The sequence below is a fragment of the Homo sapiens genome, chromosome 14 (assembly GCF_000001405.40).
Source record: "Homo sapiens chromosome 14, GRCh38.p14 Primary Assembly".
Classification (NCBI taxonomy): Eukaryota; Metazoa; Chordata; class Mammalia; order Primates; family Hominidae; genus Homo; species Homo sapiens.
Window position 1 is genome coordinate 56578189 of NC_000014.9, and position 144179 is coordinate 56722367.

General features: G+C 40.3%; 1 protein-coding gene and 2 pseudogenes across 12 annotated transcripts, besides 5 other annotated features; 1 reads left to right on the forward strand and 2 right to left on the reverse strand.

The window, feature by feature from the left end:
- The first annotated feature begins 1336 nt into the window (after positions 1 to 1336).
- TMEM260 (transmembrane protein 260) lies at positions 1337 to 84977 on the forward strand. 12 transcript variants are annotated; one of them, XR_007064017.1, is made up of 17 exons: positions 1610 to 1886; positions 6813 to 6844; positions 7573 to 7724; positions 25627 to 25804; positions 27382 to 27495; positions 30918 to 31097; positions 34057 to 34097; positions 37756 to 37839; positions 38995 to 39109; positions 40406 to 40575; positions 43343 to 43514; positions 47194 to 47342; positions 54807 to 54983; positions 56711 to 56764; positions 58320 to 58410; positions 82351 to 82441; positions 84202 to 84977. XR_007064017.1 is itself a non-coding variant. In XM_047431494.1 (16 exons), exons 4-16 carry the CDS (start codon positions 25751 to 25753, stop codon positions 69307 to 69309), a joined length of 1656 nt encoding a protein of 551 aa, XP_047287450.1. In that variant the 5' UTR covers positions 1337 to 1411; positions 6813 to 6844; positions 7573 to 7724; positions 25627 to 25750; the 3' UTR covers positions 69310 to 71327. The 12 variants fall into 12 exon arrangements, 9 of the variants coding, with proteins under 9 accessions (XP_047287450.1, XP_011535153.1, NP_060269.3 ...); XM_047431494.1 differs by lacking the exons at positions 1610 to 1886; positions 82351 to 82441; positions 84202 to 84977 and adding exons at positions 1337 to 1411; positions 69055 to 71327; XR_007064018.1 differs by lacking the exons at positions 82351 to 82441; positions 84202 to 84977 and adding an exon at positions 56934 to 57088.
- Positions 1678 to 1897: a silencer, noted in NCBI's record as "silent region_5790". NCBI's record gives its function as "represses an Ori minimal core promoter by ATAC-STARR-seq in GM12878 lymphoblastoid cells {active_cell/tissue: GM12878}" and the evidence as "EXISTENCE:reporter gene assay evidence [ECO:0000049][PMID:35858748]".
- Positions 70196 to 70873: an enhancer, noted in NCBI's record as "NANOG hESC enhancer chr14:57115102-57115779 (GRCh37/hg19 assembly coordinates)". NCBI's record gives its function as "activates a minimal SCP1, AML or CMV promoter by ChIP-STARR-seq in naive H9 embryonic stem cells {active_cell/tissue: H9 hESC(naive)}" and the evidence as "EXISTENCE:reporter gene assay evidence [ECO:0000049][PMID:30033119]".
- Positions 87726 to 88925: an enhancer, noted in NCBI's record as "MED14-independent group 3 enhancer chr14:57132632-57133831 (GRCh37/hg19 assembly coordinates)". NCBI's record gives its function as "activates an origin of replication core promoter dependent on BRD2, BRD4, P300/CBP and CDK7 cofactors, and independent of MED14, by STARR-seq in HCT116 cells {active_cell/tissue: HCT116}" and the evidence as "EXISTENCE:reporter gene assay evidence [ECO:0000049][PMID:35650434]".
- Positions 96937 to 97106: an enhancer, noted in NCBI's record as "experimental_34331 CRE fragment used in MPRA reporter constructs". NCBI's record gives its function as "activates a minimal promoter by MPRAs in K562 erythroleukemia cells, with activity observed for both the introgressed and non-introgressed 14:57141928 variant alleles {active_cell/tissue: K562}" and the evidence as "EXISTENCE:reporter gene assay evidence [ECO:0000049][PMID:34662402]".
- Positions 105189 to 105585, reverse strand: RPL36AP1 (ribosomal protein L36a pseudogene 1; annotated as a pseudogene).
- Positions 109958 to 110119: a silencer, noted in NCBI's record as "fragment chr14:57154864-57155025 (GRCh37/hg19 assembly coordinates)". NCBI's record gives its function as "represses an EF-1alpha promoter that drives an FKBP-Casp9 reporter gene in an ReSE screen in phorbol 12-myristate 13-acetate-treated (for megakaryocytic differentiation) K562 erythroleukemia cells {active_cell/tissue: K562(+PMA)}" and the evidence as "EXISTENCE:reporter gene assay evidence [ECO:0000049][PMID:32094911]".
- LOC124903433 (uncharacterized) lies at positions 117815 to 117986 on the reverse strand (annotated as a pseudogene).
- Positions 117987 to 144179: the final 26193 nt, after the last annotated feature.

The following is a 144179-nucleotide window of genomic DNA, read 5'->3' on the forward strand; positions in this document are numbered from 1 at the left end:
AACATTTATTATCTCGCGGTTTCTATAGGACAGCAGTCTGGATGAGGCTTAGTTAGGTCCTCTGCTTCAGGGTCATCCACAGGCTGCAATCCAAGTCTTGACAGGAGTTATAGTTATCTCAAGGCTTATGTGGGGGAAGGATCCACTTCCTAGCTCCCTCACATGGTGTTGCCTAGATTCAGTTCCTCTAAGGTTGTTGGACTGAAGGTCTCAGTTTCTTGCCAGCTGTTGGCTAGAGGCGGCTCTCAGTTTCTTCCCATGTGGACCTTTCCACAGGGCAGCCTACACCATGGTAGGTGGCTTCATCAGAGAGAACAAGTGAGAGGACAAGAGGGAGTGCCAGCAAGATGAAAGTTAGTCTTTCATAACCTAATCTTGAAAGTGACATCCATCACTTTTGCCTTATTGTATTGATAGAAGCCAATCCTTAGGTTAAGCTCACACATAAGGCGAGCAGCTTATACAGGAAGTGAGTGAGGAGGCAGGGTTATCTGGGAATCCATTTTAGAAGCACTCTACCACACAGCCCCTCTCCTCCAGGAACTCACAGTACAGCTGAGAAATTACCTGGAAAAGGCTGGAAATTGTATAAGTACCTGGAAAAGACTAAGGTGTGCTGGCCCCATGACCGTCAAGGTAGGTATATGTTACTCTATAGTTTAGTCACTGTGTCTCTATCAAATTGCGCGTAACACGTTTGAGATTGTCACTGGTTTTCAGTGTGTCTTTGAGATACATTTTATGCGGGTTGCTCTCCTCCCCGCCCACTCCAGGATAATTGCTTTAATAATAAAACATAAGCTTAAAAAGCTTAACTGCGCTGTTATGTAGTTGTCCTTATTAACGGCTCCGATTCTTTTTTTTTGCGTTACAGCTCATTGTAAAATATGGTGATTCAATTTCATTTTCCACTTTGCTGTGTTGAAAGCTCCAGCAAAACACTCCTCTTCATTAAACTAGGAGACACCTTTATCATGGTTTGAGTTATCTGCATGAATACAGGAACTCAAATTTCCCGACTCATCTACAGAGTTTTCATTATGCTATGGAATGAAAAAAAAAAAAAAAGACGCACTAGCATATTCTAATCTCTCTAAAAATTACTCAGTGATTTAATAAGTAGCACACAGACTTATTGTAATTAGTCATAGTAACGTAGTAAATCGTAATAAATACATAATTGTGATTAATGTATTTATTGGCTTACTTTGCACATACGGTAAATACACCACCCTTTTTTTTTTTTTAGCACAGGTAGGGGCTCCTGGCTGATCGTGGCCCTTTTGTGCAGTTCCACCCCGCACCGTAGGGGGCAGGAGCAGCCCTTCCTCGCTCGCGGTTTTCGACGCTGCTTTGGTCTCTGTCAGACCCAACCAAGTCAGTATAAAAGGGGGGAATAGCCATGGAGAAGGTAGGCCTGTGGCCGGGCTTGCTTTTTAAAGGGAATGCTCTCCTGGTGATTAGGAACCTTAAATCACATTATAAGTAGGTGAACGCCAATGCGTGGTGCACTGCGGGAAAACTCGCAGGGCCTGGCTCAAGGGAGGCCTGGCATTTTCTCCTCCCCGCGCTCAGGCGGAGAAAGGTGCGGTCCAACCCGCGGAGGCTCGACCCGGAAGCCGCCGTGGCCGCCGCACAAGCTGCGCTCGTCTCTCGGCTGGGGAGCTCCGTGTCGCACCGGGTTCTTGGGCTGGCCGTGTCCTTCTCCCTCGGTCGCCACTGGCCCATGAGTCCCCATGGCGACGGCAGGGGCCAGGCCCAGGGGCGGGCAGTCCGAGTGGGGCTGCGGCGCTCCGGGGGCATCCGCGGCGGCGTGGCGGTGTTCGCCGCCGTGGCCGCAGTGTTCACCTTCACCCTGCCCCCTTCGGTACCGGGGGGAGACTCCGGTAAAGTACTCGCAGGGTTGCCCCTTCTGTCCCTCTCCCCTGGTCCCAGAACGGGCAGGGTCTGCGTCTGGCCCCTGCTCTTGGCATTCGGTCTGGTCAGCTCTGGGCCTCCATCCACCCCCCTGTGCACAGCGCACTATTGTGTGTTCCAGAGCCCACTTCTGTTTCCATTCCTGTCGTTGTGGTTTCTTTAGTTCTCAGGTTTTCGAGATGGGGCGTATTGTTGGTTTCGCCTGGTGGGGCTTATCGACCTCTCCACTTCCCCAGATCTTTTATCCTGGTCCTGAGTATTTACTTTCAGTCTTTTTTAGTCCACAGATATTATTCACGGTGTCCTTATTATGTTTCAAACAAAAGAACAGTAGTGGCGAACAGATAATTGCTAGTGTTCCAGTGCGGTTAGACAATACACAAGTTAATGAATAAACAGCATATTCACTGGTGATAAGTTATGGAGACAGTAGGAGGGAAATATGATTGAGAGTGGGGGTAAGTAGTGGGTCCTTCCGAATGACTATTCAGGAAAGACCTCTGAAGAGGTGGTGTTTTAGTTGAAACCTGAATATTGAGAAGGAACTAGCCATGCAGAATATTTGCAGGAGAACTCTTAAAAAGGTGGAAGCCAGGTGCGGCTGTTTCTATGAAAAAGAAAAGCATGACTCATTGGCCCTTAAATCACACTAATTGTTTTGTATTTGATGCAAGAAACAAGATCCATGTTTTGTTTTTGGATTCAATAATGCCATATCATGGCCAGTAATTTTGTCAGAATAGTGCTGTAATTTCAGGTGGTGAACCTATGGACTGAAGAAGCAGTTTTTGCTGCATGACTAGTGATCCCCAAATTGAGCAGCTTAAACAGCAAACGTTTATCGTCTCCCGTTTTTGTAAATCAGGAGTCTGGGTGCCGTTTAAGCTAGATGCTCGTACTCAGAAAAAGGTTGCTGTCATGGTGTGCGATGGGGCTGCGGTCTTCTCAAGGCTCAATTTGGGGAGAAACGCAATCTAGTTCTTTGCTATGTGGGTCTCCATAAGTTAACTGACTTCTGTCAAGAAAAAGATGAAGGACACCTCTCTGTCTGACAGCTCTGTCATTTTGTAACCTAATACTGTAAGTGATATACCACTTCTGCATTTTATTCCTGGAACTTCGTCAGTAAACCCAACCCATATTCAAGGGGGAAGGATTACACAGGTGAGAATATCAGGACTTGGGGATTAGTGGGGATCATATTTAGGGCTGCCTACCACGTTGAAGATCTTTGATGTTACATCTTCAAATTGTTACCTTTCTTCTTTCAGGTCCTGTTGCACAAGTAGGGATAGTGTTTCATTCGTGTAGTAGGGAGTTTCTGTACAGTGTTACCAAGATTGGTATTTCATAATGGAAGTAACTTTATAGTTGTGAGTTTTGGTGCTGGAGAGCATTATTCAGAGGTTAGGTAGTTCTGTTACTTGTAAAAAAATAAAAAGATTGACAGCTACTTATGGTTGGTTGAGTGTGAAGGATGGGAGTGAGATTTATAATAACTGACGTTTGTTGGGCACTTACTATGTGCCAGGCACTGTTCCAAGTGCTTTATATGGGTTGTTGTTTTAACCCTCCCAGCTACCCTTAAAAGTAGGTGCAATTATTATTTTCCTTTTATAAATGGGAAAACTAAGGCTAAGCTATGCCCAAAGTCACACAAAGTAGAGAAATCAGGAAAAGAAAAGTATATTGACTTCAGAATATGCCCCCTTAACCTCTACTTTTCGTCAAAACATTTCATGAAATTCTTTTCTAAATCCACCATCACATATGTAGTGATGTTTAAAATTTATTTAAAATCATGATTATTGCCTTGCCTTTATTAATACTGTATTTTATTTTTTCCTAAAAGAATAAAGTTGTGTATTCACCTTGAGTTACCAAACTTTAGGTGCTTTAATTTTGTTTGGTTTGATGTTAAATAGTGGTTGCTTCTAATATTTTTATGTTCATTTTTGGGAATGATAAACTGTTTTCCAAGTATATGCCAATATGGAAAATTTGCTTTATCGTATATTTGATAATTGTGTTTACATGTTGAATGCACTATTCTTGAATGTTTATGAATTATATTTTCATCAATAAACAGAACACATCTCAAAACCAGTATAAAGCATGTATTCTTCTTCCTGATAAGTCTTACATTTTACTCCATAGATTCATCACATTGTGTCGTCTTGCCAAAATTATTTTTTGTACCACTTGACACACACAGTTCATTTATGGGCAGGGTGCTTGTGGTGCTTTTCGGGGAGGGGGTAGGAATCTGGCCTTCACTAAATTAGTTTGTACGTGAGTTTATTTCAAAGATACTGTCTTTAACAGATGTGATGTGTGACAGTCTAGTCTAATTAATATTGAGAAGTATGATATAAAGGGAGCTGGTTTTTGTAAAGGTTAAGCATCTGCTGACAACTCTGGGCTTGCCATTAGTTTGTATTGCAGACAACAAAGCCGTGGTTCTCAGACAGGAACGTACTTCAGAATTACCTGGGAAACTTGAGCCCCCAGTGCAAGTGGGTCTTAGTAGATTATGGAATTTGGAGGTGTGGGCAAGGAATCTTCATTTTTAAAAAGCAGGTTAATTCTGATGCAGGTAGACACAACTGAGGAACCTTTCATGTAAAGGGTTGGGAGAAAGCCAAGACTCGGGAAGCTCGAGGTTTTTTTACTATTCCCTTCCTCTTTATCACAATCAATTTAAGAGTAGTATTTCCCTTTAGATCTTTATCAAGGTTACATTTAGAGACGTTGAATGGGGACATCTTTTCTATTTCGATTTTAGTTTAACATTTGATAAGAATTGATGAAAGTTTGTCACATTCCAGATTTATCTTTATAGCAGCAGAAGTCTGGCAAATAATAACAGCACACTGACTTTTCCATGGTAAAAAGAAGTTAGAGAAAAACAGCCTATTTTTCTTAATGTTAAATGTAATTCTGAATACATTTTAAATGGAGGAGAATGAATAGTGACCTTTGAAATTTTGAATTTATGGTGGCTTCGTTACAAAAAGATTACAGGAACAAAAAAATCGAAAATAGTTTGGAGCTAAAGACTTAAGAGCTAATCCATTATGGAGTAAACTATAAAATCATATCCTTTACAGTAGTTAACAAAGGGAACAGTTGTTTGAGACATTGTGAGACCATAAACTATTTAAAAAGAAGCATTTAGGATATAAAATGTGCTGGTTTCTCAGGTGCTCTTGAATATCTCTTAACAAATGTCCTTAAGTAATTGACTTAATCTGTCTTCAGGTGCCCTTATAAGGCTTCCATGATGCAGTCACCTAAGACTGGGGTGTCTTAGTAGCAAGGATGACAATGTGATGTGTATTTTTGTTAACCTCTGTGTGTATGGCTTGAATTGATGCTTTGTGTGTGGCCAGAGGGGAGAGGTGGTGGTATCCTGGCACGATCGTGAAATGGATAGGATAATGTTTTTAAACTTAGTGGGAGAGAGAAATGAAAACCAACCAGAATATAAGGCCATCTAAAGTGCTAAATAGACTCAAGCAGGTTCTATGGAGGAGGAAGAAGTGATTAATTCTGATGGGGAGGCTGGGGAAGCAGGTGTCTAAGGAAAGGTTACCAAGAAGGTGGCAATTGAACTTGGCCTTGAAGGATTTAGGGGGAGAATGCTAGGGAAAATATTCCAGGGTGAGAAAATGAGTGAGAAGAGGTGCAAAAGAGGACCACTCCAGAGAAACAGTGGGTAATAAGATTTGACTGGAGGGAACATAGGTTTCATGGATATAAGCCTAGAAAAGGGACCTTGAAACCATAGAAAGCTTGAACGTCATGCTGAGGAATCTGAACTTCGTTCAGTAAGCAGAGAGCAGCCATTGAGAAATTTTAGACTAGGGATGCAATCCAGCCTTTTGTGTGTGTGTGTGTGTGTGTGTGTGTGTGTGTGTGTATGTGTTTAGGGGCATGGGGGAAGGCAGGTGTTGATTATAAGTGATTTCAGTATGAAGATGAATTGAAGTAGGATTGGTCAAGTCTGTTGCCATAGTCCAGGCCAGAGAGAGTAAAGGTCTAAATTGTAGCTGGGACAGAAATTAAATGCAGAGTATTGCTATCTATGAAAGGATAGGAAGTGGACAGTAGTACATTTCCTAATAGGTACTAGTAACTTTCATGAGTCATTCATCAATATTGATTCCTTACATTGTACGGTACTACAATGTACAGGGATGAGTCAGAAATAGTCCCTGTGCTCTGAATACGTAAAAGGTTAACAAATAGGCATCAAATTACTGCATCATAATTTTAGAAATAGTCACTAATGGTGAGGAACTATAAAGGACTATGTAAAGAATATTATTTAATGGTTTGAAAAAATGTCTTACAGTGAACCTTACCGAAATAACGTGGAGTTAATAAACACTTGGAAATCATTTAAAGATATCCAGTGCAATTAATGTGGAGAAGATACCCAAATGCCAGTTTTAGGGTAGTATGGGACATTTTATGGAGTGTCCAAACCTCAGATGTCTGCGCATTTTACCTTACTATAAGGTTGTATCTTTATAGACTTTCGTGCTAATTTCTTGAGGGATAATAAAGCATATTACACTAATGCTCCAACAGTATTTGTATATTTGCAAGTGGATACAACTTTCAAGAGGGAAAATAAGCATTTTTTAAAGACCAGAATGTACCTATATTTCCACTGACCACTTCTTAAAGACTATCAAAGATAGTTTGTTCAATAAGACCTAAAGGAGAAAATATTCTTAGACTATTTCATGCTGTTAAATCTCTACAGATTTACAGTTTTATCCAGTCAAATTAATGCAAAACCCCAATGCAAGCATTTGGATTTTGAAAACTTTGGAGGAGTGTCATTCTCTAATAGTAATTATTGGTTTTACATTATTTTTTCACAGGGGAACTGATCACAGCCGCACATGAGCTTGGAGTAAGTATTAGTTTTATTGTTTAATCAATGCTCTCATTAACAGTTTTAGGAATTAAGAAAGTTTAATTAAGCATGGAGTAAAGTAGATTAATTTATTTTCAAACCCCCGTTTTTAGTAACTTATAAGTACAGTACGTGACAATTTACTTTAAGTTTTAAATCCAATTAAACTAAATTATAAAGCAAAGCCTTTACTATATATACAGTAGCTGCCTTATTATCACCCCAAATTTTGTATAAGCTGTGGGGAATAAAATAAATCGGGTTAACAGTTTTAATAAGTTTATTATTTAATAAACTTTATTATGGTGCATGATCCCTTCAGGCAAGACCTTACGACTGTCAGCATGGTGGTAATCCGATAGCAGTGTGGTCTTTCAACTTTCTAACCAATACGATATTTCAGAACCTGCTTTTTTTCAATAGCCTTTTAAATGACCCTAATGTACTGTGAACCCAGAGAACAAACTGCTTAAGAACTGACAATGAAATATGTCACCCTTTCTCTGGGTGACGCACCATGTGATAGACGCTGCCAAATCCACTAAAGAAAATATTTATTTGTATTGCCTCAAGAGGATTACAATAGAAAACCACTATTCAAACATTTAGTCATTGGTGCCTAATCTTTATAGCTGCTTGAGAAAAGGGCTACTTTTCAATTAAGGCCTGTGGGACTCTTCCTTTCCTAGATGAAAACCTTCTAACTGTTGCTAATTTTTCCGTAGGTTGCCCATCCTCCTGGCTATCCTTTGTTCACGCTGGTGGCTAAACTGGCAATTACACTGTTTCCTTTTGGTTCAATTGCCTACCGCGTCAATCTTCTCTGTGGCTTATTTGGAGCAGTAGCTGCATCATTACTTTTTTTCACCGTTTTCAGGTAAAGTAGTTGATTAGTTAAAATTAATTTTGAGCAGTTGGAGATGTAGATTTCTTATGGCTCAAGTACATACATTAAAAAAATCTTTTGTTGCTTGGTTTCCCTAACACATGTGATTTCACTTTCTTAATTTATAATACTTTCATATGCATTTGACCCCTCAAATGATTACACAGTTGGTTTTGTTTCCTACAGTGGAGTGAAGGTGTCACCAGTTCATTATCACAGTTCTCTGATTAGGCAGAACTAATGAGGTTTGTCATTTTGTGAAGATGCAGATGGGCCAGTTTAATTCAACAATATGAGGTTCATCTTTTGGTAAATGGTAAATATCATTTAATTATTCACAGTATTGCTGACGAGCAGCTGCCTATCAGGTCCAGGGCTAATACCTAATTATATTGTATTCTAAATATGAACATGTTGTATACTTTCTGAAATAAGGATATTAACTAAGGAAATCAATTTGGGATGTGGTTTTAGTAAGGTTTCACTCTGCTCCGTTATGGCTGTAGTAAAGGTAGGCAAATTAGATCCCAAGTAATTCATTGATAGAAGACTTTCTTAGGTTGGAAGTCTACCCTGCTTTTAAAACATTGGTCATTAGTTTAGAATGCTGGTAACCCATTGTCTTTGATGTTCTGTCTCCTTCATTCTTAACTCAGTGCATCCTATACCTAAGAGGATTATAGTGAAAAATACAAATTACACTTTCTGCAAAAGGAAAAACCAAATTAAAACACTTCTTCTAAAAACTTTTGCATGTCTTACTATAAAACAAATGATTTCTGTAGGTAAATATAATTTGAATAGGTACAATTTCAAATGTCTTTTTTGGAGACCAATATTTTTATTTGTGTCAAAGTCATAATACTGCCCTTTAGCCAAATTCTAAATTCTCTTTTAATTATTTATAGAAAGATAAGAGTTAGTATAATTATAACTCTGAAGTTTACTTTTGATCTGTATGTGAAAAAACTTTCAGATTCAAGTATTGTAACTGTTGATCTTTTCCCAAATTGTTATATTATTAAATTTGTTATTTTAGTCTTTATGAAATATTTAAAATAATGTTTCTGCTTAGATTCATTAGTACTATTAATATTTTTCTTTTTCTCAATGGTTAGGATAATTTTTATTAGAATTGTTCCTTCTGAGTCTTTTGTAATTAATAATCTGTCAGTATTTCCACTGAGAGAAAAAGTGTTTTTTGTTTTTAAATATCTAGGTTGAATGGGAACTTCCTTGTTCTGTATTGAATGAGTATATTATTAATTTTCACAAGATACTTTAGAACAAAAACATTTAAAGAAGACTAATATATTCATTTTGATAGTCTGTATTTTAGATCATTTATGTAACATAGACATATATTTAAATGTTATATAGCTATAAATAGCTCTTTGTGCAAGTAAAGGGATTCATTTTCTAAAACTTTTCCATGTTTTTCAACATTATTAATTGTTGATACCATTCCATATGAGAACTACTGTAAGAATCGTAAATAAAAGTCTTAAAAATTTACAGAATCTGGATAGCTCTGGACAGTACTTTTCTTTAAAAATAGCTTTTATTAATTATTATGATTAATTATAATGGTTTAGATTAGCACACTAGCCTGTAACGCTTTTCTTTTAATATGCATGGCTAATGATATATTTTATACTTGCTGACATGTGCTTTAAATTGAATCTCTTAATATGACTAAATTAGGTATTTGAGTAGTTTTAATAATATAGTATGTGCTTTGGAAAAGTTGCTTTCTTTCAGAAAAGGGATCTAACAATATTATCTCTTACATAATTTTAATATGAAAATACTTCATTATTTTGAATACAAATAATTGACAAGGTACACGTCCTTTGGGAATAACCTAGTTCAAGTGGCAAATCTGTTTTGTCAAACAATAGACACCCTTCAAAAAGGAGAAGCCATCTCTATGGTAATAGGACTAACAGTAGCCTATTGATTGAGTGGAAGAAGACATTATACAATGTCAGCTGGCTTGTTACAATTTCATTTGTTGTATGACCTGAACTTAACCTTTAAAACCTTTCTTCTGTGAATATAAACCCAACAGCAGGACACAGTTTTTGTACAACCATTACAGTGATGGCTTTTTCCTGTTCCAGTGTACAATAAATGTGTTTCTTTGCAGCTTGACTCCCTTATCAGAATTTGTTTAGGAGACGTTTCACTACTTTATTCATTTACAAACCAAATCATCATTCCATTTTGTTGTTGAATATTGAAGGGTTTTGATCCAGGAAACAGTTTTATTCTTTCTTTCCCCCATCACTTAAGAGACCATTACTGTACACGTAGGATTAGTGCTGACTGGTGTGCAGTAAATTAATTCTTTTAACAGGTTTAGGTTTTTTTCAGGTAATTGTTCACATAGCATTCACTATATTTAGCTCTTGGGGTGGACATAAAGACCTTCTGTACCTTTTAAACAAAGATTTTATTTCAAAAGCAAATTTATGTTTAAATGTGTTGATGTAAAAAGCTCCATTTTTTTCAGTAAACATGACTTAGATTGAAAGACCAATTTATTCGTTGTTTCCAATTACTATGTAATTTTTGCTTTTCTTGCATCTTTCTCTTGCTTTTAAAAGCTGTAAGATGTCATTAACACTGCATTTTTTTGTCAATCTTTCCTAATGGTTGGCAAGAACTCATTTATATTTGCTTTGCTCTAATGTAGAAAGCATATGAGTAAAACAGCACATTGAAAGCCGTGTCACTGTAGTTTATTGAATTAAAAATAGTAAGATTGTGGCAGTTGTTTCTGTAAGTATTTATGTATTGTCCCCTTAAGGAGTATTTTTAAGCATGCATTATGTTAGGGGAGTTTAATCTAGTACATTTCATTTATATGAAATAGTATTCATTTTATTAATGTGTACATCTGTGTTTCTAAGGCTGTAATATAGTTAGTGGTTTCTGGGAACTGGGGTTTTCTTTTTTAAGGCTATTAAAGTAAATGATTTTTAGATTTAATAGCATAATATTTAAAATGCCCTATTCTATTTGAAATTCACAAATCCTATTAATATAAAATTTTAAAGTTATAGGTAATATAAATCATTAACATGAACACCATTTAACATTATTTAATGCTTGAATTTCAAAATTATTTTCTAGGAAATGTCAAACTAGGTCTTATTTACTGAATAAAGAAGGAGTACTGAAGTCACTATCATTAAACATCTATATTCTCATCCTTCATATGTTCCGGTATCACTAAAAGAGAAGGGAGCATGTTGATAGCATTGTATAAAAATTCTTTACCTCGGGGAAGATTTACATTGCTTATGATATCAGAGGAGGGTATATGTCGTGTCATTTATTTTGGTAGTTACAGTGCAGGGGATGTATTTTCAACAGGCCTGAGAGTCAGCCTATCCTTTTCAAACTATTGCCGGCCAAATGGAACTATAGAATTCATTCCACAATATTTGTTGAAGACTCATGTGAATTGAAAGTAAAGCTCTTATTTTTTATAATCAAAATTCAGTGCTTATTTTAAAGAAAGTAATACAAAGTTACTATTAAATAGGCAGTTTTTCAAATATTTTTTCAAAAAGGTGTAGTTTCAGGAAACTCACATAAAAATACTTCCTAACATCATTAATATTGTGCAGTAAGACATCAGCTCTCTTAACGTCAAGTAGATTACCTAGAATATAGGAATATTAATAATATTAAAGGTATATTGAAACTTTGCTTACTACAAAGAACGTACGATCAATTTCAGTAATCCTTAAATATCTTCTGGCAGATTGTTTTGTGCCAGTATTTAACTCATGGATTTTGTAATTTTATAACTTATATATTTTTAAACATCGTGTTGCTGCTAAAAATTAATTTGATTAAATTTTAGAAGGCGAAGACTTGATTCTGAGCACTGTGTCTGCTATTCTTAGAGCTTCAGCTAAGATTCCATTCAATAAAGAATAGAAAATTAAAATACCATACCTTAGAGAATGCGGAATCTCTTGCTTAAGGGACATTTGGATTTTCCAGCTCAAAGAGTATTTTAGATTATTGCCATAGAGAATAATGTGAAGCTCTTCCTAATTTCAGAAGTAACTATGCATAAGTAACAAATAGTTACCAAGTTTTTGTAGTTGAAGAAGAATGGAAAGTACTGGAGCGTTAATTTCCATTCAGGAGAATATCTGTCTTGATCCGTGGTTAATTGATCATATATTTCTCTCATACTTGTATTAAAATTGCATTGACTTAGACTGCTTAAGCATATTAAGAGCTTGGTTCATTTGCATTTTCTTATAAGTAGAGGGACATATTAGGCTCAAATAGCAGCGCTTCATTTTGAAGGGAAAAAAAGCAGGGCAAAAACTCTTTTTTAAGACTGTAGAGTCTTTTCTGACAGCTAGTCAGAGTTAGAATTAGTTCAAGGAAATGTTAATAATGCACTGCCTGGCCTAATCCCTTTGATATCACCAGGTATCCTCCTGTTCATGGGTTAATTGCTTTAAAAGCTAAGGCAATATTCTGAGCGGTGGGCCGCTTCACCTTTTCACAGCTGTTACCATTGAGTGACAACTAAATCCCATGTGTAAGATGAGGAAGAGCTCAATCTCCAATTGGGAGAAAATTTATGTAAACCACAATCCCTTCAGAATGTGCGGAAGTCATAGACTTTCTTGATTTACTCTGCTTTTCCCAGAAAGCTCTATTGTTCACTTTCCTAAGTCCCATCAACCCTTTGTAGCAGAATATCACAGCGGCAGCAGATAGCTTGAAATATATAAATGCTATCATAGCTCTGATTAATAGCAGTGCTTATGAGTCAAGTCTGATAACAGTGCAGCTCTCCACTCAATTTCAGATACTGCTAATGGAATCTGTCTTCTCCAATTGTAATATGAGAAGGCCTAATTTGCCATGGAGCTTGGAGCTGTCACCAGTAGGGGATTGTGGGGTCAGATGGGAGCTGCCAGGTTTTTGCCCTGCAGCTTGTATCTCTCACTTTGAATAGAGCAGCCCCCGCCTGCCAGTTAGCTGATAGGCCGCCGTGGGGTTTATGCCACTATATACAATAGGAAAGGGCTACATAGGCTGACTTTATAATTGTGAAGCTAGCTCATATTTGCACAGCTACTGTGCTGCATAATTTCTAATAAGTGGTTTTAACAAATGTCAGATTATGAAAAGTTTCCTCAATTACAAAAACTTAAAAAACATTTAAATTGCTAAATCTGTTTCCTGCCGAGATTTTGCCACTGGAACTAGTCATCAGTTATTATGGTTGTGATAATAAATGCACATATTTCTTTAAATTACAAATAAAATTATAGATCATAACTCATATAGATTTGGTGCTTTTCAGAGCCATAAAAATAGAAAATAGTCTTAATGAATTGAGATATTAAGATACACTAAATAACTTTGCATAAGACTACTTAATATTAAATCTGTATTGTTTATTAAGTTGGTTAGTATTGCTGATGAAAGTAGTTTAATACCCTCATTCTGTTGACTTTAGTTATTTGGATGTTCTGCCTTGACTTCCTATACTTTTAGTATCTTAACATTCTAAGAATTACGTAGCATCTTCTAAGTTTTCAGTTAGAAAGGACTTAGCGTGATGATATGCCTTGGCCGGTGCCTTTGAGAATACTCTGATGGAATATCCTTTTAACCAATTTCAGTCTTGCTCCTGAATGCAAAATACATTTTGAAGATTGAGTAACAAACTAATCTTGAGGTTTTATATGTTTTTATACATTTTAAACAAAATCGACTAAAATATGTAATTGGGGAGTTATTTTAAACCAGGCTGTACCATTGTGCAAGTTACCTGGCATACTGTGAAAACTTAGTAAAACGTGAAGTAAATTGCGGTTGTTCCTATAAAGCCTAGTTGAATGTTTTCTTCCACATATTCAGGAATAAGTTGATGGAGTATAATAAAATGAATTGTTTTAAACTTTAAATAGCTTTATCATTTAATAGCTAATGCACAACTCTTAATTCTAATGGAAATTTTGTGATTACATTTTATTTATGGGAGCTATTCCTAACCTTACTCCCTGCATTTTAGTTGTGCTTTTTTCCTTTTTGAAGGCTTTAAATTTTTTACTCTAATTTTATGTAGTGGTTTTGAATCAGGAATAATACTTTATACTTTCCTTTTAGAGTACTGGTAGTGAATATTTATATAGCTGAAAATTCTGGGTAAAACAGTTCTCCTTTTGATCAAACCTCATGAAGTAGAACTAACCTTAGTAAGTTTTTATCTGGAATGACAGTAAATTTTTCTAAAATGTGGAAGAAAGGACTTATTTGCAAATTCATTAAAGATGGAAATATTTTAAATTTTTTTAGGTTCAGTGGTGATGGCTTCACAGATGTACCTTTTATATCATGTCCTAAATTATTGATTTATGTTCTTAGGTCTAAACTTGACAATGAAAAGATTTATAATCTACTGCTCTTTCAGTGGCCTCATTATAATTTTCCCACAGAGTACCTGGCACGTGTTAGATACCCAGAACATGTTTGTTGAAAGAATGTTGAGTGAGCTGCCACCAAAAGAAGGAGGCTTAGCAGAACTTAGGTTTTCAGTAACTTAGCTCCCTAGTTTCACCATTCTCCAGGTAGACTGGAGAGAGAAATACATGGTGTTGATTATATGAATAAGCCTGAAGGGAACTTTTATATCATTTTCATGACTAGGACCCAGAAAGATAAGAACATGGAAGGATAAGGGTGGTAGATTTGCTGTTTATTTTATCCTCCTTTATCATACTTCTTCCCTGTAGTCAGCTGCACTATTTTAGTAGTCACTATGAATTGACACTAATAGTAATTTATTAAACAATAACGTTCAGATGCTGCACTGTGGTCTGCCCAGTCAAATTCCACTTCAAGTAGGAATTCTCAGTACACTCAGTATAGACGTAGGGCAGTGTACCTTCCGTGTTGGGTTCTTTGCATGCAAGTAGCACTGAAGACAAATATATTCATGAATTTTATGAGGCATGTCAAATGTGTGTTCGGAAAGAATTTCAGGTTTCTGTTATTTGCCTTTTGATTAAGGGTTAGACAAACATGTGACTACACATGAAAATCAAATACTGTGTAGTGGAAAGAAAAATATACCTTATCAATAGCAAACCTGTGTCAATGGTGTAAATTGTAACCTTGTGATTTATCCATTGTGTCAACAGATGAATAGTATTCCATCAGTGAGAAAACTACTATGCAATCAGTACCTTTCTTAGGAATCTTATCTGGGTCTCATGAATTTTGTGGACCAAGAAAAGAAGACAGTTATGGTTTAAGCAGAGAATTCTGTTGCTCACATTTGATGCTTAATAGCATCACATCATCCTTACTCCAGTGGAGAATTTCTGTCATTTGCATGATCTGGGTGAGATTTTAAACACTTGACTGCCCTTCCCATACTATCTGTCATACTCTTGGTGTGTCTTTTTTTGTTGACTAAACACTGTGCTCTCCTGGAATGTGAATTACGTGGTTTTATTATTAACCTAAGTAAAAAGCAATCAGGAAGATTTATCTACTTCAAACATACTGTAAAGTATATTTTTTATATAAAGTATAAAATTATTTATATAAAACAAAATGTACTTAAATGACTTTTGGATTTGATATTTTGAATAATCTATATCAGTGCTTTCCTCCGTTATTATGAGATCTTAGAATTAAGTTTACCTCTCTAACAGTGTCAAAACTTGATTTTGATTATTGGTATTGACAGGTGAGTGTCTTTTTTTTTTTTTTTTTTTTTTTTTTTTGAGACTGAGTCTCGGTCTGTCGCCCAGGCTGGAGTGCAGTGGCGGAATCTCGGCTCACTGCAAGCTCCGCTTCCCGGGTTCACGCCATTCTCCTGCCTCAGCCTCCCGAGTAGCTGGGACTACAGGCGCCCGCCACCGCGCCCGGCTAATTTTTTGTATTTTTAGTAGAGACGGGGTTTCACCTTGTTAGCCAGGATGGTCTCGATCTCCTGACCTCATGATCCACCCGCCTCGGCCTCCCAAAGTGCTGGTATTACAGGCGTGAGCCACCGCGCCCGGCCGTGAGTGTCTTTTATAATACAAGGGCTGTGTTATTAAAATTATCATAGTGGTGGTGGTTGAAGATTGTGATCTTTTCCTCATATGACCTAATATGATTTTTATCTTTCTGTAAGTCAGATTAGATGATTAAAATATGTATTTCATTTGAAGGAATACCTCATTTGACCTTGCTCTGTTTAGGCTTTGTAAGAATTAGATTGAGAATGGAAAACATTTTTTTCTCATATCTAATTTATCATAAAGTGTTCTCAAGTTAAAATAGAAAATAGTTTAAACTATTAGCGATATATCTGTGAGTTCTGGTGAAAAGAGTTCTCATTTATTCACAACCTCATTTGAATTTCTCTTTTGCTTTTAGTTTGGTTGAAGTAATAATCAATTTCAGTGGGAACAAAATGTCTTTTCACTTTAATGGGCTGATTTTAAGATTCTACTTTAGCATGTTATTAACTCCTTAGTTGCTTTTTTAAAATAATAAGCATATTTGTTCAAAAGAATAAAATGGAAATTGAAAACAGGTCTCCTGGATTGCCAAGTGAAAATACAATCATGTTTTTGATTATGTCATTTTTATTTGAAAAAATCATCAGACTTACTCTACGGGTAGATGACAATGGTTTGTCTGTCTTATTTTGGGTGTAGTTTTATTTACAGTTCATCTGCACTTTAGACTTTATGGATTATACAAGATAGCTTGTTTTGTGAGCTCAGATTAACAATTTCATTTAAATCTCCTATTTAAATAATGTCAGGTTGGACATTCCTTCCATTTATTTTTAAAAGAAAGATTACTTAAATCAGAAATTTGGACTACCAATTCATTTAATAGTATTGTATGCAAAAGATTTATGAATAATATTTTGCTCTACATATATAACTCTGCCAAAAAAATTTTAAATATATGTTGTAGTCTTTCCAGGGGAAAAATTTTTTATAGAGTATGTCTCCTGATTAGAGTTATTCCCAAAAAGAGATTGCAACTAACTTGCCTGATCACTCACTCACAGGTTCCCTTCATTGATAGCGATGATAATTGGCCAGGATCATAAGATAATAAAGGCCCCAGTGATCAAAAAGGATAGTGGATTAATTGGAAGCTCTAGGAATTCTGTAAACTCATAGGAAAATTGCTTTCTTTTAAACTCATAATAAACAGATGATAAAAGTGCTTCTCAGTAATCTCTCTTAGCAAGTGTAAGACTAGATATGCCTTCAGATATATTTGTAGTTATGATTTTTGTAGCATCGCAACCTCATTTGAATTTCTGCACAGGTAAAAAAGCCTTCTGCACGTTCAACTTTTTTTTTCTAGCTCCAATATGTAGTGTCTTATTGATATGGAGGGTTCATTGTTGTTTGGCTCAATAAAATATAAAATGGGAAATTTGATGTGTTTTGTTTGAAATTTCACAAAAGTTTGAGAAAATTAAGGAACCTTCTTTACAAATCAATGTGTGAAAGGCAATATGAGTAACTGTGAACCTATATTTTATTTTATTTTCTTTTTTGGAGTCAAGGATATCACTCTGTCACCCAGGCCAGAGTACAGTGATGCTATCATAGCTCACTGCAGCCTCAACCTCCTGGGCTCAAGCCATCCTCCTGCTTCAGCCTCCCACAGACCTGGGACTACAGGCATGTGCACCACGCCCAGCTAATTTTTATTTATTTTTATTTTTTAGTAGAGATGAAATCTCACTATGTTGCCCAGGCTAGTTATGAACCCCCAAGCACAAGCGATCCTCTGCCTCAGCCTTGCAAAGTGCTGGGATTACAGGGATGAGCCACCATGCCCAGTCTATATTTTATTATTCTCTTTGAAATATTTATTTTATAGACAAGGAATAAAGTAATATGAAAATAAAAGTTTTTAAAAATAAATTATTACTTCTATACCCTTGCCAAAAGAATATTTAAACACTTGAATTAAGGTACAGAATGATAAAATAATATCCCTTAGTTTCTGGAAGATCTATCCATACAAACATCATTTTATTTAAGAAAAAAAATCAATGTAACAAGTTTAAAATGAATTCTTTAATTTTTCCCTTAATAGCATTTGTTACCAAGACACCATTTATATAGTAGTAAAAGACAGCAATAATAAAGGACATGGCTCTTAAACAAAATTTACCCCAAGACCAAAACATCTTTTGTCTTAATTTTTTGCAGTTTAAAAAAATATTTCTTTCCAAATAATGGTGTAAGTAATTTTATCAAGCATTATTTGAAAATGTTTGGACCTACATTGAGGTCATTAGAAACCATTTCTACTTGGAGGGCATTAAAAACTATAAATAAAGTATGTCTTAAATAATATATATATGGGAAACAATTAGTTTTTCAAAAAATCAAATAGTTTTTCTAGGGACACACACACATATATATGTGAGAGTGTGTGTGTGTGTGTGTGTGTGTGTATATATATATATATATATACATACACACACATATACATATATATAGAGAGATATATTTTTAATTAAAAAATATATCAGGCCGGGCATGGTGGCTCACGCCTGTAATCCCAGCACTTTGGGAAGCCGAGGCGGGTGGATCACCTGAGGTCAGGAGTTCAAGACTAGCCTCAACATGGAGAAACCCCGTCTCTACTAAAAATACAAAATTAGCCAGGCGTGGTGGTGCATGCCTGTAATCCCAGCCACTTGGGAGGCTGAGGCAGGAGAATTGCCTGAACCTGAGAGGCGGAGGTTGTGGTGAGCCGAGATCGTGCCATTGCACTCCAGCCTGGGCAATGAACAAAACTCTGTCTCTGTCTCAAAAAAAAAAAAAAATTAAAAAAAAAAATATATATATATACACACACACACCAATATGCTGATAGGTTATCCAATATTATCAATAGTCCAAAAATAATTTTTTGACTTTGTAATACATTATATAGAAGATTTTAAGTTCTTAAAATCTGGTTTCTTCATAGTGTTTTGATTAGGTTACAGTTAAAAATTTATATTCCTCTGGGTCTTTTTTTAATAAATATAGAAAGATCTATTTCATACCTATTTATTGCGTTTAATTGGATGAGAACCTAGAGAAGGGGCAAGTATCCTAGTCTTAGAGAAAATATTTCAGGGAATACTTGCAAAAGACGATGCTTATACTGAGTTGTAAACAGTTACGTGGGAGTTAGCAAAGTGAAGGCAAAACAGTGTTCCACATACAGGTTAAACATCCCTAATCAAAAAATCCGAAATCTAGAATGTTCCAAAATCTGAAACTTTTTGAATACTGACATGATGCCCAAAGGAAGTGCTCATTGGAGCATATTGGATTTCAGATTTTCTAATTAGAAATGTTCAACTGATATGTGTTCTTCAAATATTCCAAAATCTGAAAAAATCCAAAATTTGAAACACTTCTGGTCCCAGGCATTTCAGATAAGGGATCCTCAACCTGTAATAGAGAACCTCATTTGCAAAGAAACCCCGAAGTGGAGAAACAGCTTTTAAGTATAGGGACTTGCAAGTCATTTAGTGTTGATGAAACATAAAGTTTGATGTGTTACGTTAAAAGACCAGATCATGAAAGGTTTTTTATGTCATGATGAGGGGCTTATATTATGTTTTATCATTAAAGGAGAGGTCATTAAAGGGTTGGAGTCAGAAATGTGAGGTCAGATGTTTTGAATCTCTTACTCTGTTGGCAATGGCGGGCATAGGACTGGGGGCAGATGGCTTACCATGTTGTTGGATTGGTTTGAGTCTGAGGTGATGATAATAGCTAAAATGGGATGGTGGTGGTATGGATGGAGGGAAGATTAGCTTTAAAAATTATTATGAAATGAAATTGGCAGGATGTGTTATTTTCAACAGAGAGAGAGAGAGGGAAAAGAAGCTTTGATGATCACTACCAGGTCTCTTAATTAACTAGGTAGATAATGAAAGTCACTAAGATAGAGAATACAGGAGTAGGAAATCATTTTTAGAAAAGAGAATGAGAAATTAATTTTGTACATGTTGACATTGAGGTTCTATGGGGCATCCAGAGTTGTACTGGCATTGGGGTGTACCATAGTTGGTTGGAGATATTTAAGTCCAACAGTACAGGAGAGTGCAGTGCTGGGAACAGATCTGTTTTTTTCAGTTTGTGGTTAGCAGTTGAAATCAAGATGGTGGATAAAGTGACTCTAGCCACCTAGAGTGTGTAGAGTGAGAAAAGCAATTGTCTGAGAATGAAATCTGGGGAAATAACCAGCTTTAAAGAAATTAATGGAAAAAGAGGAGACATTCAGAAAAAAAACACAGAAGGAAGATCAAGAGCCAAAAAAGGAAAACCAGGGGGATATGCGGTCCCAGACATCAACTCGGTAAAGTGTGTCAAGGGGAGTGGTCATCAACAGGGATCAACACAGCAGAGAGGTCCAGAAAGCCTGTTGCCACTGGAGACCTCAGCAAGAGCAATTTCACTAGAAGGCTGCAATGAGAAGAGAGGTAGATGCTGCAGATGTGGACTTGTGAGGCTGATACTGAGCCTAGCCCTCACCCTGAAATGTGTCTTCATGAAATCATCCCTAATGCCAACCTGCTTTGTAGTCATTTATCTTTGTCTCACTAAGGTGAAATGAAGCATGCTCAGATAATGCATAGGAAATATGACTTGAGCAATATAATGAGACTATCTTCTTACAGAATCAATGAATTAACTGAAGACTTTCAAAGTCTTCAGAAAATCATCATCCTTATCACTACTAGCATCATCCTTTGATGTGTCAGCACAAATCACAGACATAACTTGCTGTGTCCTGATGGGGTCACGGCTCCTTAGTAGCATGCATGTGAAGCCATGGCACTGGGCCACAGACCTGTATTTCTACATTGCACTCAGCCTGCAGACTTACTAGTGCACATGTACCAACTACTGGCAGACTTTCAGGACAAATACTTAGTTTTATTGAAAATCTTAGGATTTTGAGAAAAGCTTTTTAAAACTCTGTTCCATCATTGGCTGCTTTCAACAGTAGAGTCTAATCTTGCTTAACTGGCCTGTTCCATCCACTAACAATTTGATGTTCCCTTCCCCAACCCACTTTTCACTCCCTGGTATGACTTTAGCTTTCATTTCATTCATTTCATTAATGGCTCACACTGTCTGCGGTGTAATTGGCACCCACAACCCTTTGCTCATCCTTCTTACCTCCTCCATTAGCTCCCTACTGGCTTTACTTCCTTTTCTATTCAGTCTAGGCCCCATGATTCATTACTTTAACTCCCACTCTTGTCCTTCTGTCCTTTTGCCCTCCTGTCCCTCTGACCTAGTAAAGCCTCAAAGGATGGCTCCATCCAGCTTCTCCAGGATAAAATAATATTTTATTTTATTATTATAATAAAGCCTGGTTCAGGCTACTGCAGACCTATCCACAGCCATGTGTACTGACGCTCCTGCTCCATCTCCACAGTCTCTGTAGTCTTCAAACTCAGCTGAGCATTAATTGCTACCTACAAAGCCTTGTGTGTATCCTTCTTGAGCTGTGGAATTTTTCCATAACAGATGTTTCAAGTTATCTCAACTTCTTCATCCACTAGTTTGTATATGTTACATGGCAAGTAACTGTTGATTGATTCTGAGTCTTAGCATAAGGTAAACTTTAAAAAAAATTTGTATTAGCAGAGGAGTCTTCTTATACATGTAGCTCTGATAAACTGGCTCATGATCTTCATGATCTTCAGTATGTTTTCGTTGCTGCATAACTGGATAAGGTGTGAAGGGAAAACAAAAACAAACAACCTCCTGATTTGGAAGACTTAGCTGAACCTATCTTTGGAAACAGAATCAATTAAACATGTATGTGTTACTTGGACTAAATCCAACATAAGCCCATACAAAATGGTAGTTCAAGCATCTCAAGTTTTTTAGAGAATGTTAGAATCTATTGTTTAAACTGTCTGTCATCCTCTTTGCAAAAATCCAAAGTCATTTGGGTCTTAAAAATTATTTGAATAATTTTTCTTCCAAAATGAAAAGAGATGATGATTAGTCAGATACAGTAGACAATTTGGTCAACATTTAAATAAGCAGTAAATAGCCCACATATTAACTGTCATAAACTTTTAAAGGCAGTGTGTTGAAATATGTGCATTTTAAGGAGCATTCAGAGTTTGACTTATAAAAATCCTATTGAAATCAAAGAAATTCATACAGGCTTATCACATATAGATTATTGTACGAAAACATGAATACTGGGCCCTCCAAAACATTTCATATTCCGTATATCCTATGTATGGACGTACACATGACTTTCTGCTCTTAGAGGCGTACGTCCTCTCTTCTGTTTTGCGCAAGACTAGGAGAACAGGAGCATTTTATTTTCAGAATTTTTACACAGTTTTCCTTGAAAAAATAATGAGAAGTATAATAAAGAGGGAAGACAGTGTGTTTCAGTCAGGGTTCTTGGTTGCAAGCAGGTGACTCTAGCTGTGGTTAGCCGAAAAGAAACATAGTAAAATGAAGTCGGAAAGAACTCTACAATTCAATAATAAAAAAGCAAATAATCCAATTTAAGAAATGAGCAAAGGGTCTGAATAGACATTTCTTTAAGGGAGATACACAAATGGCCAATAAACACAGAAAAAGATGCTCAGCAGCATTAGCCATTAGGAAAATGCAAATCCAAACTTCAGTGAGATGCCACTTCACACTGACTAGGATGGCTAGAATTAAAAAGCTAAATAGTACGTGCTCACTAGGATGTGGAAAAATCAGACTCTCATACACTGCTGTTGGGAAACAAACATTGAAAGATCCACTACGCTTTTGTGTGCAGTACATTAGGACACCAAGGCAAATTCCTGTAGACTTAGTTTGATTTCCAGGCAAGTTCATCTGATGCTAAAAAGGTTGAGATTTTAGATTTGATTTCCATTACTGGTTTCATAATCAGTTACCTTGTCTTCTACTATTTTACTCAGTGGTTTCACAAATTATTTCTGTAATGCCAAGGAAAATCAGGTGAAACAGTACATGGATTGCAACATCATCTTGACCTTAGTGGGGAGATGGAGAGAGAAAATTCAGATTATAGACCTTGCTGCTATGGGATTAGTCTTCAGTAAAATACTCATGTACCTAACTTTGTGTAACAATCTAAGGTAACCAGATAAATGTTATCATCGAAGTCAAAAATTTTACTTTACATTCTTCAATTTTTAAAACCTTATGAAATATTTGAAAAGGCAGTTAATGGAGTTCATAATTCTAATATTTAATGTCAACAGTTCAAATGCTTTAAGATGCCTTTCTGAGTGTAAGAATATGTGTTAATCATTATAGATTAGTGAATGTTGAGTTTTCTTCCTGAGGATTCATTTATATCAGGATTTTATTCTGCTTAGCTTCAGGTAACACATTTCTGCAGGAATGTTATAGAAATGATGCTGTATTCTTTTCACTAGAATAGATTGGGAAGCATATGATGTTTGTCCTATTACTAATGCTGTTAATTTTGGTCCTGTGGTTAAGATTGTGTCTGACAGTTTTCACCACCGTAAAGTTACCATTTTTCCCTTGGTAATTCATCTATTTATAGGAGGTACCTTGAGAGACTATACATATTCTGTTACTCCAAAACTTTTACCCACTAGTTTTGGTATTCATTGATTATTATTAAGATGGCTGCCAAATGGTAATTTCTAATTCCATCATTTCTTCTACAATTATTAGTGACTTTCTATGGAAAGGCCAATGATGTCCTTCTCACCTATTTATTTATATCACTGGATTCATGGTTTCTTATGAATTAAGTGATTTACAAGCTGTTACTATAATTATTTTTGATGCTTAAATTATCCCAGATTTGCCCAGTGGGAGCCTCTTTAAGCTGGCTCCTGTGTCCTTCTGTCATGCCCCCATCATTCTTTGAGCACTTACTTACTTTCTGGCACAAGATGTTTCAGACTAATTTTGTGCTAGAGCTACCCTGGCTCTAGAATCAGCCATTTCTCCAAGGATGCTAATTTCGGTTTTAAATAGAGGAAGGAATATTGTATCTTATGCTGACTTTCCTGAATAATATTGATATATGAAACATAGAAGTTCCTTTATAAATGTTAGAAATACTTTAATTTGTTCTTTCATTCAGTAAGTTTCCTTTGTGTGTTTGGGGCTAGATACTTCCAATATAAATGAAATTTAACTCCAATTCACATTTCAAAAACAATGGTAAAGTAATTGTTACAGACAATTAAATACTATAGATGTACAGAATGGGCTAAAAACCTAGGAATTGAAGAAACATTTGAGAAAGAAGTAGGATTTAAATAAATAGAAAGGAGCAGGGAGGACTTTAGATTCAGGGGTACAGAATGAGCAAAGGTATAGTGCTAGGCATAGGCATGTCTTATTAGGAAATTTTGATGAGCCTGACTAATTGGTGGAGAGAATAATGTTGATCATTAGTGAATGAGTGGGATCCAGTTTATTGGAAGCCTGGATTCTAGGCTGACTGATTTAGAACTTATCCCTCAAGCAGCGGAGAGTCCTTAAGTTTTTGGGCTGGGTAGTCATAAAGGATATGTTTTAGGAAACTTGATGTGATGTTATATTGCAGAATAGATTGAAAAACAGAAGACAAATTAGGGAACTCTTAAAATAATTAAGTGTAAGGCAGTAAAAATACAAATAGGAATGAGTAGACAGGAAAGTAATTTGGAAGGAAGAAATAATAATGTGTTGAATCAGGATCGCTGGAAGAACGGGAAGCTGAAAGAAATGGGAAACTGCTGATTTTTTAAGAGAAAGAAAACAAATAAATTGCAAACAGAAAATCAAAGTAAAAACAGGTTTACTGATATTGAGATTTTTATTTAATCATTTAAAAATAATGATTGACTAAAGCCATAGAACTACCCTGTAACTTTTTATACAAAAGGATACAGTTGAAAATCAATGGTTTGGAGCTATAGAATATGATAATTGTTGGACGCAGTAATGCTTGCTGAATTTTCTAACACTATTAGAAATAGGCATTTCATAATAGCTTTCATTTTCATAGTTTTAGATTAATAAGGAAATAGAAAGTTGTTTTGGTTTGATATGCACTAGTAAATTCATCCACACTACCAGTCTCAAAACAAATCTCTGAACCGAGATCCAGATTCCTGATTGTTTTAAATGGTATGGGTTTTGTTGGCATTTGTGGGTGAGAAATTTGTTTCTGAGTGTAGCATCTGATTCTTCTGGTGTTATTGAAATTCACATTCCCATCTTCTTCTTTAGAAAAAAAATTAGTTTTAACTTCACCGTTGTCTAAAGAAAAAAAACCCTTGCAAAGTAAGAAATGCACTGTATAAGATATTGAAATCATCAGATATTGTGATCAAGACATTCTTTGCCATATGCTGAGAGATGAAAATAGAAGGTACCTAGGTCCAAACATTCTACCTGAAGTGAGAATGCATTTTTCTGAATAAATATTTTTTCATTTCATTAATTTTTACAATCAAACATTTAGGTCTTAACTAGGCCATCCTTCTTCATGGATGGAGCAAGAAAATGACACAGGTTTGTTCTCTCTGTAGCTACTGTGTCTTCAGGTTTTCTGAACTGGCGTGAATCCTAGCAGTTAACATCTGAGGACTGAACCTCATTCTAGCCATAGGTTAGTTTATTTGTTCATTAATAGGTTAACATATGAACTTCCTAATTAAAATCTGTTGAAGGAAATTATTATATGAGTTAATGTATTAACCATATAATGTGTTGGAGTAGTGCTGGGTGACTATCATAATTTCTGCTGGTACAGTTTACCAAAAGGAAAATAAAGTTAGTTCTTTTTGTTGGAAAAGAAGATTTCATGTTATCTGTGTTTGCAGGCTTTCTGGCTCATCTGCTGGAGGAATCCTTGCTGCGGGGGTGTTTTCATTTTCTCGTCTAACATGGCAGTGGTCCATTGCAGCAGAGGTTTTTAGCTTAAACAATCTCTTTGTGGGGCTGCTTATGGCTCTTACTGTACATTTTGAGGAAGCAGCAACTGCTAAGGAGAGATCAAAGGTAACCTATTTTGATCAAAGTGAAATCAGTTTTTGTTTTAATTTTTAGACAGATGTATTTCTTTTTAACTTTGGCTTAAATACCTTTTATCTATTCTGATTACAGTCGGGATAATCTAGCATGCTGAGAGAGAAAATGATCTCAGTCTTTTTTATTATGGATGGAACCAGGATAGCCCTTATAAAACATGGCGCTTTTCTTCCCTCAGAGTTCAAAAGTTTTTTGGAGAATTAGAGGATTATAAAATCCCCTGTGTGTCCGGTGGGAAAGATAGGCTTGTTGCTTAATTCACCATCATTTGTTTGTGTATATTATCAGAAGGTGCCAAGCTCTACACTGGCCCCCTTAAATTAGGATGCATTGACTCACTCCTTAATTGCCAAAAAAGGTCAAATTTGTAATCTACTAACTAAAAGAAGAGTATCAAATGTAAACCATGAAGTAGTTCAGAAGAGATTACAATGAATTTTAAGACAAACACTATCATCAAAATCACTTGACATGTGAAAGAACCCTATCTTCTAAGAACTTAGAGTCTATACATTGGGAAATGCCAAATCATCTTAGTATAGGCAGCTTTGTGTTGTTAAAGAGTGTAGAAACAAAAGAACATCATGGTTTATATGTGGTTTCCTGTGATGCTATTAGAGGGGGTTTTTGGCTTAAAAAATATCTGATTATGTTAAAAAAATTATTCAATACACTTTTTAAAGAGTGAGAAGGCACACTGTTCAGGTTCAGGTATAGGGACAACTGCAATGGGGTTTTGTAGTAGGGGAAAGAAATCAGGCTCAACTCCAAATACAAGGAAAAGTGGGAATTCATAGCCAAGGAGCAGTGTGGGAGTCAGTGTATGGAAAATTACTGAGAGGAAGCATCAGCGGTAAAGGGAGATTTGACTGAATTCTTGCTGAAAGCAAGCCAGGGTGATCAGACTTCACCTAGGGAATGGTAGTGGATGAAGAACTTGATCAGATATTGAGAATTAGTGTTCTGGCTAAACTGACTTGACAGGATTGATGCTAAAACTGGACAATGCAGAGATGAACATGGAAACTCAAAAGTCAGGACCTAATTGGGAAGAGTTCAGAGGAGCCTGACTTGAGTTTGGTCAACGAGAGAATCTTTGCCAGTTATGAAACTAACACATGTTGGAAAAACTCAAAACCAACACCCAGAGATAACCAGATTTCTAAATAAAAGAGGCTATATTTCATTTGTTTAATAGGAGAAAAAACAATTGCTGAATTTCAATTATAGATTTTACTTGAATAAGCATTACACAATACCCTATTACTATTACAACTTATCTATTTATCATACAGGATTTTCTAAAAGTTGGTTTGAAAACAGTTATTTAAGATCAAATTGCAATTATTTGATGAACTTGGAAAATATTAACAAAAATAATAGTAACAAATATGAATGATTATTAAAATAACTGCTTGCATCTTAGAGGTTGATTTTAACCTAACATGATACGAATGCTTGGTTTTAATATAAAAATGGCTTTTTATTATGTTCTTAGAGTTTTAGGTGAATTTTTTACTTAATTTTTTTTTTTAATTTATTTTCAGGTAGCTAAAATTGGTGCTTTCTGCTGTGGCCTTAGTTTATGTAACCAGCACACAATAATACTCTATGTTTTGTGCATAATACCTTGGATTCTCTTTCAACTTTTAAAAAAGAAGGTACGTTTTTGAATTTTGTAAAAAAAAGTACAATATTTTACTTAGGTCTAATATAACATTTTTGTCATGAGAAAATTTCAGGCTTTAATTTTTCTTGGGTTTCATGTAAAGCATAAATAACCCTAGGGCCTAACAATATTGACTGAAAAAAATAGGATTTACAAAAATTATGCAGTATTGATTGCAGTGGCATCTGGCCTGTTCCATAATTTTATGACTGATTCTGAATAGCATCTTGATGAAAGTAGGCTGAAAGGACTTAAAGCAACAATATCAAATTTTCTTAATTATCGTTTTATACATTCTAAAACACAGAGTGGTGTGCCATCATACTTCATTTATTTAACTGTGTGCCGAGTCCTTGCCCTGTGCCATATGCTTACTCCAGGTGCTGAAGAGTCAGCTCTCAACAAAACAGACATCGCTTCTATTGTGAACTAAATAATAAAATCTCTGGTAACAGTATTGTTTTCTCAAAACGGATTCCCTAGAATTAAAAATGATTTATTGTTATTTCTTCTTTCTCTGAAAGAAAAAAATGATTGTTAATTAAAATGGCAATATAAAGCAACAGGAAAATTACTTCATTAGGCAATGTGAGATTTAGGTACCCAGAGGTTAAAATAGTCTATATACAAAGCCAGCACTAGAGTCGTTTTACCTTATTGTTTGTTTGTGTACAAACTCAGCTTTACTTATCCTTTTATTATTTGTTCATTATACCCAGCTATAATCAGAATTATAATAGAAAACATATAAAACAAAATTATTATCTAGAAATAGGGAAATAATTATACCAAAGCTTTAGATAACTATATTTACTGTACTTGAACACATTTTGCTTCTTAGCTTCTTAACAGTAAAGCAAAAAGGGTAACACAGAGGTTATAAAATTTTTACAATGTGACTAAAAAGTAAGTAAAAAGGGCTGGGTGTAGTGGTTCACGCCTGTAATCCTAGCACTTTGGGTGGCCAAGGCAGGCGGATTGCCTGAGCTCAGGAGTTCGAGACCAGCCTGGGCAACACGGTGAAAGTCTGTCTCTACTAAAAATACAAAAAAAAGTAGCTGGGCTTGGCAGTGTGCGCCTGTAGTCCCAGCTACTCAGGAGGCTGGGGCAGGAGAATCGCTTGAACCCGAGAGGAGGAGGTTGCAGTGAGCCGATATCGCGCCACTGCGCTCCAGCCTGGGTGACAGAGAAAGACTCCGTCTCCAAAAAAATAAATAAATAAATAAATAATAAGTAAAAGGGAAACATAGCAGTTGACAGGAAAGAACTTTTCCTTGGCACTGAATTTTGTGAAGTCAATCACGTAAGTCCTTATGTAAATCTTATTAAACAGCATAACAGGCAGTGTCTTTAACAGTGGTTTTATAGTGTATATAGCAAGTTCTTTATATGGCCTTTTATTATATAAACCTTGATTAAAAATGGAGATACGAAATATAACTCAGTGAAGCTTTTCTATGGAATACGAGAAAGAGGCCCAGATATTTCTCTTGTGAATCAGTGGGGGTGGATGGATACATCTCCCTCTCGTATTGGTCATCTTAGCCAGACTTCCGACCTGAACAGACATCAGAGGGGTGCATTCTTAGCACATATTTCATGTTAATTGATTGAAAGGAGAGGCATATACTTTCTGTAAAACATGGAGGATTCAGAGTTGATAATTTCAGAGCCTGGACTAAGGGCCTGTTTTCCCTGTACTGAGGTAAGCTACCAGAGAGTGATGAAATTGTGAAAACTGTGACTCTTTATTTCCCATTAGTTAAAAAGCAGAGGCTAGAAAATAAGGCCTACCAATGAAGTAACAGGGTAGTTGGATCTCACTGGGAGATGACTGGAGACAGAGCAGAAAGTCCTGAGTCAGTTGGTTTCAACCCTGGCTGCTTACTTATCTGAGAAGCTTTTAAAAAGTCCGTGTTTGTTTGTGTGTATATATACACAGATGTACATGTGTATATAGTAATGTAGGTACATATGTATATATCTGTATGTACATATATACATAGGGACGTGTGTGTGTGTATATATATATGTATTTATTTATGCTACAAATTGATTCTACCCCAAAATAATTCTGATATAAGTGATCTGGGGTGAGGCCCAGACATCAGTATTTTTAAGAAGCTCCCCAGGTGATTTTAATGTGCAGTTAGGATTAGGAGCCACTTATTCCCCAACTCTGCAATAGCTCTCATGCAATTGTCTCCCTGTTTATTTCTCACACAAAAGGAAAATTCTGCAGCAACTCATCTTACCATTCTAAATTCAACTTTATAATATGCAGAAACTGTGCAAAAATAAGCATTTACTTTTTTAAAAACTAATTTTAAGAATAGCAAAGGCATGTTGTTAGATTAGTTATTTCTTATGCTCCTTTCATGCCATCATTTTTTATGCATCTCATTACTGCTATAGAAATCTCAAATGAAATCAGTACTGTAATAAAACACTTCATTTTCAATTAAGAATGTTTATTTGAAAATGCTAACATAAATCAACTGCTTGTTCTACTTCTAGTGAATGTGAACCTTGATTCTTATATTCATTCTCACATATGAATTTCTCTTTTTTGTAAAGGAAAAATTGGCAATTTCCAAATACGATATTTGTGAGAGACTACCTTTCCCAGTTACTAAAGTAAGCAGTATTTGAATCTTGGTTCAGATACACAGGAATTGATTGAATATATCAGAATTCATATTATTTTGGATTTAATATTTATAAAACTTTGTCGATATTGTCCTTTAAGAAAAGTATTTTACCAATGAGAAATATATTTTCCCAAATAAGGTGTATGAAGCAGCATTGTTATAACAACTAATTTTCTTTAATATTCTATCCTATATGTAAATTGAGGAGAAAAAAAGCATTTGGATGAGCTTGGAGTTTATATAAAAGCTAGTTTCATTTATGCCAAACATTTCTGTGAAATGTTCAAAACGCTTGTAGAAATAATTGTCAACATATAATCATAGTAATATATATAGTTGAAGTCTACTCCTAATGATGATGACAAAGTGAATTGGTCTTAGAATTGTATTTTGGGCATATTCAAAATCAGCCAAACAACACATAATCACTTCCAGGCAGGTTATCTTAGCTGTGCAATGCTGCTTGTCATGACATGGTTTTAAATGTAAGTGATGCAATAAACATGATACTCATGAGCCTTTGCTAATATTATTTGCTTCACTCAGCTTTCACCTGCCATGCAAAGGAGTTCAGGCTGATGCAATTTTCTAGTAATCCGTAGTAATCAGAAGGTTTAACATAGTATTCTGTGGTGACTTAATATAAATTGGGAGATCAGCTCTGAGTAAACATATTTGATGTTTTCCTTGATATGTTCTTGAAGTTCCGAGATGAATCTACTAAAATAAACATTGTTATACCACCCAATGTGCTCTGATGCAGGAACTCTCCCTGGGCTCTTTGTTGAAGTTGAGCCTGTACTTCTCTGCTGGTTTGCTGCCCTATGTCCACCTTCCCATCTCATCTTACCTTAATCACGCCCGGTGGACCTGGGGAGACCAGACAACACTGCAAGGATTTTTGACACATTTTCTCAGGGAAGAATATGGAACCTTCAGCCTGGTAAATTCAGATTTAAAGCCCTTCTAAGGAAACAAGTGGCAAAACTTCAGTGCTCTGCCTGGGCCTTGATTAAAAAAACAATATTTGTCAATGACAGTAGATCAAATGTTTGTTTTGGTTATTTATGTAACAAACTTGCCCCTTGGAATATGGCCTTTGATATATGTAAGAGAAAAGTCAGAATCACTTAATTTAACATCATGTAGTTGTATATCCTGAATATACTTTTTAGGATAGCAGTCATTAAAGTCTTCCACCTACAGTCGAAACATTTCAGTCTTGTTAGCAGTGAGTCACTATGGGTACTTGATCTGTGAATAAAACTATTTGGAAAAGATCGAAGGAAAAAAAATCCTCAATTTAAAAAATTTTCCTTGACCAAACCACTTCTTATTATTATTTATTTATTTTTTACATATTTCATGAACAGTTTTTATGTTAATGTCTAGTTTTTGAAACTCAAGACATATCTGTAAATGCCTCATGAGTTCACTAAATGGAAACAGTGTGCTCCAAAGAAGTTCAAAAGGCCTTGCTTTTCCTAAGACATATTAGGGGAACACATTAAATATAGTCACAGTAAAGATTATCTGAAAAATGAAAGGATGAGCAGAAGATTTTTTATTTTCATATAGACAGTTATATCAGGTTTTTCTTTCTTGGTTTGTACTTTTGTGTCCTACTTAAGAAGGCAAGTCTCAGAAGAGTATGTAGTATATAATACCACTTATACAAAACTCTAAACCATGAGAAACTAAACAATCTATTGTTCAAGGGTACATACAAAAGTAGTAGAACTATATATTTATAAAAAATAGGGAAATAATTAACACCAAATTCAAGGTAGTAGTTACTACTGTGGGATAAGGAAGAAAAAGTCTTTGAGGGCTTTGGGAGATACCTTATGATATTGATGAGGTTTTGTTTCTTTTTAAAAAAAAGAATTTTTTTTTTTATTTTGCTTTGTTTGTTTGAGATGGATTCTCGCTCTGTCACCCAGGTTGGAGTGCAGTGGCGCGATCTCAGCTCGCTGCAAGCTCCGCCTCCCGGGTTCACGCCATTCTGCTGCCTCAGCCTCCCCAGCAGCTGGGACTACAGACGCCCACCACCACACCTGGCTAATTTTTTTTGTATTTTTAGTAGAGACGGGGTTTCACCATGTTAGCCAGGATGGTCTCGATCTCCTGACCTCGTGATCCACCCTCCTCGGCCTCCCAAAGTGCGGGGATTACAGGCGTGAGCCACCGCGCCCGGCCAGTGAGGTTTTGTTTCTTAAATGAATGTTGGATCTGTAGATTTTTAAAAAGCTCTTTGACCCTTAAAGATGTATTATATATGTTTTTTATATGTAGGAGATGTTTCATAATAAAAAAGTATTAATTATTTTGACTTAGAGAGTTTGATACTTTACATTTATATTCTGCTTTAATTATTTTGGTTATTCCAGAAAAATATTGTCTGAAGACCATTCTAGATTTCAAATTTATATAATTCATACATAATTGTGAAATTTTAGATGAACAAGTTATAATGAATTTTAATCAAAGTGCTCATAAAGAGCTTAAGGAAAGTCTATAATGGAAGTATAAAAAGGTTATTAATTTATTAACATGTAAATCATTTTTGCTGGAATAGTTTAACTGATTTCTAGCCAAATATTCTTTTCTTTCTTTCTTTCTTTCTTTTTTTTTTTTTTTTTGAGACAGAGTCTCACTCTATCACCCAGGCTGGAGTGCAGTGGCGTGATCTCGGCTCACTGCAACCTCCACCTCCTGGGTTCAAGTGATTCTCCTGCCTCAGCCTCCTGAGTAGCTGGGATTACAGACATGCACCACCATGCCCGGCTAATTTTTTGTGTTTTTAGTAGAGACAGGGTTTCACCATGTTGGCCAGGCTGGTCTTGAACTCCTGACCTTGTGATCCGCCCACCTCGGCCTCCCAAAGTGCTGGGATTACAGGTGTGAGCCACCGCACCCAGCCTGCCAATTATTACTTCTAAAATTCTTCCTAAAGGGTGGCCAAATTAGTTTTCACTGACTTCTGTTTAAAAATTCAATAAGACTCTGAACTAAAGACTTTGAGTGAAGAGAAATGATACATTGTACATTTAAAACCTGTGTCTTTTAGACATACAGCCAAAAAGCATATGAAAAAGTGCTCAGTATCACTAATCATTAGAGAAATGAAAATTGGAACCACAATGAAATACCATCTCACACAAGTCAGAATGGCTATTATATGAAAAAGTCAAAAAACATGCTGGTGAGGTTTTGGAGAAAAGAGAATGCTTATACACTGCTGGTGGGAGTGTAAATTAGTTCAGCCATTGTGGAAAGCAATGTGGCGATTTCTGAAAGAACTTGAAACAGAATTACCATTCAACCCAGCAATCCCATTATTGGCTGTATACCCAAAGGGATATAAATTGTTCTGCTCTAAAGATACATACACACGTATGTTCATCACAACACTATTCACAATAGAAAAGACATAGAATCAACCTAAATGCCCATCAATGGTAGACTGGATTTTTTTTAATGTGATACATATACACCATGGAATACTACACAGCCATAAAAAAGAATGAGTTAATGTCCTAAGCGAACTAATGCAGGAGCAGAAAACCAAATACCACATGTTCTCATTTATAAGTGGGAGCTAAACATTGAGTACACATGGACACATATGTACTTAAGGGCAGAGGGTAGGAGGAGGGAATGGATTAAAAAAACTACCTATTGGGTACTATGCTTATTACCTGGGTGATGAAATAGTCTGTACACCAAACTCCCTTGACACGCAGTTTACCTGTGTAACAAACCTGTAGAGGTACCCCGAAACCTAAAATTAAAAAATTGTTTTAAGAAAACCCGAATCTTTTAAGATTATTAAAATACAATAGCCTAATAAAGCGTCAGTTTAATGCTTGTGCAGATAAACTTTTGTCTTTTGTGTTTAGGCCAAATCTGAAATAGGATCCAGTATGTCTGAAATACTGCTGTGAGTATGAAATATTTGAAACTACTTTAAAATGAATTCTCTATTAGTTCCTTTAAGTGATTTTAGGGATTTCTGAGTTCATCTCTTTGTAACAAAGTATGTCTGAGAAGTAGTTGTTACCTCTACAGTTAACAGTTGTTTGTGTTTACAGTTGTCCCTCAGTATCCATGGGGTATTGGTTACAGGAACTCCTAAGGATATAAAAATCCATGGGTGCTCAAGTCCTGATATAAAATGGCATAATATTTGTATATAACCTATTTACATCCTCTTGTATACTTTTAATCATCTCTAGATAATTTATACCTAGTATAATGTAAATGCTATGTAAATAGTTGTTATGCTGTATTGTCTAGGGAATTATGACAAGAAAAAACATCTGTATATGTTTGTACAGACAGTTTTTTCCCCAACTTTTTTTTTTTTTTTTTGATTTAAGGTTAATTGAATCCATGGAGGCAGAACCCATGGATACAGAGGGCCGACTGTACTGTCAAATATTTTTAGCACCTCCTTCACTAAGATAGAGCTTAAAATGAGCAATAAACACAACGGTGAATATTAGAATACTATATAGAGCATTTATAGAACTAAAATGTTTCAACCTTCAATTGAACAACTATTTTCTTGTTATTTTGGATTTTAGTATTTCAGAGTTTAATTTATGTAATGTCTCCTATGACTTCTTTAGGCTATCCTTGCCGTAAGCTCTATCTTTGGCTTACATATTTTTAACATCCAACCTTATTAGAGCTGGCTTAAGCAAATATATTTTCATGTATATTATTTAATAGTGTTCTTTGAAAACTGGGTTAATATTTGCTTTAAAACCTACAGATTAAGACAAGTGGAAAGATATCCATACCAACTTGATACAAAATTTTGGAAGAAAATAGGTTTCTACAACACTAAAGTGATGTCCTAACTAATTACTAATTTGGAACTCTTGGGGCTGTTTGAAAAAAAACTATGAGGAGAATATTTCAACTTTATATGTGAGGCAGTTTATGAGTTCTCACAGTTTCGGTGTAATTTACTTAATAGCTTGCTTTCTTCCAGCCATCCTTCCTTGCTTTCTTTTTAAACAACTTCTTTTTTCTACTTCAAAAAAGGTACATAAGCTTTATAGAAAACTTAGAAAATACAGGTAAGCAAAAATAAGAAAATTAAAACTACCTATAAATCCAACATGCAGAGATAACCACTGTTATTAATCTGTTAATGACTATATTTTTCTAATATTTTTAAGATTTTTATTTCTTTTTAAAAGTAGGATCATAGTAAACATACTGTTTTATTAGCCTGCTGTTTTTCACTTTACATTATATCTTGGAAATACCTCCTTGCCATCAGTTACTTTCACGTAACCTTTTGATGGTTCTCACCATTGATTGTAAATATTTCTTTTTATGTGTGAGACTTTTGTGGCTTTCTCATTTTCGCTGGGGGAATGTAACAAGAAGCTCAGTTTTCTTTTCAAAAATAAAAATGGCACTGAGTGCGGTGGCTAATGCCTGTAATCCCAGCACTTTGGGAAGCCAAAGTGGGAGGATCGCTTGAGCCCAGGAGTTTGAGACCAGCCTGGGCAACATAGTGAGACCCGTCTCTGCAAAAAAAAAAAAAAATTTTTTTTTTGAGATGGCGTCTTGCCCTGTCACCCAGGCTGGAGTGCAGTGGTGAGATCTCTGCTCACTGCAACCTCCGCCTCCGCCTCCCGGGTTCAAGTGATCCTTCCACCTCAGCCTCCTGAGTAGCTGGGATTACAGGTGTGTGCTACCACGCCCAGCTGATTTTTGTATTTTTAGTAGAGACAGGGTCTCACCATGTTGGCCAGGCTGGTCTCAAACTCTTGACCTCAGGTGATCCACCTGCCTCGGCCTCCCAAAGTGCTGGGATTACCAGAGTGAGCTAACACAACCGGCCTACAAAACATTAAAAAAAAAAAAAAAAAAGGCATGGTGGCATGCACCTGTAGTTGCAGCTACTCAGGAGGCTGAGGTGAGAGGATCGCTTGAGCCCAGGAGGTCGAGGCTGCAGTGAGCCACCTTCATGCCACTCCAGCCTAGGCAACAGAGTGAGACTCTGTCTCAAAAAATAAAAAAATAAAGATAAAGACAGTCAAATGTCATATCAATGTCTCTGAGCTTTCATTTTATTCTGCTTTGCTCCATGCAGAAGGACTCACTGCCTGCTCTTTTCTATCTACCTTCCAGAGATTGTTACAGCATTAAGGATAACTGGTATATTTTGTCTTAGCAAACCCTACATGAACTCCAAAGAACTCTTGAGAGTAATCCTAGACCATATGTCTAACTTTTATTAGTTGCACATAAAAGTCATCTATTGGGACCCTTAAAGGCCTCCTTTACATTAAAATAATAGCAGGCTGTATACCCAGAAAAAAGACTTGACAAAAGTGATGACCACTCACACCCACACTTCTGTGTTCTGTGTGGACCAAGTCATCATGTAGAATGAAGGCATAATCTTAGCACTCCCTGAATGAGAATGTCTAGTCTTTAATAGTTTCAGGTGGGCAGGAACATTGAAAAAGGCAACTCATAATTAACTTATGAGAAAATCCTTCAAAATGATAGAAGCTAATCATCTACCCTTTTCCAGTCAAGCAAATTAAATTTTTTCCCCATGCATATCTCTAAATTGCAATCCTGTACAAGGAAATTATTGAATCTAACCTTAGGCAGTGACCATCTTTTAGCGCTTACACTTAAGCAATAGATCTCCAAGAATAATTTTGAGACTGACTTCATTCCTTTTGAAGAATGGTTTGAAATGGGCCTCATGCTGGAATCAATTTTTTCAAGTGTATTTGAAAATGAGTAAGGATATCTTCTCATAGTAGATGAGTCTTCATTAGTAAAATACACATTGTATGGTTTCTATAATTATGGTATCACATTTTCTCCAGTAAAATTGCCGGTAGGGAGAAGAAAGTTCTTTGAGATGATGTATAGAGTCATTTCTTTTTTAACAATTGGAGACAGCTAGAGCAGAAGCTATTTTAGAACTCAAATTTTAACACCTGAAAATGCATATGAGTTAATGGAAGAATTTAGTTTATTTGTAGGAAAAAAACATAATACATTTCTCTGAGATTGCTTAAATGTTTTTTGAACCAAAACAAATAATATAGAAAACAAGGAAACCAATTAAGGAAAAAAATAACCCACAAAAGAATGGCTGGGAATTATCTCTCATGGCCTTTATTTTCTTCATATTAGATCTCCAGAAATCTATTTGAATTAATTTTGTTATCATTTGCTAAATCACTGGAGGCCATGTCTACACTGCCAAGAGAAAAAAGTTCAAAAACTCATTTCAAACAGCTTCCTACCAAACCAGTCGGGGATATTCTATACAGTATACCAATATAAAAAATACAGAAGAATTATTTGTTCTGATCCTATTCCAAATTATATAAGTTGATAACCAAATGTTACCATTGGAAAACGTCTTGGAACTATTTAAGTCTTTCTATTGCACTTTTTCTTCCAACTTTAAAAGACAAAATTTTAAAATCTGACCCCAGCCCTTGTGATTGTTCAGTATATAATCAATGGTATCTTACAAGGACTATTTTATTTGGAATCAATCAAATTTGTTTCCTGCCAACAATAAGTTAGATTGTTTTTTGCAGTTCTCAAGTAACAAATATGAGGACCGAACTCTCATTCAACATCCAAGCCCTTGCAGTTTGTGCAAATATATGTTTAGCAACAAAGTAAGTAATACAATTCCTTTTTCTGTTATTTTTCTATGTTCATGAATTGAATTAATGTTTTCAGTATGTCGCTGTAGGACATTGCCAGTATTATTTTATACTCCAAATAAATGACTCTCCTAGCTGTCTATTAAGATAAACGTGTATTGCTTTCTTCTATTCTGATTCTAAATAAATCAATGATTTCAAGAAATTGAGCATTATATTACATCTAAGTAGACAGTCATTTGATGTCCTAAACTTCAGGTTTGATCCCTTAACTCTGCTATAACCGATTATTATTGCTGATTTTAAAAAGAAGCAATAATTTAAATTCCTCTGATGATAAAAGTGATCCGATGACAAAAGAAACCCTGAAAAATGTAGCACTGTAAATCTCCATTAATTTATTCATTTATGATCTAGTCTGTTGAATGCATTTGTATGTAAATGTATATTTGTACATTTATCTATAGTTTTGTTTACTTGACACAAACATTGTGAACATTTTCTCATACTATAAAAATACTTAAAATCATTTAAATGTCTATATAATAGAACATTCTATGACCACAGGAGAATTAATTTAACTGTTCTTCTATTGAGAGGTCTTTAGATTGCTTCCACTTTTTCCACTATTATAAGTAATAACAAAGCATTTTTATGGATTAATCTTTATTTACATTTCTGGTTATTGCTTAAAGATTTATGCCTGCATGATAAATAACTGAGTCAATGATTATTAATATTTTTAAGGCTTCCGATATAGATATTATCAAATTAAATTTTCTGAAGGATTATACTAACATATATTGTCATACCACTGCACACCAACATTGAGAGTTATCGTTCTTAAATCTTTATTATTTCAAGCATGAAAATGTTTCTATTTTGCCTGTATTTGATCACTTCTGAAATTTAACAAAATCAGTAGTTTGCATTTCTTCTGTGAATGTTAGCTTTATATCCTTTACTGCGTAGTCCCAAGTTGTAGTTCAAATTTATTATTATATTTTGGTTATTTGTTTCAACTCAGATTTTAAAAACCGAAATCTCTCTTTGCTCCTAGTTAAAAATGGAAAGTTTTTATAGATCTAATAGTTTAAAGTCCTGTGATATTATATTTGACATTCATGTATCTAAATATTTTAGACATATTTTTATTATTTTTTGTAGGGACAGACAGAATCCATCATTAGTATGGCTTTTTACTGGAATGTTTTGCATTTATTCATTGTTCTTTGCTTGGAGAGCAAATTTAGATATTTCAAAACCACTTTTCATGGGTGTGGTAAGTTTTACTTAGATATATCCTTTGACCAGAAAGTTTGTGAAGAATGTGCAAATTTGCATTTCATAAATCTTGTAGAAGGGCAAATTACTTGAGGAATAGTTAAAATTTTATATACATTTTTATAAATCAAAGTTGAATTATTGAGTCAATACAGCTAAGGCCTCTTTTTAGGATAAAAAGAATGCAGTGTTTAACACAGTTGTTAAATAGAAAAGTAAATGTAAAGTAGATTTAAGTCATTGTATGTGTGTGTGCTTGCAAATATAGGTACAACTGCATTTCTCCTGGAATTTTTTTAACAGCAAAAGAAATATGAATTGTAATTGAGGGCACTTAACAACATATTTCCTTATTTCTTACCTCCCCAGTCCCAGGCCTAGGCAAAAGAGCAACCGTATTTCTGTTTTCTTTGGCAGCAGTCTCTGAGATTAGAGTATTTCTTCTACTTACAATAGATTCTCTGTAAATGTCAATAGCACTTTTTTGACAGCTGAAACAAAGTCTGCGTATGTGTGTGTTCAGGAAGCCTAATAAATAATACCCTACTTGATCACCTGAGTTCTGAATCAATTGAGAAACAAGGTAATACAGTACAACGGGTGGGAGAATCACTTTTATTACTGATAATACTGAGATTGGAAAATGCAGCTTATATCTGTAGCCAAGGGGGCTTCCTCTTCCAGCATCCCAGAATAGACAGATTTACCCACTAGTCATAGGCAGTGCTGTGCAGGTCAGGCCTCTTCCCTGTCTCCCCCACCCCACTGGTGCCACAGAGATAGACTCTAGCCCTGGACAAGTGCTTCCTGTGGGTAGCTCACTTCCAGGAGAAAGTGAGATGAAAAGGGAGGGCGCTGCAGGCCCAGTCCCAGCTCCCAAACTCCCCAGTCAGATCAGTCCCTACATCCTATAGGAGGAAATACGTGAGGGGTCAGAGACAGGCCAGGACAGTGGAGCTTCTCCATGTGGAAGGAAACATCAGGAGTAAAGCAAAAGCATTTCTCTAACTCCTTCAGCCTGTATATTACTGGAGTTCAAGACTAAGGCCACAGTATTGAAATGAATGTGTGGATCTGAAAAGGGAGATGCACCTGTCAAACTGGGAAGGAAGAATGTTTGAAAATAGAAAAATAAAATGACCTGGGCTTGGATTGGGGAAATCAGTTAACAAAACCTGAATGACAACAGGCACACACAACTAGGTGCATGCAGCATATTTAAAAAATATATGAGGAGCTGATTGATAGCATTAAATAGTCAACTGGACCCACTGGTTGCATGTCTCTTTCACAGGTGGAACGATTCTGGATGCAGAGCAATGCAGTAGTGGCCGTCCTCGCTGGCATTGGTTTGGCTGCAGTTGTGTCTGAGACTAACCGAGTGCTGAATAGCAATGGGCTTCAGTGTCTGGAATGGCTTTCTGCAACTCTTTTTGTAGTTTACCAAATATATTCTAATTACAGGTAATACATGGTTATTTTTATGAAAAGTAGCTGTCAAGCCAGAGATACCTGAATATTTAGATTCTAACACTTTATTTCATTGTTAACTTCTGGTTTTCAAGACTCAAAGTGAGACAGCTTGGTTGAATGCAGTAGTTCTTTAACTTTTAGGGTCGTTAAACCTAAAAGTTAAAGCATGGGCGATGAATGGTTTCAGGCCATTGCAAACAAGGGTTTAGGTGGTGCGTGTAGACAATTTGTATCTTTTTCTCTTAAGAACCCAAGAGATACTTTTAGAATCCCTAGTATAGGTAAAATTCCATGACCTAAAATACCACTTAGATGGAGAGTAAAATGATTTAGAGTTTTTTGTATACCCTAAAATAATTCACTTTATGCTTCCCTTTATGTCCAGTTTACTCTGTAGTAGTAAATACTAATTTTTTTGAGACAAGGTCTTATTCTGTCCCCTAGGCTGGAGTACAGTGGCATGATCGTAGCTTACTACAGCCGTGAAATTCTGGGCTCAAGCAGTCCTCTGCCTCAGCCTCCTCAGTAGCTAGGACTATGGACACATGCCACCATTAGCATGCCTTTTTTCTTTTTTTTTTGTAGAGACAAGGTCTCACTATGTTGCCTAGGCTGGTCCTGAACTCCTGGTCTCAAGCAAGCCTCCCTCTTCAGCCTCCCAAAGTGCTGGAATTAACAGGTGTGAACCACTATACCAGCCTTAATTATTTTTAAATTAAGTTCTAAAGTTTCTTAACTCATATATTATTAGTATTACATGTATTTTTCAAAAAATCTGTTTAATAACCATTACAATAAAAATCTCAGTCTGACATAAAAGACGTCTAAGTCTTAGACTATAGTTCGTTTATTTCCAGCAATATCAAGTACACATTATGGAAATGGAAGAGAGTCCCTTGGAATTTTGCTATAGTGAGATTGGACTGGTATTATTTTAAAGGATTACATTTTCTCTTTTAACTTAACTTTAAAAACCAATGTTCTTACCATTCAACCCTGCAATCTTATTACTGGGTATATACCTAAAGGAATATAAATCATTCTAACATAAAGACACATGCATGCGAATGTTTATTACAGCGCTATTCACAATAACAAAGACATGGAATCAACCTAAATGCCCATCAGTGGCAGATTGGAAAAAGAAAATGTGGTCCATATACACCATGGAACACTAGGCAGCCATAAAAAGAATGAGATCATGTCCTTTTTAGGAACATGGATGGAACTGGTGGCCATTATTCTTAGCAAATTAACAGAGGAACAGAAAACCTAATACTGCATCTTCTCACTTATAAGTGGGAGCTAAACGATGAGAACTCATGGATACAGTGAGGGAGAACAACAGACACTGGGGCCTACTTGAGAGTGGAGGCTGGGAGGAGGGAGAGGATCAGAAAAAAATAACTATTGTGTGCCAGGCTTAATACCTGGGTGACGAAATAATCTGTGCAACAAACCCTGTGACGTGAATTTACCTTTATAACAACAAACCCACACGTGTACCCTGAACATAAAATAAAAGTTAAAAAAACCCACAACATTGTTCTTTATAATACTGGGGTAGAGCTGGTGTTAGGAAGGCCACCAGGAGGCCTTGAGAGAAGGGGCTGCGTGTCCTGGACACAACATCATCGCTAGCTCAAGAAGGTGCACCAAGCCCACAGTGTGTTTCCCAACCTTTTCTTATCCCAGTCATCTCCTGGCTCAGGCCATTAGGGCAGTCCAGGTTCGACACCAGACATATTTGCACAGGCTAGGTGTTTTTATCTTGTTTTGATTTTTTTTATTTGTCCCAGGGGAATGGAATACATAGCACTTTTGCTAGGTGGCAAAATGTGCCTCATCACTCTGCAACATAGGGAATCAGGTAGGAAACAGTAATTTTTACATCAATTACAAAGGCAGGGATAATATTCTGTTCCTAGAGGTGTTCATTTGTTTTGTGATACCCCAGATATTCTCAGCTCCATCAAATGTAATGGACTTGGTAATAACAGAAAGGACATTGCTTGTCTCATTTTTTGATACTAATTACTGTTTTGTCATCTTTTTCTTTTTTCATAGAATGCTGTCAGAATTCATGCCAGTTTTTCTTTGAAGTTAGAAAGTTAACTTCATTCTTGAAAAGAATGAAGTTATTGGCAATAGCAAATAATGCCTGGAGAGAAGTAAACAACTCAGGAAACTCGTCCTCCCCTTGCTTCTCATTGGTCTCATTCCCTAGCAATTTCTTGATCTCCAAAGGCAGAGAGGGACACAGGAGGCCTGTGATTCAGGGGAGAAGTGGAAAGGATCAACCTCTGCATGCAAGAAAATCATACAAATGCCATACAAATTCAAGTCAGAAATGGGCAGATTTCCTTTTGCATTTCTGAAAGTTCCTTTGAGTAAATGGAATGAACATAAAATTGCCTTAAACTCCAAGTGGAATCAGAAATCTTACTTTCTAAAAATAAAATTGGATTGCACTTAGGGGGAAAAAAGGACCTATTCTTGTGTACTGATTCCCTTTTTCTGGAAATGATTATAAACTCCAGAAGTAAGCAGTAGACTGATTTTTTTTCAATTGCACAATTAGCTGCTGCTTATCAGGTGATAGTATTCTCTCTTCAAATATACATATTATTTTAGAATGTATTGAAACACTAAATGTTGATTGTATGATGGGAAAAGAATGGCATAGAAAATAAGCCTAGTCTTATTAAAACTGTAGCAAAGTGTTGCTATTTTAATTTTTTTGGATCCTTTTATTTAGTGTTTGTGACCAAAGGACCAACTATGTGATTGATAAGTTCGCAAAGAACCTTCTCACCTCTATGCCTCATGATGCAATTATCTTACTCAGAGGAGATTTGCCAGGAAATTCTCTCCGTTACATGCATTACTGTGAGGGGTTGAGGCCTGACATTTCATTAGTGGATCAGGAAGTAAGTATATGAAAAATATACTTAGAATATAGCGATGATTTAAAAACATATGTTTTGGAAAAAACATCTTTTTTAAAATGGTGGACGGGTACAGTTTTCATGATCACTGTTAGGTAGAATATATATGACATTCTACATGTTAGGTAGAATATATATGGGCATACTTTTTTTTATTTTAACTAATAGTGTAAGTCACACTAGTTGCTTCTTTCTCATTTAAAAACATTTAAACTGAACGTTTTAAGAATTAATGTGTTTCATGTTAGATTCATAATGTTTTAGGTCTCTAGTTCATGTGACAAACCATAAAAGTGTTTGTTGTATGGTAAATCTATTTTTAAATTGTTATTTTACATTCAGGCCGGGCGCAGTGGCTCACGCCTGTAATCCCAGCACTTTGGGAGGCTGAGGCTGGCGGATCACGAGGTCAGGAGATCGAGACCATCCTGGCTAACATGGTGAAACCCCGTCTCTACTAAAAATACAAAAAATTAGCCGGGTGTGGTGGCACGCGCCTGTAGTCCCAGCTACTCGGGAGGCTGAGGCAGGAGAATGGTGTGAACCTGGGAGACAGAGTTTGCAGTGAGCCGAGATCGTGTCACTGCACTCCAGCCTGGGCAACAGGGCGAGACTCCGTCTCAAAAAAAAAAAAAAAAAAAAAAATTGTTATTTTATATTCAGCTAACTCAACCATTCAAATTTACCTTGCCCATTGGTCCAGGGATTAAAATAAATTATATTGAATATGAAATAAATCATACTGTAGGTAAGTAAACATTTCACTCAAAATAGAAATTATTAACCATAATTATGCTATAGAATTTTTATATAAACTTTCTTAATGCTGTGACAAAAATACATTAAGAGAGGACTTGTGAAAATTTTGAGGGCTATGAAAACTTTTTTTTTCATTGAAGAACTATTTAAACTAAGATTTATTATTTAAGCCATAGATACATAAAAGGGAAGAAACCTGTCTCTGGTGTTTTTAGAGCAGTCATTAGGAAAAGAGAAATTCTTAATCTTAAAAGAATAATATGATGAATTCAATTGAACAAATTATTAGGCATAGTACTTAATGCACTTTGTTGAATTAATGAATAATTATAATTTTTGGAGAAAACTTTATAAACAGATTTGTAAATATACAATTTTACATTTTTATAAGCAGTTGCATTTATATCATGGATGCCGATTGATTAATTTGAACTTCAGTCTAGATTCTGACAAAAGCTATGTTATTTGTTAATAACATGGTTCCACACTATGATTTTAAACACTGTTTAGAATGTCAGCTCCTGTAGTTGAGAAGCATGGATTAGAAAGTGAATTAGACCTAAACTCAAGTCCTCATTCTGTCACTTCCTGGATATGTGACATGGGGCTAATGATTTTTCCTCTCAGAGCTTCTGTTCCCTTATTTATGAAATGTAAGTCATCATTATGTAAGTTAGGGTGCATTTGAATGCAAGAAACAGAATACCTGACTTAAATGACTGAGTTTTTAGCCTCACATGAGACGCAGTCTGGAGATAGGTGATGTTAGGATTGATAATATGAGCAGTTCAGGGACGTCAGTTTCTGAGGCAGTTTTTCTGCCATTCTCTTGACTTTTCCCTCCCAGTCACAGGATGCATGCCCAGTTCCAAACATCACAACCTAAAACAAAGCACAGTGCTTCTTCTGGGGTATCTCCCTCTCTCTATTTATTGGAAATAACATGTGCCCCAGAAGCCCCCCAGCAGACCTCCACTCAGGCCCCACTGACCAATACTGAGTCATATACTCACACCTAAACTGCTTATTAGCAAAGGAGAATGACTAGACTGAGAACATTGCAGCCTGAGCTACCTGATCAAAATGAAGATTGCATTAGTGAAAAAGAAGAAGGTATTCACTGTTGAGTGGGCAATCAACAGTGTCTGATACAGTTATTCTCACATAGCAAGGTTATTTTGAGAACCAAATGAGGAACAGTAAAGTCCATAGCACACAGTGGGTATGTAATTAATATTAATATCCTCCAGAACCAGAACTATTGGGTAATAAAGCCTAATTCAGTAAGTATTTTTTGAGTATTTACAGTTTAGACTTAGATTAAAATTAATTTGTCATTTGCTGGGTAATGTCTTACATAAGACAAGTAAAACATAAGCACAATTTCTCAAATGATGATATCCGAACATAACAAAGCTTTGGTGGTGTTAATGGGAGTCTCTTCTTTAAAAAGAGGGAATGAATACATATCAAAGTATAGAGTTAAGTATGTGTTAAGTATAGAATTAAGTAAAATGATTTTTTCTAATATAAGTAAATTATTTAAATCAAAAGAATGTGTAAACTTGTAAGGATATGTAATTAATATAGGGCTACTAATAAATTCAGATAATTTGAAATGCCAAAAGAGTTTTTAACTTTGAGGCCTAGATTATTACATGATTGAGCTTCTCCAGGGCAGGGATTATATCTTATTCATTATAGATGAGCATACTTGATTTTTTTAATGAATAAAATAATGGCTATTTTGTCTAGGTTGTCTAGTCTGGCCATCAAAGGCATTTCAATTTCAGCAAACATGATTTGAGAACTGGCCAGGTGTGGTGGCTCACGTCTGTAATCCCAGAACTTTGGGAGGCCAAGGCGGGTGGAGCACTTGAGGCCAGGAGTTCGACACCAGCCTGGCCAACATGGTGAAACCCCGTGTCTATCAAAAATACAAAAATTATTCTGGTGTAGTGTCATGTGCCTGCAATCTCAGCTACTTGGGAGGCTTAGGTAGGAGAATGAACCCAGATGGCGGAGCTTGCAGTGGGCTGAGATCATGCCACTGTACTCCAGCCTGGGTGACAGAGTGAGACTGTCTCAAAATAATAATAATAAATTTGAGAACCGTTCTATGCCAGGCAGTGTGCTAGGTGCAGATACACAGAGATGAAAAAATACAGTGCCTTTTTTCTAGGAGCTCACAGTCTGGTGAGGAACAGGCTCTCATAGAGGTGAGTACAAAGTACTAGAGGATCATGCCATTCTGGCTATGGAGACAGAGGAGGGCATCAGAGGAAGTGATATTTACAGTGGTTCTGAAAGTTGAATACACGTTCTCTAGGTCAGTGGTCCCCAACCTTTTTTACACCAGGGACCGGTTTTGTGAAGGACAGTATTTCCACAGACTGGGGGTTGGGGGTGGGGGTGGGGAATGGTCTCGGGATGAAACTGTTCCACCTGAGATCATCAGGCATTAGATTCTCTTAAGGAGCATGCAGCTTAGATCTCTCACATGTGCAGTTCACAATAGGTTCACACTCCTGTGAAAATCTAATGCTGCCACTGATCTGACAGGAGGCAGAGCACAGCAGTAATGCTGGCCCCTGCTGTGCGGCCCAGTATGGGGACCCCTGCTCTAGGTATAAGAATGGGGGAAGGTCCTTCTGGGGAGTCAAATGCGGGAGGTAAATTGGAAGAAGGTACTGATGTGACTGATGATAGTCATAATAAAATCCAAAGTTTACATCACTAAAAAAGTAATCAGTACCACATTCTCAGTTGTGCTTATATTTTTCAATTATATATATATTAGGTTGGTGCAAAAGTAATTTAGGTTTTTGCCATTACTTGATAAACTTGATTCTTTCTAAGAAATATATTAAAAGTCTGACATTATGTGTGACTTTTCTGGCAGATGATGACTTACGAGTGGTATTTACCCAAGATGGCAAAGCACTTGCCAGGTGTCAACTTTCCTGGGAACCGGTGGAATCCTGTGGAAGGAATATTACCTAGTGGAATGGTCACATTTAATCTTTATCATTTTCTTGAAGTAAATAAACAGTAAGCATTCTTTTTATATAATAGCTTTTCTAAAATCTTAAGCTTTTCTAAAATTGTTTCTGTAGCAGTTGTGCATCATCCAAAAGACCAATTTTCTCTGCCTATTTCCCTGTCACTGGTGAGATTATCTTTGTAATTAAATTGAATATCTGTGCATAAATGAGGCCAGGCAGAAATAAATGTTATTGTTTTGGATAAAGGAAAAATACAGACAGATTAGCAAGAACAGCAAATAAGATCTTAGTACAATTCACAGAAATTGGAGATGTGCCTGCCTACTTGAAATCATTGCAGGTGGATGGCAAGCAATTATAGTTCCCCTGATCAACACTATGGCCCCCCTTTTAAGTGTAAAGCAAATGTTTTCAGGAATAATCACTATATAAAAATAGCTTAAGAATTTTTATAAAGGATAAGACATTTTTATAAATAAGAAAAACACCTACAGTTTATGCTAGCTGAGATAAAATATGAGAATTGTGAATTCTATACTTGAGAACATAAAATTATTTGTAGTTAGGTCAAGAATAAATAATTCCTCCGATGGCACAGTGTTGAACATTTCTTCTGCCATGAAGTGCTTGAGATTGTCCAGAGCTTGAAGAAGAAACACTTATTTCATGATTTATTTTTTCTTATAAAGAAGACTTCAGAATGTCTTTGTAAATCCCAAAGTTAAATTATCCCTTGCTAAGAACATAATAATGTGGTATTTTGGGTGTTTAGAGCCTGAAGTTTATATGGCTCGTGGAGTAAACGACAGTAATGGTTATAAATGCGCTGTGAGAGTAACATTTAATTATTCTATTCTAGATAAAATATTAGGAACCATTAACATCCCCAAGTTGGCATTTTTGTGAATTTTCGAGAATTCAATCCCACAAGCATTTACTGAATGTCTACTATGTTACAGCTTGTATTAGGCTCCAGCAGTAGAAAGATGAATGGGACTCAGTTCCAAATCCAAATAGAACACAATCTAGTTGTATACATACATAGATGTGAATACAACTAGCCATAATTTGGTGGGATAAGTTCTATACTATCAATGCCTTGTAAAGTGTCAGACATAGTATATACTCAATAGGTGTTTACTGAATAGATAGATGATTTAACTGACAACATATGCCAAGTATTCTGGCAGCATGGATAAGGAAGCCATTAATTCTGTTTGGGGACATTCATTCAGCATTTATTTAATAAAAATTGCATGTCCAAAATGTTCCAAGAACAATATGATGGAAGTATCGTATGCTCTTTGAGGAAACTCTAAACAACACGGAAAAGTGTGAAGACGATCAGTATCATCTGTCTCCCAAGGACAGCTGCTGTTAATATTTTGATAAATATTGTTGGATTCCACTCACCTTTAACATAAATGACTTATTTTTAAAACATACACATATTCATACATACTGTATTATATATAGCTGAGATATCATTTTCTGTCCAATTTTTTTAACCTACCATTATATCATAAGCATTTCCCCATGTATATTATTGTCATTGTTGGCTAATATTCTCATAAGACGCATAATAATTTAACGAATATTCTATTTTTGGGATATTCTGTTTCTAGACTTTTGCTCTTATAATATACAATTATGATAAACATTCTGCCCCATAAAGTTTTGTTAATGTTTTTGACTAACAAAGATCACTGCATAAATATGACTTATTTAATATCAGTTTTTAAAATAGTTTTTAAATTTAAAAGTTTCATGTGCTTGTTACAGAATGAGAAATGTTTTTAAAAACTGGAAGAAAACAGGGTCCTATTCACTCAGAAACAACACATATATAAAAAATGCATATTTTTTACAAAGGTGAAAGCATAAGTGTCCTGTTTTTTATATTTACTATCATAAAACAATTTCCTTATGTTTTTACAAACTTTGTAAATACATGTACTGTAATTTAAAAATAATAAGCAAATAAAACTATTAGGAGATATTTAACATGATCTAATTTTAACTATAATAAAATTATACCTACAACAACTGCTTTTGTATATGTAGGGTTTTTTGTGGAGGGGCAGAATTTTAAATTATTAGTATAGATTCTCAGAAGTAAAATTACTAACTCAAAGGACATGCATTATTTAAAGGCATGTGATAGAGATATTTTTCCCCCCCAAAGGGATGGACCATCATCATATGAAAGTTATCTAAATGCATACCTCTGAAAGGAAGCTAGCTAATGTTTAGTGAGCACCTGTTATTTTAACATGCAGTAATATTTACTTTTCTTGTTAGGGGGTGTGGTATACAGTTCTATGAATTTTAACCCGTGTATACATTTGTGTAACCACCACAACAGTCAGGACACAGAGCAGTCCATGATTCCATAAATTTTCTTGTGCTGCTCCCGTATAGTCACACTGTCTCCTCAGGCCTAACCCTGGCAACCACTGATCTGTTCTTCATTATTATAGCTTTACCTTTTCCTGAGTGTCATATAAATAGAATCAAAGTATGTAACCTGTTGATATTGGCATATTTCACTTAGTGTAGTGCCTTTGAGAACCATCCTAGTTGCTGTGTATATCAATAGTTTATTCTTTTTGTTTCTAAGTAATATTTCATTGTATGGATGTACTGTAGTTTGTTTATCCATTTACTCATTGAAGGACAGTTGGGTTGTTTCAAGTTTGGGGCATTTATAAATAGAGCTGCTATAAACATTCATAAACAGGTTTGTGTGTGAGTATGTTTTCTGCATAGGGTTGGGATTGAGTTGTTTTCTTATTGTTGAGTTTTGAAAGTTCTGTTTATATTCTAGGTACGCAACCTCTGTCAAATATGCAGTTTGTAAATATTTTCTCGCAGTTGCTTGTCTTTTACAAGTGTCTTTTGCAGAGCAAAACTTTATTTCTTTGAAGCTCAAATTCAATTTTTTTCTATGAATTATATTTTTGGTATCATATCTAAGAACTCTTTGCCTAATGCCAGATCACAAAGATTTTCTCATGTTTTCTTCTATGAGTTCTATAGTTTTGTTTTTGTGTTTGGATGTCAAATTGTCCTTATACTCTTTGCTACAAAGATTATCCTTTCTTCATTGCATTGTATTTGTACTTTTCGCTGTCTATACAAATGAAAAAAAATCTTCTGGGGTTTTTTATTGGTTTTAACTTAATTCGTGTTTTTGTGGTTTATCTTTTTTCATCCTTTTGTTTCTAACCAACCTATATCATATTTAAAATAGGTGTTTTATAGACAGCATATATTTGAGTCTTATTTTACTATCTCAGATCTCTATTTTTAATTGCTATGTCTCCACCATTTGCATTTAATATAAATATTGATATGTTTAGATGTATGTCTACTATTATCTTTTTTTAGATTAGTTGACTTTTTGTATTTCTTTTTTTTTTTTCTTTTGAGATGGAGTCTCACTCTGTCACCCAGGCAGGAGTACAGTGGCACAATCTTGGCTCACTGCAACCTCCACCTCCCAGGTTATAGCGATTCTCCTGCCTTAGCCTCCTGAGTAGCTGGGATTACAGGCATGTGCCACCAAGCCCAGCTAATTTTTGTATTTTTAGTAGAGATGGGGTTTCACCATGTTGGCCAGGCTGGTCTTGAACTCCTGACCTCAAGTGATCCATCTGCCTTGGCCTCCCAAAGTGCTAGGATTACAGGCGTGAGCCACCACGCCTGGCTGACTTTTTGTATTTCTTTTAAAAATGTTTATTGAGATTTTTTACTATATCGCTTGGTAAAGTTTTTGTTTTTGTTGTTTTTTTTTTTTTTTGAAGCTGGTTGCTGTTGAGATTACAGCATCCATACTTAACTTTTCATGGTATACTTAGGAGTAATAATTTACCACTTCAAGCAGAATGTGATAACCTTACTGTCATATAAGTCTTTTACTTTTTGTGTTACATATTATGTCAGATAGGGTCGTTTTTATTTCAGTTGTCATACATATATTAAAGAACTTAAGAGAAAAAAATATTCTACAATATTTATCAGATACTTACCAGATCTGTTGTTCTTTCTTCAATCCTGATATTCCACATTTTCCTCTTGTATGATTTCCCTTCGTTCTGAGGATATTCCTTAAGTATTTCTTTTAAACCAAAACTATTAGCCGTGAATTCTCTTAGTTTTCCTTTATCTGAAAATGTCTTTATTTCATCTTCCTGTTTGAAGGATATTTGTGGAAATAGATTCTGGGTTGATAATACTGTTTTCCTCAGCATTTTAAAAATGTTACTTTAGGCTGGGCACAGTGGCTCATGCCTGTAATTCCAGCACTTTGGGAGGCTGAGGCAGGATTGCTTGAGCCCAGGAGTTCAAGACCAACCTTGACTACATAGGGAGACCCTGTCGCTACAAAAAAATAAAAATAAAAAATTAGCTGGACGTGGTGGTACACACCTGTGGTCCCAACTACTTGGGCAGCTGAGGTGGGAAGATTGTTTGAATGCAGGAGTTTGAGGCTGCAGTGAGCTATGATTGTGCCACTGCACTCCAGCCTAGGCAACAGAGCAAAACCCTATCTCAGAAAAAAAAAAAGAAGAAAAAAAAAAGTAAGTTAATTTTTTTGGCCTGTGTAGCTTCTAATTAGAAATCCACAGTAATTCAAATAATTGTTCCCCTAGGTGAAATCTATTGTTTTTCTCTGGCCATTTTCAAGACTTTTTATTTGTCTTTAGTTTTCAGCAGTTTGATTATGATATATTTTAGCATGGATTTCTTTGCGTTAACTTGTTTGGAGTTTTCCAAATTTCTTCAACCTGTAAGATTGTATCTTTCACAAAATTTGGGAATTTTTCATACATTATGTCTTTAAATAATTTTTCCTGTTTCACAGTCTTTCTTTTCTCCTTCTGAGACTCTGATGAAATGAATTTAGACCTTTTGGTATTGTCCCACAGATGCCTGAACTCTTTGCTTTTTTTTCAGTGTTTTTCTTTTTTTGTTTAAATTGTATCTTTTTTTTTCTATGTCTTCAAATTCCCTGACATACTGTCTTGCCAAACTTATATTAAGCCATTTGGTTCCTTTTTATATATTTTACTTTTTGTTGAGCTTCTCCATCTTTCCTTTTGTTTCTAGAGTATTTGCCCTTCCTTCTTGATGCATGCTTATAATAGTTGTTTTAAAGTCTTTGACAATTCTAGCATTTGTGTCATCTTAGAATAGACATCTATTGATTGTTTTTTCCCTTATGAGTTGAGATTTTTCTGGTTCTTCATATGCCTAGTAATTTTGGATTGTATCCTGGACATTTTGAATATTTGGGTCTTATTTAAATCCCAAGGAGAATGATGACTTTTTGGTCTGTTTGTTTAGCAAGCCCTTGGCCAAGTTAATCTCAGGTTTCAAATTCTGGCCTGCCTTCTGTGAACTGTGGTTGCAATACCGGTTCTGTTTCCAAAGCATTTGCAGTGCTATTTGGATTAATCCCATGTGTGTGCTACTGTTACTGGCGGCGAGTGTGTGAGTTACTGGCAGCAAACCCATACAGGGCTGCAGCAACCTCAATTCTTGCCACCTCAGAAGAAAGAATTCAACTGAGGGGAATAAGACAGAAGGAGAGACCAAGGCACATTTTAAAGCAGGAGTAAAAGTTTATTAAAAGCTCTAAAGCAGAAATGAAAGGAAGGAAACCACACTTGGAAGAAGGCCAAGCAGGCGACTTGACAGACAAGTGCCCCATTTGACCTTTGACTCAGGGTTTTATACGTTGGCATACTTCTAGGGTCTTGCATTCCCTTCTCCCCTGATTCTTCCCTGGGGGTGGGCTGCCCAGATGTGCAGTAGCCTGCTAGCACTTGGGAGGTGAGAATGTGCAGTGTGGGCCAGGTGTGGTGACTCACGCCTGTAATCCCATCACTTTGGGAGGCTGAGGCAGGTGGATCACCTGAGGTCAGAAGTTCAAGACCAGCCTGGCCAACATGGCAAAACCCTGTCTCTACTAAAAATACAAAATTTAGCCAGGCATGGTGGTGCGTGCCTGTAATCCCAGCTACTCCGGAGGCTGAGGCAGGAGGATTGCTTGAGCCTAGGAGGCAGAAGTTGCAGTGAGCTGAGATTGTGCCACTGCACTCCATCCTGGGCTACAAAGCAAGACTCTGTCTCAAAAAAAAAAAAAAAAGAGACTGTGCAGTGTGTTTACTGGAGTTGTATGCATGCTCACTTGTGTTATTCCCTCACTGGTGGTTTGGCCCTAGAAGGTCATACCGGTTAAACTCTGCTGTTTTGCCTCTTAGTGCACATGCTTGAGCCCACTCATTCAACTCCTGAGATCTTTTCGGGAAGCTGCTGATCACCAGTTTCAGGTGTTTCTATCTATCTGTTGGGAAACTGCCTTTTCCTGGTGCTGTCTGTGACCAGTTACTATTTTAGAGAAGCAGTGTGACAACTGTCTGACCATCACCTGATGGTTGTCTGAAATTCCTGGTGTGGTTGGGGCAGGACGGCAGAGAGCCCTCTCCTGCCCTGCTCATGCCTGACTAGCTACCTATGGTAACACTACCAGGTACCCAGTCTGGAACCTGGGTGGTGGTCTGTCCTGTGGTTAATTTTACGAACTCTGTTTAGGGTCAGACCTGTGCATGCTCAGCTCAGAGATAAGCTGAGGATACAACTTTATGGCATTGCTCTCTGCATCTCTCTCCTTTCTGTGGTCACCCCATTACTTTCCAGCTTGCTGGGGCCTTCCTTTTTGGTTCTCTAGCCAGAAAGCTGGGGCTTTAATTTCTTTCTTCTGCTGTGCCCTTCCTGTGACTGTGTCTGCATCTGGAGCCAGACTGAAGGACAGAGAGAAAAAGCAATGGAGATTTGCCCCACACTCTTGGAAGCACAATGCCTCTGCTTAGAGAGAAGGGCTCCCCTCTCTCAGAGTTTTGGGTGCCTGCCAACCCACCACTACTATCACTATGCTGCTGCCTCCGCTAATGCCACGATGTTGCCTGGCACCTGGGAAAGGAGAGAAAGAAAAAGACCTGGGGGATTCCCTCCACTCTCTTCAAACCTTGGTCCCCTGTGCTACTTCTTGGGCTGCAAAAAATGGGGGGACTTTTCTTGGAGCTTTTTTTATCCTTATTTGAGACATACTTCTGAGTTTTAAGCTTCCTTTTTTCCCCCATGAGATGGGGGTCTTGCTGTGTTGCCCAGGCTGGTCTCAAACCCCTGGCCTCAAGCGATTCTCCCACCTCAGCCCCAAAGTGCTGGGATTACAAGTGTGAACCACCATGTCCAGCCTCTATTATGCTTTGAGACTGTTAATTATATTAGATATCTCATTAGTCTTCAACAGTTCTGAAAGATAGTTGCCATACCTCTTTCACAAGTGAGAAGACTAAACACAGGTAGTTAAGTAATTTTTCCAAAATCATATAGGTAATAACTGTTGGGAAAAAATCTAAAAATGATCTTTCATGAATTATATTTACTTAACATTTAAAACTTTAAATTTTAAGTACATCATGTATTTTTCTGTTTCCAACAGAAAAGAAACATTTGTTTGCATAGGAATTCATGAAGGCGACCCAACCTGGAAAAAGAACTATTCACTTTGGCCATGGGGGTCTTGTGACAAATTAGTTCCTTTGGAGATTGTATTCAACCCTGAGGAATGGATTAAACTTACAAAAAGTATCTATAACTGGACCGAAGAATATGGAAGGTATGAACAGCAGTTGTATTTTGATGCATATAAACATAGCAGTTTTGAATACCCAAAAAAACTACTACATTTTGAGATGCCTTCTAATTTTTTTTTTTATTAATTGTTAATATTGTTACTTGCTACCCACAAAATACCATAAAACAACAGAAAGAGAACATGTCCTTCTCGTTCTCCTACTTACAGAACAATGGGGAGAGAGGAGGGAAGAGGGTGCTGGTTGTGTGGATACCATGATGGTTAGATGCATGGCACCTTCTACTTCCAAGTCTTTGAATGCTGCATCATCTACCATCCTATAGCTCATTACCCTAAAAGCAGAAGAGGTTCATTAACTGCAGTTGAACTTTAAAAGGCATTCTGTTGTTTATGATAGTTTCCATATGCACAAACTTGTCATTTTTTTTTTTCCTTAAGAATGGCAGATAACTTCTCTGTGAGCGAAGACTCAGCTTTGAGTAGCTTTGTTTTCAGTGTTTCTTGGCATCAATCTGGTTATGTTGTTGGGGCATTACTGGCCTTCCATTAAGCATTTCTACATAGAGCTTAATGTTTCCTAAATAGAAAATGAGTCACTATCTAGGCTGCTCTATCTATGGAGTAGTGATTCTTTTACTTGATTTCACACACACACACAGAGTCACTATCTAAAGAAATGTGCCTCCATTACCTACTTTTAAAGTTATGAATTATTTAAAGATTATATAACCTATTGCTTATAATTTAAGAGCAACAGACAAGATTATATTTTAAAATACTGTAAAGGTTTTTTGAAAAGACAGTATGCGCAAATACAGACCACATTGTTGTATAACAGCCAGAGATGGATGATCAAAACACTCTGCAGCCGTCATGAGAAAAAGTCAGAACAGCTGACAACTAGTACACGTACATAACTTTGCTCATTATCCCCATTCTATCAAATATATACATAGTAAGAAAATTTTTAAGAGAAAGAAAAATCAAATGGCTTGGCCATTGTTCTTTGAGCAGCATCAAAGCTCCAGCAGTGATTTTCCAAGCCAGGAGTCCCCTCTCTTCAGGCTGATCCCCTTGTTTCACAGCTCTTTGGCTCTTACCTCTGTCCATAGAGTGACCTACACCTCACCTCTGCCCTGTTGCCATCTAACATATAGTTCTTATGAACAGCTGGCTCCCCAGAGACTTTCAATGTCTTCCTGTTAATCTTCTGTTTGCTCTCTTGAGGCATGGGAGCTAATTATGCAGATTAAGAAGATATTTACCAAAACTCAAACTTCCTTAAAATTCAACTTTTTTAGGAGAACAAGTTTATTAATTTGATCACTGTCAGTATTTCAAGATTCATCTTATTGGCCTTGTCAGATGATAAAACAGTTATGACCTATCCATTGCAAAAATGTAGATGATGGCTGGGCATGGTGGTTCACGCCTATAATCCCAGTATTTTGGGAGGCTAAAGCAGGTGATCACCTGAGGTCAGGAGTTTGAAACCAGCCTAGCCAACATGGTGAAACTCCATTTCCACGAAAAATACAAAAATGAGCTGGGTGTGGTTGTGGGTGCCTGTAAACCCAGCTACTTGGGAGGCGGGGGCAGGAGAATCACTTGAACCCAGGAGGTGGAGGTTGCAGTGAGCCAAGATCGCACCATTGCATTCCAGCCTGGGCAGCAAGAGCAAAATTCTGTCTCAAAAAAAAAAAAAAAGTGGGTGACAGAAAGATATTACTGTTTTCTTGTAACTACAGGTTTGATCCATCTTCTTGGGAATCTGTGGCCAATGAAGAAATGTGGCAAGCGAGGTGACTATTCTACATTTTTGTGTGTGCAGTCTATTTTTAATATGGCAGGGAAGTAGCTTATGGCACTTTTAATTTTGAGAGTAGGGGTGAGTAGTGATAATAAAAATAGCATTTATGAGCAATTATGTTTTTGAGGCACTGTACTAATCATTATACATGAATATTTCAGTTCATCCACACAATAACCTCTGAGGTTATTTTGATCCCCATTTTATAAAAGAACAAACTGGATGTGGAAAGGCTACTTGTCCAAGGGCACACTGCTGCTAGTGATGGAGTCCAAAGTTCACATCTGTCTGCCTCTGGAACACTCATCTAACTAAAGTGAGTGTAATCGATTGAGTAGAAATTAATCATTACAACCTCGCCTCCATTTGTAATGTGCCTGTCAATTAGTTAAGCACTTATTCAGTACTTACTGGAGGCCAGGCACTGGGCTAGGCATTGAAGCTACACATATGAATATGACACAGTTCCTACCCTCATGAAGCTCATAGTCTAATGAGCAGACAGACATGTTAAAGGAGATTGAAATATTAATCTGATGGAGCCTATACTTTCCTGTAGTTCAGAGAGGACAGCTGTCATCCTGTCCTGTATGGAACATTTCATAGTGATGGCAACTGCTTCTTTTGGTTCCTGTCATTGTTTTGTTTTTTAATCAAAATAACACTAACAAACTCTGGCCTAAGTATTAATGTAAAAGTCCTAAGTAGTGCAGACGGAGTATCTTGTACATAAGGAGTGCTTCCTTCAGCAAAAATGTATTGATGTCCAGTCTGAGCCAGGGACTGTGTGCACTGAGAACAGTTATGATATAAAGAGCTTATATAAGTTTAAAGAGGTTTTTAAAGAGTGGTCAAGAAATACAGCTGCAAAATAATGATTGCAAATATATATATATATACTATAGTTTATGCAATAGTATTTTTGAATAAGTCAGAAAATAGCATATTTTAAGTTGTCATTGTAGTCATAGGGACAAATTCTTACTTTAAGGAACTGATCAAAGATATACCATATGTTTGCATAATTCACTGTGATTGAATGTGGGAAAGCGGGGAAGAAATCACATAAAAGAAGAAAGAGGTCATTATTTGCACAGGTATTGATTTAATTGGCGTTCTGAATACAACTTGGATGAGTTCATGGGGTCTAAGGGTCTGGCCACCTTGGAAGAACTGGGCACACATGGCATGAGCTTCGTGTTGGGTACCTTCAGGGATGTGTTGGCAGACTCAGCAGGTTTCCCTTTTCCTGGCTTCTCTTGCATAACAATAACATACATTTGGAGGATGAACAATGTATAATAGTGATAAGTGTAAGCTTTTTTTCTAAAATATTTGGTCATTAGTGTGAATGCAGCATCTTGGTGGGTGGGTGGAGGGATTGTTGTTGGTTCAGAGCAAATGTCCATGAATATGAGAGAATTGAAAATAATACAATAAAGGATTTTGTACATCCCTTATCAGTGGAGAAGCCTGGAAGATTTAGCTAGCCCTGAATGTGCAATTGACTGTATGATTTTAATGAAGGTTCCTATCCCCACCCCCAGGATGAAAACACCGTTCTTCATCTTTAACCTGGCAGAAACTGCTCACATGCCTTCAAAAGTGAAAGCTCAACTCTACGCTCAAGCATATGACGTATGTTACACTTTTATATGTAGATATAGATATATTTGGTGGGAAGGTGATGGTGATTGTTCAGAATGGATAGAGGGTATATCACATTAGAATTTTTATTATTTTATTTCTCTCAATTTGGGTGGTATAAAGCAGCACATATGAACAAATCCTCAGTTGTATCACAGTATCCAAAGTAAATGGCTGTGGTAGGCAGAATAATACCTCCCACCCAAAAAAGATGTCTAGTCCTAATCTCCACAACCTGTGAATATGTTACCTATGTAACAAAGCAGGGGGTGGTGGGGATTAAGTTAGGTGTCTTGAGACAGGGGGTTACCCCAGATTATCCAGGTGGGCCCAACATAATCATAAAGGTCCTCATGAAAGGGAAGCAGGCAGGTCAGAGTCAGAGAAGTATACATGATGCAGAAGCAGAGGGCAGAGAGAGAGAAACTTGAACTTTGCAGATGGAGGAAGGAGCCAGGAGTAAAAGAGTGCAGGCCACCTCTGGAGGACGTTGGAAACAGAGTCTCCTCTAGAGCCTCCTGAAGGAATGCAGTTATGCTGGCTTTATGACTTCTCACCTTCAGAAGTGTGAGATAATAAATGTATGTTGTTTATTTGTTACAGTGGCAATAGGAAACTAATATAATAGCTTCATTTAAAACAAGTTCTAGCTGGTTACTGCCTCTGCAAAGGTCATGACCCTGGCTACACTTGAAATGATAGGGCCTTGGCTTGTTGAGATTTCACGAGAAGAGATGATAAAGAGTCATGGAGGGTGGCTCTGTCTTTTAACTGTGGCCCCAGGAAGCCAAACTAACCTTCGGAAGACACAGCCACGCTGAAGGTCTTGCACAAATCGGTCCTTTCTGATGGGAAGTGGGAGCAGATACAAGAGGCTTGCTGTGGCACTACTGTAACCAAGTCTCTGCTTTGCTATGACTTACGGCACTGGCCACTTCAGACACTTGCAGAGTCTGCTCTATAGGAAACTAATATCCTGACAAGGGCCAATGAAAACAGAGGGTAGGACCTGTATATATGAGCAGCTGAGATATTTCTGCCATCTTTAGACTGCTGTGGTTCTACTCAGCCAGGACAAGTGTTTGGTGCTAAGACAAAATAGCATGGTGTCCAATCAGTATGACTACTTTTACTCCTCAATTGTGATCTCTGGTTCCTTATGTATTCACTTATTCATTCACTCACAAAGCATTTCTCGAGCACCCACTCCATAGCAAATAGTGTGTTGGAGACAACCAAGTCTTATCCCTGCTATCAAAAAGGTGGCAGGCTAGAGAGGGAGATGGAAGATCAAGTCCTCAGTCACAGTTCAGTCTTGTGAGTGCTGTGAGAGGCACACAAGGGTGCTACAGAAACCCAGAGCCCTGGACCAGAGCAAGCTGGGAAGTAGGCTGGTGAGGGAGGGAGGAAGGGAAGGCTTCCAGAGAGGATGTCATTGGAGTGTCATCTTGAAAGATCAGAAGGAGCTAACCAAACAGATGGTAGGGCAAGGCAGCAAGAGAGGGAGGGGAGAGCAGTCCATAAGAAGCAAGCCATGGGGGCAAAGGCAGATCCCTCCGAGACACCCCACTTGAGGATAGCAAAATACCTGATTATAGAAGGCAGCATGCTGGAGTTCTGTCTGGCAGTAAGGAGGCCCAGCTTCTAGGCCCACTCTGCCATTAGTTGTCAACTGTGCATCAAAGAACCTTTCCAGGCCTTGATTTTTTTTCTAAAAAAGAAAAAAAAAAGGGCTTTAAACTTGAAAAGATCTCCTTTCACATAATAATCCTGTTTATCTCTAATACCTTGTAATTCTATGAAAAACAAGTAGTATTTAGTTGGGAGAAAACTGAGACTTACTTACTGATACTTTATATTCTCATCAGCGACCTCTTCTATGGTCAGTTGTTTGTTAGGCTACTACTAAAGCTCATTTGTGGATTTATTGTCCCTTTGGGTCAGAGAGCTCTGTTTTTTTTCAGTGAATACAGATTATTGGTATCTCCTTTGCACATAGTCTCCAGATGTGTGACAATGTTTACAAGACAAATGAGGCCAATTACTTCATGGTAATTACTGAATTACCACCCCCAGTGCTAGTTTTTCAAGAATGTTCTTCTTAGGTGTAAAGAATATATTTCTGCTGTTTATATTATCCTACTCAATAGCTCATACAGAATATTAAGTTCAGGTGACATCAGGGAGCAGGGCAGGGCGTAGGCAATGCTATAGGAATAAATTGGATAATTTGAAGGTGTCCCCAACTAACAGAATACATCCACCAAGACTAATATCACAGCAACACATGTATATAGAGGAGGAAATATAATTCCACATAACGAAGAATGATGGGCTTCTCAAGATATGGTACATGTGACTTAATAGGACATCTAAAATAAGTTGATAATGTGTCAGTAACAAAATATTCCAGAAAAAGGTAGCACAGTTGTCCTGCTGCCTGAAGACTAGTAGGTGGGTCATGAATGAGCCTCCATTCTCTGGAGCAGTTGGGGAAATGCTCCTGGAAGTGTTGGCATCTATTTTGGACTTCAACACCTTAGTGCAGGGTGGTGGGTTGGGGATGGTTAATAGGTACAAAAATATAGTGAGACAGAATGAACACAATCTAGTATTTGATAGCACAACAGGGTAACTACAGCCAACCAGGGTAACTACAGCCAACAACATTATGATACATTTAAAAATAACTAAAAGAGTATAATTGGATTGTAACACAAAGAAGGGATAAATGCTTGAGGTGATGGATACCCCATTTACTCTGATGTGATTATTATGCATGGAGGCCTGTATCAAAATATCTCATGTACCTTATAAATATATACACCAACTGTGTACCTGCAAAAATTAAAGTAACAAACATCAATCTAACAGGTCTATATTTGTATAGAAATATGTAGTATAGGAGGTGGAGCCAAGACAGCCAAATAGGAACAGCTCCAGTCTACAGCTCTCAGCATGAGCAACGCAGAAGACGGGTGATTTCTGCATTTCCAACTGAGGTACCGGGTTCATCTCACTGGGGAGTGCCGGACAGTGGGTGCAGTGCACCATGTGTGAGCCAAAGCAGGGCAAGGCATTGCCTCACCCAGGAAGCGCAAGGGGGCAGGGAATTCCCTTTCCTAGTCAAAGAAAGGGGTGACAGACAGCACCTGGAAAATCGGGTCACTCCCACCCTAATACTGTGCTTTTCCAATGGGCTTAACAAACGGCACACCAGGAGATTATATTCTGCACCTGGCTTGGAGGGTCCTATGCCCACAGAACCTCACTCATTGCTAGCACAGCAGTCTGAGATCAAACTGCAAGGTGGCAGCAAGGCTGGAGGAGGGGTGCCCGCCATTGCTGAGGCTTCAGCAGGTAAACAAAGCAGCTGGGAAGCTCGAACTGGGTAGAGCCCACCACAGCTCAAGGAGGCCTGCGTGCCTTCCTGCCTGCCTCTGTAGGCTCCACCTGTTGGGGCAGGGCACAGACAAACAAAAGGCAGCAATATCCTCTGCAGACTTAAATGTCCCTGTCTGACAGCTTTGAAGAGAATAGTGGTTCTCCCAGTATGCAGCCTGAGATCTGAGAATGGGCAGACTGCCTCCTCAAGTGGGTCCCTGACCCCCGAGTAGCCTAAATGGGAGGCACCCTCCCAGTAGGGGTGGACTGACACCTCACACAGCCGGGTACTCCTCTGAGACAAAACTTCCAGAGGGACAATCAGGCAGCTGCATTTGCAGTTCACCAATATCCGCTGTTCTGCAGCCTCCACTGCTGATACCCAGGCAAACAGGGTCTGGAGTGGACCTCCAGCAAACTCCAAAAGACCTGCAGCTGAGGGTCCTGACTGTTAGAAGGAAAACTAACAAACAGAAAGGACATCCACACCAAAAACCCATCTGTACATCACCATCATCAAAGACCGAAGGTAGATAAAACCACAGAGATGGGGAAAAAACAGCAGAAAAACCAGAAACTCTAAAAATCAGAGCACCTCTCCTCCTCCAAAGGAGCACAGCTCCTCACCAGCAATGGAACAAAGCTGGACAGAGAATGACTTTGACGAGTTGAGAGAAGAAGGCTTCAGAAGATCAAACTACTCCAAGCTAAAGAAGGAAGTTCGAACCAATGGCAAAGAAGTTAAAAACCTTGAAAAAAATTAATTAGACAAATGGATAACTAGAATAACCAATGCAGAGAAGTCCTTAAAGGACCTGATGGAGCTGAAAACCACAGCACGAGAACTACATGACAAATGCACAAGCCTCAGTAGCCAATGCGATCAACTGGAAGAAAGGGTATCAGCGATGGACAATGAAATGAATGAAATGCAGCGAGAAGTTTAGAGAAAAAAGAATAACAAGAAACAAACAAAGCCTCCAAGAAATATGGGACTATGTGAAAACAAGAAATATGGGACTATGAAAAGACCAAATCTATGTCTGATTGGTGTACCTGAAAGTGACAGGAAGAATGGAACCAAGTTGGAAAACACTCTGCAGGATACTATCTAGGAGAACTTTCCCAACCTAGCAAGTCAGGCCAGCATTCAAATTCAGGAAATACAGAGAACACCACAAAGATACTCCTCGAGAAGAGCAACTCCAAGACACATGATTGTCAGATTCACCAAAGCTGAAATGAAGGAAAAAATGTTAAGGGCAGCCAGAGAGAAAGATGGGGTTACCCACAAAGGGAAGCCCATCAGACTAACAGCAGATCTCTTGGGAGAAACTCTACAAGCCAGAAGAGGGTGGGGGCCAATATTCAGTATTCTTCAAGAAAAGAATTTTCAACCCAGAACTTCATATCCAGCCAAACTAAGCTTCATAAGTGAAGGAGAAATAAAATCCTTTACAGACAAGCAAATGCTGAGAGATTTTGTCACCACCAGACCTGCCCTAAAAGAGCTCCTGAAAGAAGCACTAAACATGGAAAGGAACAACCAGTACCAGCCACTGCAAAAACATGCCAAATGGTAAAGACCATAAAGGCTAGGAAGAAACTGCATCAACTAATGAGGAAAATAACCAGCTAATATCATAATGACAGGATCAAACTCACACATAACAATACTAACCTTAAATGTAAATGGGCTAAATGCTCCAATTAAAAGACACAGACTGGCAAATTGGATAAAGAGTCAAGACCCATCAGTGTGCTGTATTCAGGAAACCCATCTCACGTGCAGAGACACACATAGGCTCAAAATAAAGGGTTGGAGGAAGATCTATCAAGCAAATGGAAAACAAAGGCAGTGGTTGCAATCCTAGTCTCTGATAAAACAGACTTTAAACCAACAAAGATCAGAAGAGACAAAGAAGGCCATTACATAATAGTAAAGGGATCAATTCAACAAGAAGAACTAACCTAAATATATATGCACCCAATACAGGAGCACCCAGATTCATAAAGCAAGTCCTTAGTGACCTGCAAAGAGACTTAGACTCCCACACAATAATAATGGGAGACTTTAACACCCCACTGTCAACATTAGACAGATCCATGAGACAGAAAGTTAACAAAGATATCCAGGAATTGAACTCAGCTCTGCACGAAGCGGACCTAATAGAGATCTACAGAACTCTCCACCCCAAATCAACAGAATATACATTCTTCTCAGCACCGCATTGCACTTATTCCAAAATTGACCACATAGTTGGAAGTAAAGCACTCCTCAGCAAATGTAAAAGAACAGAAATTATAACAAACTGTCTCTCAGACCACAGTGCAATCAAACTAGAACTCAGGATTAAGAAACTCACTCAAAACCACTCAACTACATGGAAACTGAACAACCTGCTCCTGAATGACTACTGGGTACATAACAAAATGAAGGCAGAAATAAAGATGTTCTTTGAAACCAACGAGAACAAAGACACAACATACCAGAATCTCTGGGACACATTTAAAGCAGTGTGTGGAGGGAAATTTATAGCACTAAATACCCACAAGAGAAAGCAGGAAAGATCTAAAATTGACACCCTAACATCACAATTAAAAGAGCTAGAGAAGCAAGAGCAAACACATTCAAAAGCTAGCAGAAGGCAAGAAATAACTAAGATCAGAGCAGAACTGAAGGAAATAGAGACACAAAAAACCCTTCAAAAAAATCAATGAATCCAGGAGCTGGTTTTTTGAAAAGATCAACAAAATTGATAGACCACTAGCAAGACTAATAAAGAAGAAAAGACAGAAGAATCAAACAGATGCAATAAAAAATGACAAAGGGGATATCACCATCAATCCCACAGAAATACAAACTACCATCAGAGACTACTATAAACACGTCTATGCAAATAAACTAGAAACTAATCTAGAAGAAATGGATAAATTCCTGGAGACATACACGCTCCCAAGACTAAACCAGGAAGAAGCTGAATGTCTGAACAGACCAATAACAGGCTCTGAAATTGAGGCAATAATTAATAGCTTACCAACCAAAAAAAGTCCAGGACCAGATGGATTCATAGCCGAATTCTACCAGAGGTACAAGGAGGAACTGGTACCATTCCTTCTGAAACGATTCCAATCAATAGAAAAAGAGGGAATCCTCCCTAACTCATTTTATGAGGCCAGCATCATCCTGATACCAAAGCCTGGCAGAGACACAACAAAAAGAATTTTAGACCAGTATCCTTGATGAACATTGATGCAAAAATCCTCAATAAAATACTGGCAAACCGAATCCAGCAACACATCACAAAGCTTATCCACCATGATCAAGTGGGCTTCATCCCTGGGATGCAAGGCTGGTTCAACATACGCAAATCAATCAATGTAATCCAGCATATAAACAGAACCAAAGACAAAAACCACATGATTATCTCAATAGATGCAGAAAAGGCCTTTGACAAAATTCAACAACCCTTCATGCTAAAAACTCTCAATAAATTAGGTATTGATGGGACGTATTTCAAAATAATAAGAGCTATCTATGACAAACCCACAGCCAATATCATACTGAATGGGCAAAAACTGGAAACATTCCCTTTGAAAACTGGCACAAGACAGGGATGCCCTCTCTCACCACTCCTATTCAACATAGTGTTGGAAGTTCTGGCCAGGGCAGTCAGGCAGGAGAAGGAAATAAAGGGCATTCGATTAGGAAAAGAGGAAGTCAAATTGTCCCTGTTTGCAGATGACATGATTGTATATTCAGAAAACCCCACTGTCTCAGCCCAAAATCTCCTTAAGCTGATAAGCAACTTCAGCAAAGTCTCAGGATACAAAATCAGCATGCACAAATCACAAGCATTCTTATACACCAGTAACAGACAGAGAGGCAAATCATGAGTGAACTCCCATTCACAATTGCTTCAAAGAGAATAAAATACCTAGGAATCCAACTTACAAGGGATGTGAAGGACCTCTTCAAGGAGAACTACAAACCACTGCTCAAGGAAATAAAAGAGGATACAAACAAATGGAAGAACATTCCATGCTCATGGGTAGGAAGAATCAATTGCGTGAAAATGGCCATACTGCCCAAGGTAATTTATAGATTCAATGCCATCCCCATCAAGCTACCAATGACTTTCTTCACAGAATTGGAAAAAAGTACTTTAAAGTTCATATGGAACCAAAAAAGAGCCCACATTGCCAAATCAATCCTAAGCCAAAAGAACAAAGCTGGAGGCATCACACTACCTGACTTCAAACTATACTACAAGGCTACACTAACCAAAACAGCATGGTACTGGTACCAAAACAATATAGACCAATGGAACAGAACAGAGGTCTCAGAAATAATGCCACATATCTACAAATATCTGATCTTTGACAAACCTGACAAAAACAAGCAATGGGGAAAGGATTCCCTATTTAATAAATGGTGCTGGGAAAACTGGCTAGCCATGTGTAGAAAGCTGAAACTGGATCCCTTCCTTACACCTTATACAAAAATTAATTCAAGATGGATTAAAGACTTACATGTTAGACCTAAAACCATAAAAACCCTAGAAAAACCTAGGCAGTACCATTCAGGACATAGGCATGGGCAAGGACTTCATGTCTAAAACACCAAAAGCAATGGCAACAAAAGCCAAAATTGACAAATGGGATCTAATTAAACTTAAGAGCTTCTGCACAGCAAAAGAAACTACCATCAGAGTGAACAGGCAACCTACAGAATGGGAGAAAATTTTTGCAACTTACTCGACAAAGGGCTAATATCCAGAATCTACAATGAACTCAAACAAATTTACAAGAAAAAAAACAACCCCATCAACAAGTGGGTGAAGGATATAAACAGACACTTCTCAAAAGACATTTATGCAGCCAAAAAAACACATGAAAAGATGCTCATCATCACTGGCCATCAGAGAAATGCAAATCAAAACCACAAGGAGATACCATCTCACACCAGTTAGAATGGCAATCATTAAAAAGTCAGGAAACAACAGGTGCTGGAGAGGATGTGGAGAAATAGGAACACTTTTACACTGTTGGTGGGACTGTAAACTAGTTCAACCATTGTGGAAGTCAGTGTGGTGATTCCTCAGGGATCTAGAACTAGAAATACCATTTGACCCAGCCATCCCATTACTGGGTATATACCCAAAGGATTATAAATCATGCTGCTATAAAGACACATGCACACATATGTTTATTGCGGCACTATTCACAATAGCAAAGACTTGGAACCAACCCAATGTCCAACAAAGATAGACTGGATTAAGAAAATGTGGCACATATACACCATGGAATACTATGCAGCCATAAAAAATGATGAGTTCATGTCCTTTGTAGGGACATGGATGAAGCTGGAAACCATCATTCTGAGCAAACTATCGCAAGGACAAAAAACCAAGCACCACATGTTCTCACTCATAAGTGGGAATTGAACAATGAGAACACATGGACACAGGAAGGGGAACATCACACTCGGGGGACTGTTGTGGGGTGGGGGTAGGGGGGAGGGATAGCATTAGGAGATATACCTAATGCTAAATGACGAGGTAATGGGTGCAGCACACCAACATGGCACATGTATACATATGTAACAAACCTGCACGTTGTGCACATGTACCCTAAAACTTAAAGTATAATAAAATTTTAAAAAATTATACTTAATTTAAAAAATAAAATTGATATCTGTAAAACAACAACAAAAAACTTAGTAGGATTTTGAAAACTGAACAGTTCCTGAATGCCTGCTTTGTGTGAGGCAACATGCTACAGCCTTTACACCCGTGTCTTATCAGAGGAGGGCTCAGGAAGAGAAACCACTGGAGAAAAAAGGATGATGACAAAAAGGGTAAAGCAACTTTGAATATTTTACCAAGAGGATAAAAGGGTAGGAGTCTGACAGTAACCTTGATGTATATGAAAGTGCATGGTGATTCTTTCCCATTTTTTCTTTCTTTTTTATTTTTTATAACTAGAGATGGGGTCTTGCTTTGTGGGCCAGGCTGGTCTCCAACTCCTGATCTCAAGCCTGATCTCTGGCCTCGGCCTCCCAAAGTGCTGGGATTGCAGGCATGGGCCACCGTGCCCAGCCTCTTCCCTATTGTATAAAATAAAGGGAACTAAGGGGAAATTTGCTTTAAAAGGAAGCTGGACAACTGAGGGTTATTAACTATTGAAACAATATATCAAACATGAATTGTGGAATATTTCATGAGGGTGCTATTTAAAAATAGGTATGCATTTGTTTGCCCTGGAGTAGGAATTGGAAAAATAGATAATATGATTGGGTTTCTTTTAACTAAATTATGTAATGTCTAATTCAAAAAGCACTTGTCCCTTGGAGAAAGCACTATTGTTTTTCTGTGCACTCAGAAAGTCTACAGGTAACTCCTGTGAATACAGCTCTAACTTGACAATCTCCAAGAAAGCTGTGAGATTCCCAAGTAAGCAACTATAATATTCCATTTTGCAGATTTGTGTCTGCGTTTTTGTTTGTTAAATTTTTGATGTTTCCTGTAGAAAACTCAGTATAAAAAAAATTTAACTCTATCCAATTAATACTGTCTCTGATGTTGAAAAATGAAATTCTAAATTCCTATGGGCAAAGTTTTAACTATCAAAATTATAAATTACAGGATACTGTGAAGCTTTTCAGTATCTCACTTTATGGATATCTCTTAAATTCTATCACACCCAGCCTCTCTGATGATGAATTTGTCTGGATTGTTTTATCGTTGCTAGTGTTGTTAGTGTTGTTTTTAATGTAGAGAGAAATTTCTGTCAAAAATGTGGGACAAAAATTTAAATTCCTTCAAGTTCTTTTTCCAGGCAGTCTTCTAAAGAAAGCTGTTTTTTTTTTTTGTTCTCCAACAGCTAAATTTAGAGTTTCAACCCTTCTGCCTGTTGAGTAAATAGCTTTCCATGAATTAAAACTAAATCCCTTCCCCAGAACATCTTTCTGGAGGAAGAGCATTTTGTCCTAACACTGTGTCTTCGGTTTCCCCTGCAACATCTAAAAACCTCAGAAGCAGTTTTAGAAGCAGCATATTTGCCTCCTGCTACTGTAATAATTGCAGTAACATTCTTGGGTTCTCTGCATGGCTTAGCAATGATTAGATTTTTACTGGAGGCTGCTTGAATTTTTTTTTCTTGTTATTAATTCCTCTGTGTTTTTTTGTTTTTGAAAAAAAAAAAGTCAAAGAATAACAATGGAATACCAACATTTCTGCTGTTTTCTAGCTTTATAAGGAGATTGTCTATTTACAAAAGGAGCACCCAGTGAATTGGCACAAGAACTATGCCATCGCCTGTGAGCGGATGCTGCGTCTTCAGGCAAGAGATGCAGATCCTGAAGTGCTGTTATCGGAAACCATCAGACATTTCCGTCTGTACTCTCAGAAAGCACCGAATGACCCACAGCAAGCTGATATTTTAGGTGCTCTAAAGCACCTAAGAAAAGAACTGCAAAGTCTGAGAAATAGGAAAAATGTCTGAGACAGCAAAATATGAAAAACCTGCTCATCGTTCAGCTTCCAAAATTCTGAAGTCTGGAAGTTTTTCCTTCAAGAAAAGAAACTGCATAAAAAATTTAAAACTAAGTCATCTCCCAGATATAAGTATCATGGTCCAGCAGTACTGTTTAATGGGGTATTCAGTGACTAAGGTCTGCTATTTATGCAAAATTCTGTTTATCCCGTGTTACCAAATTACCATTTCAGTGAGAAGCTTTTGAAAAGTCTTCTGACTTCCAGTCTTTCACCAGATGACTGCACTGGATTAGATTCTAGAAGAGAATGAACCATTTTCATATAACTAAATATTGGTCATGAACTGTGTAAGGGCCATGCTTATTGGGATCAGTTTTAAAGTTAAATTCTTTTGATATTAATACCAGACCAAAGACATTTTCTGTTTCCTGGAAAAAAAAAATGAATCATGTTAGGCTTTAGGTGAGAGTACATTTTTTACAAAGTAGCTATAGTTGTTACATAGTCTTACACTTCAAGCTAAACACCAAATGGGTGATATTTTGAAAAAAGTTTGTGTTTTACTGTCTTAGATCGTTCTTGGAAATCACTAAAAAAAAAAAAAGTTAATTTGATGTTTGCTTATTTCAGTTGCAGAAACTGGCGAGTAAAAAAGATTTTGCATTTACTTAATTAATTTTATATTTATGTTTTATTTCTATTTGGACTCAGAGATCTAGACCCAATAATTAGTAGGCTCCTGCTGCCAAAATGCAAAGGGGAAAAAAAGGCAGGGATTGGGGGGGATGGGGAAGTGGCCCAATAAATTCATTTCTGTTACAAGCATCTTTTATACATATTACTAAAGAGAACATAGTAAGAAATGCAAATAATAGTTCTTTATTTTATTATGACAGTTAATTAATAGCAACCTGTTTTAATGAATAAAGTCACTCAGAGTCCTTCAGCACTTCCTAAGTAGAGGCCAGAATCTGTAGGGCTTCTTTTCCCCCCAATTGTATAGCTCCTAGACTCCAAGCACTATATAGGCCCCTGTATAGAAATGCTCACTAATGAAGAGGGAGGGCTAGAAGCTTGTCTGCATTCAAAGATCACTGGTGAGTCATTCAGCAAGAAAAGGCCCCTTACCAGGAATAGTCACAGTTCCGTGGCATTGTACTAGCAAAAGGGTCTGATCAAAGGTCTCCTGTGGAGCTTGCATGGTTCCCTTTCATACTACGACCATAATTAAAACCACTAATTCTCTTTTAAAATGCTGCAGGATGCCATGTAGGCATCTGTCTGGAGTGTCCTTTGTGATGTCATAAGCTGTTAAGGACCAGTGCCGAGGGCTTTTGAGTGAAATGCCAGTCATGAAGGTGCTTCAAGACAAGGGTGCCTCTAAAAGCTTGACAGGGCCTTGACTGCACAATTCGAGCTGAATTTGCCCCTTGTCAGCTGCCAGTAAATAAATCTCAAAGGGGGAAAAGCTGAAGTTTCATTACCTGATCCATGGGGCTTTGTTGGTTTTGGCATCACACAGGGGAAGCTCTTGCCCCTCCATTCTCTGGATTTGAAGATGTCCATTGGAGCCTGCAGTGCCTGGACAGGGTTCAGAGCGGAACCTTTTGAAGAGTGTCAATAGTTGTAACAGTTCAGCTGTTAGGAAGACAAATAAATGGAGGAGCTCATTAATCCGCTTTTGGCTCTCAGTGCCTTTTGCCCTTTTATCACAGCCTTATTAGGCTCCTACTCATCTTGAACCAGAAAAAAATGAATTGAAGTTGTTGAGTACTAATTGGCAAAGACTTTTAATCATGGGCCAAGAACTTTCACTGACTTGAAAGTAACTTCTCCACAGGGAAGGACCAAAAACCTGGTTTACCTTAAAACAAAAACCTGTTGGAGTTCAGCGTGGTGTAAAAATGTAAGGAAGCATTGATAAATTGTCTAAGTTTATCCATTTGAAAGAAATTGTGTAAGATTATGATATTCTCTTTTCTTTAAAAAAAAAAGTACAATAAAATTCAAACATTCCTTAGGAAAGCATTGTCTTTATTGGTTCAGAAAAGAGATTGCACATATGCGTGGTGGTTGTGTTTGTTTCTGAACATCTATACACAGATATGTGAATATTCATCTCTGCATCTACATACGCATGTGGTGTTTGAGGAACCTTATTAAAAGTTATATTTCCTATTAGTAGCCTTAAGAATGGCAAATGAAGACCTCTTTTTGAGACTGTCTGCTTGTAAAAATTTTTTAAATATGTGTCTGTACTATAGAGATATGTGTATGGCTGAATGTGCTTTGTGTATAGATTATTGTCAAATGGTACCTAGATTATTCTATATGTGTGCAACAGTGACTTTGGGCCACTCTCTCTTTGAGAAACCAATGATATGATGGCCCGGAGTAGATAGGATCATAATGATTTAAGTTTCTAAAAACCACTGGTAAATGAAAAACTAGTAAACTGAGCTGAGATTTAGGGATGTTGGGCTTCATTCCCAGATGAACTACTTTGGAGAATCCTTTCCTTTCTATTAGGTGAGGTTAAACAAGTTGCTTTCTTTTTCTTTCTCTTACTTTCCTTGGCTAGTGTACAGACTCCATAAAATCTGATAAAAGGGGTTTCCTGTAGTCTGACCCCCGACATTGAGGAGACTGTAATGGAGGTGACTTCTCATGCAAGATTTGGCCAGCGTTCTAGCAGTGTCCCGGGAGTGCCATGGTTTGGCAGGAAGACAGGAACCCCACAAGGCCAACTTCTGCCTGGACTTCGGCCTGAAGAGCCAGTGGGAGCCAGTGAAACTGTCTGACTCTCCACATGCGTCAGGGCCCTGCCGCCCTGGCACCAAGGCTGGCACGCACCAGAGGGCAAGTGGAGAAGCGGATGGTGGCTCCCATGTTATCTGACTAACCACTGGGTGGGCTACACTCCCTGTGCCCCCGCTGTTGCCTCTGATAGGAGTATGCTTGGTTCTTGGTATTGACTTGCCTTTTTTTGTTGTTTTTTAAAAGCACCCATTTTGTTCAATGCTTCTGTTCTGTTACTCAAAATGTAGCCAAAATAGAAGGGAATCAATTACTAGTGTATTATTTTGAAAGCTTCAAACAGAAATTGTGAAATGTTATTTCTGCTCATATTCTTAGTGTTTTCTCTTGGTAGAATCATAATGTTTAGCCTTTATGATATTTAAAACCCATTTTGAGTGTTAGGTTTATTTTTATGATACTCTGCCGGTAACTTTTAAGTCATCAGGCTAGGATATGAAGAGTAGTTTTTTAAGTTTATGTTTTAAAAGTGAAATATTGTGAATCTTTCATCATAGTTCTCATCAATATCCCTCAGAATTTTTAAATGTTAATGCTTTAATATTTAGGAAAAATTTTATACCAAAGTTGAAAAAAAATAGAATCCTGTTACTCCCGACTTCTGGTGTGTTTTATAAATGCATCAACACAGGATATTACTTAGAATTCTGTTCTAACTGGCTTCAAGTCTTATGGTTAGTTAAAGAAAACAACTTCAACCCAGTAAGAGATTCACATTTTGTTGTGAATGCAAAACCATTCTAATGCTGATACTCACAAACAAATAAGTAATGTTTCCAGGGATTCTGGGAACATCTAAAGGCCAAGATCTTGGCACAGCATTACAGAGCAAACAAGGAGCTAAAGCTTTAGCAGTGATCATATTCAATGAAGACATCATTGTCAGCACCCTCTCAAGGTCTGTTTGATTTGGATCAGCACAGACAGTATTTTTAAAACAGCCCCAGGAATAGTACAGTGTGCTTACTCAGCTATAGAAAATTAAACAGGAATATATCCTGAAAAAGGGGTTTTTCAGGAAAAAAAAAAATTCTGATTGCTCTTCAACAATGTAACATACATTTGATGGAAATTGTATGTACTAGAAAGATTAGCTCATGCCATATTGGAAAACAAAAAAAAGGTGGTGATGCCACATGGGAAGGACAAGTAGCGTTTCCAGCACTGTACATGTGAAGCCAACAATTATTGGCCTGAAAGTGGAGTTCTCTGACTCTTTGCTGCAGATCCAAAGTTAGATGTGAGGGTTAATTTTCAATACAAACATTGCGATGATATTACAAGGTTGAGAAAGTTACAATATAAAGGTCAAGACACAAAGGCACAATTATGGGGCTATACTCCTATCCCAGTGATCCAACCTCACAGAGTAACTGCAGAGTTGCAAGTCTTCTGGTACATAGTTGCCATTAGATGAGGATAAGTATAATAAAAGATACATAGAAATAAGCCAAATCTAAGGTTTAACCATTTCAAAACTTTAGCGTATAAGAAGTATAGGGTGAAGTACAATAGATGGAAATGGCATAAAATTTTTTAATCATTAAGTTCATAAACGTTGCAAACTAATAAATGGAGATTATGTCCTGTTTTTAAAATAACAAACCATAATCATCTTCTATTTAGAAGTGTTATCTGAAAGGGTATTTTTTGAAATGTAACCTTTTAAAGAAGGTACTTGATATTTCTCTCAGCTAAATGAAATATTCCCTTAGATAGTTGAACTGTTGAAGATATCTTTAATACCAGTGATGGTTGTTCACATATAAAAGTGTGTGTGATTAAAACTGAAAGGGGAACACTGCTTGGAAAATCACACCCAGTTTTCTCATCCTTGGATTATGGACCTAAGTGAATCACCCATTACCCTGGATCCTTGAGTATCAGCTAAGACACAGGAATTCAGGGCCGGGAGTGGTGGCTCATGCCTGTAATGCCAGCACTTTGGGAGGCTGAGGCGGGTGGACCGCTTGAGTCCGAGAGTTTGAGACCATCCTGGGCAACATGGTGAAACCTGGTCTCTACAAAAGAAATACAAAAATTAGCAGGGCAAGGTGGCATGCACCTGTGGTTCCAGCTACTTGAGAGGCTGAGGCAGGAGGGTCCCTTGAGCCTGGGAGGTGGAGGTTGAGGTGAGCTGTGATTGCACCACTGCACTCCAGCCTTGGTGACAGAGTGTCTCAAAAAAAAAAAAAAAAAAATTATTATAAAAACTCAAGAGCTTTTAAAAATTACTCTTGCAAAAGCTACAGAAACTTTAAAGAGGATTGTTTATAAATGGAAAATGATTCATTTATCAAAAAACTAGGGTTCCTTAGTCTGACAGGTGAAAGTTTTCAAAACAGTTCGTTCTTAAAAGCATAAAAAACTGAGTTCAATTATGCAGAGCTTAAAACAAGCAACTTCACTGATAGAGAATACTCGTACTTAGTGTTTGTTTTTACTTAGAGTGTCATAATTTTCCCCTAAAATTATAGCATATTCATTCAATATGTGGCTTGTATCTACACAGTTAAGTTTCTCTTTCAGTGATTAGAATTTTAGCCATTAACCTATGCAGTCGCCTGTATCCACCTGGAGGCAGTTCCTCCAGTTGCAGGATTGTGCTTATTTAAACTGATTGTCAAACTGTGGGTCATGAAGTCAATTGAGTGAGAATTGACCAGCTTTTTCATAATGAAATAGAATTAAAAACACCACCATGGGCCGGGCGCGGTGGCTCATGCCTGTAATCCCAGCACTTTGGGAGGCCAAGGCAGGTGGATCACCTGAGATGAGGAGTTCAAGACCAGCCTGGCCAACGTGGCGAAACCCCGTCTCTACTAAAAAATACAAAATTTAGCCAGGCATGGTGGCGGGCTCTGGAGCCTGGGCAACAGAGCAAGACTCTGTTTCAAAAAAAATAAAAAATAAAAAAATACCACAATGCATTCGAGGTAACAAAGGTAAGTATTGTTTCATGGAACCTTCAGTTTCATTTAAAATGTGTATGCACATATGCATGTGTGTATAACATATATGTCATATATGTGTGTATGTAAAGAAATTGATAAATGTGTGTAGAGTCAATATAAAATATACTTATTGTAGGTCATAGTAAAAAAATAAATTTGAAAGTCACTGGCTTAGAAGAACTTAACACCAGGCCAGGCACGGTGGCTCACACCCATAATTCCAGCCCTTTGAGAGGCCAATGCGGGTGGATCACTTGAGGTCAGGAGTTCGAGACCAGCCTGGGCAACATGGCAAAACCCCATCTCTACTAAAAATACAAAAATTAGCTGGGCGAGGTGGTGCGCACCTTTAATCTGAGCCACTCAGGAGGCTGCTGCTCGAGTTTTGCTTGAACCTAGGAAGCAGAGGTTGCAAGTGAGCCGAGATCGCGCCACTGCACTCCAGCCTGGGTGACAGAGCAAGACTCTTGTCTCCAAAACAAAAAAAAAAAAAACAGGACATCAAAAGGGTTAGTAAGGGATCATCCAGTGTTAACTATCACAGCTAATCTAGTTTAATAAATGAAGAAACTGACATCTATACTAAACAAGTGACTTGATTACTGTCACACAGCTAGGTAGTAACAGCACTGAGACTAGGACACAAGCTTCTTGGCTCAACCTGGTACAGTTTCCCTACTCCAGTCCCAATTACATGAAACCAGCTATATTCCACCATCACCTCTGGCACATTGAAGTCCTCAAATAATGCAGCCATTTTAAAATTAGCATAAACTTGTCTAGGGGTAAATGGTGTGTGAAATCAACTATGTTGCAGGAAATTAAAAGCTATACGTTGAACTTTCCCCCTCTCCTTCAACCCTCCAGAATGTAATTTTTTTCCCCTTTCCTTTTAGACGTGGATAGTTATATCCCTGGCTTTTGACTGAAAATTTTCTTGCCCTTTCTGGACTTCGGAATATATACCCAAATTAAAAGGTTTTAGTGTGACAAGAAAAAAGTCACTTTGAAATCCAGGAACTTATTAGCATAAATTACATTCCAGCTGAATCAGCTGCTAGAAGCTCAATTTGAAAAATGTTGCACTAGTTTATATATTTCTTACCCCTCTTAAGTAGACATCAAAACACAATCATATTTCTGTATTTTAGAGAAAGAAATATGTCCCAGCTCCACTGGAATTAGACTTTACCTCCCAGAAACGGACCCCACCTACCACTGGTATTCATGATTCTTCTATTTGGTTCAGCCACTTTTTAAAAAATATTGAATGTCAGGCGGGTGCAGTGGCTCACACCTGTAATCCCAGCACTTTGGTAGGCCGAGGCAGGCGGATCACCTGAGGTCAGGAGTTCGAGACCAGCCTGAGGTGGTGAAACCCCATCTCTACTAAAAATACAAAGTTAGCCAGGTGTTGTGGCACAAATCTGTAATCTCAGCTACTTGGGAGGCTGAGGCAGGAGAATCGCTTGAACCCGGGAGGCAGAGGTTGCAGTGAGCCAAGATCGCGCCATTGCACTCCAACCTGGGCAACAAGAGCGAAACTCCATCTCAAAAAAAAAAAAAAAAAAAAAAAAAAAATGTTAAATGTCCACAAGGCAGAAACCTCTTTGAAGACCTAAGTGTCTGATATCCTAAATATGAACCTTATGTATTCAGTGTGTAGGTGACAATGATTTCTCCCAAATTTGACTCTTGGTTTATATGTATGATTTGTGAAAATATAGACTGTAGTAAAAATAGTAATAATAGCTGTTATTATAACAATCTTGGTGACATTTGTTAGCCACTTAATTGCTTCACCTAAATTTCCTTCATTTACTCTCAGAATTAGAAGTAATTTGGCCCTGCCGGGCGTGGTGGCTCACTCCTGTAATCCCAGCACTTTGGGAGGCTGAGGCGGGTGGATCATGAGATCAGGAGTTCGAGACCAGCCTGGCCAAGGTGGTGAAACCCCGTCTCTACTAAAAATACAAAAATTAGCCAGGCAAGGTGGCAGATGCCTGTAATCCCAGCTACTCCGAAGGCTGAGGCAGAAGAATTGCTTAAACCCGGGAGGCGGAGGCTGCAGTGAGCTATCACGCCACTGCACTCTAGCCTGGGCAACCGAGCAAGACTCCATCTCAAAAAAAAAAAAAAAAAGTAATTTGGCCCTTCATCTTCGGAGGCAAATAAGTTTGGCACCCCTCAAGAAACGAAAATCCCCTTCTGATGTGACCACATAAGCCATGCTGCATGCACTTTGCGCGTTTGATAAAGATATATAGATTACCTATTTCACAGGGTTCGCTTTTACTAGGACAAAACTTTTCTCTTTCACTTGTCCCTTGCTGAACAAATAAATAGTTGATTTAAAGAGCCTAAACCTGGTAAATATGTGAGCTCATTTGTACCAAGAAAATGTGTGAACAAGACTAGAACTTTATTTTATGGGATCCCATGAAATCCCTTAATAATTGTGCTTATATTGTCATGTGAAACGTGACCTGCTTATAATTTGGATACAATAGAGATTCTATTTTCCTATTTTATTATCATGCACCTGGATGAAGCCAACACCTTAACACCTTCATCTCATCTCTTAAAGCTCCCATAGCCATGTGCTATCTCCTGTGGGAAGTCACTGTGACTTCCCTCCCAGGAAGAGGGGACAACTCTAGTTCATATTGCTTGCACAAAGAAGCACTTGGAAGGATGTGGGTCTGGAGGGTTCATTTTGCCCCTAAAAGAGCAAAGAGCAGAAACAGAGTTCTTTCCAGAAGATAGGATTTTTCTGGATTGCACCAGAAGCACTGTATAGTATAGTGATTAGACTCCCAGCTCTGCCACTTCCTCACTGTGTGACTTGGAGTAAGTTTTTAAAGTTCTGTGTGGGCCAAGCACAGTGATTCACACCTGTAATCTCACCACTTTGGGAGGCTGAGATGGAAGGATCGCTTGAGGCCAGGAGTTTGAGACCAGCCTGGGCAACACAGTTGAGACCTCATCTCTACAAAAAATTTTTAAAAATTGCCAAGCATGGTGTCGTGTGCCTGTGGTCCCAGCTACTCAGAAGGCTGAGGCGAGAGGATCGCTTGAACCCGGGAGGTTGAGGCTGCAGTGAGCTGTGTTTGTGCCACTGCACTCCAGCCTGGGGCAATATAGTGAGACCTTATCTCAAATAAATAAATAAATAAATAAAGCTCTGTGTGGCTTAATTTCCTTTTCTGTAGAATGGAAATATAATAGACTACCTCATGGTGCAGCTATAAAAATGAAAAAGGTTAATATTTATAAAGTGTATTGAACAGTGCCTATATAGACCAACTGCAAGTCATGTTGGCTGTTTTCATTAATATGTCAGTAAAAACAGTTCTTCTCTACTTCCTACTCAGTAAAATAAATGTTCAAAGCCTCCTGGTACTTTGCTTGTCTCTCTAGTATGTTTAAAAACGTCTTTACTAAATATGCATCTGGAAAATTTAAATAATTCAAATAAATTACAATGATAATTATAAATATAAAAACGTTATTTAAATTATGTGAATATCTGGGAATTAGAAGAGAGTAACCAAAAAGCACTAAGCAGTTGAAGAAATGAAATCAGTCCCATTAATAAGAAAAACACATCTCAATCTGTGCACACGCATGCACACACACAAGTAAAAATCGTGTGCACAATTCATTTTCACGAGACCCCATTACCATGACCGTCCTTCCCTCTTTCTACTGGTTTCCCCAAACCATGGCCCACCTGGAAGCAGGCATCTACATTATCTCCTCTTCTTCCCAAACTTAGATTTTACCATCTATATATTTGATCTTAGTCTATTGTCCCCTGCATTCTACCCCCCAGGGACTTCTCAGAGAACAGTCTCCTACCAGGACAGCTTCTGCAGGCGCTTGGAGGACTGGCGTAGGTCAGAAAGCTTGCAGTCCAGAGCACAGGGGCCCTGCTGGACCTTCAAAACCATCCTGGGGGATAGGGTCATAGATTGCTGAGCTGGGATGAGTGGAGTGGCCAAGAGTATGTTTTGTAAATGAGCACCCCATTTATTCACTTTTTTTTTTACTTTTTTAAAAATAGAGGTGAGGTCTTCTATGTTGCCCCGGCTGGTCATGAACTCCTGGGCTCAAGCAATCCTGTCACCTCAGCCTCCTAAAAGTGTTGGGATTACAGGCATGAGCCACCATGCCCATCCCATTCACTTACGTTTACTACATTTAATAAACATTTTTTGAGCTTCTATAATGTGCCAGGTCTGAATACGACGTTTTCAGAGGGGAACCAGACAAGGGCCCTGTCCCCGACAGAGCTTCCATTCCAGAAGGGGAGAAAGCCAAAATGCCAAACTAAAAATCTGCCCAAGGATCTTTGTTCACCACTACTACATTCTACCCAAACAAGGAATGAAACTTGCTTTCTCATTGTTAAAAGTGTTGCTTACGAAATGTTTACCACCACCCTCTCAACCCAAGTTAACAAGTTTCCCACCTGTTGAGATGTCTGCATTTCATTCTTGGGCTATCTGGAGCTTTGCTGAATCCACAAAGGGCTTCACTGGACCCACAAACGGTCATTAGACCACACTTTTATTTTGGCACATCTCTCCCCACCTTCTTTCCCACACCAACATGAGTAATTCTCTGCTTTCTTTGGCTACCCTTTATCCTTCTGCTGGTCTCAGCAACATTGGATTAAAAAAACATTCATGCTGTCTATCTGTGGCAAAGAAATATTCCCACCTCTCCCACTGCCACCCATAGTAACAGAGAAAGGAGGCGAGAGGTAATAAAAGTGTGTCACCTGCTCTTAAGCTTGGTGCCTAACTCTCCTTAAAGCCACCACGCAAATTTCTAGAGGGATGTTGATCTCATTCAGGCTCTTATCCCACACCCTTGCTTAGCTTCATTGCTACAAAAGCAGGCCCTGCTTCCACAAAGCAATGAAGGGAATCATTGCTTCTGTAGCATTCTTGCCAAAAATATATAATCTCAATTTAATTTTTTTGTTTGTTTGTTTTTGAGATGGAGTCTTACTCTGTTGCCCAGGCTGGAGTGCAATGGGGCAATCTCAGCTGACTGCATACTCCACCTCCCAGGTTCAAGTGATTCTTGTGCCTCAGCCTCCTGAGTAGCTGGGAATACAGGTGCCCGCCACCATGCCCGGCTAATTTTGTATTTTTTGTAGAGACGGGGTTTCACCATGTTAGCCAGGCTGGTCTCAAACTCCTGACCACTCGCCTCAGCCTCCCAAAGTGCTGGGATTACAGGTCTGAGCCACCGCACCCGGCCTTAATTTAATCATGAGAAAACATTTCACAAATCCAAATTGAGAGACTGTCTACAAAATACCTGACCAGGACTCTTCAAACATGTTAAGGTTATGAAAGACAAGGAAAGACAAGAGAGTGTCCTGAATTTAAGGAAACTAAAGAGACATGACAGCTATGTGCAGTGTGGGATCCTGGATTCAATCCTAGGACAGAAAAATACTATTACTATTATTAGACAAAGTCTCACTCTGCCACCCAGGCTGGAGTGCAATGGTATGATCTCAGCTCACCGCAACCTCCGCCTCCCAGGTTCAAGCGATTCTCCTGCCTCAGCCTCCCAAGTAGCTGGAATTACAGGCATGTGCCACCATGCCCAGCTAATTTTGTATTTTTAGTAGAGACAGGGTTTCTCCATGTTGGCCAGGCTGGTCTTGAACTCCCGACCTCAGTTGATCCGCCCACCTCAGCCTCCCAAAGTGCTGGGATTACAGGCATGAGCCATCACGCCCAACAAAAAATACTATTATTAGAAATAGTGGTGAAATCTGAATTTAAATCTATAGTGTGGTTAATAGTAAGTATTGCACTAATGTCCCAGCTTCTTGGTTTTGATCATTATGTAAGATATTAAGGTGAGTGAAGTTGGATGAAGGGTAGACAGGAACTTTCTGAACTATTGTTGCAACTTTTCTGTAATTCTAAAACTATTTAGGAATAAAAGAGGGTTTTTGTTTTTTGGTTTTTGTTTTTTTTTTTTTTTAGTTTTAAAAGCAAGGCACTCCTTTTCCCCCTTTACTCCTTGTCATTCTTTGTTAACTACTGCTTTAGGCCTCAAGACAAACAATAGATAGGACAGTGGTCTTTATGACTTGGGTGCACCAATGATCAAAGAGACACAATCCCTAAGGCCAAAGGCCACAGGCCTGCCACCAGCCTAGTCGTTAGGGTAGGTAGCTCTCGACCCTGGGCCTGAGCCTCTTCCTAGTAGCTGTCTAGGTGGACCTGGGTGAGAACTGGGCAGCCCCAGGGAGCCTGAAGCTCTGTTTTCAGCACCTTGGGAGGCTCCGGAGAGGCCGATGGGATTAAATTCCCCTCAAAGCCACTGGGCTCACACCCAGCTTGAAGACAGCAGGATCTAGTCGGGGATTATTCTTCCAGTCCGGGTTTCTCTCTTCAGGCAGCCACTACGGAGAAGAGGGAGTGGAGGCGAAGCACCCTTAATACCCTCATTCTTTCAAAAGATGAGTCAGGTTTTTGTAGCTTCATTAGCATTTGCAGATAAAAATACATTTTAAGTGGCATTATGCTAAGTAATTATTCTTAGAAGATGTGAAATTAAACACATTTTACTCAGCATGAAATTATTCCTGCCACGTACTGAGTTTTGTGACAGCTTGAGAGTTTGGACAGTGGGTTGCAAGAAGGGGAGAAGCAATCTATGTACTTAAAAAAAAAACCCAAAATATTTTACCAAAGGTAAGTCCTTGTAGCGAAATGATTTGGCTGGATGGAATATTAAACCTGCTACTATAAATTTCACGCCTTGCATTCCTAAAGCAGATGCAGAGTGATGATGCCAAAAATTAATTGGAAATAATGCGACTTGCCTTGTGTACTCTATCCAGTAGAGGGCATAGCAGATAAGCATTGTGTGTGTTGGTGACTTAGCAACTGATAAGGCTTGTTTGTAATTGCTTCTGTAAAGATATGTAGCAGCATGCTTGGATGCTTATTTACATTTAGGAATGTGGTTCGGAATAGGAGGTGTAGATTTATAACTTTGGTTTTGTCTGTCAATACGTGGGAGACTTTTGGTTGTTGCAAGCATTATATTTACCAATGCGCAATGTTAAATTGCTGGATTTAATTGTTACAGTACAGTGAATTATTCTATTATTTCTTACTTTTTTATCCCAAGGAAAATTCAAACTTTCCAGGCTTAAGGGCAGGATAAAATGGCTCTGAGCATGTCAACGTCTCAAGAGCACATTATTTTCTTATTGGATTGTATTAACTTTACAGATGGAAATTTGAAGGAGAATTAGAAGGCTTAGAGATGGGGAATTTGGAGAAGAAAAGAATAATGTCCTAAGATTTCTGGAGGGGCTAACTGGTAAGTCATTTTGAAAGCTGCTGATGCTAATTCTCATAGCAAAAGACATAGCAGATCCTAAAATTATCAGGAATGAGGCATGAGGCACAGAATTGCTAAGAAGGAAGTGAATCTTGTGTCACACTAAGAATTGCCAAAGGATTATTCAGGTTCTGTCTCTGTCTCGCTCTCTCTTCTCTACCTGTTACAATTGGCACAGATTTTTCTTATGTAAACTCTTAATAGTGCACCTGTCCACAAGCTGGGTGAAGGGTGTTTGGCAGTTCCACTTAGTTTAAAAACCAAACACAGTCTCCTGCCTCAAATACACACATTTGTTCTGAAGGGACAGCAACATGACATATGTAAACAAACATTCATCCATAGGCACTCTGGTTTGCAGCTGAAGGAAAAGCTGGAGGCGGGAGTGGGGACACAACATAATAAAACCAAACAGACAACCATGCTAAAGAAAAAGGCACCAGCCTCCCTCCCACTACTGCCCAGGTGTCAGGTGGCTGCAGGAGGCAACCACAGACTGTCCTGTCCACGCTGGAGGATCCAACCCTGGGCCAGGTACCAGCCTAGTGGGTCTGGAATCCTGGTGGTCGCCACCCCTCCTCCTCCTAGACTCTGCCTCTCCTCTGGAATTCTTCCCCACAATTGTGGATGCTTCCATAGGATCTGAGGTGAGAGGCGTGGGAAAATGAAAAAGGGGAGAAACCACAAAGCCTGCTTCTGGGTAGGGAACCAGGAATGCCCTCGGTGGTGGAGCAGGAGACTTGCTTTTCACTCTGTGCCCTTGTTAGCTCTGAATTTTGTACCATGAGCAAGTGTTACCCAATCTTAAAATGGATAGACAGACAGGTAGTTGGTGAAAGAAAGAAAAAGCAAGAAAGAAGGAAGGAAGGGAGGGAAGGAGGAAAGGAGGGAGGGAGGGAGGGAGGGAGGGAAAGAGGGAAGGGAGGAAGGGAGGGAAGGAAGGAATTAAAAAAGGGAAAATTGTAGTGAAACAGGACCTGGCCTAAAGGAATGACTAGCCAATTCCTAGACTTGTTCTCATGGTCAGCCTCTCCCTGCCATGTGAGTGAGTTTCCCCTCTTGTCATAGAGGAATAATTGTCCTTTCTCACAGGCATATGTTCTATTGCAGATTTTGTTATCTTTTCTCCTTTGAAACTTGAGTTTGTTGTTTATATGACACTGTTACTTTACAAATGGCCTTCTCCCGTCCACACATGTGTATGTGGGGGTGGAGTGGGAGTCCTTACTCCTGTGAGAAGGGGGAGAAAGAGGCAGAGAATGGAGAGAGGCTATTCATCATTAGAAAGGTTGTGACAGAAGAATTAGACCTTCGGGATTATAAGTTTAGGTCTCAGGGTGAGTTCAAGTTTAGTGTGAAAGTTAGGGCCCCCAGAGGTCTGCCTTTCATTCACTCCTCAAAATCTGATTGCTGTTACTGCCACAGAAAGTTGTACATGCATCCCAAGTGGCAAGAGCCATGATTTGGCTTCTACATAGCTGCAGCTATCAAGAGAAAGTCTAAATCTTGTCTGTCTTCTCAGATAGCTACTTTTCTTGTCTAAACATCTTTCCGCCAGAAGCTATATTTAATATTGCAAACAACTACTCCCGTGGTATATAGGTCATGGATTTATTGCCAAGAACAGGATCCATTCCACCTAGTTTAAGCATTAAATGGCTGACAGAATTATGAGGAGGGTGAAGAGACAGGCTCTAGGTTTAACCTTCCCAAAGATGACTCTCAAAACTTCTCTGCAGAGCCCGGCCACCAACAGAACTGCGGCCTTTCGCAACCAGGAAGCTCCCTAACAAGATGGGAAGCTACTGCTTTTGTCCCAAACTCCAGAACCATGACACCCCTGCTATATCTCAGAAGCCACCGTGGTCAGGAAGTTACTGCAACTGCTACAACCAGAACCACCCCTGTGCCCACTAGAATCCACACAAATTAAATGGCTTCCCCAACACTGCCTTTCAACACACACACAAAGCTACTGATTAGACACAGGGAAACTATCTCCGACTAGGCTTGCCCGCAAAAACAATAGAAAATGTAGGCTGTGTCTCACTGCCACCTTCTGAATCCCACATGAGTGTATCTGAATGGCCGAACTACGCTCACATCCAGAACCCTCAGTGCAAGGGCATTTGGGAAGCACAGTTTTAATTGTCCAGCCTCTGCAGTACACAAAACATTCTAGAAGGCAGTTGCATTGGCCGGGCACCCTGGCTACGCCTGTAATCCCAGCACTTTGGGAGGCCAACGCGGGCGGATCAGCTGAGGTTGGGAGTTCGAGACCAGCCTGACCAAGATGGAGAAACCCCCGTCTCTACTAAAAATACAAAATTAGCCAGGCGTGGTGGCACATGCCTGTAATCCCAGCTACTCAGGAAGACTGAGGCAGGAGAATCGCTTGAACCCAGGAGGCGGAGGTTGGGGTGAGCCAAGATCGCGCTGTTGCCCACCAGTCTGAGCAACAAGAGCAAAACTCTGTCTCAAAAAAAAAGCAGTTGCATTAAATGTTGAGCATCGATACACTGTATTTGTCACTCTTTAACAATTACAGAAATGAAAACATGGGTTTTATTTTGAAAAAGCATATTTACAAACTGTACACAAGAGTAAATTTTTTTTAACCAAAAACAAATGCACATTCAGAAGTGGGTAAATTAGTAATGCAGGAATTTTCAACAAGGGTTTATGGGTACTGAGATCAACCCAAAATAATGAGGGTTAAGAATTATATATTTCTGGCCGGGCATGGTGGCTCAAGCCTGTAATCTCAGCACTTTGGGAGGCTGAGGCAGCAGGAAGATCATCTGAGATCAGGAGTTTGAGACCAGCCTGGCCAACATGTATCTATTTATGTGACATCCAAAGCACACTAATCAGTACATTGATTAGAACATGAGGAAGAGCAAAAGATAGCCAGTTTTACCCAATAATGACATGAAAGCTAGGTGAAGACTTCTCTGAAGACTAGAACTGAGAAGGGAAACTATTATTTCATCAATAGAATGGGTTAAAGATGCAGCGTGATCTTGCCAGTCTGCAGGAATTGGATCTGCATGCATGAGCAGTTGGAATCAGCATACTTCCAAAAAGATCAGAAGGCCTTCGTGTAGAAAAGTAATGCAAAACAGAAACCACAACATCTTCTGTTCTTTTTCGTCATTTGAGAAGCCATTCTAGGACTACTTGGGTGTGAGTGGAAGCACATCCTTGGGACACTGCCCAAAGGCAGAGTAGGAAGTATGAGAACTGGGACAGTTATTTGTGCTACAAGAAAAGAGCAGCTTACAATAACAATTTCTGGGAATTCAAAATCAAATGACCGGGGAGACTCCAAGACACACTCTTCCAAGGCTCTCAGAAGCTGGATGAGCACTTATAAAGAAAAGCATTCCCTATGACCAAAACACAGAGATCACTGATTACAACAGAGACAGGGGGTGCAAAGGAGCAGAAAGACACGGCAGAAATTATCCTGCGGGGAACCCTCCCAAAGCCTCATGTAGTTCGTGATGGAAGTCAGAAGTCCAACTGAGAAGCAGAGCATGAAACAGGGGTCTGGGTCCTGGTGGCGGTGCAGAGTGCAGTTCCCTGATGTCCCCCCGCATCAAGGTCAATCCCGTTGTGCCTCGAGGGGAAGCAGAACCAATTGTTTGAAAGCTTTGAGTTACTTATGACTTTCAGCATAGACATGAACTGTTTTAATATTTTCATTTATTTACGTATTTCACATTTTTAAAAAGTATCTGGCATGTGTCAAGTAATATGAAAAACAGGAAACTTTAAGGGGTTTATACTTTTATGAGGACCTAAGATAGGTAAAGGAGCAATTGCATTATAAGGTGTACTTGCTCTTATAAGGGAAACATAGAGGGTTGTACGGGAAACCTATCTAGACTCAGAGTGGAGGATGTCAAAGAAAGCTGGCTGGCAGAGCGGACTAACTGAGCTGCAGGGAGGAGGAGAGTTAGCAGGAGAGGGCAGATGACTGGGGAGTGCTAGAGTAGGAGGGGAAAGAGGATTCGGGAACAGGGATGAGCAAGTGCAAAGCCTTGAAGGGGAGAGAGGACAGCACGTTCAAGGAATTTATAAAGTAATTCTGAGTGGTTGAAATGCAGAATTTAGGACAGGTGTGGTGGCTCACACCTGCAATCCCAGCTCTTGGGAAAGATGAGGTGGGAGGATCGCTTGAGGACAGGAGTTTGAGACCAGCCTGAGCAACACGGTGGGACCCCCACCACTACCCCACCCCAGCCCCCACTCCCTGTCTCTGAAAAAAGAAAAAGAAAAAAACTAGCTGGGTGTGGTGGTGCAAGCCTGTAGTCCCAGCTACTCCAGAGGCTGAAGTGGGAAGATTGCTTAAGCCCGGGAGTTTGAGGGCACAGTGAGCTATGATCGCACTACTGCACTCCAGCCTGGGTGACGGAGCAAAACCTGTCTCAAAAAAAAAAAAAAAAGTGCAGGATTTGAGTGGAAGTGGCAAGAAATGAGGCTAGTGAAGCATAAACCAGCTGATAACGATCTTGAGAGCCACAGTACAGAGTTGGGTTTTATCTGGAGGACAGTGGGAAACTAGGGGAAGGACTTTAAGCTGGAGAGTGATACCACGTAAACTTTGAATGACCGTGGTGACAGCAATGTGGAGAATAGACCGGGTTGGGGTGGGGCACGATGGGAAGAAAAGAACCCAGTCAGAGGTGGTTGCACTTACACCGGGTGATGATGTGGCCTGAACTAGGTCGATAACAGTGGGGAGAAAGAAAAATGAACATATTCTAGAAACCAAACCCTGAACAGACTCTTAACACTGCCCGGCCATCCTGGCAAGCATGACTTCTCACTCTCCAAGACAAACATCCCAAGCTTTCTTCTCTCCACACTTCAGCTCCCACTCCTCCACCTCTTAGCTATCTAATGTAGTTGAGAAAATAGAAGCCTTTAGAGAGGATTTCCCTTTTCCCTTATATCATACCTGTCTGCTTCTGTGTCTATCTTCCCCTCTTCCGCTCCTGAACCACCGCCTTCTCAAGGACTCTCTCTGTTCCTTCAGTTCTCTCCTCTTCTGTATCCTTTCGTCGCTCTCCCTCTCTCTCTCTTTCTCCATATCACACACCCTGGTGTTCTCCATCTGGAGAGACGCTTTTCCTTACACTTCAGCCGTTTCCTATTATACCCTATTAAGCCTTCATACCCTGGGGCTGCCTCTTTCCCAGCTCACCTGGGTTCATTCTACTCCTTGCGCCTACACTTCAGCCACACTGGCTCCAAACACTCCAAGCCTTTTCACCTGAGGGCCTGTGTAAAAACTGCCCTGTATGCCTGTAAAAGAGTGTTCCTTTGTACTAGGTTGAGTAGTATCTCCCCAAAATTCTGGCCTTATTTGAAAATAGTGATTGACAGTGATATAGTGACAGTGATACAGTGACAGATCACTATTTAAAATAGTGATTTGAAAATACAGATTGACATCTATAGATGTCAATTTGTTAAGGTGAAATCACACTGGATTAGGGTGAACCCTAAATCCAATGACTAGTATCCTTGTAAGAGGAGAGGACACACAGAGATAGAGACATGGAGGGAATGTGACCATGTGGAGGTGGAAACTGGAGTGATGTGTCCATAGGCCAAGGAATGACAAGAAGAGTCAGTTTTGATTGAGGAGAAAGGAAAAAAAAAATGGTTAGGCAGACAGGGTGGCTCTTCGGTTGAATCCTTTCAAACAAAAGAACAGCCGGCAGGGACAGATAAGGGAATTTGCACAGGAGGGCTTACCTGAGACATGCCACAGCCATATAGATAAGAAAGCCTGCACAGGTGACTTGCCCAGACATGCCCGCAATGGAAAATTCCATTCCCTGACACATGTGCAGTAAGGGGAACAAAGCAATATGGAATAACTCAAGCTAAGGGCCCACACGCGCATTAGGAAGATGGGGTGGAGCTACCAGAAATTTGTGCCTTAGGCAGATGAGACACCCGGCCCTCATTGATTTCCTATAAAAGCCTTTGTACGCAATTGTGAAAATGGCAGCCCTCTTCTGGGTACCCTCTCTGCAGCAGAGAGCTTCTTTCCCTTATTAAACTTTTGCTCCAACCTCACCCATTGTGTCCACCGTCCTGAGACAAAGAACTCTGGATGATACCTTATAATGAGAAACTGCTACATTGTGGCACATTGGTGAGACTGTAACAGTTGGAGGGAATTTGTTACTGCAGCCCTAGGAAATTAATACATCATTCTTCACCCATGACTCATCCCTTCTCAGGCATCTCTTCCTAAGGAGGTCCTTCCCTGGCCCGCTTACCTAAGAGTATTGCTATTTTTCTCCTTTGTTAAAACTAGTTTATTTTCTTTATAGCCCTTAGCATGAGTGGAAGTCATACAGGTATAGTTTCATTTTTAGTTTTGTTATCTGTTTCACACGCTAAACTGTAAGCTCCCAGAGGGCAGACACCATTATCTACCTTTCTAGTACTGGCCTGAAACATGGTCAGTATCCAGTAAATGTTTGACAAACTAGTGAAATAGTGAATGAATGAATGAATGAATGAATGAATGGGATATTGAGAAGCTAGAGTGGATAGGACTTGTGACTGCTTTGATGTGAGGGGAAGGGGCTGCAGGGGCAGAAATTCCAGGTTCTGGCTTCAGTCCTTGGTGGATTTGGGTGTCCTGAGCACAAGAAGAAGAGCAAGTTTAGAAGAAGGATAATGAGCTCAGTGTTGGAGTTTTGAGTCTCAGGTGCCCATGGGGCATTAAAAATAGATGTCCAGTAGCTGGTATCCCTGTTCCTGCCTTTCTCTGCTCTCACTCCTACCCCCTCCTCAGTCTATCCGCAACACAATAGCCAGAAGGAGCCTTTAGAAATACAAGCAGATGGGGGGAGGAGCCAAGATGGCCGAATAGGAACAGCTCCGGTCTACAGCTCCCAGCGTGAGCGACGCAGAAGACGGGTGATTTCTGCATTTCCATCTGAGGTACCCGGTTCATCTCACTAGGGAGTGCCAGACAGTGGGCGCAGGCCAGTGGGTGTGCGCACCGTGCGTGAGCCGAAGCAGGGCGAGGCATTGCCTCACCTGGGAAGCGCAAGGGGTCAGGGAGTTCCCTTTCCGAGTCAAAGAAAGGGGTGACGGACGCACCTGGAAAATCGGGTCACTCCCACCCGAATACTGCGCTTTTCAGACCGGCTTAAAAAACGGCGCACCACGAGACTATATCCCACACCTGGCTCGGAGGGTCCTACGCCCACGGAATCTCGCTGATTGCTAGCACAGCAGTCTGAGATCAAACTGCAAGGCGGCAGCGAGGCTGGGGGAGGGGAGCCCGCCATTGCCCAGGCTTGCTTAGGTAAACAAAGCAGCCGGGAAGCTCGAACTGGGTGGAGCCCACCACAGCTCAAGGAGGCCTGCCTGCCTCTGTAGGCTCCACCTCTGGGGGCAGGGCACAGACAAACAAAAAGACAGCAGTAACCTCTGCAGACTTAAATGTCCCTGTCTGACAGCTTTGAAGAGAGCAGTGGTTCTCCCAGCACGCAGCTGGAGATCTGAGAACGGGCAGACTACCTCCTCAAGTGGGTCCCTGACCCCTGACCCCCGAGCAGCCTAACTGGGAGGCACCCCCCAGCAGGGGCACACTGACACCTCACACGGCAGGGTATTCCAACAGACCTGCAGCTGAGGGTCCTGTCTGTTAGAAGGAAAACTAACAAACAGAAAGGACATCCACACTGAAAACCCATCTGTACATCACCATCATCAAAGACCAAAAGTAGATAAAACCACAAAGATGGGGAAAAAACAGAACAGAAAAACTGGAAACTCTAAAACGCAGAGCGCCTCTCCTCCTCCAAAGGAACGCAGTTCCTCACCAGCAACGGAACAAAGCTGGATGGAGAATGACTTTGACGAGCTGAGAGAAGAAGGTTTCAGACGATCAAATTACTCTGAGCTACGGGAGGACATTGAAACCAAAGGCAAAGAAGTTGAAAACTTTGAAAAAAATTTAGAAGAATGTATAACTAGAATAACCAATACAGAGAAGTGCTTAAAGGAGCTGATGGAGCTGAAAACCAAGGCTCGAGAACTACGTGAAGAATGCAGAAGCCTCAGGAGCCGATGCGATCAACTGGAAGAAAGGGTATCAGCAATGGAAGATGAAATGAATGAAATGAAGTGAGAAGGGAAGTTTAGAGAAAAAAGAATAAAAAGAAATGAGCAAAGCCTCCAAGAAATATGGGACTATGTGAAAAGACCAAATCTACGTCTGATTGGTGTACCTGAAAGTGATGCGGAGAATGAAACCAAGTTGGAAAACACTCTGCAGGATATTATCCAGGAGAACTTCCCCAATCTAGCAAGGCAGGCCAACGTTCAGATTCAGGAAATACAGAGAACGCCACAAAGATACTCCTCAAGAAGAGCAACTCCAAGACACATAATTGTCAGATTCACCAAAGTTGAAATGAAGGAAAAAATGTTAAGGGCAGCCAGAGAGAAAGGTCGGGTTACCCTCAAAGGGAAGCCCATCAGACTAACAGCGGATCTCTCGGCAGAAACCCTACAAGCCAGAAGAGAGTGGGGGCCAATATTCAACATTCTTAAAGAAAAGAATTTTCAACCCAGAATTTCATATCCAGCCAAACTAAGCTTCATAAGTGAAGGAGAAATAAAATACTTTACAGATAAGCAAATGCTGAGAGATTTTGTCACCACCAGACCTGCCCTAAAAGAGCTCCTGAAGGAAGCGCTAAACATGGAAAGGAACAACCGGTACCAGCCGCTGCAAAATCATGCCAAAATGTAAAGACCATCCAGACTAGGAAGAAACTGCATCAACTAACGAGCAAAATAACCAGCTAACATCATAATGACAGGATCAAATTCACACATAACAATATTAACTTTCAATGTAAATGGACTAAATTCTCCAATTAAAAGACACAGACTGGCAAGTTGGATAAAGAGTCAAGACCCATCAGTGTGCTGTATTCAGGAAACCCATCTCACGTGCAGAGACACACATAGGCTCAAAATAAAAGGATGGAGGAAGATCTACCAAGCAAATGGAAAACAAAAAAAGGCAGGGGTTACAATCCTAGTCTCTGATAAAACAGACTTTAAACCAACAAAGATCAAAAGAGACAAAGAAAGCCATTACATAATGGTAAAGGGATCAATTCAACAAGAGGAGCTAACTATCCTAAATATATATGCACCCAATACAGGAGCATCCAGATTCATAAAGCAAGTCCTGAGTGACCTACAAAGAGACTTAGACTCCCACACATTAATAATGGGAGACTGTAACACCCCACTGTCAACATTAGACAGATCAACGAGACAGAAAGTCAACAAGGATACCCAGGAATTGAACTCATCTCTGCACCAAGCAGACCTAATAGACATCTACAGAACTCTCCACCCCAAATCAACAGAATATACGTTTTTTTCAGCACCACACCACACCTATTCCAAAATTGACCACATAGTTGGAAGTAAAGCTCTCCTCAGCAAATGTAAAAGAACAGAAATTATAACAAACTATCTCTCAGACCACAGTGCAATCAAACTAGAACTCAGGATTAAGAATCTCACTCAAAGCTGCTCAACTACATGGAAACTGAACAACCTGCTCCTGAATGACTACTGGGTACATAACGAAATGAAGGCAGAAATAAAGATGTTCTTTGAAACCAACGAGAACAAAGACACAACATACCAGAATCTCTGGGACACATTCAAAGCAGTGTGTAGAGGGAAATTTATAGCACTAAATGCCCACAAGAGAAAGCAGGAAAGATCCAAAATTGACACCCTAATATCACAATTAAAAGAACTAGAAAAGCAAGAGCAAACACATTCAAAAGCTAGCAGAAGGCAAGAAATAACTAAAATCAGAGTAGAACTGAAGGAAATAGAGACACAAAAAACCCTTCAAAAAATCAATGAATCCAGGAGCTGGTTTTTTGAAAGGATCAACAAAATTGATAGACCGCTAGCAAGACTAATAAAGAAAAAAAGAGAGGAGAATCAAATAGACACAATAAAAAATGATAAAGGGGATATCACCACCGATCCCACAGAAATACAAACTACCATCAGAGAATACTACAAACACCTCTACGCAAATAAACTAGAAAATCTAGAAGAAATGGATACATTCCTTGACACATACACTCTCCCAAGACTAAACCAGGAAGAAGTTGAATCTCTGAATAGACCAATAACAGGTGCTGAAATTGTGGCAATAATCAATAGTTTACCAACCAAAAAGAGTCCAGGACCAGATGGATTCACAGCCGAATTCTACCAGAGGTAGAAGGAGGAACTGGTACCATTCCTTCTGAAACTATTCCAATCAATAGAAAAAGAGGGAATCCTCCCTAACTCATTTTATGAGGCCAGCATCCTTCTGATACCAAAGCCAGGCAGAGACACAACCAAAAAAGAGAATTTTAGACCAATAACCTTGATGAACATTGAAGCAAAAATCCTCAATAAAATACTGGCAAACCGAATCCAGCAGCACGTCAAAAAGCTTATCCACCATGATCAAGTGGGCTTCATCCCTGGGATGCAAGGCTGGTTCAATATATGCAAATCAATAAATGTAATCCAGCATATAAACAGAACCAAAGACAAAAACCACATGATTATCTCAATAGATGCAGAAAAAGCCTTTGACAAAATTCAACAACCCTTCATGCTAAAAACTCTCAATAAATTAGGTATTGATGGGACGTATTTCAAAATAATAAGAGCTATCTATGACAAACCCACAGCCAATATCATACTGAATGGGCAAAAACTGGAAGCATTCCCTTTGAAAACTGGCACAACACAGGGATGCCCTCTCTCACCACTCCTATTCAACATAGTGTTGGAAGTTCTGGCCAGGGCAATCAGGCAGGAGAAGGAAATAAAGGGTATTCAATTAGGAAAAGAGGAAATCAAATTGTCCCTGTTTGCAGACGACATGATTGTTTATCTAGAAAACCCCATCGTCTCAGCCCAAAATCTCCTTAAGCTGATAAGCAACTTCAGCAAAGTCTCAGGATACAAAATCAATGTACAAAAATCACAAGCATTCTTATACACCAACAACAGACAAACAGAGAGCCAAATCATGAGTGATCTCCCATTCACAATTGCTTCAAAGAGAATAAAATACCTAGGAATCCAACTTACAAGGGATGTGAAGGACCTCTTCAAGGAGAACTACAAACCACTGCTCAAGGAAATAGAAGAGGATACAAACAAATGGAAGAACATTCCATGCTCATGGGTAGGAAGAATCAATATCGTGAAAATGGCCATACTGCCCAAGGTAATTTACAGATTCAATGCCATCCCCATCAAGCTACCAATGACTTTCTTCACAGAATTGGAAAAAACTACTTTAAAGTTCATATGGAACCAAAAAAGAGCCCGCGTCGCCAAGTCAATCCTAAGCCAAAAGAACAAAGCTGGAGGCATCACACTACCTGACTTCAAACTATACTACAAGGCTACAGTAACCAAAACAGCATGGTACTGGTACCAAAACAGAGATATAGATCAATGGAACAGAACAGAGCCCTCAGAAATAACGCCGCATACCTACAACTATCTGATCTTTGACAAACCTGAGAAAAACAAGCAATGGGGAAAGGATTCCCTATTTAATAAATGGTGCTGGGAAAACTGGCTAGCCATATGGAGAAAGCTGAAACTGGATCCCTTCCTTACACCTTATACAAAAATCAATTCAAGATGGATTAAAGATTTACATGTTAGACCTAAAACCATAAAAACCCTAGAAGAAAACCTAGGCATTACCATTCAGGACATAGGCGTGGGCAAGGACTTCATGTCCAAAACACCAAAAGCAATGGCAACAAAAGCCAAAATTGACAAATGGGATCTAATTAAACTAAAGAGCTTCTGCACAGCAAAAGAAACTACCATCAGAGTGAACAGGCAACCTACAACATGGGAGAAAATTTTCGCAACCTACTCATCTGACAAAGGGCTAATATCCAGAATCTACAATGAACTCAAACAAATTTACAAGAAAAAAAAAAAAAAAACCCATCAAAAAGTGGGCGAAGGACATGAACAGACACTTCTCAAAAGAAGACATTTATGCAGCCAAAAAATATATGAAAAAATGCTCATCATCACTGGCCATCAGAGAAATGCAAATCAAAACCACTATGAGATACCATCTCACACCAGTTAGAATGGCAATCATTAAAAAGTCAGGAAACAACAGGTGCTGGAGAGGATGTGGAGAAATAGGAACACTTTTACACTGTTGGTGGGACTGTAAACTAGTTCAACCATTGTGGAAGTCAGTGTGGCGATTCCTCAGGGATCTAGAACTAGAAATACCATTTGACCCAGCCATCCCATTACTGGGTATATACCCAAAGGACTATAAATCATGCTGCTATAAAGACACATGCACACGTATGTTTATTGCGGCATTATTCACAATAGCAAAGACTTGGAACCAACCCAAATGTCCAACAATGATAGACTGGATTAAGAAAATGTGGCACATATACACCATGGAATACTATGCAGCCATAAAAAATGATGAGTTCATGTCCTTTGTAGGGACATGGATGAAATTGGAAACCATCATTCTCAGTAAACTATCGCAAGAACAAAAAACCAAACACCGCATATTCTCACTCATAGGTGGGAATTGAACAATGAGATCACATGGTCACAGGAAGGGGAATATCACACTCTGGGGACTGTGGTGGGGTGGGGGGAGGGGGGAGGGGTAGCATTGGGAGATATACCTAATGCTAGATGACAAGTTAGGGGTTGCAGCGCACCAGCATGGCACATGTATACATTATGTAACTAACCTGCACAATGTGCACATGTACCCTAAAACTTAAAGTATAATTAAAAAAAAAAAAAAAAAAGAAATACAAGCAGATGACATCGCCCTCTGCTCATCATCCTCTGATAGTGCTAACATCTTATTTATTTATTGTCTGACCTCCCCTATTCTAGTGACCTCTATGCTTCATGAGGATGGGATTTTTGTCTGTTTTGTTCACTGCTTGTACATCCAGCACCTACAACAAGTGTCTGGTACACACGAGTGGTCAGCAAAATATTTGTGTAATAGATAGATGATACTCCAGTAGGAATCTGGATTATGGGTCTGGCACTCAGTAGTGAGTTCTGGTCTAGAGATGAGGACTGGAGGCCACCAACAGATAGATGGTACATGAAACCCTTGCAGTGGATGTGACCTCCCATGGGAAGGACATAGAGTAGGAATAAATAAGGGGCAAGGAAAGGGCCCTGAGAAACATCAATCTTTAAGAGAAAGGCAGAGGTGAGGCCAGGTGCGGTGGCTCATGCCTGTAATCCCAGCAGTTTTGGAGGCCAAGGAGGGCAGATCACTTGAGTTCAGGAGTTCAAGACTAGCTTGGCCAACATGGTGAAACCCCGTCTCTACTAAAATACAAAAATTAGCTGGGTGTGGTGGCACACGCCTATAATCCCAGCTACTCAGGAGGCTGAGGCAGGAGAATCTCTTGAACTCGGGAGGCGGAGGTTGCAGTGAGCCGAGATGGTGCCACTGCACTCCAGCCTGGGCGACAGAGCGAGATTCCGTCTCAAAAAAAAAAAAAAAAAAAAAAAAAGAAGGGCAGAGAAAGTGATGTCCCCAAAAGAAAGAAGAAGCCTGTGTGATACCAAAAGACCAAGAGGAAAGGGCATTTCAGAGAGGGGGTGATCCAAAGTCAAAGCCACTGCGAAGAAGCAGTGTAAGAACAGAGATGCGAGGGTGGTTTCCTAGGATGACAGTGGAGAGTCCGATTTCAGTCTGGAGGAATGAGTGGGAAATTAGGACGTGAAGACAGGAGCTGAGCCACTGACATGGACAACTCACCAAGAAATCAGACTGAGAAGGAGAGTGAGGGTGATTACTGAAGGAGAACTTGTGGGTCAGTGTGGATGTTTTGGTTTAATGATTGGAGCCCGTGGAGCCAGCTTAAATGCAGATGAGGAACAGGTGAAGGAAACAGCTTTCAGACACAAGTGAGGGATGGAGATGCCTGACAGAGTGCAGAGAACAGGATATAAAACAGGTAAAGCAGGGGAAGCCCTTTTGTGAAGCAGAGATACAGAAAGATGGGGCAGTAGCATATGACAACGAGCACTGATTTCTTACTTACACACCTGTGATAAGACTAGAGTTTGGCCGATCCAGGTTAGGCACAGCTGGGCTTGGCTTCAGGCTATTTAGAACGTCTCATTTCCTGGGATTGGCCGAGCAGGATGTCTTTCTCATTGCCATGACAGAAGCCAAGAGGGAAAACCCAACTATGCAAGCACATCTCTATGCAGTGTGTTTGGGCAGTAGCAAGTAGGTCTGAGTGCCTCATAAATAGGAGTGAAGGCTACAGTGATGGGGAGAGTGTGGGATGGCTGGTGGGGCCGTCTACAGAAGGGCGTTGTACGCCATTCTCAGGGCTTCGAACTTTATAAGAGAGTGGAAGCAACATGAGGCCAGAGGAACATATGGGTTTGGGGTATTCAGCGTTACCTAACGTGTATTTAGCCCTCCAAATAGCAGCCAGATGCCAAACAAATAATGAGAACCTGTTCCATTGACAGCATGCTTCCTCTTTCAGGATACCATGCCCAAACCTGAAAGAGCGATCTTTTGAGATGACTTTGCAGTTGCCCTTTCCCAGACGATCGTTGGCTTCTCTCTTCTAACCAGCTCCAGGGTATTGAACAGTGACCTCTCCATGCTGAGACAGGGCTGCATTAACATCTTCAAGGCCCTCTTCACTCCTGCCTGTGGCAGCCAAGGAGTGGTGTGTCCCTGTAGGCCCCCCTGCTAACTTAGGCTTGGTCTTCAACATGACCTTCAATTTATCCCTGAATTGGAGTAGAGAGGATTTTGCCTTTCTCCATATACCATCTGTAGGAACCTGAGTTAGCCTGGCAGAGAAAAACACATGATCTCTTTGGAATGCTTGATGCCCTTGGAGGCTGGTGATAATGGCAGTCCCCAACGTTGACAGGGTCATCTCTCAACATCACTGTGTGTTCTGGATGGTATTTGATAACCACCAGGAAAGAGAAGGAGACCTCAGCATCATGATGCTGTTTCTTCCTGGATTGTTCATATGCTCTTGCCTTTCCTTCCATAACTCAGAGCTAGTGCAGGGGTGGGTGCCTGTGGTTCAGACAGTCCCTCTGTTCCCAGATCCTTTGTGCCCTGGCATTGTGCTTGCAAGATGCGACATTGCTTTCCCCCATCTCATATGCTGGCCAGAAGCAGGACATCCCAGCATCCCAAAGTTCCATAGGTCCACATGAGAAACACTCCATTTACTACTACTTTTCGGCTACAATCTTATTTCTTTGCCTTTGGAGAGTGGCATAAAGCTTCCCACATCGTTCTCTACCTACCCATTCAGAATAAAGTGTGTAATTTTTTGGTAAATTGCGATGTTTCTAGGGCAGGTCAGGGATCCACACTGAGCTTTCAGACGTTCCTCACTAAGCCTGTTGTCCAGCACGCCTTTGCATTGTACTGACATAACCTGTTTGCTTCCTTGAGATGACTGAGTGTTTCCCTGGTTATTAAGGTGGAGCTTGGCCAGCCCACTCCAGCCTTCTGAATGTGCAGAGCACTTGCTTTCTGTGTCTTAAGGCATCCTTCCAGGAGCATTAGCCTTGGGTGAGGAGCTAGGGTGTGGCATGTGTTTACGAGTTCATGATCCCATCTTTCTTTCTCATTTGGGAGACCCCTGCAAGGTGTTGGACCTGACCTCTCTGGGCGTCAGCTTCATCTAGAAAATGTAGGCAATAATATTTCCTCTATAGGATGCTGAGGGGATTCAATGACATAATAAATGCAAACTGGCCCATGCTAAGTGCTCATTCAGAATCTATTGCTGTTATTATACCACAAGCCAGGACTAGGCACTGGTTTTCCCCTGACTGTTATTCCCTTCTGTCTTATTCCATTTGGGATGCTAGAACAGAATAACATTGAGTGACATATAAGCAATAGACATGAATCAGGAGTCTGGGAAGTCCAAGATCAAGGTGCCGGCAGACTCAGTGTCTAGTGAGGGCCCGTTTCCTGGTTCCTTGAGGAGTGCCGTGGCGCAATCTCAGCTAACTGCAAGCTCCACCTCCCGGGTTCACGCCATTCTCCTGCCTCAGCCTCCCAAATAGCTAGGACTACAGGTGCCCGCCACCACACCCAGCTAATTTTTTTGTATTTTTAGTAGAGATGGGGTTTCACCATGTTAGCCAGGATGGTCTCGATCTCCTGACCTCGTGATCCACCCGCCTTGGCCTCCCAAAGTGCTGGGATTACAGGCGTAAGCCACCGCGCCCGGCCGGGAGTCCTTTTTATAAGGGCACTAATCCCATTGATGAGGGATTCCCCATCATAACCTAATTACTTCCCAGAGGCCCAGTCTCCAAATACCATCACCTTGAGGATTAGGATGTCAACATAGGAATTTGGGGGAAACACAAGCATTCAGTCATAGCACCTTCCTTCCCTTATTCCTGGACAATTTATTTCCCTTCTGGCTCAAACTCTGTTAGACTCAGCCTGTGGGCCACTGTGTGCTGCCCTCCCTTTCCAGCCAGAGTGGCTGTAGTGACAGCTTGACCACTCCCAGGGTCATGGATCCAGGTCACTGCTGCTGCTGCCATCACCCCAGCAGACAGAGGAGTCCACTGGCTGCATTGTTCTCTCAGGCGGGGGCGCTGGCCTCCCCAGTGGCTGCACAGAGACAGGTAATGCAATCCACAGTGCAAAAAGGTAAATCACTTATGGGCCAGACTCTAGCCAATGGAAGACAGGGATGGAAGGCAACTCTTGGTATGATTTATCTCCCTTTCTCCTCCTGGACAGACTGTGATGCAGTTCACATAGTCTTTCTAATGAACCCCACAAGATTGAGCAATCAGTGGCACCTGTTTCAAAGCTGAGACCAGCTCAGTAACATGCTCCCATATTTATCTCACTGCTTCTCTGCCTCACTTGATTTGCCCCTCACTTCTGCTTCCCTACGATTGTACCCTGCACCCCAGTAAAGGGTAACCATGTAAACTATTGCCTTTGACACTGCCTTTTAGAGGACTTGGGCCAAGATGCACAGATATTTTTTACCTAGCATACCTGGCAGGTGATCATAAATATGAGACAAAGACATGGGAGGACAATGATGAGCAGAGGATAAGGAGCTCACCATGTCATGGCCAGTCTTTCCACCATGGGTTTGAGCACTCTTTTCTCTGTGAGTTGGTTTGCATTCATGTACGTTGGTTTTGGTCTTTCTTCCTGGAACACATGGTGTGAGTCCCCTACTCCTCTACTAATAGTACTTTTCATTTTTTATCCACAACAATGGGCTTCCTCAGTCTTCTCCAAGTTAGACACAGCTAATCTCTTCATTCATTAAAAAGTGGTTTCCAGGCTCACACCTCCCATTGTTGTCACCTTCCAGGGCCATGGTGTCCAAGATCAATGTTCCTCTTGAAAGGCAGCTTCCAAAAAGAGATCCAATGTTGCAGGTGTAAACTGAACAGGACAGAGGCTGCGTGTGCTGTACTTTGGCCCCTCCCTTTGCTGACAACTGCATTAGATTATCCATCAACTCTCACCTGATCCACTGCATTTGAAGCATTGTGATCACCTCATTAAACAGCAGAGGGGAGCCAGTTTTCAAAAAAAAATAATATTTATTACATAACACCCTTTCAAAGTTTCCTAATCTAGAAAACTGGGCAGTACATTGACATCATAGAAAGAAAATTCATGAATTTTGGAGTCCAGTGAAATTGGATTTGAATCTAGGCTCTCACTGGGAAAATTGGATAGCCAAATGCAGAAGAATGAAACTGAACCCCATCTCTCCCCATATACAAAATCAACTCAAAGTGGATTAAAGACTTAAACATAAGACCCAAAACTATAGAAATACTAGAAGAAAACCTTAAAAAAAAACTCTCCCAGACATTGGTCTAGGCAAATAATTTGTGACTAAGTCTTCAAAAACACAGACAACAGAGACAAAAATAGATAAATTGGACTAAACTAAAAAGCTTCTATACAGCAAAGGGAGCAATCAACAGAGCAAAGAGAGAACCTGTTGAATGGGAGAAAATATTTTGCAAACTATTCATCTGAAAGAAACTAATATCCAGAATATACGAGGAACTCAAACAACTCAACAGGAATAAAAGGTCCTATTAAAAAGTGGGCAAAGGAAATGAATAGATAGTTCTCAATAGAAGACATACAAATGGCCAACAGGCATGCGAGGTATATTTTTTGAATGCTCAATATTACTAATCTTCAAAGAAATGCAAATCTAAACCACAACGAGATATCACCTTAACCCCATCAGAATAGCTACTACTAAAAAGACAAAAATTAACAGATATTGGTGAGGATGTGGAGAAAAGGGAACTCTTACACATGGTTGGTGTGAATGTAAACTAGTACAGCCACTATGGAAGACTGTATGGAGATTTTTCACAAAACTAAAAATAAAATTACCATTTGATTCAGCAATCCCACTACTGGGCATCTACCCAAAGAAAATGAAATTAATGTATCAAAGGGATACCTGCACTCACATATTTATTGCAGCACTATTCACAATAGCAAAGCAATAGCAAAGATATGGAATCAGCAGATGAATGGGTAAAGAAATGTGTTTTATATACACAATGGAATACTATTCTGCCATAAAAATAATGAAATCCTGTCATTTGCAGCAGCATGGATGGAGCTGGAGGCCATTATGTTAATTGAAATAAGCCAGGCACAAAAAGACAAGTATTGCATGTTCTCACTTAATATGAGGGAACTAGAAAATTTGGTCATATGAAAGAAGGAAGTGGAAAAATAGCTAACAGAGACTAGGAAGGATGAATGGGGTGAGCGAGGAGGAAGAAGAGAACTGGGTCAAAGGGTACAAACATACAGTAGTAAAACAGAAGGAATAAATTCAATGTTTGATAGCAGAGTAGTGTGACTATACTTAACAAAAATGCATTGTACTTCGACACCCTGAAAACCCTGACTTGATCATTATGCATTATATACACGGAACAAAATTTCTCATGTGCCCCATAAATTTGTATGAATAACTAGAAAACAAAGCTTTGTGACCTTAGGCAAGTGACAATTTCAATGAGCCTGTTTTCTCTTCTTTAAAATAGGAATATTGAAATCTACCCCACAATACTACTGTTAGCATTAAATTAGATAATATAATAGTGAGTGTTCAATAAGTGGTGGACTTGACCATCCCAACTCACTGAGCCTCTGCTTCCTTAAGGGTGGCTTTGAGACACAAAGTGCTCTGGACTGGACATGAAGAAACTTGGATGCTGGTCCCGATTTTCTTTCTTCACATAGCATGAGGACTATGATTTCTGTTCTACATAGTCTTTAGGGCTAATGTGATATCAAAGAGATAGTGCAGATGGAAGTGACTTAAAAAGGGGTAAGGTAAACATAGGGACCTTTATTTTATTTTTACTTAGCTGATATTTCAAGTGCATTTGCTGTGGGTCAGGCACTGTGCTAGGCAGAGTGGATACAGTAGTGTAAAAACTAACCACAACCCATCCTCTGCCACATCGTGACTGTAAGGAGGCTAGGGCTAGTGTCTCCATTTATTCATGGGGTTGGAGGATGTTTTCAAGCCTTCTTTTTATGGATAGGCCCAGCTAGATTTCAGCTTGGCTTTTCAGGCCAACCAACCTCTAATCTGAAATAAGTTACCTGCTAGGGCTACTTTCTGGGTTGTGTGGGGTGAAGCCATCAGCAGATGGTAATTCTGTTCTTGCAAAGCACTGAGTTTGCAAGAACTGTGCAACCTTCTAGTTTAGCAACCTTACCCAAATTCCGGAACTTCCCTGAGCCTCATTGCTACCCTGTAGAATGGGCACATTCCCTATGTGGCAATATACTTTGGTAATAAACATGACAGTTGATACTCCATCTATTTCATTCCTTCACCATTGTATAATGGTAGAATTACCATCTGAAGAAACAGAGATGCTTCCAGAAGCTATTTTAAAACAGGAGGGTAATTTTGATACTGTGGATTATAAACAAGAAAACTGGATGAAACTAATTACTGCAGTAAAAAATTCATGATGGGGCGGGCGCAGTGGCTTACGCCTGTAATCCCAGCACTTTGGGAGGCCAAGGCAGGCGAATCACGAGGTTAGGAGTTCAAGACCAGCTTGGCCAACATGGTGAAACCCTGTCTCTACTAAAAATATAAAAATTAGCTGGGAGTGCTGGCAGATGCCTGTAATCACAGCTACTCAGGAGGCAGAGGTTGCAGTGAGCCAAGATCACGCCACTGCACTCCAGCCCGGGTGAGGGTGCGAGATTTTCTAAAAAAAAAAAAAATTATAATGGTTGTTTGAGTTGTTTTCTTTCCAATAGACTGTGGGCTTCTCTAGGGTAGGGACTTTGATAGGCCTGGCACATAGTAGGCATGCAAGCAGTGCTTACCTTGATGCATAGAAGTTTGTCAGTCAGTGAATAAAGACAGCAGTATTCTAAGCAAAGTGCAATGTTCTGGACCCAAAAAAAATGGCACTGCGTGGTTAGGAAAAATGAGAAGTTAAAAAATGCAAAGGATATAGGCAAGAATTTGTGGAGCTAAGTTTAGGGCGAATGATACCATCTTGACAGTGAAGAGTCTTTTATGTCATAGTAAAGATTTTTTTTAATTAATAGACTTTATTTTTTTGAACAATTTTAGATTTATAGAAAAATTGGTCAGAAAATACAGTTTCCATCCTCTCTTACCCCCTTTCTCTTCCCCGCTAGTTTTCCCCATTAATATCTGGCATTAGTGTGATACATTAGTTACAATTGATGAATCAATATTGATACACTATTATTAACTAATATCTATAGTTTACATTAGGGTTCACTCTTTGTGTTGTTCAGTTTTACGGGTTTCGACAAATGCACAGTGTCATATACCCACAAGTGTGAATCACACAAAAACAACTTCACTGCCCTAAAAATCTCCTATTTTCTACCCATTAATCCTCCTCCATCTTCCCTGAAACCCTTGGCAACCATGGATCTTTCTACTGTCTATATTTTTGCTTTTTACAGAATGTCATATAGATGGAATCGTATAGTATGTAGCCTTCTCAGAATTACTTTTTCTTTTTTTAAAAAAATATTTTATAGAGACAGAATCTCGCTTTGTCACCCAGGCTGGAGTACAGTGAGATGATCATAGCTCACTGCAGCCTTGAACTCCTGGGATCAAGAGATCCCCCCACCTCTGCCTCCTGAGTAGTTTGGACTATAGATGCTGGTTACCATGCCTGGCTAATATTTTTATTTTGTAGAAACAGGGCCTCGCTACATTGCCCAGGATGGTCTCAAACTCCTGGCCTCAAGTAATCTTCCCATTTCATCCTCCCAAAGTACTGGGATTACAGGTGTGAGTCACTCTGTGCTTGGTCCAGACTGGCTTATTTTACTTGGCAATGAGCATGTAAGGCCCCTCTAAGTCTTTTCGTGGCTTGATAGCTCACTTCTTATTACAGACTAATATTCCATTATATGGATGTACTTGAGTTTGTTTATCCATTTGCTTATTGAAGGATATCTTGGTTGTTTTCAAGTTTTTGACAATTGTAAATGTCAGGTTTTTGTGTGCGCATAAATTTTCAACTCATTTGTGTAAAACACCAAAGAGTGTGATTGCTGGGTCATAGGGTAAGACTATGTTTAGCTTTGTAAGAAACTGCCAAACTGTCTTCAATAGTGGCTATACCATTTTGTATTCCCACCAGCAATAAACGAGAGTTCCTGTTGCTCTATATCCTCACCAGGATTTGATGTTGTCAGTGTTTTGGTTTTTATCCATTCTAATAGATATGTAATGGTATCTCACTGTTGTTTTAATTTGCAATTCCCTAATGTTGAGCATCTTTTCATGTGCTTATTTGCCATCTCTATATCTTTTTTGTTGAGATATCAGTTCAGATCTTTCACCCATTTTTAAATTGGGTTGTCTGTTTCCTTACCGTTAAATTTGAAGAGTTCTTTGTGTATTTTGGATACAAGTGCTTTATCAGTTAGGTGTTTTGCAAATATTATCTCCCAGTCTGTAGCTTGTCTCTTCATTCTCTTAACAGTGTCTTTTGCAGAGCAGAAGTTTTTAATTCTAATAAAGTTCAAATTTTTGATGTTTTCTTTCATGAATCATTTTTTTGTGTGTGTTGTATCTAAAAAGTCATCACCCAATCCAATGTTGTCTAGATTTTCTCATATATTATCTCTAGAAGTTTAATAGTTTTGCATTTTACTTTAGGCCGATGATCCATTTTGAATTAATTTTGCAAAAGGTGTAAGAATTACATCTGGATTCCTTTTCTTTTTCCTTTCTTTGCATGGTCCAGTTGTTCCAGCACCATTTGTTCCAAAGAATGTCCTTTCTCCACTGAATTGCCATTACTCCTTCGTCAAAAATCAGTTGGCTATACTTGTCTATTTCTGTGGGTCTATTCTATTTCATTGATTTATTTGTCTATTCTTTCACCAATACTATACTGCCTCGATTACTGTAGTTTTATCATAAGTCTTGAAGCTGGCTAGCATCAGACCTCTGACTTTTTCTTCAATGTTGTGTTTAGTCTTCTTGGTTTTATTTGCCTTTCAATATAAACTTTTTTTTTTAACTCAAGATTTTATTGTCTTCCTAATCAAACAAAAGATGACACTTAGAACTGGATCACTTGGCCCTCACTCTTCTTACCTCCTCCCCATTCAAAACGCTTGCATCTCTTCATAGCCAGCATTCTTTTAGGTCTGCAGATGGGCTCAATGCACTCAAGCCTTAGCACAATCTTCTTTGTAGTTTTAGCCTTTTTCCAGAAAATCGGCTTAGTCTGCCCACCACAGCCACTCTCCTTCCTGTCGTAACGCCGCTTTCCCTGGGCCTACAGAGATTCCTTGCCCTTCTTGTACTGTGTCACTTTGTGGGGTTGGTGCTTGCCTCACTTCTTACAGAAAGTCCAGTGAGTTTTAGGAACATTCACCATGTTTGCGGGAGTGCTATCGGTAAGGAAAAAAAAAAAATATATATATATATATATAAACTTTCCAATCAATTTGTTGATACTCACAAAATAACTTGCTGGGATTTTGATTAGCACTGCATTAAATCTATGGATCATGTTGGGAAGAACTGACATCTTAATAATATTTAGCCTTCCTATCCATGAGCATGGAATGTCTTTCAATTTATTTAGCTCTACATTGATTTCTTTCATAAGTTTTTTAGTTTTCCTAACATAAATGTCATACACATTTGTTAGATGTATACCTAAGTATTTTTTTTTGGTATGTTAATGCAAAGATGTTTAACTTTGTATTATAGGTGATAGCAAGTCAAAGACGTTGCTACACAAGAGAATAATATTGTACATTTATTTTTGAGAAGATGGTTCCACTAACAGTGTGGAAGTTGGACTAGATCTGGGTAAGATTGGAGGTAGGAAGACCAGTTAAAAGAATTTTTTTTAATGTGTACAAACAGAAGTAAAGGCTTTAACTGAGGAATTGGCAGATATGGATAATAGTAAGTCTCATTCAAGAAATAAGGCAAATAGTAAGGATTTACTATTTAGTAAGGTTCTTTTCCTGAGAAGCCTAGGCAGACAGACATTCCAACAGCCTTGATGACTCTACACTAATCTTCACATCCCCCAAGGGATTGGCATTTTAAGGCCAAAATGATAGTGTTAGCTGTCTGCCCAACATCCGCTTCTCCCCTGCCCCTTCTTCCTTTCCAACACAACCCCAACTTTGCTCGAGTGTCTTCCTTTCACACCTGGCCAAGTATTAGAAGGGAAGCCAACTTCAGGAGTGGCTTGGTTGGTCTAAGAGTGACCCCAGCCTCCTTGACAAGATGGGATCACAAATGGACATGTGGGCCCTCTGGCCAGTGAGACAAAAGTAGTCTGCTGGAGGAGGTGGAGACATGGGCTAGACCATTTTTCCTCCATCCTAAGAGAAAGCAACAGGAAGAAATAGTCTTCTGTCTTGCTCTGCAGCTTGTTCTTTTTGTGACTCCCAGAACTGCTGCAGCCTTATAGCTATGAGTCCAAGGATGGGGCCAACAGTGAAGATGGTATAACCCAGAGAAGGCATTGTTGAGCCACTGAATTTTAAAAAAAAAAAATCACATTTCTTTATTATTTTAGGCAGTTTGAGGTGAGATTTCTGAGATCTATATCTGAAAGCACTCTATTTGTTACACCTGCTCTTACTTAGCAACTAAACTCCAGGAATCTTGCCTGCTATCCACCCACTCCTCTGGGGATTTTAAGTTCTTTCTTGGCATCAGATGAGATCATACCCTGAGAGTAGGACTTTGCCCACTGCTTCACTGCTCTGTTTCCCTTACTAGAGCCTGACACTTAGTAGGCACTTGATAAATATCAAATGCACCAGTGAATAAATGAAGTACCCCAAAGCTAAATTTTATTTCTTTTTTTATTTTTTAGAGATGAGTTTTGCTATGTTCTGGAATACAGCGGCTATTCACAGGCATGATCATAGTGCACTGTAGCCTCAGACTCCTGGGCTCAAGTGATTCTTCCAACTCAGCCTCCCCGGTGGGACTACAGGCACATACCACCATGGTGGACAAGAACTAAAATTTGATTCACATTTGTGTAGCTACCCTTCACCCCACACTTTGCTTTATCCCATTAAGATTTACCATTATTGAGTTGTGATTGATAAATGCCCTTTGCAAATGCCAAAGATTATAGCAAGAAAGAGCAATATCAGAATTGCGTCTGCATTTACTATACAACAAGATTGATAGACACACTGTATAATGTTTTCAAAGTTTCCTATGCAAAGTCTCCTAAAAGAAAGTTAATGCGCCGGGCACAGTGGCTCATCCCTGTAATCCCAGCACTTTGGGAGGCTGAGGCGGGTGGATTACCTGAGGTCGGGAGTTTGAGACCAGCCTGGCCAACATGGTGAAACCCCGTCTCTACTAAAATTACAAAAATTAGCTGGGCGTGGTGGTAGGCACCTGTAATCCCAGCTACTTGGGAGGCTGAGTCTGGAGAATCGCTTGAACCTGGGAGGCAGAGGTTGCAGTGAGCTGAGATTGCGCCACTGCACTCCAGCCTGGGCAACAAGAGTGGAACTCCGTCTCAGAAAACACACACACACACACACACACACACACACACACACAGAGAGAGAGAGAGAGAGAGAGAGAGAAAGAAAAGAAAGTTAATGCCAGAAGAAAAAACAAAAAATCTCTCTTAGAGAATTGTCCCGCTTCCTTCTAATAGGTTGTATGGACTGTCTCATTGGGTATCCTTTCTTGCCCTGGCTGCCAGGAAGCTCAAGGCCTAATCTGATGCTAAATCACAGTAATTCTATTATACTTCCTAGTCAATGCTTGGTTCTTCTCCTTTCCATGGCTTTGCTTTTCTAATTTTAGTTGAATGACTTTATTGTGTTTGCCTTTTTGTAAGTTGCTTCAAATCCTTTTCAGAAAGAGGTGCATATAAAAAAATTTAACAGCTCAATTCTAAAAAGCCATGGTTGGCACCACTTGCTCTTTGTAATAGCCTGGGAGGGCCCCCAAAGTAGCCTGGTGCTTTATCTTTACAAACACATGTCAGCCAGAGCAGCGGTGCTCACCGGAGATCTCGGGAGACAAGGGCAAAAATCACCCGTCATTTTCTACTGAATGGGTGTCTGGAGGACCATTCAGGCTCCTAGTGGCTGGATTTGGTGGGGAGGATTAATGTGGAGAGCCCTTGGAAAATCAGCATTGCTCCTGCCTGCACCGGCTATTGTTCCAGAGGTGAATGTTCTATTTTGAAGATAGAATCTCTCTCCTGCCTGGCTCCCAACCCTGCAAGCTTTGAATGCAGGGTGCCGTGCCCTTTCCCCTGACTCTGGGCCACAGGCCTCTCCAGCCAGCCCTCTGTGCCAACTGGCAGAGGGTGCTCTTGTATAGCAGATCTGACTCCCTCCCCACGCCTGAGTGCCTGAGGCCTTTCAGCTCCAGCCTGCTGCCTCGACCTGCTGGGGGCCCAGGAACCCTGCAAGCATAGAGAGGGGGGAAACTCCTATTTTTCCCCAAAACCTGGCCCCATCTGTCCCCAAAATCACTGCTGAGCTGGCCTCATTTACCTTGAGGCTTGTGTGCCCCTCTCTATACCCCAGTTTCCCCCAGATTGCACAGAGGCTATATACGTGTTGGAGGACTTGGGAATTTGGCTTGCTTATAGTATATCATACATATGTGTTCACAAGTGGAGAGGAGGAGGCAGAGAGAGACAGAGAAAAGAATGGGAAAGATACTGCCTTCTTAGAACTCCGCGATAGCAGATTTCATGATTTAATTGGAAATTTAGTAAATCTGCTAAAACATTTAGTGGTTTAAATTTTTCCTGTTCTGCAAAGAAACAAAGGCTTCTGGTTTACTCTGTGTCTTTCAACAACTTTAATTTCATTTGTAGATTATGGATGGAAGTAGCATTTCCACTCGATTGCATACTGGGCATTAAGAAGACAAAAACCTTCATTGTTTGCAGCCCTCAGAATTTTTTTTTCCAGACATTAAGCTGTAGGTGGCATTCTTTATACCTGACATCAGAGCACTTTTGTCAGGCGTTTAGTTGACAGGATTTACTGCAAGCCCGTCCTAGGTGTGTGAAGCAGGGAAAACAAGAAAATATTTCATTCAGGTGGACAGAGAGGAGTGCAGAGCCCGATCAGGCCGATCGGGTAACCGCTGCTTTTCAAACTGTGTAATTAAAGATCTTTAGAGTTCTTCGAAGGGAATTAATTAGTAGAGAAAGGCTGTTTTGTTTACAGTCTTTATCATCAACATAATCAAAAGCAAGCCTTGATATTGGTGGCAAATTGGACTGAACTCTCCCGAAGCCAAGAAGGCCTCCTGCAGCGCTTTTCTTGTTTTTTGAGGTTAGTTCCATCTGCAGTTAACTTGCTGTTGGGTGTCGGGGACAGAGTGGGATGCAGTACATTGCAGATGGAGTAGGGGAGGGACACACTCAGTATTGTCAAAACCCCCTCAGCCATGTTCCCATCACTAATTGCCCACCTGTGCGTGGTGCAGCAGTGGGTTGGGATTAATGTTTAGGTTCAACTGTCTAGATGGCTTGTTCATGAGTGACTATGTTTTCAGGTCTGAACCATGCACCTGGGAAGCCCTAAAAAGATCATCCGGTAACATGTCACAGTGGATGTCACTGTCCCTGCCTGGTGGCATCAGAAATACCTGCACTGCTTCAAAATAAATGCAATTTTTGAGTCCCACCTAGTCTAGGACCTCCTGGGATAGGGCTCAGGAATCTGTTATTAACTCACTGCCCAGGTGCTTCTGATATGCAGCCAGGTTTGGGAACTACTGATCTAAATTATTTGGTAACCTAGGACATGAACATGAAGAGGGGAGAAAGGCAAGGGTGCCCAGGAGATGACCTCAGGCCAGAAAAGGCCGGTCACAACGCATTAGACCCATGGCCTCCGAATAGAGACTAAAGCTGCTGGGCGACAGGGCCAGCTGGCCAAGTCCAACAAAAGACTTGAAGGACTATCCTGTGCACCTTGACTGAGCAACAAGGGCCAGTCCCCAAGCTGAGAGAGCCTGCAGGACAGCTCCAGCCCCATTGCCCATGTTCCTCTCAGGATCCCGTTTCATGGTGCCAGGAAATGTTCCAAAGGACCCACAGATTTAAAGGAAGGAGCTCTAGTTGATCACATGATTATCCAGTGTGTAAGAAGTAGGTCTCAGTGGAATCTGGGTTTCACAGGCCCAATGTGATCTGATGATCTATGTGAGAATATTCTGGATCCTATCTTGTCTTAGTCATGATAAGTGCTCAGAGACTTTTTCCTCAGTTGTTCCCGGTTGGTCCTTACTTGGCCACCTATGCAATCCTTACCCACCATTTCCTCTGGATTTTATAGGAGATCTAGCCCTAGCCCCTGAGTTTCCATTTCAATGAAAAGTTTATATTGTACAAGTAATACAATGTGGTGTTTAAAAAATGTTTTTAAACAAGTACAGGTGTTTAAAATGAAGAGTGAAAGTTCTTCCTGTAATCTCATCCTTCGGAGATAATCCCTGGTAATGGGGTCAACTACTTCATTTAAAGATGTGGATACTAGGCTTCAGAGAGGTGAAGTCAAGCAGTCATTCTGTAGCAGAGCAAGAGCAGGGGTCCCTGACCCCGTCGCCCAGTGCTCTTTCCACCCCCTCCTCTGTGCAAGAGGCCTCTCCCAGCACCTCAGGCCATTAGGAGCTTTTTGATGCCATCAACAGGGAGGTGACTAACCCATTCCTCATGTTCCCAAAACCTGAAGCCACACCTCAACCCCAGATTCTTCCAGATTACAGGGAACACATCCTGTGGCTGATTCCTCCTCCGCCTCCCTGGTCTTTATAGCCATCCATCATCATCACAAGGCTTCACTTTTCTGAATCTGGTTCTCAGTGAGGAAAGCAGAATTGTGTGGGCTTCATAACTGTTGGCCGGCTGCGGTCAGTGGGAGGAGCAACTGCAGCCATCTTGGAAAATGCCTTAGGAAGAGTCAAGAGGGTGAAGCAGGTTGGGTTATGGCCCTAGGAGAGCCTACTGGGCTATTCTGAGAGTTCTCCTAAGGGCCTTTTCACTTTTCCCTAATATTTCTGGAGACTCAAGCCTACCGGTGGTTGTTATATCTTTCTATAACATACAGTCTAATGATGGGGTGGGGAGTGGGTAGAGTTGTAGAATTAAATATCCTCAATTTCCAAGTAATGGGGGAGAATCCCGGAGCAGTTTGGTTATAGAGGCAACACTAACAACAGCACCCACAGCAAACTTAGAGGTTTAACAGCAAAAGTGGAGGTTGAAGCTTCAGGATGTGTTTTGTTGTTCACTAGTGAAGAGTCTCGCTTAGCCCCTTCACGGTATGTGCAGAGTCCTAGTACAACAATAAGTATCATTATATTATCCGCATTAAGCATCAAACGTGCCAGGCACCAGGATTGGTGTTCCACATAAATTACCGTATCCAATCTACTCTAGCAGAAGGTGTTATTATCATCTCCATGTTATAGATGAAGAGATTGAGGCCACCAGGCATGGTGGCTCACACCTGTAATCCCAACATTTTGAGACTTTGTAAGCCCAGCCACTTTTGGGGCGGGAGGACTGCTTGAGCCCAGGAGGTCGAGGCTGCAGTGAGCCGTGTTTGCGCCACTACTGTATTCCAGCCTGGGTGACAGAGCAAGACCTGTCTCAAAAAAAAAAAAAAAAAAAAAAAAAAACAGAAAAGAAATTTAGACTCAGAGAAGTTATCCAAGGTCACACAGCCAGTTGCTGATAGAGGCAGATTTCCAATCCAGGTTGATGTGATTGCAAAGTCTGAGAGTTTGTAAATATAAATGCAGGCCTGGTGTCAAATCTTGGCCTATATTCACCACATTCTGAGACGCGGCTTGTTGAGGAAGGTGAAGACAGCTAAGGTGAGGACTGGTTTTCCACTCTGCACCCCAGCAAGTGGAGGCTGAGCAGGGCTGTCCACGGCTGCTATGTTGGGTAGACCTTGTGGGGATACCATAGTCCCTGAAAACATGACAAGTGCAGACTCAGCTGGGTTTGGGAGTCTGTTATTCAGCCTGGCTGATTTATTAATTTTATGTTTAATCCCCTCTTCCCCTAGAAAAATGATCTCCACCTTTTTTGAAACCCTTTGCCAATAGTTCTGTTGACTGTAGTAATGTATACTGACCACAGCAATTGATAAAGAAATAAAGGTTTTGTCAGATCTCAGGGTGGAAGGAAGCTGAGGGGCTAGGAATCACTAAGAGAGACCCAGCCAGCTGGGAAGTAATTCCAGAGTAGCCGAGAGGCCAGAGTGGTTTTTGTTTTTTTTTTTTTCTTTTGCCATTTTAAAATTCGTGTCAGTAAAGCTAGGTTCTCCATGTGCCTCTCTGAGGAACCTCTTGCTTTTTAAGCTTAGTCTGAATCTCCTCTGTATTTGCCATGCCATTGTTGGAAGAGACCTTAATTTTAATTCTTTTCTTTTCTGTGGGCCCCTCCCTCCTCCCCAAATGTTTCAGCATCTGTTAATCCCAGCTGGAAACCTCAGCAGATAAAAGTCCTGTTCTATGTAGATTGCTTCCAGAACAAATACAGGGTGGTAGATAATTCAACGTTCAGTTTCAGGAGGGTTTAGGGTGGGGGCTGCAGAGGACAGCACCTCTTCCTCAGAAGACATCCGGTGAAAGCCAAAGGAAAGTAATTCCCAAGCTCAGATGGAATGCATGTAGATCAGGTTCATTTCCAGAACCGCCGCTGCCTGCATTGAGGTGATATTAGAAGCCACCATGACAGCAAAGTAGTTTTATGCATAGCGGCTTAGTGGACACTTTGAGAACTAGTTTAGTGAAGCTATCAGGTTGAAAAATACCAAGTCACAAAGTTTTAATGAAACTAAGTGTGGATCAACGTAGCATAAAGAGCATCCAGGACGACTTAAAAGATCCTTGGGTGGAAATTAGAATGGATCTTCGGGATTTATTTGGCAAAGCTGTCTATTTTGACCTTTTCCCATTTCATATTAAGGCTACTGAAAGTGTGTTTTGTTTGGCTGAGGCTGGAGGAGGACAGCAGCCACTGGTGCCGTTACACTGATGCTGCCAGTGAAGTTTAGCTGCATTAATTGACTGATAAGAGCCTGGGCCTCAAATAGCAGAGAGAAAGGCCATCGGAGATTTTCTTGCTTTATTTCTCTCTGCACTTCATTTACATCTTAAGCCATATTGGTGATCCAGATTTGAATAAAGCCACAGCTTAAGCAGTGATTAGATCTCAGTAGCTTGGATTTCTATGAAATTGCTGCATTTTTACTAGATGTATTTAGAAATACTGGTGAAAACTGACACCTTGGGTAACTTTATCATTTAAAACGGAGCTCTGAGTGGATAAAAACCCCCAGCTAAAATGGGGATATTAGTTGCCAGGCCTTTGACTCAAGTAGTGTCAGGGGTTAGAATTAGACAAAAGACAAGCTCAGCATGACTTGAACAAGAAAGAACGCAGATAAGTCAACCTACCACCTTCTTATAAGCCTCCTCTCCCCAAAAATGTTAATCGAAGCAGTGATCCCATCACCTGAAGAAAAATAAGGAAGCTGCAACGAATATATAATGCAGCAAGGAGCTTTTTTTATTGTGAGGTTTTTTTTTTAATCATAAAGCAATATTTTTAACTCTAAGGTTAACCTGCTAATCCTTAAGCTGGTGATATGACAGTGTCAAATGTGATGGGATTTTGTGATTCTCATTATTGTTATGTATTGTTCTTTCCCTGGCATTCCATATTAATATTTATAAATGCCCTTTTTATAGAAACAAGAGGACCAAACCCCATTATTAAATTTTTAAAATGGACAAACCTCGCATCCAATATAGTTGATTACAGTTTAGAACAAAAAGGATTTCGTTCGGTAGTAATCCACTTCTTGTTTCTCATTGTTGTTGATTTGTGTAGACAGCAGAGCTCCTGACGGTATTTTTTTTTTTAAACTACTGTTTGCACAAAGTAACATCCAAATGACAGAGAATAACAGAATGTTGATTGCACTCCACAAGGAGGAGGCAGAAAACCACCCTGTGCAGGTAAGAGGGCATAATGGAGAAAAGGTGAGTGCTTCAAGTACGAAAGTCACCCACCAAGAGCAACGGCAAGATGAAAGAATCGATTAAAATGTTTAAAAGAGGAGGTTGTTCATTCAGTTGTTCTCAACTGCCTCATTTTACTTGACAAGTGGCCTCAGAAGGGTTCAGTGGGCATCCATGTGTGTGAAGGAGGAAGTCTCCATAATAAAGAGAGGCAAATCAATCATTCCATGCCCTACCTATAGAGGAGAGTCAAAGTTGATGCCTAATCTACTCAGTCCGTTCTCTTTTAGCACCATGGGATGCAATCCAGAGTCAAAAAGGAGGAAAAAAGTCTCTTTGCTTAGAGACATTACTACGTTGCAAGATCTGGGTAGCTGAAGCCTTTAGCCCCAGTGAGGAATGTTTGTGGAAGGAAGATGTTTTCTGGCTGACTGGCCTCATCACTCCTTCTGTCTCCGAAAGGACCTGCGTAACTCGTAATTAACAGGAGTGTGTAGGAATAATTGGTTGTGGTTTTGGGGAGGAGGTGATTGGGTGGCCTGGTTTTGCTGAAGAGAAGTCAATGAGGAGAAAAGATAATATTTCTGCTCTTGAAGCCAAGAACTCAAAGCAGTGATAACAGATTATTAGAAATATCTCAACTCATCCTTTTGGAGAGAAGATGTTTTCATAGGGGATATTTTTATTCCTATTTATAATTTTCCCCCCTACTCAATACCTAAAGCCAGGGCTTCGGAATCAGATCTGAATTGAGTTCTGGCTCTTGCCCTTCCAACTGTATGATTATGAGCCTGGTTTTTTTGTTTTTGTTTGTTTGTTTGTTTGTTTGTTTTTTTGAGATGAAGTTTCTCTCTTGTTGCCCAAGCTAGAGTGCAGTGGCGCGATCTCGGCTCACTGCAACGTCTGCCTCCCAGGTTCAAGCGATTCTTCTGCCTCACCCTCCCAAGTAGCTGGGATTATAGGCATGCACCACCATGCTCGGCTAATTTTGTATTTTTAGTAAAGACGGGGTTTCACCATGTTGGTCAGGCTGGTCTCGAACTCCTGACCTCATTGTCCGTCCACCTCAGACTCCCAAAGTGCTGGGATTACAGGCATGAGTCACTGCGCCCAGCCATGGGCATGTTATTTGATCAAGTTTCCTTGATTATAAAATGTGGAAACTAGCACCTACTTCACACTGTTATGAGGATCAAATGAGATAACTCTATTTTGGACAGGACCTGGCACACAGTAAGCATGCAAGAAATGGTAGCTGTAATTAATACATTTATGACTTGGAGGTTTGAAACTCTGTTTCTTTCTGGATAATTTCCTCTGTTTTTCCTCTCCTTATTTGGGAATTGCAGCCCATGCATGTGGGTCTTTGGAACTCTAGGTTTGCACATGCAAAAAATAAACCAAGTGGGATATGTGGGGGCCTGGGTTGCTTGAGGAGTTCCAGGCTGTGTTTGGCCTTCTGGAATAAAGCACTTGGGCATTTGGTTTTAAACATATTGAAGGTGTTTTCCAATACCAATAAGGAAAGAGGAGCCAGAATTGATGGCTAGTGGTTCTGACAGTTATTCTATTAGAGTGCAGAGTTACGGCCACAGAAGGTAGTGTCTCAGCTCCCAGCTGAGTAGGATTGTATGTTCAAAGCAGCAACGGCGTAATCCAATTCCAATGAAACCCAAGTTTGGTGGAGCAATGAGAAGGCTATTCATCATGACCAATCTTTACAGAAACTGGCCTCGCCTTCTGGGGAAATGTGTCTTATGTTTCAAGCATGTGTAATGGCCTGGGTTTGCAATGTGGCCTTAGTTCAGAAAATATGCTAAGGATGAAGGCTTTCAGACTTCTCGAAAACTTGTCAGTCTCCCTCTCCGTGAATCCCTGAGTGCCCTGCTGTCTTTAAGCATCTTCATTTGAGTTTCTCCTAGAGGGACTCCTCCTGAGTACAGCTGGAGAGCTTTGCCACAGGCGCTTCTCTCCTCCTTTCCACAGAGGACCTCTCAAGCTTCCTTCACACTCTCCTCAGGCAGTTGGTGATCTGAGTCAGTCTCATGGGCTTTCCTTGTTTTCCCTCGAAAACTTCCACCACCTCTCACTGCCCCAAAAAGGTTCTTCTCCCACTGACTTTTCGGAATTTGCCTGTCCTCTGGTCCCTTTCCTCGGGAGGACCCTGAGGGAGCAAACCAGACCCTGGAGTGGAAAGCCCAATAAATGCTTGATCAGAATTGAATATGCATGCTTGGTAGCTGGCACTAGCCTAGTGGAATGGTAACTTTTCCTCTGATAACATTTCCTTTCAGCCAAGCACCTTTGATGACCTTTTGTCCATTGACTCAGGCCACCGTGAGCTCCTGCTGTTGCTGCAGCAGCCTCCTGTGCAGTTGGAGCCTGACATCCCTTCCTCGGCTGTCCTTCCTTTCTCCTGCCCCCACTCCCAGGCTTCTGTCTCCACAGCCCTGGTGCATGCACACAAAACCCAGGAAATGTGAGAGTCAACACTCCAGAGCGAACTTTGACCAAAGGATGGAAGAGCCAATAGGGGAAACCTCCCCTTTCCCATGCCTTTCAGTGGTTCCTCAGAAAGCCTCCCTGGGGGAACTCTCCCACTTGCCCATGGGAGTAACCAGCTCTGTAGCTCTGTAATGCACCCCTAAGTTGGCTTTCCCTTCCTCCTTTTTTTTTTTTTTTTTTTTTTTTGAGATGGACTCTTGCCCTGTTGCCCAGGCTGGAGTGCAGTGGAGCAATCTGAGCTCACTGCAACCTCTGCCTCCCAAGTTCAAGTGATTCTTGTGCCTCAGCCTCCCAAATAGCTGGGATTACAGGCATGCACCACTATGCCCGGATAGTTTTTATATTTTTATTAATAGTAGAGATGGAGTTTCACCATGTTGGCCAGGCTGGTCTTGAACTCCTGACCTCAGGCGATCCACCCACCTCAGCCTCCCAAAGTGATGGGATTACAGGCGTGAGCCACCAAGCCCAGCCCTTGTTTGGTTCTTCTTGATTCCCTCACACCAGACCCCTAGGATGGCTTATCAAAATAAACCACTGACACACAGGCCGTCGGCTCAGACTGCCCTTTCTGGGAGAAGCCAAGGTAAGACCTTATTTTAAACGGAAGACTTCTTAAGAGGGCTTCCTGTCTCCACGGGTGGAATTTCCATACTGCAGGATACATGTTGGCATAGTGCACTTCCCCGAAGCCCCCAAAGCTACCAAGGCACGATCTCACATGGCTTTCGTTCTGCTAGATTGTCAGGGCCTGCTTATTTGTTTATCTCCCACTTTATACTGAATTCAAGAACAGTGTCTTTGTTTTTTATTTTTCCGAGATGGAGTCTTGCTCTGTCTGCCCAGGCTGGAGTGCAATGACGTGATCTCAGCTTACTGCAACCTCTGCCTCCTGGGTTCAAGCAATTCTCCTGCCTCAGCCTCCCGAGTAGCTGGGATTACAGACGCCCGCCACCACGTCTGGCTAATTTTTGTATTTTTAGTAGAGACGGAGTTTCACCATGTGAGCCAGGCTGGTCTCGAACTCCTGACCCCGTGACAGTGTCTCTTCTTTCTGTATCCCTGTGCCTAGTACACTGTCTGGCAAGCGGTAGATCCTTAAAAATATTTTTGATGGATGAATGAATGAGGTGAATGCAAGCGAACCATGACTGTCCCCATGTAGGATATCACAGTTAACTATTTACTCTACTTAAACCCCACCTACATCCCCAAATAATTTAAACATAATACAACATAAAAATAATATAACAGAATTACACTTGATCTTAGCCAAAAGGCCGAGAAGTGATTGTAACAGAATTAAGTTAAATTTCAAGGGAAGAAAGAAGAGACACACTGTCTCCTGGATATTTCCCCCAACACACACAAAGAACACTCAGTTTTGTCACTGCATATCCACATCAATGACACCCTCCAGTATCATCATGGTTGAGCCCCTCACGGCGGCTACTGAGTAGTTGCACTCGCCTTGGTCCCTTTCTCCTGCTTTCCCAGTGACCCTTTAGAGATCTGCATAGATTTTCCCTCAGAGATTCCTCTAGGGGAAGTGTAAGGGTGTCTTTTTTTTTGAGACAGAGTTTCACTCTTGTCACTCAGGCTGGAGTGCAGTGGCATTATCTTGGCTCACTGCAACCTATACCTCCCGGGTTCAAGCGATTTTCCCACCTCAGCCTCCCAAGTAGCTGGGAGTACAGGCGCACGCCACCACGCCTGGCTTTTTTTCTGTTTTTTGGTAGAGACACGAGTTTCACCCTGTTGGCCAGGCTGGTCTGGAACTCCTGAACTCAAGTGATCCACCCACCTCAGCCTCCCAGAGTGCTGGGATTACAGGCATGAGCCATCATGCCCAGCTGGGAGTCTTGTATCAAGGATATGAAGATAGAAAGGATATAACCTTTCTATGAGGCTTTAGGACTATTCAGATGCAGAGTGAGTAGGCACACAGTGCCCATATTTCACCTGAGCTCCCCATAATAGGAGACCAAAATCATCTTGGGAAGCTGGCACCAGAAGAGACTTATAAGTTGTCCTGGGATGCTGAGAAGCTCTGTTCAGGTTCCCTTACCCTCTGAATCATCACATGCAACTGCAGTATCACATGGCAATTTTTTTTTCCACAACCAGATGCTGAGACAAGTGGGCAGGAGGCAGGGCCTGTGGGAGAATGCAGGTCCAGGGACCGAGCTCCCTCCAGAGCCAAGAAGGTGCCACACCTCAGTGTTGTCCCCGCAGTTGGGAGCCAGATTCTCTCACTGGCTTCTGTGGGGTCTTAAGGAGATAAATACTATAAAGCAGTTAGAACAATTGGAAGTTTGTTTTTTATTTTTATTTTTGAGATGGAGCCTCACTCTGTTGCCCTGGCTGGAGTGCAGTGGTGTGATCTCTGCTCACTGCAACCTCCGCCTCTCACTGGGTTCAAGCAATTCTCCTGCCTCAGCCTCTGGAGTAGCTGGGATTACAGGTGCCTGCCACCACGCCTGGCTAATTTTTGTATTTTTAATAGAGAGGGTGTTTTGCCATATTGGCCAGGCTGGTCTCAAACTCCTGACCTCAAGTGATCCTCCCGCTTCGGCCTCCCAAAGTGCTGGGATTACAGGCATGAGCCACTGTGCCTGGACTGGAAGTTTATTTTAAATTTAGTTTCCTATTTAATTCAATTAGATTTTATTTATTTATTTTTTTCAAGACAGAGTCTTGTTCTGTAACCCAGGCTTATGCAGTGGCACAATCATTGCTCACTGCAGCTTTGACCTTTGGGGCTCAAGCAATCCTCCCACCTCAGCCTCCTAAGTTCCTGGAACTACAGGCATGCGACACCATGCCTGGCTAATTTTTAAGAAATCTTTTGTAGAGATGAAGTCTCACCATATTGCCTAGGCTGGTCTCAAACTCCTGAACTCAAGCAGTCCTCCCGCCTTTGCCTCCCAAAGTGTTGGGATTACAGTAAGACACTGTGCCTGGCCCTAGATGAGAAATAGAGCTTTTAGCAACATTTCTGCTACAAGAGTAGTATTTGCAGAGGAGTGAAGTTAAGTTTAATCTTGTATTGCCAAAAGCTATGATTTATCAGTTAAGATGATTTGATTGAAAGTAACTGTATTAGGGTTCTCTAGAGGGACAGAACTAATGGGATATATGTATATATGAAGGGGAGTTTATTAAGGAGAATTGACTTACACAATCAAAAGTCCCACAATGAGTAGTCTGCAAGTTAAGGAGCAAGGAAGCCAGTGGTGGATCAGTTCAAGTCCCAAAACCTCACAAGTATGGAAGCTGACAGTGAAGCCTTCAGTCTGTGGCCAAAGGGCCGAGAGCTCCTGGCAAACCACTAGTGTAAGTCCAAGAGTCCAAAAGCTGAAGAACTTGGAGTCTGATGTTCAAGGGCAGGAAGTATCCAGCATGAGAGAAAGATGAAGGCTGGAAGACTCAGCAAGTCAAGTATTTCTACGTTCTTCTGCCTGTTTCATTCTAGCCACGCTGGCTGCTGATTAGATGGTGCCCACCCAAGATGAGGGTGGGTCTGTCTCTCCCAGTCCACTAACTTAAGTGTTAATCTCTGTTGGCAAAACCCTCGTAGACACACCCAGGAACAGTACTTGGCATCCTTCAATCCAATCAAGTTGACACTCAATATTAACCATCACAGTAACAAACTCCAAATCAAACCAATTTGAACAATAAGGAAATTTGTTATATCACATAGCAGAAAGAAAAGAGGTACAGTAAGTTCCAGAGTTGTTGATTCAACAGCTCAAAGATGTCACCAATGATCCAAGACCTCTCTGCTCTCCCATCTTAAGTAGCCTCACCCTGGGGCTGGGAGTGAGATGGCTGTAGTGGTCCCAGCCTCACACCCAGACCTAAAATCCAGAGGGAAATGACAAACTACCTCTTCCTGTGGTTTCTTTTAGGAGAGGAAACTTTCCCCAAAAGTGCCCTCATCAGATTTTTTTTTGAGACAGAGTCTCTCTCTGTCTCCCAGGCTGGAGTGCAGTGGTGCAATCTCAGCTCACTGCAACCTCCACCTCCCGGGTTCGGGTGATTCTCCTGCCTCAGCCTCCTGAGTAGCTGGGATTACTGGCGTGCGCCACCGTGCCCGACTAATTTTTGTATTTTTAGTAGAGACGGGGTTTCACTGTGTTGGCCAGGCTGGTCTCAAACTCCTGACCTCAGGTGATCTGCCCGCCTGCCTCAGCCTCCCAAAGTGCTGGGATTACAGAAGTGAGCCACTGTGCCCGGCCACTCATCAGATTTTATCTAACATTTCATTATCTAGAATAGGGTCACAGCTTAAGCTAAATTATGCTCTAGTAGGAAATAATCCTCAACTCTCAGCAGTTTCAGACTGCAAAGGTGTGTTTCTTGCTTCATGCAAAGTATGTTGTGGTTCCAGAGACTCTCTGGGGCAGCTTGCTCCATGAGTTGGTGGCTCAGAAATCTTGTGGACACCTGCATCTCCATTCTTCCACATTCCTTATGGCAGAGGGAGAGTAGCAGAGGGTCTTGCACAACTGTTTAATGCTGAATCCCTAAGTGATACTTTTCACTTTCGTTCATGGCTTATTAGTCATATGGCCCCATTCAGTTGCAAGTATATGGAGAAGTATTGTCTTCCTATGTCCTAAGGAGGGACAGTAGAATCAGATGTGGAGGACACTGGAAAGTCTCCACCACCATGCCTAATCCTGACCAGTCACCCGAGAAGGTGGTGGTAGCAGGGCAGTGGAATAAGATAAGGCTAATCTTCTAAGGTGGGATCAATGTTGAGGAGTAAATCATAAATCCACTCCAGGTGGTCTGACAATTAAGAAAACAAATATAAACCTTTTAGATCTTAGAAGATGACACAAATTAAAGAGTAGTTTACTCTATATTGCTCATGTATTGATTACCCAATCTTTGATTTGATCATCAGAAAAAAGAAGAATGACAAATCCAGTTACCTGTGTTAGATCTTACCTAAACACACTACCACTCTCCACCTGAAAAGTCCCTTCTGCCTAAACAATTTGAATTTGGAGACACAAGTGTTTCATACAATTTCAGGGTTCATTTTATTTGCACATCACAGTTGAACATTTAAGGGTTCGTAAAATGGTTTTTGATCCGCAGAACAATCTTTATTAAGTTAAAATTCTATTCAATCTCTAGCAACCAAATTTAGTCTCAAATATGAGGAAGAAGTTTATGGGCAGCTTTTGGAAACTCTTCCTACAAAACCAAACACAGGACACTATTTTTTAAAAAAGGATTTCTCATGGCCTCTCAATTTCTCAAAATGAAACCCGGCTTCTTCTTCTCTAAAAGGTAGACTCTGCCACATGCCACATTTGAAAAAAGCTTTTTTTTGGTCTTGGCCATCCAGTGACCAGCTGCATCAAAATTCCCTGGAGAATTATAAACGTTCCTTCCTCACCACCACCACACACACACACACACACACACACACACACACACACAGAGTAAATAAATAAATATAAATAGAAGAAGCTGGAGCCTAGAGATTCTGCTTGAGTGGCTCCAGTATGTGGCTCAGGGAGCTACACTTTTAAAAAGCCTCTCAAATAATCATGATGTGCTGCTGGTTTTACATCACAGTTTTCTGTCAACAGGTAAAGGGCCTCCTATTGACAGTTATTTTCTTCACCTGATGGTTAGTTTATCTAACAAGTCATGGCTCTCATTAGGTTGTTAGGGCAACAGAGTGATCTTTATTGAGCCTAATAGAATAATAAATCCAGCTGGTGTCACTTTATTGTATGTAAGTCTAGGTGTTTGTTTCTTGACACTATTCTGACGGGTCAGATGATATTTCTGAAGGAAAAACAGATCCCTCCTTCTGGTTTGACTTTGTATAGAATGAATTTTAATGTAACTGAGCCCACCTTTAGTATAGCTTTTTCTCATTATAAATAGAAGTGGTTGCCAGTATTCTTGCTTGCCTTTTAAAATAGCAAACATTTAGTGATAAAAATCTTGTTCTGTTCTCTGTATGTCAGTTTATTCATCTGTAAAGTAGAGACAATAATAGCATCTATTTATTACAAGCAATTGTTAAAATTAAAAACAGGCTGGGCGCGGTGGCTCCCGCCTGCAATCCCAGCACTCTGGGAGGCCAAGGTGGGCGGATCACCTGCGGTCAGGAGTTTGAGACCAGCCTGGCCAACATGGTGAAACTCCATCTCTACTAAAAATACAAAAATTAGCTGGGCGTGGTGGCAGGTGCCTGTAATCCCAGCTACTCGGGAGGCTGAGGCAGGAGAATCACTTGAACCCAGGAGGTGGAGGTTGCAGTGAACAGAGAATGCACCACTGCACACCAGCTTGGGTGACAAGAGTGAGACTCCATCTCAAAAAAAAAAACAAAACAAAAAAGACAGAACAGAGTACCTGGAAATAGACCCACATACAAATATATCCAGTCGAATTTTGACAAAGATGCAAAAGAAATTCAATAGAAGAAAGAGAGCCTTTTCAACAAATGGTGCTAGAGCAATTAGACATCCATAGGCTGTTCCTTATACAAAAATTAATTCAAAATAGATCACAAACTTAATAAATGTACATGGGAAAACTTCTAGAAAAATATAGGAGAAAATCTTTAGGATCTAGGACTAGGCAAAGAATTCTTATACTTGACACCAAAAGCATGATCTCTTAAAAAAAAAAAGATAAATTGTACTCAATCAAAATTTAAATTTTTGTTCTACATAAGACTCTATTAAGAAGATGAAAAAACAAGCCACAGAGTTGGAGAAACTATTGCAAATCTCTTATCCTATAGAGGATATGTAATATTCTAGTATCTAGAATAGAAAAAGAACTTTCAAAACTTCACAGTGAAAGCAAACAAACAAAAAAATAAACAAAAAAACCTTCACCAAAAAGGAGAACATTACGATAGAAAATGGGCAAAAGACATGAAGAAACATTTCATCATACAGGATACACAATCATCATACAGGATACACAAATGATAAACAAGCACATGAAAAGATATTCAACATCAGCTATTAGGGAAATGTAAAATAAAACCACAGTGAAATATCAGTATATACCTATCAGAATGACTGAAATAAAAAATAATGACAACACCAAATGCTGTTGAGGGTGTGGAGAAACTGGACAGATCAGACATTGCTACCGGGCATGTAAAACAATTTGGCAGTTGCTCAAGAACTTAAACATGCAACTACGATATAACCCAATAATTGTATTATTGGGCATTTATCCTAGGGAAGCGAATATTTACATTCACACACAAACCTGTACACAAATGTTTACAGAAGCTTTATTTATATAGTCAAAAACTGGAACAGGTGGATGGTTAAACTGTGGTACTTCTGGACCATGGAATGCTATCAGCAATAAAGAGGAATGAACTATCGATACATTCAGCAATCTTGATGGATCTCCAGACAATTATGCTGAGTGGAGAAGGCGGGGAATCACGCATTACCTGCTGCATACTTCTATTCATACAACGTCATTGAAATAACAAATTCATAGACATGGAGAACAGACTAGCAGTTGCCAGGGGTTAAGGACGGATGGGGGTGACAGGGAAGTAGGTGTGGCTACAATAGGACAATATAAGGCAGTGGTCCCCAACCTTTGTGGCACCAGGGATCTGTTTAATGGAAGACAGTTTTTCCACGGAGTGCAGCGGAATGGTTTCAGGCTGATTCAAGCACATTACATTTATCAGATTCTCATAAGAAGCATGCAGCCTAGATCCCTCACATCTGTGGTTCACAATAGGGTTTGCACTCCTGTGAGGATCTAATGCCGCCGGTGAACTGACAGGAGGCAGTAATTTGAGTGGTGGGGAGTGGCTAAAATACAGATGAAGCTGTGCTTGCTCACCCTCTGCTCACCTCCTGCAGTGTGGCCCCGTTGCTAACAGGCCACGAACCAGTACTGGGTTGGGGACTTCTTTTATAAGGGATCTCCGTGGTGATGAAAATATTGCGTATCTTCACCGTATCAATGTCAACATCCTGGTTCTGACTTTGTTCTATGGTCCTGCAAGATATTACTATTGGGGGAAACTAGGCAAAGGATACACAGGATCTTTTTATTTCCTACAACTGCATGTGAGTCTACAGTTATCTCAAACTAAAAAGTTGAATTAAAAAATTAAATGAGGTTGGGCGCGGTGGCTCATGCCTGTAATCCCAGCACTTTGGGAGGCCGAGGCGGGTGGATCACCTGAGGTCAGGAGTTCGAGACCAGCCTGACCAATGTAGTGAAACTCCGTCTCTACTAAAAATACAAAAATTAGCCAGGCATGGTGGCGTGTGCCTGTAGTCCCAGTTACTAGGGAGGCTGAGGCAGGAGAATCACTTGAACCTGGGAGGCGGAGGTTGCAGTGAGCTGAGATCACACTACTCCACTCACACCACGCCCCAGAGTGAAGGGGCTGACTCTGTAGATATTTTAAGAGTGACAGAGCAAGACTCCATCCCCCTCCACAAAAAAAAATTAAATGAGATAATATCCATGGCAGATTCATAGTAGACGTTTAATAGGTTTTAGCTATTATTGATTGCACTCTCCTGCACTCAGTTAATATAACTCCTGTTCTATTCCTCTGTCCCTTCTGAAACACCATGAAGCAACATGATACAGAGGAAAGGCAGTGCTAGCTGGTAGACAAACTCAAGTTCTAATCATAACTCTGACACCTATGAGTCAGTTATATGACGTTGGGCAAAATAAAATCTTTCTCTAGCCTTATTCTCATCAGTAAAACGAGGATAATTGCTCTTTGTCCTCATCGCAGGCCTTTTGGGTTTGTTTGCTTGTTTAAGAATCAAATACATGATTTCAGGGGGAAAAACGGCTTTGCAAACTGTTAAGTGCTATAGAAACACGAACATATTGAACATACATTTATTAAATCCCTCTTACTCATCTACCACCGCTATTACTAATAAATATGACCATTTACTCGCTTGAAACCCATGCTGGAATTTGACATGCAAATATCCTGAGTGTTGCTCATTTGCATTGGAAAAAGGGAAAGAGGTGGGAGGCCTTTTGAAGCCTTTTAAAAATTGAGCTAGGGGGATGAATTCTTATCACTGGGCCCAAGATATAATTGATTTTCTACACAATGGCTCACAGGTGCTACATTTAACACCCTGAGTAGTAGGAGGATGGAAACGTATCCCAAGGTGCAGCTATTACTTAAAATATCTACAAAATCAGCCGCTTCACTCTGGGGAAGGCAGAGAAGCCTTGGCGGTGGGAGGACCTGGTGGGGGGACTCCACCCAGTTGGCGGATGTGCTGACAGAGGCACCTGCTCCTTGCTTATCCCACTCGGAGAACTGGGCCTTGGCTTCCATGGCCAGAAGCCAAAAAGCACCTCTTTTTCAGACCTGGATCACAAGGGCCGGGAAGAACACAGGGCAAACCCACCATGAAATACATATTAATATTATAACAACCCTTTCAGAATTCACTGTTGCTATGTCAACAAAGCAGCTGGGGAAATTGGGTCTTTGGGAAATTGGGAAATGAGGTCAGCTTTGGCAACCTGGCAAATGTTTCCTTCTCTCAGAACAATTGCTCTGTGACACCAGTCAGCCTTTTCCTACCTACCCTTTCTTCTGCTTATTTCTATGAAAATTGAGAAGCAAAACAACAGCCATTAAGGTTTGGGATTAGGGAATTTCTGTGTCATGGAAGAAGAAAGAGAAACAAAATGATTTTTCTCTCCCCACCAACCTTAACCCTTTTCACCTGTTTATGCCCTTTTCTCAGTTCCAACCTGGACTCCACCAGACTGAAATGGATTCTGTAGCCATCTCTGTGATTTTAGTTGAATTACTGACTTCATCTCAGTTTCAATTACCTCCTCTTCTAAAATGAAAGTATATTCGCAGGACTGACTACATAATTTGTGGGGCGAATACAAGATCAAAGTGTGGGGTCCTTTATAAAAATGGTTAAGGCCAGGCGTGGTGGCTTACGCCTGTAATCCCAACACTTTGGGAGGGAGGCCAAGGCCAATGGATCACTTGAGCTCAGGAGTTCGAGACCAGCCTGGCCAACATGGTGAAACCCTGTCTCTACTAAAAATACAAAAATTAGCCAGGCATGGTGGCACACACCTGTAGTCCCAGCTACTCAGGAGGCTGACGCAGGAGCGTTGCTTGAAGCTGGGAGGCGGAGCTTGCAGTGAGCCGAGATTGTGCCACTGCACTCCAGCCTGGGTGACAGAGCGAGACTCTGTCTCAAAAAAAAAGGTTAAGAATTTCAAGACAATGATAGCAGACCATTAAACCAAGCACAGTGCCCTAAGCATGGAGCCACTTGTGAGGACACAGGTTGCAGGCCCCTGAAGCTGGGCGTCTGTATTAATTAAGATTCTGGGTTTACAAATGAGAGAAGCCAAGTCATGCTTGTTCTGCAAGAATTACTTCACGGAACGGTTACTGTGGTGTATGGAATCTGAGGGAGAGGTGATCAAGTGAGGGGTTTTGGCCTGTGCCGCAGACTCAGCTGGGATGAGCCCCCAGGCCCCTGTCCTCTCATCTCTGCCCTCCTCAGAGTAGCAGCTCTGTCCTCTGCCTTCGGATGTACACTGAGGATTGAGCAGCCCAGGCAACTCCTGAGTTTTCCATTTTAAGCTTCAGCCACCAGAGAGACTCACTGACACGCTCTTGGTCTCCTAAATGCAAAAAAAAAAACCTGGGAAGGGCTGCCCTTCACATTAGCTCAGGTGCCCACCCTAGACCAATCAACCATGGATGGGGCCCCCAGTGAGCTTCAGAATAATGGTGGGGAAGTGGGGGGGCAGACTGGCAAATAATCCTTATAGGTGCCTACCTGTTATAAGAACATGGATGTCTGATTTCATCTCACGGCTGCTACAGATCTATTGGTAGCAACTGCCTCGAGGAATGGATAGAGACTATGGCTGGGGCCACGCTAGACTTGATAGGGCAGGCCACCCTGCTGTCCATGAGAAGCGATTGCCCAGCTGCCTGCATCTGCCATCCCTGGACTAGATGCTGTTGAGCACAGTGTTCTCTCACAGCCCTAACATTCTATGCGTATTGCCTCTCTCTGCTCATAGTCATCCCCCAAATCAACTTTCAGGAAGCCTTCACATGTAGGGATAATTTATTTCATTCAATAGATGTTGGTGCAATCTGATTAAATCTTTTAAAAATAAATGGATTTATTTTAAACACACAAGAGAAATGCGCTAGCTTAGGCAATCCCAAAGCGAATCCTTTTGTAAAGCAGACTCTTATTTAAATTGAATAGCCACCTAGCTCCTTCACAAATACGAATTTTTATATAGAGTGCTTTGCTTCACTGAGATAGACTGAGACTCCAACTTGCAAATGCAACCACTGAGGAAGAAGGTGGTGGGTCTGCAGCTTATAGAAAAATGTATCAATAGGCCTTGATCTATCCCACCCCCATCTAAGCGCAAGAGAGGGTTTCTCCTTCATTGGTACATCTTCTGGTGACTTCTCCCCTTCAAGGATGCCTGAGTGTTTATTTCAGCATGTGTCCACTTGTAGAGAAATTTTTTCTTTATGTGGTGGTGTGAGGGTGAGCAGCAGATGCAAATAAAGGTGACAGCTTTAGATATGCACTGTCTAATTTGGTAGCTATGAGCCACAAATGCTTTTTTCTCTTTCTTTCCTTTCTTCTTTCCTCTTTCTCTTTGTCTGTTTTTCTCTTTCTTTCTTTTTTCATTTTTTTCCCATTTCTTTCTTTCTTTCTTTCTCTTCCTTTCTTTCCTTCTCTCTTCTTCCTTCCTTCCTTCCTTTTCTTTTCTTTTTTTCTTTATTCTTTCTCTTTTTTTTTTTTTGACTGGGTCTTGCTTTGTTGCCCAAGCTAGAGTGCAGTGGTGTAATCACAATCACAGCTCACTGCAGCCTCCACCTCCCAGGTTCAAGTGATCCTCCCACCTCAGCCTCCCCAGCTGGGACTACAGGTGTACACAACCCCACCCAGCTAATTTTTACATTTTTTGCAGAGACGGGGGTTTCATCATGTTGCCTAGGCTGGCCTCGAACCCCTGAGTTCAAGTGATTTGCCTTCCTCGGCCTCCCACAGTGCTGGGATTACAGGCATGAGCTACGGCACCCGGCCCCACATGTGCTATGGAGCCCTTGAAACATGGCTGTACTGAATAGAGACATCCTGTATATGTGAATACCCCACAAGATTTTGCAGACTTCGTATGAAAAAAAGGAAACTATCTTAATTTTACTATTTATTAATTGCATGCTGATTTTTTTTCATACATTGGGTCAAATAAATTGTATTATTAATTTTACCTGTTTCTTTTTAGTTTTTAATGCAGCTACTGAAAAATTTAAGGTGACTGACGTGGTTCGTACAGGCAGTCAGGAGGCCACGCTCAACTAACTGGTTGCTGCTTCTCCGTGTGGTCTCCAGGCTTCTCCGTGTGTTCTCTCCAGAAAAGGAATGGTGGCTCCATGGTGGCTCAAAGGTTTAAAGGAAGGAAGCAGAAACTGCCAGTCCTCTTAAAGGCTGGGCCCAGAAATGACAGAAAGTCACAGAGTCTGCCCGGGCTCAAAAAGAGGGGACACAGACCCAGTTCCTGGTGGGAGGGGTCTCAAAAATTTGGATGGGCGTCTGTATCTCCCTCTGCATCAATCTCATAGAAGGTTCATGCCCCTGCTCCAGCAGATTCTCCTCTGAGCTGAGTACAGTGATCATCAGGGCTGAGAAGCGCTGAGAAGGGTGACTGTGGGGCAGGGAACTCTGGTCACCCTGGTGGCCTCTGACTCTGCTCCTCACCCACCATGCAGACACAGGAAAGTTGCTGGCCCTTCTATAAAACAGGGATGTTTTCATCACCTAATGAGCCATAAGGACTGTGCCAACTCAAATCTCTGCCTGGAAACGATGGCCCTAGGGAAGGGCCCTTGCCACCAGACCTGAGGGACACTGCACATGGGGGAGAGGGCTCTCACAGGACCGCATGGCGTCTTCTAGAATGACAAGCTAGTGCTCCCTCAAAGGAAGACAGGAAGGGATTCATGGGCATTCCCATTCAGCAGATGACGGAAAACATAAGTGTCCCTCTCTTGCTCTTCCTTGATTCTGTTCTAACCTAAGGCTTATCTTCTAAAGGGCTGACCTTCTGCCCACTCTTTTCCTAATGACTGGTAGGAAGCAGCCCACCCTATTTTACTCATTGCCACATCGAACCTGAGCCCACCCTGCCCATTGTTTCATCCGCTTCCCTCCCCCTCCCTCCAGGCCTGTGCAAGAAGACTTATTTCCTGTGTGGGAAATGAAGCAGAAAGTGGCAGTGGACGAGCCACCGTCATTTCTGAGCCGCACTGCCCACCTAGCATGGTTTGGGCTCTCAGAACAGCTAACTGGCACCTTTGCTCCCCGGGGCAGTATTTGAAAGTAGCGTCAGCTCCCAGTACCCAGTTAAAATTCACACCTTTTATCCTCCACAATCATTTGAGATTCATATCATTAAGTTTGATTCTGGGAAGATGCCTCGATATTCTAAATTATTTGTCAGCCTGGCACGGCAAAAAAATATTTGTGAAATCCATTTCAAAAGATGTTAACACTGGTGAAACCCACATGCCCCCAGAGGGATTATACAAATTTCCATGTCAAATATTTGAGGCAAAGCACTTGTAGAGAAACAGTGTTTTTTTGTGTTTTGATGCCTTTCATTTCCATAAACTAGATTACTTTCTGAAATTACTTTCACACAGAGAACAGTTTCTATTGAATTCCAGTCAGTGAACTCCTCTGAGTGTGAGGTGAATAAAATATTTTGGGGCTGTGGGGCTTCCTTCATGCATATACACCCGTGTCATGTAAGGACAGCAAACCAAGTTGAGATGTTATCTTCAGCGCTCATGTACCCCGATCTGCTGTCTTACAGTAATTGCTAAACAACTGATTCATTTAGAGCCTAACAAGGACGCTCTCCAGCTTTTCTTCCCCTGTCTCTCCTACCTGGCTAACAATGACTCTGGCTCTGTTGTTAACTGCAGATTTGCTGGCAGGCAGCTGCTTGCTACAGCGAGGTTCTCCAACAGTCAAGTTTTATCTGCTTCTTGCAAACACTGATTCTGCCAAAAAAATTCACACAAAAAAATTTGATCCCAGCAAACATTGTCCTGTTGTCCTAGTTCTGTCAAACCCACAAAATTAAAATGGACTTCGTTTTCTTAAAGGGGGGAAAAAAAGAAAAAAGAAAAAAGTAGTGGAGGAGCCAAGTAGAAGAAAGCTGCTGGGTTCAACGTTACTTGAAACAGACAGACATTTCCCATAGGTGGGAGCTGCGAGCTGCTGTATGGAGACAGAATGTTGATTCCTATACAGGTGGGAACAGTCACTTGAAGTTCTTATCTCCCAGGCATACCAGGGAGCATTCTCAGAACTGGGAAATACATTTCTTAGCAAATCTCACCTTGAGCAACTTTAAAATGACCAACTAATGATCACGGGAGGGTAGCTCCAGCTGCAGCCAGAGTGTGGCCCTGAAGACATCAGAGAGCAGGGCACTCCCACCTGAGAGGGAGGGGGAACAAAAGGAGAAGCCTAGAGCAGGCAGGGCTTGCTTTGTTTGTTGGTTTGGTTTTTTTAGTTTTATTTTCTTTTTCAGAGAAGACAGTTTCAAGCTCTCCTCTAAGTAAGGTGGGAGCCACTGGAGGGCATGAACTGAGGCGTGAGATGTTATGATTTACTAATGAACAAGATCACTCTGGCCACTGAGATAGGAGTGGGACCACAAGAAGGAAGGGTTAGAAGGCTGTTGGAATCACCAAGCCAAGAGATGATGGCGGCTTGAACTAGAGCGATAGCAGAAAAAGGGGTCAGAAAGGATTGAATTCTGGATATATTTGAAGGTGAGCCAACCCCTCCTGGGAGTGAGAATAAAGGAAGAGTAAAAGATGACCCTAAATTTGTTGTCCTGAGCAGCTGGACAAATGAAGTTGCCATTTACTTAGATGAAGAAGGCTGCAGATGGAAACCAGGATTTGGACTTACCCGATGCTCATTCTGGGATGTCTATTAGACTGTCCAGTGGAAAAATCAAATAGGCAGACAGGGTAGTCTACAATGGAATATAACTTTGAGAGTCATCTATTCATAGATGTATTCAAAGCCTTGGAACTGGATGAGATCACCAAGGGGGTGAAAGTAAAGATAAGAAGAGGCCCCCCAGGCGCTGCAACATTAAGACATATTTTCAGCCTATCAAAATGTAAATACAATGCAAAATCAGTTAATTTTGTATGCACAAAAACTATCTGGTCACTTAATAGGCCCTAGAGGATTGAAACACAGAACGCGTGGCTTTGGAAGGAGACACAGCAAAGTCACAAGGATTTGGTTGACACTTAAGGGAATGGGAAGGAGGAAGGAGTGGTATCTATCAACTTCAGAGCAGGCTCACTCCAGAAAGCAGAGGTTTTAGCAATAGCCAAGGATGCAGATAGGGCAGCCCAGGTGTGCTGGGAGGTCAATGGGCTGCTTGAAGAGAAAAGGAGACCAAAGCCCAAGGAACAACATCTGCTTTGCAAATTCAACTTGGTCCTCTTGTTTCTCCTTGCCCTTCTCTATTTCACCGCCTTCACTCCTCATGCCCATGCACTGCAGGTAGGCATGCACATGCCCACATGCTCTCCCATATTTTCCCTCCCTTCACATCCAGGAAAGAGGTTGGTAACAGAGTACAGTCTATGGAAAGAGGCCTCCTGCTGGGTGGACAAATGCTGGAGACCAAAGTAGCCACCCCATCCCTTTCATTCTCCATCCCCTCACTCTGCTTCACTTTTCTGCATCTCCTCACCGCCACCCCAACATTTCATGATGGATTTGTTTATTGCCTTCTCAACCACTGAACAGGAACTCCAAGGGGGCAGAGACTTTGTTTGGTTCACTAATGCATCGTTAGTTTCTGGAACTGTGGCTAGTATTAATACATAGCAGGTGCTCAATAAAATTATGTATTGAATGAAATGAATGGTGTGCTGAAAGATACTGAGTGTTGCAATGCCAACACCAACGAGTTATGTGACTTTGGACAAGTTTCATCATCTCTCCTAGCTTCAGTTATTTGAACTACAAAATGGAAAGCATATCCACCTCGGTGGGTTGTGAGAATTAAATGAGATTGTTTTTGTAAAGCACATGGTCTGTAATGGGTACATAAGGAAACCTTTCTTCATCCATGCCCCCAACTTCCATCCAAAGAGAGTTGCAGAGAATTCAATTCTGGTTTTAGTGATGCAAACTAGCTTTTGGCATCGTGGGTTCTCTCTACCTTTTTTAGCTTTCTATGAAGTAAAAAAGTTTTAAGTGGCAGAGAATGAGTTTTCATGGTAAGAACTGCATTTTATAAAGTACTTTAGGCCACGCATGGTGGCTCACACCTGTAATCCCAGCACTTTGGGAGGCCACGGTAGGAGAATACCTTGAACCCAGGAGTTCAAGATCAGCCTGGGCAACATGATGAGACCCTGTCTCTATGAAAAATTTAAAAATTAGCTGGGTGATGTGGCGTGTGCTGGTAGTCCCAGCTACTCGGGAGACTAAAGGAGGATCGCTTGAGCCCAGGAGGTGGAGACTGCAGTAAGCCGTGATGATGCCACTGCACTCCAGCCTGGGTGACAGAGCAAGACCCTGTCTCAAAAAATAAAACAAGGTACTTTAACAGTAATAACCTGTATGAGGGAATAATCTCAGAAGATAACCATACATTTTCTAAATGACAACTTTGTACCTAATAGACATTCAACAATATTAGATGAATGAGTAAATGCACAGTGAGATAAATAAAAATCCAACTTAAATGTAAAGGCTTTACTAAATCTTGCTCTCGATTATCACTACATTTTTTTTTTAATGGAGATAGTGTATTGCTATGTCGACCAGGCTGGTCTTGAACTCCTGGCCACAAACTATCCTCCTGCCTCAGCCTCCCAAAGTGTTGGGATTATAGGCATGAGCCACTGCGTGCCTAGCCTAAGTTTTATTTTTGTCAAAGTAGCCTATACTCTATTTTCTTTTTCTTTTTCTTCTTTTTTTTTTTCTTTGAGACGGAGTCTCGCTGCTCTGTCACTCAGGCTGGAGTGGAGTGGCATGATCTCAGCTCACTGCAACCTCTGCCTCCTGGGTTCAAGTGATTCTTCTGCCTCAGCCTCCTGAGTAGCTGGGATTACAGACATCCACCACCACACCCAGCTAATTTTTGTATTTTAGTAGAGATGGGGTTTCACCATGTTGGCCAGGCTGGTCTCGAACTCCTGACCTCAAGTGATCCACCTGCCTCAGCCTCCCAAAGTGCTGGGATTACAGGCGTGACCCGCTGTGCCCAGCCTATACTGTGTTTTCGAGAGCTCTCATTTTGTAGGTGGGCTTTCCTTGGAGTAAATACTAAAAGGCAAAATTTACATTTCTGCATTGAAAATATTTTATATTTCATTCTAAATGTCTTTAATTTTTTCAGCAAAAAAGGTTAATTTATTAGTAATTATGCATGAAATATAAGCACTTCAAACACCCCCCATTCTCCCCTGGCCTTTGTGTGTGTGTGCTTTCTATATTGTACAGAGGTTGTTCCTCTCTAGCTGTAAGATTCCCACTAATGCCCAAGGAAGTTCTGGGCACAGACTAAATAAGAGGAAAAGTTGCCAGGAGCAAGGTTGTGATGTTTGCCATCAATAAGAGAATAACAGTGTGCTCAGGAGAGGCTGTGGGAGAAGCTCCTTTAGGCTTAGGCCCAGAAGGGAGGATCCAGGACACCTGGAGAAGCTGTTGCTGGTGGTAGAACTCACCTCCAGAAGATTCAGAGAGGTGGGGGTGAGGTCTACTTTGAGAAGACTTTTTTTGGGTTAAAATTGATTAAATGACTAATTCAAAATCTGTCAAAAAGAGAAAAACAAAAATAAAAAGCTTCTTCTTGGCTAAGACATCCCATGTCAGATTTCTGCCTGCAGCAAATTTTCATGGCAAAGGTAGGAAAACGGCGAACGAAAGGCAGTGCTATGGAAAATGACAGCCTGTGGCATGGTAATATAAACACAGCTTCGATGGGGAGTCAGATGGGGCGGGTCCTATCCAGAAACAGTGCCCACCCGGCCTGTCCTTGTTCCAGCCCTACGCACACCCCTGCCCTCCCCTCTCAGGCTTCGAGTCAGCTCTACCCCAGGCCAGGCTTTCCAGGAAAAGCAGTTACCTGTTTTCCCCAGGGTGTCTGTGGCTGCAGGCATTGCCTCCCACATCTCAGGAGAACTAAAAGAGCCTGGAAACTGAAGTGTTCCTGTGGGATGGGGCTGGAATGGGTAGGGGTAGAATCATGGTAATATTATCTTTGAGGAGTACAGTTTCACAGGCAGTGGCTTTGATTCTCTCTTCTGATTTAGTTAGGGCAGGAGCCAGGGCACCTGGAGAGCTTTGTGTGGAGATGGAAATTTTTTTTTGAGACAGAGTCACTCCTGTTACCCAGGCTGGAGTGCAGTGGCGCAATCTCGGGTTGCTGCAACCTCCGCCTCCCAGGTTCAAGTGATTCTCCTGCCTCAGCCTCCTGAGTAGCTGGGACTTCAGGCGCGTGCCACCACACCTGGCTAATTTTTGTAATTTTTTAGTAGAGACAGGGTTTCACTATGTTGGCCAGGCTGGTCTTGAACTCCTGACCTCAGATGATCCTCCCACCTAGGCCTCCCAAAGTGCTGGGATTACAGGCGTGAGCTACCTCGTCCGGCCGGAGACGGAAGTTTTGCAATGGCAGAGCCACTCTGGCTGCTTGAAGAGCACATTGCTTTGTTCTTTCACTGACAGAGTTCTAGTGGCCACAGTTTTGGGGATCTGGGGTGCTAACAGCTTAATACTAACAATTTTATATTCATTATCATTTAATCTACAAAACAAATCTCTGAGGCAAGAACTGCCCTTTCCATGGACGAGAAGACCAAATGAATGGAGACTTTCAGGTCCTTGTCCCACACAGCTAGTAGTAAGTGGTGGACGATCCCAGATTCCAAACATGATGCCAAATTCAGGCCCCGAGCCCATTTTCTGTGCTGTAAGTAGGTTTTTCTCTCTCTGTCCAGTAGGTAAGGAAACACAATAGACTTCTTCAAACAGAAGAAGGCTTTTGCTAGATCAGCGGGCAGCCCTGCACCATGCTTCTTTGGCTGCTTCAATTCCAACTCCAATACAGCTGGGGGTCCTGAAATTAACCTGAAGAAAACACATGGTATCATAGAGCCATTGTGGCTTGAACTTGCTCAAGGTCATAATGTGACCCTGACCTATACTTAACCCTAGTTCAGTCACATAGGCCTGAGAGGGACACCATTATAGGACTTAAAGTCGCCTGGTCCTCGCTACTCTTAAGGGAAAAGAAGCTATCTGAGCGTTTCTCCACAGATGATCTCGGGAGTGGCCACTTGGTTAATCTTGATGGCCAGAGATATTGACCTTATGTGGGTTATTAGCTAACAGGATTGGTTTTCTTATTCCTAAGATAATATGGATGCTTCTAATTGCTTTGTATGGATCTATGACCACCTATTAGAATAGACACCCCATATGTAGAGCATGCAAACTTTTTCTGGTTAGGTCAACAATGGCAGCCGGGGAAATCTTAAACCTCTCTGACTTCTGATTTTTGCAGTCATATGGAAGACTTTTTTGACATAGAATAGCAAAGGCAGCCTGGATTTCCTGGGTAAGCAGACCACCTCAAAGGTCCACATAAAGTCACTTCCGAGCAATTTAACAGGTAGTACTCTACTGACTCAAAATGTCTTCTAAAACACCTAGGCATTTAGCTAACAGCAAGATAATACACAAAGCTCTTCTCAAAGGTAGATTTCCAGTGCATAGCTCAGTTTTTGGATGTAAGTAGTTGATTAAAAATGGTTAAAGATGGCAAGGTCCAGCTCAAAGACCTGGGCAAGGACAAAGAGTCAAATCTGGCAACTGGGCCTGGGTGGGTGTAGCCCTTGATTTCCCATGTCCTCCCTGAGTGGGATTATGCCTGCAGTACCTGCTCCATACTGGCACACTTCCTGCAGCTGGGTCAGCTCCAGAAGGTCCCACCCTGTCACCTCAATCCCACCTCTGTTCCCCATCCCCACCCTGTCCCCTTGGTCCCACCAGCCTTCACATCCATCTTGGCCTCTGCTCTCCCATGATTCTTCCACACTTCCTTCCCCCACCTTCCTTCACCACACACCACCCTTAGTCCCAGCCTTGGAACCAGGGCCTTCCCTTTTCACTCTGCAGCAGGAGCGATACCTTAACAAGCTCTTTGCTTGGGAGAGGAAGTATTAGAATTGTCTTAGAACAAAAGCATTTGAGAGCCAGTGCCCTAATCACTTGCAAAACTTTTCAACAAATGTAAAAAGGAGGAAGAGACCTTAGCTCTAGCCTGGGCTCCACCACCTACAGAAAGGAACCCAGGAATCCAATGGTGGGACTTCTGGCTCAGAAGAACCCCGAGCCCATTGGTTAATGAGGTTGGCAGTCCAGGGGCTGCCTGCCGTTGCCTGTATTCCAGCAAAGCCTTCTTCTACAGGATCTCAAAGGAAGGGGTGACACAGGAGAGAACAGTGGGGTCGCATCTGCCCCTCCCTAGTGGCAAATGAGGTTGTGCACCCTGCCTGCCTGTGTAGGATTAAACTCACATCCCTCAGTAACGAAGCGGCACCCCCTTCCCAGGTAGCATGTGGTTGTCCTTTCCACACAGTGTCACATTTGGAAGCTTTGTCCATGTTTTTCAGGTAATTAATTTGTTGTAAAAACAAATATCTAGAGAGAGCAAATTTTTCTCAGGGATGCAAATAACCGTGGATGTCTGTGTTTTGTAAAGATGGCGAAACACTGCTGGTTTCATGAATAGCTTTATTGCATGTGTGAACCATCAGAAATGTAGCCTCACTCCCAATCAACAGGAGCGATTTGTAATCACAAACTTTGTGACAGAAAGACAAATGCGGAAATCTCAGGACCAAATTAAGCACAATTAGTATCCATACAGGAAACTCTCCAGTAACCTGGCAATTTGCAGCCTGGGAAGGACACATGCAGCATTGTCTTAACAACAAGTTCATCAAACATGTAATTAGCCACCGGCCACCAGCCACCTTTGCAAACCAAATCTGAGCTGCTGCCAGTCAGAGACTGGTCTGCAGATGCCTCTTGGCTGGAAACAATTTTGAGCAGAAGTTTAGGTGGGTGGATGTGCAAATTCAAGGCGCACCAGTAGGGGCAAACAGCTACACCTCTCTGGCTTTTTATTTCATGGACTCACAGTATTTTTCCTCGTTTTAATGAACTTGGATTTCAGGGCTCAGTTTCGCTCAAGTTACTTTCTGAAGCAGGAAGTTCAGGGCATCACTTTATGTCACAGTTTAGCCACCACTATGAAGATAGTTGGCCTGTAAAGGATGACCTTGATTCAATTACATTTTTCATCATCAAGAATTGATTTCAAGCACTTCCAATAAAAAGAAATATTCAGAAAATGCCAGGATTCATAGCCTCATAAAAACCAGTACAGTAAGAAAGACCTCAGGATCCCCACCTTTCAATTCCAGCATTACAGAAAGAATTAACTGAAAAATATTGTCTCCGCAAATAAAAAATAATAGTGCATCCAATTAAGCATGACCAATAAAGATTAAAGTCAGTGGCTTTTCTTTCTGGACATATCTGTCAATTCACTCTAGGACCAATATAGACTATTTCTCTCAGGAGGTAAGATTACAAAGGAAGAAAAATGTTCTCAGAGCTCAGTTGGTAATTAATCTTTGCATATGACTTCCTCATAGTTCCCATTAATTATCAATATTCAATCATGCATTAAAAATGGATTTTTCTTTGACAGAATTTAGCTGTTTATAAGATGATATCAAACTAACTTCTAATATAATCACAGGGCTTGGCCTTGCAAACCTTCATTACATTTTTTACAAATCTTTTAGTGAAAGGTTACATACAAACAGATTAATAATAGCCATTTCAGCAAAATCAATGTGCAGAAAAACAATATCAAAAGCTAACATAAGCATATCAACCAACTGCAACGTGTGGACTTTATTTGGATTCTGATTCGAACAAACCACTTTTTCAAAAACATGATGGCATTCTTAAGATGATTGGAGCTTGAACAATGACTGGATATTTTACATTAAAAATAATTTTTAAGTGCTATAATTGTATTGTGGTTATGTTTAAATATTTATGGATGAGATGATATCTAAGATTTGCTTCAAAATAATATGGGAGAGAGTGGGTGAGGGTTTAGATAAAACAATATTAGCCATTAGTTGACAAATGCACATGGGGGCTTTTTTTTGTCTCTTCAGCCACATATAAACAAAAATGTAAAACAAACATGTAAAGTCGACACCAGCATGTCTCTCTCAAGATTATTTATCAGGTAGCAACTGCTTAATAAAAATAAAAGCAGGCTGGGTGCGGTGGCTCCCTCATGCCTGTAATCCTAGCACTTTGGGAGGCCGAAGCAGGTGGATCACTTGAGGACCTTGAGGTCAGGAGTTCAAGACCAATCTGGCCAGCAAGGTGAAACCCCATGTCTACAAAAAATACAAAAATTGGCTGGGCGCGCTGGCTCATGCCTGTAATCCCAGCACCTTGGGAGGCCGAGGCGGGTGGATCATGAGGTCAGGAGATCGAGACCATCCTGGCTAACATGGTGAAAACCTGTCTCTACTAAAAATACAAAAAATTAGCCGGGTGTGGTGTCGGGCGCCTGTAGTCCCAGCTACTTTGGAGGCTGAGGCAGGAGAATGGTGTGAACCCGGGAGGTGGAGCTTGTAGTGAGCTGAGATAAAGCCATTGCACTCCAGCCTGGGCAACAGAGCAAGACTCCGTCTCAAAAAAAAAAAAAAAAATTGCTGGGTGTGGTGGTGTGCACCTGTGATCCTAGCTACTCAGGAGGCTGAGGCATGAGAATCGCTTGAACCTGGGAGGTGGAAGTCTCAATGAGCCAAGATTGCGCCACTGCACTCCAGCCTGGATGACAGAGTGAGACCCTGTCTCAAAAATAAATAAATACATAAATAAGCAAATTTTTAAAAATAAAATAAAAATGAAAGCCAATTCTTTTTAATAGTCAAAACCCTAAGCCAGAACTATCAGACCAGAGACCTGCCAATTGAATCTGGCTTGCCATTGTGTTTTGTTTGGCTTGCATGGGGTTTTATCAAACATTTACATTTGTTACTAACGATCAAATCAGAATCTTTTGCCAGATTGCTGGCTTCTCTTGAAAAGTCAAAAGATGAGGTGACTCACACCTGTAATCTCAGCACTTTGGGAGGCCAAGACAGGAGGATCCTTTGAGCTTAGGAGTTCAAGACCAGCCTGGGCAACATAGTGAGACCCTGTCTCTATTAAAAAAAGAAACGAAGAAAAGAAGAAGAGGAAGAATAAGAATAAGCAGGAGGAGGAGGAAGAAGAAGCAAAGAAAGAAAAGTCTAAAGATTTGGAAGTCCTGGGCCCACATTCCCACTTGGCAGCAATTGGTGGGAGCTGAGTGGAGGCTGCCCCTGTTGGATGGGGCAGGATTCCTAAGTTGTCAGTCCCCAGCAAGCCCACATAATGTTTACATTCTCTATGTGCTTAGGCTTTGGACTCTGCTCTTAGAACAGCCCTCCAGACTTCAGGAACCCACTGCCTGCAGACAAAGGATTTTAAATCAGTTTTTCAGCCATTGTCATAAGTTACTACAAGCCACCCACATTTTCAAACCCAGACCCTTTTGTCAAAATGGCAAAATTCTCTTACCAGAGGCCAGAAAGGGCTTTTAGACCATCTAGCCCAGTGGTCCCCAGCCCTGGCTGCACATTAGAAATCACCTACGGGGATTTAAAACATTCCAATGCCCAAACTTCAGTTGAGGTCTTTAAATCAGACTCTCTAGGGATGACATGTAAATTAATCTGGCCCTACCCAGCCTAGCAGTCTGCCTTCCATGCTATTCTATAGGAGCTCTACCTTCCACGCAATCTTAGCTGCTCATGAGTGTCTAAATGTGTCCCAGATTTCCCATGCCCTCATAGATGCTATTCCTACCATCAAAAACATCCTTTGCCTATTGCAAAACTTTCAAGGGTTTAGGTGCCATCTCCTAATGATGCCTTCCCTGATCTCACTCCCACCAAGCAAGATCTTTTTCCCTCTTCTGATCTCCCCCATACGAAGTAATTGAAAACTTTCTTATAATGTTTACTCTATTCTGCCCTATGTTACAGCGATTTTATACACCTGTCTTTCTTAATCCCTTTGAGGCCAGGGGTTGTGTCTTCATTATTTTATCTCCCCCAGCACGATGTCTTAGAAGCAAGTATTCCAGGATGTCAGTGAACTGAATTAATCTAGGCCAGGCATGCCTGTAATCCCAGCACTTTGGGAGGCTGAGGTGGGAGGATTGCTTGAGCCTAGGAGTTTGAGACCACCCTGGGCAAGGAAGTGAGACCCTGTCTCTATAAAAAATAGAAAAAAAATTAGCCAGTGAGTTGGCATGCGCCTGTAGTCCCAGCTACTTGGAAGGCTAAAGTGGGAGGATTGCTTGAACCCAGGAGGTTAAGAGTGCAGTGAGCCAAGGTTGTGCCATTGCACTCTAGCTGGGGTGAGAGAGAGAGAGTGTCCCTGTCTTTTTTTTCTTCCCTTTTTTTTTATTTTTTGAGATGGAGTCTCGCTCTGTCACCCAGGCTGGAGTGCAATGGCTGCATCTCAGTTCACTGCAACCTCCACCTCCCAGTTCAAGGGATTCTCCCACCTCAGCCTCCAGAGTAGCTGGGATTACAGGCACCTGCCATCATGCCCAGCTAATTTTTTTGTATTTTTTGTAAAGAAGGGGTTTCATCATGTTGGCCAGGCTGGTCTTGAACTCCAGACTTCAAGTGATCCACCTACCTCGGCCTCCCAAAGTGCTGGGATTACAGGTGTGAGCCACTGCGCCCGGCTGAGACCCTGTCTTAAAATAAATAAATAAATAAAAATAAAATTAATTTGAATTGCATTAAATCATTGGGACTTCATTAGCTTCATACTCTTCAGTAATACCCACATCAAAAAACTAGCTGCTTGGAGACTTTCCATGCTCAGCAGCTATAGAAACTCTGTTCTTCTTACTACCCAGGCAGGATTGAGGGCCTCTAAAAGGAATGCCACGGTCCTTCCTCAGCCTTTGCTTGCACTCCTACAGTGGGTGAGAGTTCCCAGCAGAACTGGCGCGTGGTAGGTCCTCCTCAACCAATGGTAGTTGTTGATATGTTATTGGTGCTCAAGTATCCGGCCAAGTTCAAGTGCAGAATGAGCAGCATGAGCTTCCTGGGGCCCCACAGCAGCTGCTGGTCCTCAGAGAAAGCTCAAGGCAGCCGTGCTTATTATTATTTAAATCAGGTAGCCTTTTCAGAAACTGAAGAAAGCTGTGGACTCCCTCCTGGAAAAGGTACACAGACATCCAGAGGTTGTGTACCATTTCAGGGACTTCATGCACAGCCCTGCTGAAGCTCCTCATTAGTAACCCCTGGCTAAGACACTGCCCACAATGGGTGACCCTGTGCACTGAAGCTTGAGAGAGAAAGCCCAGTGCCAGCCCCAGGAGGCACATGGTTGTGGGCACAAGCACCACCTCCTGGCCATGTGGCCTTGGATGTAGATCACCCCATTACTCATAGGATTTTTGAGGAGATTAAAAATGAGACTTCTTTTAAACACCTGTCACCTGTCATAGTGTAGGTGCTCAATAAAGGTTATTTCCATCCTCTCAGGCAGAAAGGACTCGAACTCTAGCTAACTGATCACTAGGCCAAGAGAACATCAACAGTCAACATATTTGGCTTGTCTTTTCCGGGAATCAGAAATCTAATCAAGTAAGAGGACTTGTACCACATCCTGAAGGTCAAGCCCTTAAGGCCTGCCAGCCTGGGGTGGAATGAACTGCTTTCAGAGGCTGACTTTCCTTTTACTGCAGGATGGAGATAATTTGGCATATTTGAATTGCTATTGAAGGTAAACAGAGCACTTGTGAGTCACTGGAGAATATAACTGGGTGCCTGGTGGATGTGTGAATCCTATTTTTACATTACACTGTGGTCCTGTTCTCCAATACCACACTCCAAACAAGAAAATTAAATTAAGCATTGTTTAAAATGCCTCAGACAATAATATAAATTTGTATTAAATGAATTTAGTGTCATTTTCTTGTTTGGAGTGGAAGGTGGGAAAACACTGGAGTGGTGGAAAGAGTAAATAGCTAACTTGATTAATCCTATTGAAGGAGAGGATGGAGCCACACGAGCGACTTTTGTGTGTGTTTGGTTAATATTTTACTGAAAATTGCTATTAGCTCTAACTGATCCGAATCAAAATCCACTGTGTAATATAGCCAACAACTTAATAGCTAAAGAATGGGATGGAAGGCTTGGCATGATACCACAATATTCAGGGAAGTGGCAAAAACAACAGAAAAATAAAGGGGCTAGGGAAGGGCTGCAGCTGGGGATTTGAAGCCCAGCAGAGGGAAGGTTCCAACCAAGTAGGGAGGTGGGATGATTGTGGGAGAAGGTCGGGACAGGTGGGTGCATGCCTGTTCAATGGCTGGCTCTACTGGAAGTCTGCTTTTTGTCATTCACAAATGACAAGGAAAGTGTTTAAACATGGGGGATAGAGAATCTCAAAGTGAAACCCCAGCCCTACCCACCCAAGAACCATGGTTATAGCAGCTGCCATGTTCCCTAGAATCCAGCAAAGTCTAGAGCAAGAAGAGGGAGAATTCCCATGCTGTCCTCAGCCTATGGGGTAATTTTTGTTGGGTGGTCTTTTTACCCTTAACCTGAAGGAGGGAGGGTTATTTTTAATTTCCTTTCACAGGGGTGTGGAGGGAGCCTGAGAGCAGGGGTCCAGTGGAGGCTGCCATGTTGAGCCCTTGCCTCAGAGCCCAGGTCAACTTACCCATTACCCGGGCCTCAGCCCAGTGAGGCGGAGCCACTGTGGGCAAGGGAGGATGCTCTGAAGGGCCAGCTGGGCCCACAGTCTGGGGATTTCCTCCTTCCAGAGACAGTACAACCAGGAAAATGAGGGCCTTCACTTCTCCATTGTTCCATTCTAAGGTACACAGCCTTTGGAATCTGGCAGTTTGTGGTTGAAATCCTGATTTTACCACTTATTAGCTATGAGCAGAAAATTATGTGTAGAAAATGAGGGCTATTGTGGGGAATTGAAGAAGATGACAACTATAAAGAGTTTAGCACTTTACTTTACAATACCAGGAAGTAAATGTCCACTTTTCCTGTTACCATGACTTCCAGAGATTCTCAGATTCTCATCCAAAACGTTGTGGAACAAGACAAGAAGAACTGATCATATTTGGCTACTCAGACTCTATCTCACATGTTCCAAAAAGGATTTCAAGTGACTTAAAATGTGAAAAATAATATCAAGTGGAACATTAAAGGTAGA

Coding starts and splice junctions, on each gene's coding strand:
- TMEM260 (NM_017799.4), top strand. CDS start 1,727: ATGAGTCCCCATGGCGACGGCAGGGGCCAGGCCCAGGGGCGGGCAGTC. Junction 31,098..34,056: donor AATATGGAACCTTCAGCCTG/GTAAATTCAGAT, acceptor TTTTGTGTTTAG/GCCAAATCTGAAATAGGATC. Junction 43,515..47,193: donor TTTCATTAGTGGATCAGGAA/GTAAGTATATGA, acceptor CTTTTCTGGCAG/ATGATGACTTACGAGTGGTA.